Source organism: Astyanax mexicanus, chromosome 17 (assembly GCF_023375975.1).
Source record: "Astyanax mexicanus isolate ESR-SI-001 chromosome 17, AstMex3_surface, whole genome shotgun sequence".
Taxonomy (NCBI): Eukaryota; Metazoa; Chordata; class Actinopteri; order Characiformes; family Acestrorhamphidae; genus Astyanax; species Astyanax mexicanus.
This window is the reverse complement of record NC_064424.1, coordinates 4,744,153-4,888,331: the sequence shown is the minus strand read 5'-3', so window position 1 is coordinate 4,888,331 and position 144,179 is coordinate 4,744,153. Positions and strand designations below refer to the sequence as shown.

The following is a 144,179-nucleotide window of genomic DNA, read 5'->3' as shown; positions in this document are numbered from 1 at the left end:
TGTCCCCACCAGCTCTCAATTCGTTGGTTTGCTGTGCTTGTTCCTGTGATGTAGCTTGCATTACCAGCTCTGTCATCCTCATTGTTTCGCCGCAGATACATCTGGATATCCTTTATTGTCACGTTCTCTGTGCCCATATCCGCGCGTACAAGCCGCGGGCAACCTCCAAAACGCTCTATTGCCTCCACAAAAAATCCTCCAATAACTTTGGAGTTGCTGTTGGTATAGGATGCCTTCAACCAAATAATCCTTCGAGAGAATCCATCGATACATCCATTAATGCATATCCCATATGGTTTGAGTTTGTCGTATGAATCAACATGCCATATGAAATTAGGACCCTCAGAGAAATACAGTCTTCGACTAAGACGACGTCTTTGGCGAGCTTGAGAGCTTACGGGGTCGAGAAGAGCCAAAAGAATCCTCACATCTTCTTTCCTGACCCGTATGCCTCTTCTGACACACTTAGTGTACATCCACCGGTACCCATGCATTCTACCAGAACCTTGCAGTTGATCAATTATAAAATCAATGACCTCTTCTATATTGTCATACCGCCGTCGATAGAGATCACTGACCCGAAGAAACCGCTTCAGCTGCCGTTTGCTGATTGAGATGCCTTGCTGTGCAAGCGAAGATACAATGTCATCATAAGGCATATTCAAGTCAAAATAAAATCGAATAAGCGAATCTCTGTCCATTATAACAAAACAGACCACATTCAGGGGTCAGTTAGCCGTCTTGTGTGCAGGAGGAAAGCATGTCTGGAAAGTTTTTTTTTCAAAATGTGCATTCAAACCGTTTGCTCGAATTAAAATAAAACGTGAGCACGAATAGCAAATCGTTCACTCGAATTAAAATAAAACGTGAGCACGAATAGCAAAACGTGAGCACGATTTAGAGAAAACGTGAGCACGAATAGCAAATCGTGAGCACGATTTAAAGAAAACGTGAGCACGAATAGCAAAACGTGAGCACGATTTAAAGAAAACGTGAGCACGAATAGCAAAACGTGAGCACGATTTAAAGAAAACGTGAGCACGAATAGCAAATCGTGAGCACGATTTAATTATTTTTTTTATCCACGGCCCCTCCGGGGCTCCGTAAAGCTGAGCTTCAACATTAAATTTTTTTTCAGTATCAAGCAGCCCTAATTTGATGGGTCCATCCCCCCAAAACACAAGCATGTTCTCCCTCTGCCTCTGTTGAGTCCATTCACTACATTTCCCAGAGTGCCTCACAGCATGACATCACTAACACAGGTGTTTCCACTTCCCCATAATTTCCCCACAATCAGAGGCTGATTACTCACTCAGCTTCCCCTGAGTGCTGATTTGCAACACCTGTGTCTTTAACTTTGTGTGTATTTATACCTGTTCCCAACATCTGTGATTTTCTGAATTATTTAAACCTTGTTAGTTGCATATTGAGCATATTTTATTTTTTGTGAATTTTTCTCTTTGTGGCTTTGATCTTGTTTTTTTTTTGTCTTTCCAGATTCTTTTCTTTATCTTTTGTCTCTTGCATTTAATAACTGGTTTGTATAGTTTTTTTTTGCTTGTGTTTTTTATTATTTATTATTATTGATCTTTTTCTCTTAAACACTAAATGTGTGTTTCAGAGTTTTTTCGAAACTGGAGATCACACTCAGTTTGCAAATAGATTTTCATATTATTATAAGTTGATTTAACCCTTGTGTGGTTTTCATATTTTTGTTACTCGTTTACTTTGTTACTTGTATTTAATTCAGCAAAATTAAGCAATTTTACATTAAAATACTTTACACATGCTTGCTTCACCTAAATTGCAAGCAATATAAACAGCTTACATTGTTAATATTTGCCCTTTACCTTTCTTATGTTACATTTCTTTTAAAAAGTGCTACTCTTTTTTTATTCGTTTTTTAATAAAATGTAAAAGAAAATGAATTAAACTCAAGATATGAGTAGAAAATTTGTTTAGTTTCAAATTTACAAATGAAGCAATGTTTATTAGCCCTTGGCCAAACATACTGTATGTAATATAAATGTGTGTGTTGGGGGGGGGGGGGGTGTACAGTGTGTGTTTATCGAAAATGTGTTTTGATATATGTTTTTCACAAAAAATGAGCCAATGCCAATGAGTTTAAGTTAGAAAAAATATATTTTTTTTGTATCATTTGATGAAAAATGAAAACGGGTCCCACAGACCCGAACACCACACAAGGGTTAACTCAAATATTCAAGATAGTTGTGTACTGATTGGAAATATTTACTTTTGCATAAAATAGATGTAATTTATTGAAGTTCTAACTAATTGCAGGTTTACAGTGTTTTAAATGCGTCTAAATGCTGGTATTTCCCTGTATATTTGGAAGGAAGACAGAAATAATACAGAATGTGTGTGTGGCACACACTTTATCAACTTTATTATGATATCTAAGGATAATTCTGATGCTTTGTACATTTGGCTTTAGCATCAAACCGAAGCAGGTGTGTATGTGTATGTGTGTGTGTGTGTGTGTGTGTGTGTGTGTGTGTGTGTGTGTGTGAGAGAGATTTAGCATGAATGCACATTTTAGCAAAAATGTAAAAGTGAATCATAAGAGGAAGCTGAAATCAAACTTGGCAAAATGATTAATTTATGTAAAAAAATGAACAATTAAAGTTTCCTGATTAATTGATTGTGTCAGAGCATCGATACTGAAGATATTAATTGTTTAACGCTATAAAAGCTGAATGCTCTATGCTGTGTTTCTGGATGGATTGAAGGAGAGCAGAGATCTTACTTGCACTGTCAATACGCACTTTAATTCCCCATAAACTGTGAACTTTAAGAACTTTACACACTCATTCACTTTACCAGCCTTAAGCTATATACCATATACCATATTTGTGTAACGCGGGACCAGACGGGAGGCGGACGTAAAAGCGGGTAAGACAGACTTTAATGAATAATAAGTAAACAAATAAACAAAACAGGGGAATAACGAATAAATATATATACATAAACAAACAGGGAAAACTAACAAAGAGCTAAACTAAACAGATAAGTACAAAACAGGGCTAGGGATATATATACAAAGGATAAATGCGTAAATATGAACAAAACAAGTAATATAAACAAACAAGAGATATAAACAAATAATACAAACTAAACAAAGAACTAGAAACGTGGCAAAACTATAGCTAGGACGTGACGAGACAGACAACGTTGGAAGGTGCAAAGACCGACAGCAAACGTAGATTAACAGGTACTATATATACTAAACAAGAAACAATGAACACCTGGGGAGACAGGTAACGAGGGGCGGAGCTACAAATTAGACACACGTGACGGAAAATTACAGGAGAAACACAGGGGAACAGAGCGAGACCGTGACAATTTGCACCACTGTTATTAACTATTTATACTGTCATTCCATCTCAATCACCATCAATATTGCGCTATTGTCTTCCGTCTTACGTATGTTTATTGTGTCTTGTTGTATTGTACATATAGTGTCTCCCACTCTTTTATATTATATATCTATTTCTTTTTTTATTTATATTTATATATCTATTTCTCCCCCACACACAGCAAAAACAGGAGAGTTAAAATTTCAGAGTTAAACAGCTGAGAGTTGATTTTTACTGATTTTTGACAGAGTTGAATATTTCAGTGTTAATCCCACTAAACCCAATAAATACTGGACAACTCCACAGAGATTTTATTAAACTCCGCCCAGTTAAACACGTTATTTGCATAATGGGTGTGTCTCCCGGATCCAAACATACCATCAGTGTGAAATCTTGCGCACCAGGGCTCCTTCCATTGGGTATTGTGTTTATTTTGTTTAATGGTTGTTTGTCTAGCCAATATATTGTAAGCTATAAGAGCAAGTTACCATCCTTTGTACAGTAAATTTTGGTAAAGTGTTGGTAACGCACTAAGAAATACAATGGAAAATTACAAGATAACCTGTCCTGAATAATAATTAATAATAAAAAGTCATATCAATTGACTAATCTTCTTCTCATTTGTATATTTTTTAACTCTTTTCAGTGTAACAATTTAGGAGGTTAAAGAAATACAAATGTGAGTTAAAAAGGAACTCTGGTAAGGTGTTAAATGTTTAACTATTTTGAAAGTGTTGATTTAACTCCAAAGAGTGTGGATCTATATAAACCCTGAAAAAGAGTTAAAATCAACTCTGTGGGAGTTAATTTAACACTTGCCTTTTTGCTGTGCACTACTGCACCTTGTTTCTGTCTCATGTATGTCTATTTGTGTCCCTGCTCTGTATTGTACTCATAGTGTCTCCCATTCTCCTTTATTATATCTATTATCTGTACTTGCTGTAAAATTGGGAAGGAGAGTAACGTAATTTCAATTCTCTGTATGTCCTGTACATATGCAGTACTGACAATAAAAATACATGACTTGACTTGACTTGACTTGAGATCAGGGGTTTAGAGGTTTCATGACTCTGAAAGCTTTCCCTAGAGAAGCCCTTTGTCTTAGGAAACAGCTCAGCCTGTTGCAATCAAAGATACCTCAATTTTTCTCTCCGTTCAGGTCCAAATTCTGCTCACAGCATTCAGCACTAAGTTGTTTTTCATGGCTGATATAACAGCAATTAGGATTCTGTCAAATGAAAGCTGTTCCGGTCAGAGACTTCCAATATTGAAGTGACAAGTGTAATTCCTGTTCAGAGAGGAAGCGAGAATCATCTGCTTACCATCTCTAGAAATGGTGATGCATGTGCGGAATGGTGTGTGTGTGTGTGTGTGTGTGTGTGTGTGTGTGTGTGTGTGTGTGTGTGTGTGTGTGTGTGCATGGATTCCACACAGAAATACTATAACATATGTCTCTATATCAAAAGTCTCGTTTCCATAGGTATCACCTATAAGGTACTATAAGGTATTATTATGTCATACATACATATATCCTCTGGATATATGCATATGTATGTAGATATAAGTGTATAACATATATGTAATACCCATAATATAATTTGCATATGCACATACAGTATATTATAAATATACATAAATAGGATTCATATTAATATGATATGATATGTTGCATTCGTATAGTGTTTGTTAGACATATACAGCTCTGGATGAAAATAAGAGTGCACTCAAAAATGATGAGTTTCTTTGATTTTACCAAATTGAAAACCTCTGGAGTATAATCAAGAGGAAGCTGGATGATCACAAACCATCAAACCACCAAACTGAACTGCTTGAATTTTTGCACCAGGAGTAAAGCAGCATAAAGTTATCCAAAAGCAGTGTGTAAGACTGGTGGAGGAGAACATGATGCCAAGATGCATGAAAACTGTGATTAAAAACCACCAGGTTTATTCCACCAAATATGGATTTCTGAACTCTTAAAAACTTTATGGATATTAACTTGTTTTCTTTGCATTATTTGAGGTCTGAAAGCTCTGCGTCTTTTTTGTTATTTCAGCCATTTCTCATTTTCTGTAAATAAATGCTCTAAATGACAATATTTTTATTTGGAATTTGGGAGAAATGTTGTCTGTAGTTTATAGAATTAAACAACAATGTTCATTTTACTCAAACATAAACCTATAAATAACAAAATCAGAGAAACTGATTCAGAAACTGAAGTGGTCTCTTCATTTTTTTCAGAGTTGTATATAGATTTTTTTTATTTATATGATATTATATGTTGCATTCATATACTGATTGTTAAAGAAATATATTTGAATAATCTATGCAAGTATATACAATATGTAAGTTTGGACACAGCTCTTCTCATTCAATGTGTTTTTTCTTTTTCTGATTTTTAACATAGTAAATTTAATATTGAAGACAGGATTTAATATTGCTGTATAGGATAAGAGCACCTAAATTCTTTGGTTTAATTAACACTTTTAAGTTTCTACATGATTTCTTGTGTGTTCCTTCATAGTCTGCATCACTTCAGTTTCATTTACTATGTAGGACAAAAAAAATGAACAAATAAAAGCATTGAATAAGAATATGTTTCCAAACTTTAGTCTGGTACTGTATAAAGGTATGTACATATATAAACATTTTCATAAGTAATGTGTTTATAACTTCTCTCAGAGTTGATATTTATGCAGCACTGTTCTTCAATCCACTGACTGACACTTTCTTGCGCTGAGTTTTGTGCCTCTTTGCGGTTCTGGCGAGGTCTCAGTGTCAGCCAGCAGAACTCCTCTGTGCTGCAGCAGTAGGTGGGCGCCAGTCGCTTTTGTGCTGCTGTTTTATAGGAACCGTTTTTTTGAACTGTTTCTCTTTTATGGCCCAAGAACAGAGGCTGTTTAATCCTCATCTCCTACCCTGGAGATGCTTTCATATCTTCTCTGGCATAATCACAGCTAACATCAGAGTCCAGGGGAGAATAAAAGTGAATTCACATTCAAAAAAAGTGTAAAATGCGGCCAGAATGGATAAAAACGTGTATTTAAAATGTAAAAGTGTGTGGTTCATGTACTGGAGAGCAGTAATTGGGAAAAGCTGAATTATTTTATGGTAGATTTGCAGCACTTAAAGGGAATGACAACTTTTAAAGGGAACGACAACTCTTAAAGGGAATGACACTTGCCACACTGATTTATGTATAGTTTTTTCACGTTATGCCAAAAACACACCCATGATTTATTAAGAGATTTAGTACATGTCTTTTGCGTGTTTCGAGACGAGCAAACATATTTTTATCTTATCATTTTAATAGTGGACCATTTTCTCTGATTTTACTATTTATAGGTTTATGGTTTAGTAAAATGAATACTTTTGTAGTGCAAAGAAAACAAGTTAATTATGTTTTAATGTTTTAAGAGCTCAGAAATCAGAAAAAAGTATTTGGTGGATTAATCCTGTTTTTGTGCTGTTTTATATGAATCGTTTTTTTTAACTGTTTCTCTTTTATGGCCCAAGAACAGAGGCTGTTTAATCCTCATCTCCTACCCTGGAGATGCTTTCATATCTTCTCTGGCATAATCACAGCTAACATCAGAGTCCAGGGGAGAATAAAAGTGAATTCACATTCAAAAAAAGTGTAAAATGCGGCCAGAATGGATAAAAACGTGTATTTAAAATGTAAAAGTGTGTGGTTCATGTACTGGAGAGCATTGATTGGGAAAAGCTGAATTATTTTATGGTAGATTTGCAGCACTTAAAGGGAACGACAACTTTTAAAGGGAACGACAACTCTTAAAGGGAATGACACTTGCCACACTGATTAATGTATAGTTTTTTCACGTTATGCCAAAAACACACCCATGATTAATTAAGAGAATTAGCACATGGCTTTTTGCGTGTTTCGAGACGAGCAAAATGTATTTTTATCTTAGAATTTTAATAGTGGACCATTTTCCCAGATTTACTATTTATAGGTTTATGGTTTAGTAAAATGAATACTTTTGTAATGCAAAGAAAACAAGTTAATTATGTTTTAATGTTTTAAGAGTTCAGAAATCAGAAAAAGTATTTGGTGGATTAATCCTGTTTTTGTGCTGTTTTATATGAATCGTTTTTTTTTTTACTGTTTCTCTTTTATGGCCCAAGAACAGAGGCTGTTTAATCCTCATCTCCTACCCTGGAGATGCTTTCATATCTTCTCTGGCATAATCACAGCTAACATCAGAGTCCAGGGGAGAATAAAAGTGAATTCACATCTAAAAAAATAAGTAAAAAATGAAATGAAAGTGTGAAATGCAGCCAGAATGGATAAAAATGAGTATTTAAAATGTAAAAGTGTGTGGCTGTAGTAGAAAGCAGTGATTGGAAAAAGCTGAATTGTTTTGTGGTAGATTTGCTGCTCTTGCTGTGGATGTTTTTTTTGTTTTTGTGTCTCCTTTCTGCGGATTTTTTCTTTTTTTATTTGTTAATTCTATCATGTAAACATGGTGCATGTGCTGCTTTGTGAAACCAACCTTTCATCACTTTTCTTGGCAGACGCTGGCGGAGCAGGCTGGCCGTGGTCCAGCAGAACCGAGCGCTCAGTAAATCATCCGGAGCTGGATCGGGCCGGGTTGTATTCTCGCCGTAAAGCCTGATGGGAGAATGTACACTCATGAATTAGCCGGTCCAGACAGTGTGATTAGATCAGGTGCTCCCAAATCCTCGGGCACCGTGCCCGCTCCCCGAGTACACAGCTAGATCCTGACTTCTAACAGCACAATCTGGCCGCCTCAGATAATGCTGGATTTAAATGGCTGAAAATGCGTCCAAATCACAACTGACAGTTCTTCCTCCTCGACAATAGAGAAAACTAAACAGGCTCTGTCTCCTGCTGGAAGCCTGGAACTTACATTTCCATCTGAACTGTTTACCCTGTGGGGAATTTAAGACATGTGAATTCAACAGATCCAGCACAGCTTCACTGAGGACTGTTTCCTCCCAGAGCTGCATTAGAACCAGAATTGGAATTAGTGTTTAAGCAAGATCTTACTTACGAGGAATCTGTTTAGGCAAACATTTCAATGCACTAATACACTAATACAGTATTTCTATGAATTTTCTTGTAATTTATTCCAAGCATTGCAATGCTCTTTGCTATCTTACACTCCCTCATCAGTCTATTTTCATGCCTTGCGCCTGTGCATGCGCCTGCACTGTTAAAATACCATCAGAGTTTAGGAATACATCTACAATGATGGTTTGGCATGGTGGTCTGGAAGTGCGGAGGTGTGTTCATATATTGGTCTATATATTTTGGTGGTGGAAAACAAAGGGCCTCCACTGACTGATTAAAACCCTGACAACAGTCTATCATCAGAGGCCATTCCTATAGGTGCTCCCAAACGTTTAACTCAACAATAAACTGAATAAAGAAAAAAATAACATTACTGTTCCCTTAAATGAGCTGCTGATGTGTCTTCACAGTGTGAACGCGGAGGTCAGTATCTGTCTCTGCTGTGACACACAAAAGCTCTGCACTGTTAAGATATGAACGCGCCAAAGACAGTGCTCACCTTGCTTGTAAAGGGAATGACAGCTGTTCACGTTATGCCCAAAACACACCCACAAATAATTAAGAGAATTAGTACATGCTTTTGCGATCCGTTTCAAGCCGCGCAAGGCATATTTTTTTTCTTAGAAGTTTAACAGTGGATAAGTTTCTCTGATTTTACTATTTATAGGTTTATGTTTTAGTAAAATTAACAGTCTTGTTTTACTACGGATAACATTTCTTCCAAATTCAAAACACAGATATTGTCATTTAGAGCATTTATTTACAGAAAATGAGACATGGTCCAAATAAGAAAAAGATGCAGAGCTTTCAGACCTCAAATAATGCAAAGAAAACAAGTTCATATTTATAAAGTTTTAAGAGTTCAGAAATCAATATTTGGTGGAATAACCCTGACAGGGTATCATCACCATTGGTCAGTTTCACAAAAAAGAGAGGAAAATAATACAATACATCCCCATGCATTAATTATAAGTGGAAGTCACAGCTATCAGGATTAATTTGCGCTTAAAACAAAATAGTGCATTAAAGGAGAACTCCGGTGTAAAATGGATTTTTGTTGTAGTAAAACATGATAAAAAGTTCTTACCTTTGATGAATAGCACACCTCCGCTCTCCCACAGCGTTCAGAGATCCAGACATTTTAACAGTTTGTCCAAACACCCCTCAGACTGGGTGACACAAGTCATAATTTGTCCCGATAAATCGCTTTTTCCATTAAAAACCTTTGTTTACATGCTATAGCGCGAGCTTCAGCTCCGTGTGCCGGCTGCTACGCTATGCGAAGTCTATGTATATATAAATAGCGTAGCAGCCGGCACTGAAGCTAGTGTTATGGGATGTAAACAGTGCTTTTTAATAAGCTTCTTGTGCACTTTTTAAGTTATTAATGCCTCGTTATGCCCTCGTTATGTCAGGGCTCTCCGGATTCTAGCAAGGAAGTGTGGAGCTACTTTGAGCTGGATAAAGACATTTATCAGGGCAAATTATGCCCCGTATCACCCAGTCTGAAGGGTTTTTGGACAAACTGTTAAAATTTCTGGATCTCCGAACACTGTGGGAGAACGGAGGTGTGCTGTTCATCAAAGGTAAGTACTTTTTATTATGTTTCCATTTTCCATTTTATAGTTCTCCTTTAATGTTGACATCGCTATGATAGAATATGATATTGCCATATTGCCCAACTGAACGATACTCATCTACGTTTTGTTATAGAAGATGATAATGTCAGCTGTACAGACAGTGCAAATACACAGTTACATATAATAATTTAAATTTAGCAGTGCAAACTTGTAGAGATATAAACAGTGGACAGTTAATAAACTACTAGTGCAGAATAAGGTGAAACTATAAAACTATAAAAAATAATGTAATAGGGCATCTCAGAGGGTGTGTCTGTAGAAATGAGGGTATGTCCATGGAGTGACCAGAGTGAACAGAATGAAAAAACAAACAAAAAAAATGTAAAGAAATCAGGAGCAGGATCATCTACATTAAAAAAGATCAGACAAATCGAGCTCTTATTATTCTTCTGATCTGAAACACAATCAGCTGAAGACAGGCCTGATTGGAGCCGAAGGATAACGACATTCAAAGCAATGCTCAGTTTGACCACAACTCTACAGTAGTTCAGTGCCAGATAGGATATTTCAAGCCTCTTATCACCATCTCCAGGTCCTGAAGGTAATCACACGCTCCTCATTTACACCCGTCTTGACAGCTGGAGTCAACAGTGATGCGCAGGCTTTGAAAGGCAGAGTGTTAGATGACTGGGGGTAAGAGACTTCAGCTTTGCCTCTTGCTCCCCCCTATTTCTCTCTTTCTCACCCTGCAGCCCAAAACACTTGCATCAGCAGCCCCCGGCTCTGCCACCTGACGATCCTTCATCTGTTTTCTGAGTGGGCTAGAGAGGAGCATGTTGGGTAATAGGGCTGGGGCGAAGCTGGGGGACTGTCACATTGGAAAGCGTACAGCTTTTAGATCTCAGCGGTTGAAGCGCTGACATGAAGAATGACATTTAAACGTTTTCTGCCTCTTCTCCCATTTTTCAATCCACTATCAGAAATAAAGTGTTTATTGGTTTGACAAATACAAGGACAAACCTTGATTTAAAAACGGGACAAAATCCCTTCAAAAAGACTGTCCTTTTAAGACTCAATCCCATTTCACCCTTTGCCCCTACCACTTAGCTGCTACCACCTCCCTATTTGTAATTTTCCTCCTGTGTGTGCCTGCCCATCCTGTTTTTCTGGTTATCTTTACTTTACTGGAGTAAATCTATATTTTTCAGATGACTTTTTATTTCTACTTCTTACATTTTAAAAATAGCCTCTTTACTCCTATTTAATTTCAGCTCGTTTTTATTTCAGCTTCTCATTGTTTAATAAAACCCCTATCCAGATAAATCTCTCCATCCAGATAGAGTGAATCTGATTGTGATTGGATGTAGAGAAGTATAAACATACACCATTCCGACTACCTATTGGTTTATGCTCTGATCCATCCATCACACCTGCACACCCACCCCCCCACACTCCAGCAAGAACATAGCAGACTTATATTTATTGTCCCGATGGACAGTTCTGGTGGAAACAGGTTTTTTGGATACAATCCGGGTTAGCACCCGAACATCCCTTTCAGACAGTTTCCTCTTACAGCGCCCACAGTTAGTCCTGTTGGATGTGGTTCGTCCTTCTTGGTGGTATGCTGACATTACCCTGGATACTGTGGCTCTTGATGCATCACAAAGACTTGCTGTCTTGCTCACAGATGCTCCAGCAAGATGTGCACCAACAATTTGTCCTCTTTTGAACTCTGGTATGTCACCCATAATGTTGTGTGCATTGCAGTATTTAGAGCAGAACTGTGCTCTTACCCTGCTAATTGAACCTTCACACTCTGCTCTTACTGGTGCAATGTGCAATTAATGAAGATTGAACAACCTTTAACTATTTATGATGTTTATAGTTGGTTTATTTTTTTTATTTTGGTTTATGTTCATCCTTGAAGTTTTATTAGGAAATCATTGCATTATCTTATAGCAGGGCCTGTGCTCACAGCTGTTGCCAATCAGGTGCCAATCAGACCTAGGGGGTTCCAGAAACTCAGAAAACTTTTAATAGCAACTGCAAAATAAGCTCTTAGGCAATGGCAGAGAAGATTGTGTCAGTGCATGTTCCTTACAAATGTGGCTCAGGTTAAAAGGGAAATTAACAGGCTTTCCAACGGTACACTGTAAACTCATACGTTGTTTGAACTCAAATGTTTTAAGTCTGTTTTACATAAAATTGGATATTTCTAAACATTACTCAACTATTTTGAGTTAGTTGAACATTTGTGGGCACATAAACATTCAAACTGAGATCTTTGAGTTGAACCAACTTATAATAACTGAGTTTAGTCTGTTGCCATTGGCAGCTTCTTTTCCATTGGCTTCTGTCACAATCTATTTGCATACTGGGTGTGTCCAACAGTTTCTGACTAACACTCACCATCAGTGTGTAATGATTCCCCCTGGGCTACCTTACAAATAAATCAACTTCCCCTTTAGTTGTAATGAATAACTTGATGTTTTAATTTATGCTAACTCAATTTTTCATTCACCATTACTTAAAAAAAGAGCAAACTGACTGCCTAAAAATGTTAAGTAAACTCAACTTATCCGGTCTTACAGTATAACTAAAATAAAAAAAAGTAAAATCAACTTCCCCTTTAGTTGTAATAACCTGATGTTCTAAGTTATGCTAACTTAAGTTTTCATTCCCCATTACTTAACTTTTTTAAGGCAACCAGTTTCCTCAATTTGTTTAAGTAAATTTAACTTATCCGGGCTTAAAGTGTATAAGCTGTATTGCTAACAAGCAACAAAGTCACAACAAAGAAATACCAAATCTACAAAACACGAATTTCCTTTTTTTTTTTAGCTATGTTTTACATCACTATATTGAATAAATAAAATCCTATACTGTATATTGTTATATCATCATTTATCACCCTGATAAAGCTCCTGATTATCCTGTAGTGTGGGCCAGGAATTAGCTGAGAAAAGCAGCCGGAGCTCCTTCTGGAACAGTGCTTATACTGTACTCTGAGAAGGACACAGCTTTAGGTGCTTGGTCTCACCGCTGGACCTCCATGTGGTTATAAAAGCAGCTGTGGCCCTGAAGACAGCCCGGTCTGTCCAGTGGTCGGTGCACGTGGTCCCTCAGCATTGTCCCAGGCCTTTGATCAGATAATTGCACCTCAGACCTGGAGTTTTCAACCCCGGTGTCACTATGGAGACCAGGCAACCCGTGTGTTTTTCTGCTGAGTGGCTTTCAGCGGTTTCAGCTCAACTGCGTTTCTGGACGGAAGAAATATGACTTCAGAATTTTTGTAATATTTTGACTTTTCTCGTACATGCTGGCGTCAGGTGAGAGTGATAACAAGCTCCAGGTGGTGCTTTAGTGTAACACAGACAATAGCCAAATAGCGTTATTTATCTGCATACAATAAACTGTTTTAGTGGCTAAAATACACACTCCATAAAATATAAACTCTCCATGGGTCACTCTGCCATCTCAAGAACTAGGCTTGAAGACACTGCCTTTTGTGTCTGCAGCACATACTAGTGCATCTAAATGCCTAGAATAACATTGAAAAGTTACTTTATTTCAGTAATTGATGTATTATACAACAGTTAGTTCCGACGTCGATCTGATTGGTTGAGAAGTGTTCTAGCCGTGATGATATTCGTGATAACATCACGGCCTTCTCACACTAAACCTGTATCACTCCACCGATGCGTTGCCGAGTAACGGCGTATATACACAGTACAGTTTTGAATCATCGCCTCCACCGGCACCAGCAGCGTTAGCTTTTCACAGGCTAGCGCTCAGCCGCGGCACACTTGCCCGCAGCGCTGACTTGTGGAAAAAAGTGAAGGATAATCGCTCGGCTAATGCCGTCTGACCCCCAGAACGATAACTTAACCAGCCAGGCTAGGCTAAGCTAAGTTAATGCTGAGCTAAAGCAGTAACTACGCTGACTGGTAATTTCCGAAGCGCGGATAGCTTGACTCCGGTAAAAAATGGGCAGCATTCACCTGAAGACGACTCCACGGAGCAGGAGAGGAGAGTATTAGCGTTATTTCACGCTCCTAACGTTACAATCTTCGCTTATTCCCAATTTTGATATCAAGCTAACTTTCGTGGTGTTAGTCTGCCTGAACCATACATTGTTTTGTAGTTAAGTTGTGGTGGAACTACTTTTTGGCGGAAGGCACAGTCCATACGTAGGGTATCCTAAACAAAAATCTTCATAGGTTGGAGCTTTGTGGCTGACGCGTGTTACAGGATCCAACAGCAAAGATATCTTCCACCAAAGTCGTGTTTTGTATTTTTTTATTTCACAAAAAATGATAACCAAAACAAATACACATGTACCTTTGCTCTTAAGCGTCCACTAATGTAAATTATAGTCACTCCACAGCCTGACTATAGCCACGGCATTGCACGGCCAAAAAAACCTGTCAGGCTCCCCCCTTCCTTCTGCCCTGTCACTCTAACCACAACAACCCAAAATGTCTGCCCCCATCGGCACCTTGTGATTAAAGGTCAACTATGTCACTTCCTGTAATTATTCTAAATCCACATTTTAACCTTTTACGTATGTTTTTACTTAAATTATTAATATATATCAAGCATAAATTTAAATCAGTATCAAATATCTTATCAATATGACATTATAACATGAAATATAAATATCAAATACACATAATATGTGGAAAATTCTAAACTAGGCATAAAATTGGCATCTGGCGCCTACACCATATAGTCTAGATGGAAACAGGGGTCCACGAGCACATAGTGGATTTTTTTTCGCCACCTGTTTTTTCTTAATCTTTAAAGTGTCTATTTTAAGATTCTGACAGGTAACAGGATGAAATAATGTCCCATGATATTTATTTTTAACCCTTTAATGCATCTATGCTAATTCCGAACCGGAAAAAAAATATGAAGAAAATGGCATAGCTCCTTGAGTTAACAACCTATACAGACAAATGAGCACACTTTTCCATACAATTCTGGGCCAAGGAATTTAACTGAATGGTTATTTTTAAGTTTTTTACACATTTTGACTTGATTTTGGGACAAAAATATAAAAAAAATAGCAAAAAAATGTAAATTTGCCTGTATGTTTTCACATTACACTAAAATCATGTGCATTAAATAAAAACATCTTGGGGGTTTTCTTAAACGTTGAAGTGTCTACTTTAAGATTATGACAAGTAATAGGACAAAAAATGTCCTGTGGGGCTTATTTTTAACCCTTTACTTCACCTATCCCAATTTCGAACCTGAAAAAAATATTTAATTATTTGCCATAGCTCTTTAAGTTAACAGCCTATACAGACAAATGAGCACACTTTTCCATACAATTCTGGACCAAGGAATTTAACGGAATGGTTATTTTTAAGTTTTTTACACATTTTGACTTAATTCTGGGACAAAAATATCAAAAATTAGCAGAAAAATGTTAATTTGCCTGTATGTTTTCACATTATACTAAATTCCTGCACACTAAATAAAAACATCCTGAGATTTTTCTTAATCCTTGAAGTGTCTACTTTAAGATTCTGACAGGTAACAGGACAAAAAATGTCCTGTGGGGCTTATTTTTAACCCTTTACTACACCTATCCCAAATCCGAACCTAAAAAAAAAAGTAGAAATTGGCATAGCTCCTTCAGTTAAAAACCTATACAGTCAAATGAGCACACTTTCCCATACAATTCTGGGCCAATGAATTCCATAGAATGGTTATTTTGAAGTTTTTGACACACTTTGACTCAATTCTGGGACAAAAAGATAAAACAAATAGCAGAAAATGTTATGGTCGCTTGTATGTTTTTTACATTATACATTATATTCACATTATGAAAAGTCTACTTTTAGATCCTGACAGGTACTAGGATGAAAAATGTAATAAGCTGCAGAACTAATTGATGATAAAAATCCAACAATGTACTAAAATAAAGTTTTAGTATAGTGTGGTACTAATAATTTTAATCCTCATTATCACCATTGAAGAGATCATCAAAGTCTATCTTTTAAATCTCTGTCCCTTCCTCCTGATCATCTGTCCCCTCTCCAATCAATCCTGTCTCTTCTGCTCTTGCAAAAATGTCAAGAGAAAGAGCGAAGATGGGGCAAACTGACCAGACCGGCTCCAACACCCCCTCCTCCATTGTCTTCTCCCAACCTATACCCTGATCGTAAGGGTTTGGCCTTTCAGATTTTGGCTGATCTGTCCTTTTTTAGCAGGAAACCCTGTAGTTTACTCTGTCTACTTTAAAACTTGCATCCAGGGCTCTGTTAACACCCACCATCTTTTGCAGCATCTTGGTTCTCACAGCATCAATGAAGGTCAGTTGGCCAATGGACATACATAACATCATCTCCTGTTGGAGCTCATTGCTGTCCTGCCACAATGTACCAAGCTGCAGCTTCTTCAAGGGAGCTACTTCGCCTTTGCTCTTAAAAGAACACTGGTGCAGCGTAGTATCCCAGAAGCGTGCTCCAGTGTTTAGATCCCAGAGATTCAGCTAGCTCAGACACATTAACTAGCTTACTATGCAAGCCAGTTCCGTGGTCAAGAAACATGGTTGGCACTGCTGACATGGTAAAGGAGGTTCAGTAATATGTTGATGTTCGGGGTCCTCATCACACTGGACTTGTACCACCACTTTACAGCTTGGTGGAGGTACAGGACAACACAGTTGTCTGTCTCCTCCTGGTTTGACTGCAGGGCGTGGATCTCTGAACCCTTAACAAAATGTACAATTTTTAACACATAGGCTACCTGTATATTAAAGACTCTACAATTCTAGCATTCCATTCAAATGTTTTTATAGCATTGGATATGTGATGAAAGCTAATGTTAAGCACCGATAACTATGGTCTGAGCCTTTTTCAACTTACTTGGACATTTGTTGAAGTTAGGCAATTGGATCTCATATACCCATACCACTGCCCTCACTTCTCTAGCCCAGATGCTGCCTTAATGGTGGCCTTGATTGCTTAGTGCCAGAAGACTTCACAAACTTCATGAAAGTTTCCAGCATCAAGGGAGGTCAGTTGACCATGGACATAAATAATATTATCTCCTGTTGGAGCTCATTGCTGACCTGCCACTATGTAAAGCTGGCTTAAAGCCATATCCATACAGATGGTTTGCGGCATTTCTTGCCAACATTGACCTCTCCCACCTACATCAAGCTAGGGGCTATCTTTAATTCCAGGGGCTCTCTCAGTACTGGACAAGATCATGGAGGAAACTTTCATGAAGTTTTCTGAAGTATTTTGGCACTAATGTGTGCGCACAAAGCAATCAAGGCCACTGTCTCCTTCAAGATAGAGATGAGGAGGTCACCTACCCTAAGGATTACTTACTCTTCATACTAGATGTCAATGTTCTTTTACATATGATGACTAACCTTCAACCAACCTGTGGAGAGATTTGTATGGAGCTCTTAAACCATTTGATTCTCAAGCAGGACTTAATCTCCACGGATTGCTACCAGCCAGACTCTGTTAAAGCCCAGGAGAGGGTCAGATGAGGCGCCACTGAGAAAGTCATAATTGGTGGCCCATACACCCACACATCTTGTGACTTTAAATGCTTTCTTAGTAATGAGGTAAATAAGAAGCAGCTATGTGATCTGCTTCTCAAGGTCTGGGGGGAGCAATGAGGCAGCATCTGGGCTAGAGAAGTGAGGGCAGTGGTATGGGTATATGAGATCCAATTGCCTAACTTTAACAAATGTCCAAGTAAGTTGACTATATTTATCTGTGCTTAACATTAGTCATCACATATCCAATGCTATAAAAACATTTGAATGGAGCGCTAGAATTGTAGAGTCTTTAATATACAGGTATGTGTTAAAAATTGTACATTTTGTTAAGGGTTCAGGGTTCAGAGATCCACGCCCTGCAGTCAAACCAGGAGGAGACAGACACCCGTGTTGTCCTGTACCTCAACCAAGCCCGTGGTACAAGGGGTACAAGTCCAGTGTGATGAGGACCCCGAACATCAACATATTACTGAACCTCCTTTACCATGTCAGCAGTGTCAACCTTACCATGTTTCTTGACCACGGAACTGGCTTGCATAGTAAGCTAGTGAATGTGTCTGAGCTAGCTGGAGCTCCGGGATCTAAACACTGGAGCACGCTTCTGGGATACTATGCTGCACCAGTGTTCTTTTAAGAGCAAAGTAGCTCCCTTGAAGAAGCTGCAGCTTGGTACATTGTGGCAGGACAGCAATGAGCTCCAACAGGAGATGATGTTATGTATGTCCATTGGCCAACTGACCTCCATTGATGCTGTGAGAACCAAGATGCTGCAAAAGATGGTGGGTGTTAACAGAGTCCTGGATGCAAGTTTTAAAGTAGACAGAGTAAACTACAGGGTTTCCTGCTAAAAAAGGACAGATCAGCCAAAATCTGAAAGGCCAAACCCTTACGATCAGGGTATAGGTTGGGAGAAGACAATGGAAGAGGGGGTGTTGGAGCCGGTCTGGTCAGTTTGCCCCATCTTCGCTCTTTCTCTTGACATTTTTGCAAGAGCAGAAGAGACAGGATTGATTGGAGAGGGGACAGATGATCAGGAGGAAGGGACAGAGATTTAAAAGATAGACTTTGATGATCTCTTCAATGGTGATAATGAGGATTAAAATTATTAGTACCACACTATACTAAAACTTTATTTTAGTACATTGTTGGATTTTTATCATCAATTAGTTCTGCAGCTTATTACATTTTTCATCCTAGTACCTGTCAGGATCTAAAAGTAGACTTTTCATAATGTGAATATAATGTATAATGTAAAAAACATACAAGCGACCATAACATTTTCTGCTATTTGTTTTATCTTTTTGTCCCAGAATTGAGTCAAAGTGTGTCAAAAACTTCAAAATAACCATTCTATGGAATTCATTGGCCCAGAATTGTATGGGAAAGTGTGCTCATTTGACTGTATAGGTTTTTAACTGAAGGAGCTATGCCAATTTCTACTTTTTTTTTTAGGTTCGGATTTGGGATAGGTGTAGTAAAGGGTTAAAAATAAGCCCCACAGGACATTTTTTGTCCTGTTACCTGTCAGAATCTTAAAGTAGACACTTCAAGGATTAAGAAAAATCTCAGGATGTTTTTATTTAGTGTGCAGGAATTTAGTATAATGTGAAAACATACAGGCAAATTAACATTTTTCTGCTAATTTTTGATATTTTTGTCCCAGAATTAAGTCAAAATGTGTAAAAAACTTAAAAATAACCATTCCGTTAAATTCCTTGGTCCAGAATTGTATGGAAAAGTGTGCTCATTTGTCTGTATAGGCTGTTAACTTAAAGAGCTATGGCAAATAATTAAATATTTTTTTCAGGTTCGAAATTGGGATAGGTGAAGTAAAGGGTTAAAAATAAGCCCCACAGGACATTTTTTGTCCTATTACTTGTCATAATCTTAAAGTAGACACTTCAACGTTTAAGAAAACCCCCAAGATGTTTTTATTTAATGCACATGATTTTAGTGTAATGTGAAAACATACAGGCAAATTTACATTTTTTTGCTATTTTTTTTATATTTTTGTCCCAAAATCAAGTCAAAATGTGTAAAAAACTTAAAAATAACCATTCAGTTAAATTCCTTGGCCCAGAATTGTATGGAAAAGTGTGCTCATTTGTCTGTATAGGTTGTTAACTCAAGGAGCTATGCCATTTTCTTCATATTTTTTTTCCGGTTCGGAATTAGCATAGATGCATTAAAGGGTTAAAAATAAATATCATGGGACATTATTTCATCCTGTTACCTGTCAGAATCTTAAAATAGACACTTTAAAGATTAAGAAAAAACAGGTGGCGAAAAAAAATCCACTATGTGCTCGTGGACCCCTGTTTCCATCTAGACTAATATTAAAGCATATTCAAACTGAATTTCTTAAAGTTCTTTGATTTATTTTCTTTATTCATTTTGTAAAAATAAACTGTTGTATAAAAGCAATAGAACACTCGAGGTCGTGTGTTATCACGAATAACATCCCGGCTGTGAAGATCTACGGCACTCGCGTGATGTTATTCGTGATAACACACTCCCTCTCATGTTCTCTTGCTTATTTACACACAAAGTGTATCTAAAAATGTATCTATTTTAAGCGTTTATTTATTTTATTTGTGATGATTATGGTTTACAGCAAATGAAAACCTAAAAGTCGGTATCTCAGAATATTTGAATATTATTTAAGATCAGTTGCTGCTTTTGGCAGTGTGGGCAGTGTGCCAAGTCCTGCTGGAAAATGAAATCCGCATCTCCATAAAAGTTGTCAGCAGGGGGAAGCATGTTTTTAATTACAGTTTTCACGCATCTTGGCATGTTCTATTCCACTTGTCTTACACACTGCTTTTGGATAACTTTATGCCTTTACTCCTGCTGCAAAAATTCAAGCAGTTTAGCTTGGTTTGATGGCTTGTGATCATCCATCCTCCTACCAGGTTTTCAATTTGGTAAAATAAAGAAATTCATCTTTTTAAGTAGGCTATATTTTTTCTAGAGCTGTATAGTGGGTAAAACAGGTGAAATCAATATTCTGGTGATTGACTTTCTTGTGTGCAGTATTATGTGATCGTGTGAAGGAGCGATGTCAGTGTGTAGTGCATTCTGGGTATTGTAGTCCAGAGGATGGAGATTGCAAGTAGAGCTTAGTGTGGGAGAAACGGGAGCGCTTTCAATGCCAGGCGTGACACTATCAAACTTATTGTCAGGTTTGCTGCCCCCCAAGATTGAATTTTCTAACCCTGCTATAAAGGTTTTTGTCTCTGATTGTTACATTCAGTGTCTATTATTCAGTAACCACTCAAAATCAATGCATCTGATTGACTAACACTGGTTTAATAGAGCTATAGAGCAGAGGTTCACACAAACCACACACAAAAACTTAATCAACCATTTAAAATCGAAACAAATACAGCAGAACAATCAGCATAGACTATAAATCTGACTGATACGCTCGAATCGCATCAGGATTGTTTATTGTGTAAGACCCTGCCTTTAACTTTTTATCCATGAGGGATAAAACTCGTACAATATAAAAGAATTGTGTCAAATAACTAACTTGTGAATCCACCAGCTAGTCTTTTGTCAGGCTGAGACTGTAATATTCCAGATCAATCAACAAGCTTGATTTCAATACACACACCTTAAATTCAGTGCTTTTTTTGTTATTTTAAAATGTTCTGCATTTCAAGAAATTTAAGTAATTAACTCTTGATGAGCTCAGCACAGCTGTTAACTGAAAGCCTGAATTCCAGGTGACTCTACCTCATAAAGCTGACTGAGAAAATCCAGCAGAGATGTGCAAAACTGATTATCTAAACAAGAGGTAATACTTTAAAGATTCTAAAATACGAAACATAATCTGGTTTGTTTAAAACGTTTTTTGCTTACTAAATAATTCAATTTTTTTTTTTCCTCATAGTTTGGATAACTTTAGTTTTAATCTACAATGCAGAACATTTTAATAATTAAATAATAAAAAAAAACATTATTGTGTGTATCCAAACTTACTGACTGGTAGTGTACATATACAGGTGCTTATATATAAAAAAAATATATGTATATATATATAATTGAAAAGTTATTTTATTTCAGTAATTTCAGCCACAAATGTAAAACTCATATATTATATAGATGTGTAACACCAGACAGATAGGGGTGACGCTTGCCGAATAAAAGGTAAAGACTGGTTTATTTACAGAGCCGTAAACAGGATAACACAACCAGATAACAGATTGAACAGAACTCACAGTATAAACAGAAGACGTAGTACAGGAAACAGTCCAAGATCCGAAGCCAGAAAGACAATCCGATAATACAACAAATCCGATAAGGGCGAAGACAAAAGGCAAAATCCGTAATACAGGAAAAAGGGTCATAACAAAAAGGCAGTCAGAAAAGGGTTTGGAAAAACGCTCAGTACGCAACATGAGTCGACAATACCTCGCAAGGAACCAATGCTAACAGAACCCTATATATACAAAACATAGAACCGGAACAACTTAGAACACAGGTGAGTCTGAACGGGGGAGCGTGACGCGATTGGGTGAAGGTGAGCGGCTGACAGTGACGTCATCACCAGTGGGTTCATGGGAAATGGAGTTCGGGAGTGTGGAAGGAGAGACTGGAGACGTAACAGTACTCCCCCCCGAGGAGTCCGAAAGGACCGAAGGATGAGGACGACACACCGGAACCGCCCCTCTCCGACCGGAGGCTCGACGGAAGAGAGGACCTGAAGCGGGGATAGCCTGGACAGGGACCCTGGTCCTGGGACGGCCCCTGGTCCTGGAGCCACGGACAGAACTGAGAGACCGAGTAGCAGCCGACCTACAGCGCCTACCCCTTCCAGGGTCAGGAGACCTCCTCCTTGGACGACCCCTAGGGCGTGGTGCTGGGCGAGACGGGTGAGACCTGTGGAACTCTTCCACCAACAACGGGTCAAGGATGTCGGCTGCAGTAACCCAGCTTCTCTCCTCAGGTCCGTAACCTTCCCAATCCACCAGGTACTCCAGGGCACCCCCTCTCCTTCTGGAGTCTAACAGGCGCTCTACCGCGTAGACAGGTCCCCCATCCATGAGCACCGGCGGAGGAGGCAGCATCCCATGCGAAGTTTCATCCAGCGGACCAGGGATAACCGGCTTAAGAAGAGAGACATGGAACGAAGGACAGATACGGTAATTAGACGGCAGCTCAAGGCGATAAGTGACTTCATTGATGGGTTTAATAATTTTAAAAGGACCAATAAACTTAACAGAGAGTTTTTTGTTTCCCTCAGGGAGCCGGAAATCCCTGGTAGATAGCCAAACACGATCCCCAGGGGAGTATAGAGGAGCCTCACGGCGATGGCGATCAGCCTGTTGTTTATGTTGCGCTAACACAGCCTCGATACGTCTGTGAGTCTCCTCCCACACTTCCTCACTACGGCGCATCCACTGATCCACAGCAGGGATGTCAGATGGTTCAGCTGACCACGGCATGAGAGGAGGTTGATAGCCTAGGAAGCACTGGAAGGGAGTTAGTTTGGTAGAAGAACTGACCAGTGAGTTTTGTGCTAATTCTGCCCAGGGGAGATATTGAGCCCAGTCATGGATGTTATTAGAACAATAGATACGTAAGAATTTTCCTAGTTCCTGATTCATTCTTTCGCACTGACCATTACTCTGGGGGTGATAACCAGAAGTCAAACTAACCGAAATGCCCAACCTATTCATAAAAGCTGACCAAACTTGTGATATGAACTGAGGACCACGATCGGAAACTATATCTTCGGGGATACCAAAAGCTCGAAAAACATTATTAAAAAGAGTTTCTGCAGCTTCAAATGCTGTGGGTAATTTAGCAAAGGGGATGAACTTAACTCCACGTGAAAAACGATCTACAACCGTCATTATTACTGTGTTACCCAAAGATACGGGGAGATCAGTGACAAAATCGACTGCCAGATGGGACCAAGGTCGAGCTGGAACGGGTAGGGGTACTAGTTTACCTGCAGGTAGAGTACGTGGAGTTTTACTTTGTGCGCATACGGTGCATGATGAAACAAATTCATGAATATCAGCGCGCATAGTTTCCCACCAAAAACGACTCTCTAGTAATTGATGGGTGCGAGTCTCACCAGGATGCCCGGAAGTTAAAGAAGTATGGGCCCATGTTATTAATTTACCCCTGCATTGATTAGGTACATACGTCTTGTTTGGAGGACATTCAACAGGAGAGGGTGTGACTTCATTAAGCTGATTGATCTCATCTGAGATCTCCCACCTGATTGGGGCCAAGACTACCTCAGGTTTTAGAATTGTGGTGGGTTCAGAAATAATAGAATTATTCTCATCATACATGCGGGAAAGAGCGTCAGCTTTGGTGTTTCTGGAACCTGGACGGTAGGTCACAGTAAAATTGAACCGGGAGAAAAATAGGGACCACCTAGCCTGACGGGAGTTCATGCATTTCATTGACTTCAAGAATTCTAAATTTCTATGATCAGTAATAACTACAAACGGATGCAAAGCCCCCTCCAACCAATGACGCCATTCATCTAGGGCTAATTTTATGGCCAGGAGTTCACGATCACCAATTCCGTAATTTTGTTCAGCTGGAGTGAGTTTGTGCGAGTAGTAGGCTACAGGATGCATTTTACTCGGTGAGCCGAATCTTTGGGACAGAACAGCACCTACCCCAACACTAGAAGCGTCTACCTCTACCACAAAAGGTTCCTTAGGATCAGGATGTTTTAGCAGGGGAGCAGAAGTGAATTTCCCTTTAAGGGTAGCAAAAGCATCAGTTGCTTGCTCAGACCAAACCAGAGTTTTAGTTTTATGTCGTAGCAGATTGGTGAGTGGAGCTGCAACAGAACTATAATTACGAATGAAACGTCTATAAAAATTTGCGAAACCCAAAAATCTTTGTAATTCCTTCACAGACTTGGGACGTGGCCAGTCTACTACAGCCTGGACCTTGGTAGTGTCCATAGCAACCCCCTTAGAACTTATAACATATCCCAGAAAAGAGACAGTGGAGAGATGAAAAGCACATTTCTCTGCCTTGATAAAAAGCTGATTTTCGAGCAGACGGGATAGTACAGCACGTACCTGGAGAATATGTGTGGGCAAATCAGATGTGTATATGAGAATGTCATCCATAAATGCAATAACAAATTTTCCTAACATGTCACGTAAAACATCATTTATAAAAGATTGGAAGACAGAGGGGGCATTTTTAAGGCCAAACGGCATAACCAAGTACTCGTAGTGCCCCCTAGTGGTGGAAAAGGCGGTTTTCCACTCATCTCCTTCTTTGATTCTTACAAGATTATAAGCACTACGGAGATCAAGTTTGGTGAAGACAGAGGCCCCTCGTAATTGTTCTAAAGCTACGGGTACAAGAGGAAGAGGATACAGGTAGGTTTTAGTAACTGCGTTTAGCTGTCTATAGTCGATACATGGTCGGAGACCACCGTCTTTCTTTTTTACAAAAAAGAATGAAGCAGCAACAGGAGAAGTAGAGTGACGGATAAAACCCTGAGCCAGAGACTCCTGCACATACTCTTCCATGGCAAGTTCCTCAGTCTGAGTTAGAGGATAGATGTGAGATCTAGGAGGTATTTGATTATCTATGAGATCAATGGCACAGTCATAGGGGCGGTGTGGTGGAAGTTGAGTAGCCCGAAGTTTACTGAAAACTTCACGAAGATCAGAATATTCTTGAGGGATATGTGCAAGTGACTCAGGCTCAGGACTTTCTACTGTTGTAGATTGGACCTTCAATTTAGGAATAGTGATACAATTTTCATGACAATAGGGAGACCAAGACATTATTTCATTATTTAACCAGGAAATAAAAGGGTTGTGTTTTCTCAACCATGGGAGACCCAAAATAACAAAATAGTCTGTGTCTGTTAGTACAAAGAACCTGATTTCCTCAGAGTGCAGGGCACTGACGTTCATCTTGACAGGAACGGTGGTGTGGGAGATGGTCCCCTGTCCAATTGGTGTCCCATCCACCGCAGACATTTTCACAGGCTTATCCAAGGGTTCTACTGGAATCTGGAGTTGTAGAACCAGCTGCTCATTAATAAAGTTGCCCTCGGCACCGGAGTCTATTAGTGCTGGAAACACAGAAGGAGAAACTGACTGGCAGAGCAGAACAACAGAAATGAAAATAGATTTGGAAATCATGTCAGAGCAGTGACCGCTTACCCCTTTAGCGTGTGGAGAAGATTCCACACGCTTTCCCGAGTATTCAGCAGGTGGCTCGTATGGACGGTCCGGGTTGCCATGGAAACCATGGGATTGCCCACCGCGGGACAAGCCAAAAGTGTTATAGTTATTATTCAATACTCGGGGGGGCCGAATCTGACAATTACGGAGCATATGTCCAGTTCCACCACAATATAGACATAATCCAGCCTGAATGCGTCGTTGTCGTTCCTCTCTTGACAATCGAGTAGTGTCGACTTGCATGGGCTCCTCACGGGTCGATGAAGAGGCAGCTGGGCGACGTGAGGTGGAGAACCGAGGAGTAAATCCGGCAGAGCGAGGAGTATCCAGGTGAGCAGCTGTAGCAGTATTCTTATGATCTGCTGACGAATTTCGTTTAAGCTGATCCAGTCTTATAGCCAGAGAAATCAAGTCATTTAGGGGAAGACCATCATCCTTGCAGGCTAACTCAGCTAAAATGTCCGACCGTAAACCATTACGGAACATGACACGCAGAGCTGGCTCATTCCATCCGCTACCCGCCGCTAGCGTACGGAAATCCAGCGCGTAATCTGCTACAGGGCGATTTCCCTGGTGTAAACGGACCAATAACTCTCCCTGAGATTGTCCTTGATGGGGATGATCGAAAACAAGCTGAAATTCGCCCAGAAATCGTTCATAGGTGCCGCTCTCCACCATAGGCCAGATAGCAGTAGCCCAGTCCAAAGCTTTACCGGTCAAACGCGAAACAAAAAACGAAACACGAACTCTATCGGTGGTAGATGGCATGTTGGCAAAATATAACGACATTTGGAGCAAAAAACCCCTACACAGATTCGGAGAACCGTCATATTTGTCCGGTTTACTCACAGAAAAAACAGTTGCTGCCGGAGCTGGATAAGCTAAGCTAGCCGGGGCCTGGCTAGCGGGAGCTAAGCTAGCCGGGGTAGCTACACTCAGCTGGGCTAACTGAGCTGAGATACCCTGGAGGCTAGCGGTTATCTGGTCTAGCTGGGAGTGTTGCTCGGTTTGCTGGGCGGTGAGAGCGCTAACAGAGAGAGTTAGACCCTCGAACAGCTGGCTATGCTGCCCGAGCATTCTCCTCTGGTTATCAACAGCCTGCTGTAAATCCTTAAATTCGGCCATCACAGCTTTTGGCGAGGTATTATGTAACACCAGACAGATAGGGGTGACGCTTGCCGAATAAAAGGTAAAGACTGGTTTATTTACAGAGCCGTAAACAGGATAACACAACCAGATAACAGATTGAACAGAACTCACAGTATAAACAGAAGACGTAGTACAGGAAACAGTCCAAGATCCGAAGCCAGAAAGACAATCCGATAATACAACAAATCCGATAAGGGCGAAGACAAAAGGCAAAATCCGTAATACAGGAAAAAGGGTCATAACAAAAAGGCAGTCAGAAAAGGGTTTGGAAAAACGCTCAGTACGCAACATGAGTCGACAATACCTCGCAAGGAACCAATGCTAACAGAACCCTATATATACAAAACATAGAACCGGAACAACTTAGAACACAGGTGAGTCTGAACGGGGGAGCGTGACGCGATTGGGTGAAGGTGAGCGGCTGACAGTGACGTCATCACCAGTGGGTTCATGGGAAATGGAGTTCGGGAGTGTGGAAGGAGAGACTGGAGACGTAACAAGATGTATTAAACACAGAGTGATCTATTTTAAAAGTTGATTTATTTTATTGTTAATGATTATGGCTCACAGCCAATTAAAAACCCAAAAATCAGTGTCTCAGAAAATTAGAATATTATATAAGACCAATTGGTTCTTTTGGCAGTGTGGGCAGTGTGCCAAGTCCTGCTGGAAAATGAAATCTGCATCTCCATAAAAGTTGTCTGCAGAGGGAAGCATGAAGTGCTGTAAGATTTTGTGGGAAAACACTGCATTTCATTTTCCAGCAGGACTTGGCACACTGCCCACACTGCCAAAAGTACCAATTGGTTGTATGTAATATTCTAAGTTTCTCTGATACTGATTTTGTTACTGGGTTTTCATTGGTTGTAAACCATAATCATCAACAATAAAATAGATAAACACTTAGAAAAGATCACTCTGTGTGTTCAATACATCTATATAATATTTGAATTTCACATTTTGAACTGAATTACTGAAATAAATAACTTTTTAATGATAATCAGTACTTGTAATATGGTGTGCAGGGTACATGGACAACAGTGCGAACTGCAGACTGAATTCAGAGTTTATTAAGGGGTTAAACATTTCTGTGTGTTCTCAAAATATACTGTCGCCCTGCTCTGCATCCCTTGTGGCTTGGCTTTGTGCTGTGGGGGACGTCACTGGAAAACAACACTGAAATGGGGTTTCACAACCAAAAGCAATGTCAGAAAGTCTGCGTTTGTGTCATGAACTCAAATGTCCTGTGAGTAAATTGTGCTTTTATTTTCCTTTTATTATTTTTGGCCTCGGTTCCTGCGCCAGGCTTAGAAATAAAATAATCTCAGGAAGACGAGTGATGAAGATCCAGAGTTCCAATGAATCTGAGGACGCTGAATAAATAAATACAGATATGAGAATTTTGCTGTAGATTAGCTGAAATTGGATGTTTTTCCTTTATTATTGTTTAAAGAAGGTTAATTATTTATAAATATTTCAGATTCCAAATGCATTTGGCAAACAGCATTAGTTAAAGTGGCAGGCTGTAGTTTTTGTTGAGAATGTATACTTGCACCAACCTTGCTAAAAGTACTTTTAAAATGTGCATTTTGGTGCAGTTTCTTACCAAAATAAATTAATCTGGTGATTTTAGTTAGTAGTTTATTCTGCTCTATTTTACCTGGTCAGCTCTCTTCAGTTCTAATTCTGCATTTCTTTGCTTTAATGATGCATAAATGAACAGGTAAAGACTGAGTTATCTGTTCTGATATCTCTATGTATGCAGTAGCTCTTGTATCAGCATCATTAGCAGCACCGTGGTTGCTCAGGTAACCAGCCAAAGCTGTTATAGAAATAAAAATGTCCTGGGACCTACCAGTCCATCCTGTTTTTAGAATTAATATATTTGTCCACACAGGGATGGTATCACAATTACTGATTAAATACTAAGGACTGCTGCTTTAAAAATATGTAATCTAAATGAGCCTTAATATACTCCATATAGGTACGCTGAGTAGTCTGGCGGACTAAGCATTGCCACTTTAATCTGGAGATTGCTGATTGTTCGAATCCCGGTCATGCAGCTTGCCATCAGCTGCGGGAGCCCTGGGAGAGCACAATTGGCCTTGCTCTCTCTGGGTGTGTAGGTGGTGCTTTTTCCCCTCATCACTCCTAGGGTAATGTGGATCAGCACAAGGCTGCGTCTGTGAGCTGATGTATCAGAACCGAGTCGCTGCGCTTTCCTCCAAGCGTTAGCGCTTTGATGCTACTCGCCAATGCTACATCAGCAGCAGTTCAAAAAGAGGCGGAGTCTGACTTCATATGTGTCGAAGGAGGCGTGTGCTAGTCCTCACCCTCCTGGTGTTGTGGCATCACCAGTGATGAGGAATATACAGCTGAGCAGCAGCTGAATGGGGGAAAATTGGCTTAGCTAAATTGGGAGAAAATGGGAAAAATTTGAAATAAATAAGAAAATTGATATCCTCCATATAACCATCCTAAATTTTAGCCAGATATTTTTTTAACATTACATCTAAGAAATAAACCTGTGGATGCTTCATTAATTCATACACTAGAATGTATGTGCTTTATCACATTCTCTTGTAGTGCAATACGTCACGACATGGCGATGTTGTAATTAAGAAATACATGTTTTTTGTCTCAAAATTAGTCCTACCTACCTACATGATATACTTTTTTAAAATAATGAAATAAATATCTGAAGAGAAAATATAACCACTGTTCTTCAATTATTACCATAACAAATGTTGTCCATAAAAAACAGCATAATGATGTCTTGAGGCAACAATATAAAAATGCTGCTTTAGTGAGTACAGGAAAATGGAAAATATATATCTATAAATCATTTCTTTGCATAGTTAAGCACATATACATATTTTTATTGGTCAAATATTTAGTTTAAATGTTAAAACGTGTCCCATGTGACTTTTTAACTTATAAATCACTTATATTAGACAGATATTTAAAAAATAACATAAACAAATTAAGAACTGTGTAATAACCAAAAGAAATGAGCCTGAGGGCAACACCATGTGATGGAGAGTTTAGGGTATTTTTGGTAGAATTTTTTGTTTGCAGTTTATATAAATGCACAAGTGTTCTGCAGAATGATATATATATATATATATATATATATATATATATATATATATATATATATATATATATATATATATATATATATATAGCTACATTAATTTTGTCACATTATTATTATTGTTAATAACATTTTACAATACAAAAGTTTAAACAGTCAGTTTTTTACTGACTTTTTAAAAATGTTCATACGAAATTAAATGTTTTTAAAATAATTATTTTGTTGCAGTAGTAAATTAATGTTGCAGTAGTAAATTAATGTTGCAGTAGTAATTAATAAATCAATATAGAGCTGGGTGTTATGGTACAAATATTGTATCATATTTAAAAACATTTTCATGATACACAAATGTTATTAGGCTTTTTTTGCATGCAAAATTCTCAACATTTGCTATTTAAGTAATATTTTATGTACAGTGCAGTGATTTTTGTTAATTATTTGCTGCACATCATCCAGTCAAATAGCACTAATTACACTGTATGAAATGTACCATGAAATGGTATCCTTGATATGCTTAGAAAATGCAGTAAACTGTGAATACAATAAAATATTATCATATTTATCTGACTTATAAAGATGAAGATCAAAGAAGGAGCAAAGAAAGCAGATTAAAGTCTTTTTTATACAGTTTATTTAACAGCATGAACACATTCATGTGTGAAACAGACATGAGTGGCACATGTTGCTCTGTATCCTGTATCATATACACAGTATTATACACCCGTTTTTCTGAAAATAGAAATAATATAATATATTTATGTTACATAACGACCTCTTACGCAGTCGGGCCAACAGAGCTGTACTGTTTCATGCATACAGGATGGATGGTTTGTTTGTTTGTTCCCATCGTCGTCATCATTTTATCTCTTTATCTCTCTTCCTTTTCTCTTTCTATCTCTTTTTCTATCTCTTTCTATTGGCTAAGGTCTGGGAGAGAGAGATGCTCAGTCATTTATCCTCTCAGAAAAAAAGGCTGTGGTCACTGTGTTTCTGAAGAGGTTTATATAAGTTATGCTTTCTGTTTTCAGTTTCTTGAAATTAAAGGACAAATCTGTACTATATTCCCTACATATGTCTCTTTCTCTGTTTTAAAGTGTCTCAGTAGTTTGACCTGAGGAGTAACGTCATACTAGGGCTAAACAATATATCGTTTAATATCATGTCAAGAAAAAAAATTACTTATCGTCCAAAAACAGATACATACATTACCAGTCAAAAATTTAGACACAATCCCTCATTTAATGTTTTTCTTTATTTCTTTATTTAATGTATTTTTGTACACTGTATATTAATTTTAAAGCCATTTAACCCTTTCAGACCTGAATTATGTGCCAATGATGAAAACATTAATGCTGTTGTCTGTCTGCGATGCACACAAAAGAAAGACTCTTATACTATTAGAATATTTTAATATAAAATCTATATAAACATTAAATCCAATTGACTTTTTTTACATCTTTTGGATTGGATTTTTATTTTAGCTTTGATATTGACCTTTTTTGTTCACAAACCATCCCTAAACACTAAAATAAACATGATAAAAATGTGATTAAAAATCACATACAATCAGTAAAAATTAATGAACTTTTAATTTGCCTCTTTGGCTCTAGTGATGTTTTTTTTTTTTTTTTTTTTTTTACAGTGCAGTGGGCGGGGCTAAGCTACTGTTTTATTGGCTTATAAACCTTTTCATTGGCCCGTTAATAGTCTATTCTGATTAACAACAGTTAATCAGTTAGTCTTAGTTAGTGTTATTTGCAACAAAACATAAAAGAAAAATAAGAAAATACACAATGTAATGGACAAAGGGTCTGAAAGTGTGAAGGAAGAGCAGCAACTGTTGTTCAGCACCTCCAGGAACTCCTTCCTTCAAGATGCTGAGAAAACTATTCCAGAAAACACATTGAATGGGAAGAGGTGTGTCCAAACTTTTGACTAGTTCTGTATACCATTTAAATAAATGTAATTTAATTAAATATTTTAATATTATTAAAATATAAATAATAACTCTTAATATATTTTGTATATTGTGCAGCCCTATGCAATACCTTTCAGAGTTTCTGTATTTATTTTATGGTGACCAAAAATGTACCTGTACAGTACTTTCTCCTAAAAATGTAGCTATACTGCATACAGGTTTGATGGATTTGTTTGTTTTCATTATCATCAGCAGCATCATCATCATCATCATAATCATCATATTAATATATCTTTATCTCTCTATGGTTTGTTTTTATCATCATCATCATCATCAATATATATCTTTATCTCTCTGTGTCTCTTTCAATCCAGCGAGGTCATTTAAATAAATAAATAAACAAATAAATAAATAAATAAAACAAGAAATGGTACAAAACTGGAGTCCCCGTGTTCACTGCGGTCTCTGGCGGGAGGTACGTACCCTTCTTCCTTTAGTTAAAGGACATTTCTCTACTATATTCCATATTGCAGTTTCAGCTGATCCTCAGTACCTGAATGGTTGGTGACCAAAAGTGTGTACCTGTACAGTACCTGCTGTTTTTATTGGGTTTTTTTTCTTCAGTTTTTCTCTGATAGTGTAGCCCCACAAAAGCATCGCTTTCCCAACCTAAAGCTCTCTCAGCATTGGGTTCAGGGTCTGCAGAAATGGCATTTGATAATCTTCTTAAAGGCGCTCTGGAAGTCCTTGTTGAAGTAGGCGTAGATGATGGGGTTCAGGAGGGAGTTGGAGTAGCCCAGCCAGTTGATCACATCCATGAGCCACACGGGCATCTGGCACGAGGGGCAGAAAGGCATCACGAGCGCCTTGATGAAGAACGGCAGCCAGCAGAGGATGAAGGTGCCCATGATGATGCCCAGGGTCTTCACCGTCTTGCGCTCCCGAGCCAGCGCGAGCTTCCTCTTGGCCTCAGTGTTCTTCTCGTGCCTGTTCTCGAACAGGGGCACCTGCCCGGGCGCGTTGGGCAGCGGCAGGCTGCTCTTGGCGCCGCCCGGCTGCACCTCCTCCACGATCTCCAAAGACTCGCCGTCGTCGTGGCGCTTGGCCGCGCCGTTGGAGCAGTCTGCGATGGGCTTGGGCTCCACGCTGCTCCTCCAGCTCTTCAGCTCGCCGTTGGACTTCTTGAAGAGCGCGGGGGACACGGTGAGGCACTTCACCTTCTCGGACTTCCTCACCGTCTTGCGGATGCGAAAGCGCGCTGCTTTGAAGATGCGCCCGTACAGCACGAGCATGAGGATGAGCGGGATGTAGAAGGCGCAGAAGGTGGAGTAGATGGTGTACCACGGGTCGTGGCTGATCATGCACGCCTCCGGGTTGGCGATGTCCTCCGCTTTGCTCTTGGGCTGCGACTTCATGATCAGCATGGGCGGGATGGAGATGGAGAAGCCCACCAGCCAGGTGACGCCGATCAGCACCGCCGCGCGCTTGAGCGTGCGCTTCTTCATGTAGTCGATGGGGTCGGTGATGGCCCAGTACCTGTCCAGCGCTATGGCGCATAGGTGCAGGATGGAGGAGGTGCAGCACAGGATGTCCAGAGAGATGAAGATATCGCAGGTCACCTGGCCGAGCGTCCACCTGTCCAGCACCTGGTACAGGCACGCCATGGGCAGCACCAGCACCGACACCATGAGGTCCGTGACGGCAAGGGAGCCGATCAGGTAGTTGGCCACGTTCTGCAGGGACCTCTCCAGAGCGATGGCCGCCACGACGCACGAGTTCCCGAAGACGGAGCAGAGGATGAGCGCGCCGATAAGCACCGACGTGGACACCTGGTAACTCAGCGGAACCTCCGCGCGCTCCGGCGCCGTGCCGTTGGAGACGTTCTGGTAAAACAGGCCACCGGACGCGTTCTGGAAGGAGAGGGACAGGTTCTGTATCTCCTCCATCTCTGCCTGGCTCGCGCGCGGCGCCACAGTGTCACGCGAAGGCTTCTTAACCCTCGTCCCCCTTAGAGCAGCACCCCCAGCGCGGGAGCGCGCGCGCGGCGAGGCGAGAGCAGCATCATCATCATCATCACCACAGAATGAAAGGGGCTGTGGCGAAGCGCGAGCGCTTATATAGCAGCGCCTGATGACATACGTCAGTCACCTACGCAGGTGACCAGAGCTTTCACACTGGACTTCAAATACTCATTTCCACTATTTTCTACTCATTTGTACTAATAAGTAACTCGTTTTTACTAAATTCGGCTAATTTCTATTAATTAGTACTCATTTCTACTCTTTTCAACTCATTTTTACTCATTTTAACTCATTTCTACTCATCCCAACTAATTTCTACTTGGTTCTACTCGTTTCTACCAATTACAAATTGTTTCTATTCATTTCTACTCATTTCAACTAATTTCTATCAATTTATACTCACTTTTAATAATTTATGCTGACTTTTCAAATTGTTTCAAATTGTTTCTAATTTTTTAAGTTTCTACTAATTTCAACTAATTTGTACCTATTTCAACTAATTTCTACTCATTCTAATTCATGTTTACTTTTTTCTACTCGTTTCAAGTTATTTCTACTAATATCACCTAGTTTCTATTTGTTTAAGGAAACATTTATTACATTAAATGTAAAGCATTGTGTTACATCTGCAGCACTTGGTATTTTAAGAATTGAGTTGATAGTTCTATATAGAGCCATTGTCTTCTAAGAACCTTCTAAATCTGTTATTTTTTACGAGTGTGGAACATAGATTGCAGTGGGAATGTAAACTATATACTGTTTGTTTGAACCTAAATAAATTAAGTTTTATGTAACTGACTCAGTATCAGTGTGTAGTCACTCTCCTCCAACCTTCCCCCAGCCCAGTTACCATTATAGATGTAACTTGTAGTTAATGCTGTATATTATGATTGACTCCCTGTCCTCTATGTTGTAGGCTGTAAAAATAAGCATCATTTTCTGAGCTGCAGTAACTCTGTGTTGACTGTGTGCTGTTCACTCAATATCTTTCTACATGTAATTGTCTATCAGAATTTTACATCTATAATTTTGTTCGATTAAATTAAAAAGAAGACTAAATACAAATCTATTGGATTCACCTTCAACCGATTCAACCGTAAAACATTAAAACAACTGATATACAGCAACATAGACATCAATTAAATGAACTTATAATTTAGGCTTAGTGACTTACAGTTTTACTGTAGTTTCCTTAAAGAGCCACTAATCCCTTAACCATATTTATTCCATTAATAGCTGAAATGTGGTCCTTTGAAGTAATAAAACATATCCGTGCTGCTTAAAATTTGTATAAACATTTCCTAACCTTTAAAAAACAGGTTTCTGCATCTGCAGCGCCCTCTCAGGTTCACCTGTGCTATATACAGGATGATGTGTTTGTGTACTTTGGTACGCAGACACATCAAATTATGCAGATCAATCAATAAAGCAATCAATAATACAGCCCCTCTGCTGACGTCCAAACATCTGCATCTCACTGCTATCAGAGGCACACTGCTGCTGCTTCTGCAGCTCAGCCAATCAGCTCTCTCCCTCCTGCCCCACCTCTAAACCCATACATCACCCAGTGCCCCTCCCAAACCACCTCTCCCATTTTCTTTTACCTCTTTTCAAATTTGAGCTAAGGGTGCAGTCAGCTAAAATCAGCTACACTTTAATGTTGAAAAGTAAGATGAGTTGAAACAACATTGCAATATCTATGTTGATTCATCTTTCAAAATCAAAACATAATTAAACATCAATTCAACCTTTAAATGATGTTGATTCAACCGTGAAGAAAGGATGTAACGACGGGTGGAACAGGGAGAGAAAATGTTCCATTAGAAGGGAAGTTTAAAGTGTGTAGTGAGAAGTGAACAGTGGTTTATCGCTTTACGGGAGTCGGTGTTGCTTGGCGTTTGATGATGACACTGCAGAGCAATCCAGATTAAGGTATTTATTCATGTTCAGTCGCCTGAACCCGCAGCCCCTGCTCAGCGTGGGGGGATGTAAGGGTACTTCTGAGGGACCCTGCCGAGCCGAGTGTAGCTGGACTTCACAGCTCAGACTGAAAGCCTCTGATTACCATCCACAAAGGAGGCCTCCACCTAAAAAGTGTGAGAAACTTTGGTATGATCTACCACTAGTGTAGGGTAGTTTTTATCCTTTAATGATTAAAGCCATTTCACCGAATGGGTGCCATTTTGTTCCCCAGAAAATTGCATGTATAAATGTGCACACAAAATAAATGTAAAATATATTTTATTATTAAGCATAGTGTCTTTTACATTTACCTTATTGTAAAAGTAAAATATGTAATAAAAAAATATAAAAACTATTAGAAAACTTAAAAAATATAATTTGTTACCTGTTACCATCTGAAAGTCACATCTACAACAGGAAGTGACCTCAGCTGGTTCTTCTGAAGACCATGGTAAGACCTAAATTAAGTTCCCTAATTTGTTTTTATGTATATTTGATCTTGATTGTAACAATGACTGAGGAGGTCCTAGTCAATCTCAACACTCTGTCCTGTTACCTTAATTAATTTGTATTTATTATTTGTTTATTTCTTAAAATACAAATTTTGGGAAAATCAGTAGAATGTGCTCAGTGTCCTCCATTTAGCTATGTTTTATTAATGTTTAATTCTATGCTAAAAACACTACTCTTCCTGTTACTTTCATTCCTGTTACTCAAAACATTAAGAGTAACAGGAGTGAGTTCCAGTAACAGGAATGAGTGCCATTAACAGGACTGATATTTTTTGTCATAAATATGTCATATCAATTATTCGAACATGCACTCAACCATTTCTTTAAAATAAAGACTTTTTTTGAGAGAAAATCAAAGGAATTTGTGGTCTTGCTTTTTAACAATGTTTTTTTCTAACAATCTTCAGCTTAGAAACCTTGTAAAAAATAAGTAAAGCAGCCTGAGTTTGACCAGTATATGTTTTGAAAAATGTCAAATATATGTGTTATTAGATTCAGAGTTTAAAAAAAATATTTTAGAAAATATGTTTCATTTGGAAGTTACAACAAGAAAATGGCACCTATTCAATGGAATGGCCCAGTAATAGTTTGGATCATTGTGTGGATCAGGTGTATCAGTGCTGGAATGAGGAATGGGGGGTTGGGCCTAAACTCTACAGGACAGCAGATTCAGGGTGGACTCTCTCTAACCTGGACTGTGCTGCTGCTGCCACCTGCTGTACCTCCATTCACTGCCTAAAGAGGAACACGGGAATTAAAGGGTTAATCTGAGCGGTGACCAGTTCTAAAAACAGAGAAGCTTACTCAGCTATTTTAACTCCAGTCCTGGAGATCCACTGACCTCCATATAATGGCCCAGAACAGCTGATCCAGCTCATCTATCAGCACACCACCCCGTCCCATCAACATACCACCCCGTCCCATCAACATACCACTCCGTCCCATCAACATACCACTCCGTCCCGTCAACATACTACCTCGTCCCATCAACATAACACCCCGTCCCATCAACATACCACTCCGTCCCATCCCTTTCCACTAGCACACTACCCCGTTCCCATCCTTAAACCTCAATAAACTACTGTAAAGGGACAAAGAGGAGGATTATAAACTAGTTTTATATGAACTATGTAATATAAATGTAGTTATAGTTGAGTATAAGTTGAGTTCAGTACAAAACAGTTTAATTTGTCAAAAGTTTTAAATGAAAAAAGTGTTAAACAAAGCAGAATATGTTTTATATTTTAGATTCTTCAAAGTAGCTCCTCTTGCTTAGATAGAGACAGCTTTGCACGTCTTGGCTAGATTTTCTCAGTGAGCTTTATGAGGTAGAGTCACCTGGAATTTAGGCCTTCAGTTAACAGCTGTGCTGAATTTAAACACTTGAATTTCTTGACTCTTAATGTGTTTTAATGTGTTACCTATTCACAACACAAATGTACCAAGAGTGTACAATCTGTCCTCAAAGATAAATGTGCTACTTAGAAGAATCTAAAGCATATATAAAACATATTCTGCTTTGTTTAACACTTTTTGCTTACTAAACAATTCAGCATGTGTTCCTGTATAGCGTTGATGTCTTTAATATTAAATTTGCAATGTAGAAAATCATAGAAAAACAGAAAACAGAGAAGCGGTGAGAGTGGGATGCAGCCTTAATTCAGACAGCCCCGGGAAGGTTTTTTTATTTTTTTTACTTTCTGGACCTGGACTACCCACCTGTGTGTGTAAGTAACTAAAGGTTTAAATAGGATCTCCGGTGGATTTGGTGTTTTACAGAGACTCTTAAGGCTAGGTCAGTGGCTGAACCACACTTAGCAGGGCATTATTACACATGTTGTAAAGTAACATATGACATAGCAAAGACTGTAAAAAGAGTGTAAAAGAGTGTAAAAATGTCTTTTAAATGTTAAAACATTTCTAACTGCCGTTCGTCTCACTTCCTCACAGTGCTGTTAGCCAATCAGAGGTGATATGTTTGCATGCATGAATGAATATTCATGAGCAAGAGCCAAAATCCTATTGTTCCTCCACAGGATTAAAGCAGCGTTATACTGGATTACTGAAACACTTTTTTTTTTTTTTTTTTTTTTTTACAAAAAACAGCTTACATGGCATTATTTATACTAGAGACCACAACTAGACATTTTAAAATTAATTAAAAAACGTTGAAATGAGACCTTTAACTTTATACTCTTATATTTATTCAGACTTCAGCAGGAAACAATTTCATATATGGTGCTTTTTTTGGTATTTTTACGTAAAAAAAAATTACATACACTAGGACAGCAAAGTTTGCGGGTTGACAGGGTAGTTTGCACAACTTTCAGAAAAACCGGACTTCAAACTGAATTCACAATCGCTTTTTCGGCTCGGTTTTACCCAGCGCGACCACCGTACGGCAGGCTGCTAGAACTACAACAGCTTCTCTGAGCGTGTAGTTTGTTTTTAGCTCCCGTGCTAAAGCTGGTTAGCCTCCGTGCTGAAGAGCGTTTTGGGGATTTTACACCTGAACAATGGCTTCCTGCGATACGGTACTTGCTTTATTTTATTATAACAGCCTTACAGGACTGAATAAAGACCTAAAACTGTCGTTATAAACATATATACACGGTTATAAACAGCTATAACATGCGCCAGTAAATATAGTTAGTTTCTAATATCGCAAAGAAGAAGTGTGAACCCAGTATTTCATCCGGATAAACAAAGCAGCCACTGTAGAGGCTCAATAAAGGAGAGTTAAAGCTAGATAAGTAGTTATATATCTTATTTATTTAGTTATTTTACTAATATAACATTCCTGTTAACTCGTTACTGTAAACTAGACTCTGTTTCAGATATTTCAGAAATCCCCATTGACTGGATTATTAAAGAGTATCCTGTTAAAAACTTAACATATGTTAACTAAACTAAATAAAACTGTCTTAAAATAGACAGTTCAATTTATCTGCACTATTATCTCTAAACAAAGACAGCTATAAATAGATATAACAGTTATAAACAATATCAGTAAATATAGTTATCGTTAGATAGTTATTAATACTGCAAAGGAGAGGCGTGAGCCCAGTATTACATCCGGATAAAGAAAGCAGCCACTGTAAATTATCTAGTTAGTAGAGCTAAAGCTAGATATTAGTTAATTATCATATTTATTTAGTTTATTTATGTATAGTTTGACAATATAAAACTCCTGTTAACTTTTTACTATAAGCTAGATTGGTATCAAATATTCCAGAAATCCCCATTGGCTGTATTATTAAAGAGTATCCTGTTAAAAACTTAACATATGTTAACTAAAATAGGCTGTTCAATATCTCTGCAGCTATAAACAAATATAACAGCTGTAAACAGTGTCAGTAAATATACTAATCCTGCAAAGAAGAAGTGTGAACCCAATATTTCATCCGGATAAACAAAGCAGCCACTGTAGAGGCTCAATAAAGGAGAGCTAAAGCTAGATAAGTAGTTATATATCTTATTTATTTATTTATTTTACTAATATAACATTCCTGTTAAGTCGTTACTGTGAACTATACTCTGTTTCGGATATTTCAGAAATCCCCATTGACTGGATTATTAAAGAGTATCCTGTTAAAAACTTAACATATGTTAACTAAATTAACTAAAACCGTCTTAAAACAGGCTGCTTACTAGCTCTGTGCCATTATTTCTGAACAAAGAAAGCTATAAACAGTTATAAACAGGATCAGTAAATATAGATAGTTAATGTTAGTTACTAATGCTGCAAAGAAGAGGTGTGAGCTCAGTATTAACATTACACCTGGTTAAACAAAGCAGCCACTGTAGATGATCTAGGTAGTAGAGCTAAAGCTAGATAAGTAGTTAATTATCATATTTATTTAGTTTATTTATTTATAGTTTGACTATATAAAACTCCTGTTAACTTGTTACTATAAGCTAGATTGGTTTCAGATACTCCAGAAATCCCCATTGGCCGTATTATTAAATAGTATCCTGTTAAAAACTAGTTAACATACGTTAACTAAACTAACTAAAGCTGTCTTAAAATAGGCTGTTTACTATCTCTGCAGCTATAAACAGATATAAGCAGATATAACAGCTGTAAACAGTGTCAGTAAATATACTAATCCTGCAAAGAAGAAGTGTGAACCCAGTATTTCATCCGGATAAACAAAGCAGCCACTTCAGAGGCTCGATAAAGAAGAGCTAAAGCTAGATAAGTAGTTATATATCTTATTTATTTAGTTATTTTACTAATATAACATTCCTGTTAAGTCGTTACTGTAAACTAGACTCTGTTTCAGATATTCCAGAAATCCCCATTTAATTTACTGGATTATTAAAGAGTATCCTGTTAAAAACTTAACATATGTTAACTAAACTTACTAAAACTGTCTTAAAGTAGACCGTTTACTGAATCTGCACCATTATCTCTGAACAAAGAAAGCTATAAACAGATATAAACAGTATCAGTAAATATATATTAGTAGTTTTTAATGCTGCAAAGAAGAGGTGTGAGCCCAGTATTACACCTGATTAAACAAAGCAGCCACTGTAGATGATCTAGGTAGTAGAGCTAAAGCTAGATAAGTAGTTAATTATCATATTTATTTAGTTTATTTATGTATAGTTTGACTATATATAACTCCTGTTAACTTGTTTCAGATATTCCAGAAATCCCCATTGGCTATTATAAAAGAGTATCCTATTTAAAAAAAACATTTATTTCAGCAAACTTACAAACTAATTAAACAAACCTAGCTAACTAAACTATCCTAAATAAACAAAACTAGGTCACTTAAAGCTGTCTTAAACTAGGCTTTTTATCTCTGCACCATTATCTCTGAACAAAGACAGCTGTAAACAGTTACAAACAGATATAACAGATATAAACAGTGCCAGTAAATATAGTTAGTTTCTAATACTGCAAAGAAGTAAAGTAAGTCTAGTGTTTCATCCAGATAAACAAAATAGTCAATGTAGAGGATTGAGGTAGAAGAGCTAAAGCTATAAAAGCAGTTATTTGACTATATATATCCCTTCAGTTAACTCGATACTGAAAGCTAGACTTTGTTTCAGATATTGCAGAAATCTCTATTGACTGGATTATTAAAACATATCCTGTTAAAACCTTTTCTTTCAGCCAACTAACATAGTTTAACTAAAATAATTAACCTGACCAAACTAAACAACCCAAACCAACTAAACTAAACCAACCTAAAGCTGTCTTGAAAATTGCTGTTCACAATATATTATCACTTAAAATAGATATTTATTTAGGAAAGAATGTGACTTTATTAATGGGATTTAATCATTAAAAAACAAAAGCACTTGTTATAAACATTTATAAACAGTGTTCACCTAATGTTCTGTTGCTGCAAAGTAGTGTGAGCCCAACATTTTATCCAAATGAACAACACTTTAGATTGAACAAATTCAACAATTTAGAGCCTCAAATAAAGAAAGTTAAGTAGCTTGTTAACTGGTTTATTTATTGAATATAATTATATATTGCTGAACTTAAGTTGATTCAATATAACTTTTTATCACTGATCCAGCTGGGAGAAATTTAGGCATATTATATCACAATATTTAAAGATGTTTTTATGATACACAGTATTTATATTTATTTAATAAGGACTGGAATAAACTACTTCTACTAAACTCTTTTGAAATAATTAAACATTTATTATAAATGAGGGGAAAAAAAGCTTCAATAATTGTGTACACTGTATTCTTCTAAAGTTCAGAGAAAAAAAAAAATATTTTTTTTGCAATAACCTTTAATTCTAAATAAGTATTATTAAATAGTAAGTACACAGTTATTGAAGCTTTTCTGCACTTTTTAAATTAAATTTATAGTTTATTTTGATCCTTATTCCCAGAATAATACCATATCTACAATAACTATAAATTGTTAGAAGAGTAATCAAACAAAAAGAAAACAGTGACCCAAACATATATGACTCATTTTGCTCACACTTTATAACCTATATAATTTCTAGAGAGTTCATGAACTAGTAACCAAGTTGAGTTTAGACAAAACAAGCGTCAACAGCAATGTCAACAGCAGCAATCACATATTCCACATATTTTATACAGATTATACCCCAGATTTAGAAAGGTTTACCATCTTATTATTAATCAACATTCCTCAGAAACTACCAGCAAACATTTCCACTGTTTGTGACCACAAAGCCAGGCTGGCAGAATGACAATAGCAGGAAATAAACATGCAAAGCAGCAGGACTTGGCCGGTGGGTGTTATAGTACTGCTCTACTAGATTTGAATGGTTGACAAAGAGGGATTTGGGGTTAGCTGGCACATTAGGCGTCTACTCATGGATTTGGCTTAAACTTCTTTGTGAGAAACCTTAAAAGACCTAAACCGGAGAATTCTCTCTCTGTCAGTAAATACACTGGAACATTGTAAATCTGGATTATGTCCTTTGTGGGAATGCTTATGGGCAGCTCTCACGTTTTTATAAGCAGGGTACAGTAGCAGAGCCTGGAGGGTCAGCTGAAGAACCCTCAGCACTTCGATGCAGAAAATGCAGAAGACAGGTAGCAGACTCGGCATGCCTGCTTTCGGTAAGTAAATCTATTATAGATCATTGTATCTTTAGTGTTTTATTATTTTTTTTTGTTTTAGTACTGTATACTGACATGCCTGGCTGTATTATATTGGTTCAGATTATAATGTATCATTTTTTGTAAAAGAAAAATACAGTACCACCTTAAATTCAGAACACATAGACACCTAGTAACAAACGACTAAATACCATCTTGTCAACCGTGCAAAATCCCACTTACTTGCCTATAAACATATAAGACAATTTTATTATCAAGAAAAGAACATAAAGGACCTTTTTGGGAAAAAACACCAGGGAAGAGTTTTTATTACATCTTAATCTCAAACATCTAATTTAACACATATGTACTGAGTTACATTTCTCTTATCATGCTATAACCTTTGAACAACTGTACGCTATTTAGACGTACAAATGGCCAAATTTGTGCTGAAGTGGCAATAAAACCTCAACGACCAACCATAAATTCAAGTTTGTCATAATTTAGTCATCCAAACTCAAAATCAAAAAAACATATAGAATTATTCAGTAAACAAAATGGGTTAAACAAATCAGAATATGCTTTATATTTTGCATTCTTAGATCAGACAGTTTTGCACATCTCTGCTGGATTTTCTCAGTCAGCTTTATGAGGTAGAGTCACCTGGAATACAGGCTTTCAGTTAACAGCTGTGCTGAACTCATCAAGAGTTAATTACTTGAATTTCTTGTATCTTAATAAAGTGTTTGAGAGCATCAGTTAAAGTAAAGTAGTGAAGAGGTAGAGTTACAGGTATACAGTGAATTGTGAATATTTCTAATGTTCTAATCCAGATTATGCAGTCGCAAAGGACCGCCACAGGAAAGGAAGAACAAGAGTTTCCTCTGTTGCACTGGATTTGTTCATCACAGTTACCACCCTCAGAAAGCACAAGTTAACAACTCTCCAGATAAGAGCACCTAAATGCTTCTTCACAGAGTATTTTGTTTGTTTAACACTTTTAAGTTACTACATGATTCCTTATGTGATCCTTCATAGTCTGGATTACTTCACTATTCATGTGCTATGTAGGAAAAGAAAAAAAAACATAGAATGGAAGGTGTGTCCAAACTTTTGACTGGTACTCTATATGTAAAGAACATGTATTTTAGAAAAATGATTCTTTATGGAACAATATATATATATATGTTGTGAGACCCAAGGCTCCAAGGTATAGAGGTCCAGAACTGCCACAATAAAGAATAAATTAATGAATTAATAATAGCTATTAATAAAAAAAAACAAATTATGAGTATAAAAACAAATTAATAAATTAGTGTATTTATATGGGATATAAAATCCTGAAACAAATAATAAATTCAGTGTGTAAGTATATGAATAAATAAATTAAATAAAAAAATAAAAACGTTAAATTTTTGCTTTTATATATTTTTCTGCTATTGAACCATTTTGGTATTATTTATAATTTTTATTAATGCCTATATATTTTTTTACATATTTTTTGTATATATATTTTTACTTTTGTTAAATCTATCTATCCATCCATCAATCCATCCATCCATCCATCCATCCCAGCCCACATATATTCATTAGTCCATGATTTTCTTGTCTAATTGTAGCTCAGCAGCTGGTAAAATGCTTTAGGCTATATGAATTATTCAGAATTTGTACAGGATCTCTCTGAACGTATCCAGCACATCAGCTGCTACATGGATGTGTAAGTCTGGCTGGAAAAGCGATTTAGTAATGACGTACAGTAGTAAGTAGTTGATGCCGTTGCTCTGTGTTTTCTCTGCACATAAATCTGTAGTGAATGGATCTTTGTTTTCAGAAATGCTGATAAAAGGCTTTGTCTCGTCACAGGCATCAAAAGAGGTCATGGGAGCATGCAGTGTGTGGCACGTGGATGTTGATACGTTGCCAGATTGGATTTCGAGCGCTATTAATCAGGTACAGTCCGTCTGTGGTTTTTCAGAATGTAAGCTTTTAATAGTGATTCATATGCCTGAAATAGTATTTTTGTTCCTGAATGAATCAAATAACCTTCTTTTGTGTGGCTGTATGAAATCCGTTTTCATTTTTTATTTAATTTAATCACATTTTTTCATTTTTCTTTTTGCCACACTTTAGATTTGTAGTTTTTTTTTACAACTATCTTTTATTGGAGGGTAATAAATGAGGAAATTATAACCATAATCCACATGTCATACCAAACCACAGAACCTATCCACCTAGCCACTTCAGCGTCAACCTGGCTAATCTGCTGTTGTGTGTTTCATAATAAAAGTCTTCAGGCCAGCTTGTATACTTATTCTTGTATACTTATACTTATGCTTGCACACGTCAAATGTTTTACATTTTATTTTATTTGGACTTTTGTTCAAAATATATGCATTTAAATATATAAATTCTGTTCGTATTTCCATTAAATTGTTTTAAGCAAGCATTTTAAGCAAGGCTGGTGTATGTTATTATTACAGAGAAACATATTTCACATATTAATATAATTATTACAAAATATAGTCTTTGTAAAAATATAGACTTTGCAAATATAAAATATAGTAACAATATAATTAATATATATTTTTAAATGTTTTAAAGTGTAGTTACTCTTTAAGACATATTTGAGTAGCCTGTGATCATCTGAAAATAATAAAAAATAATCAAAAGACAACAGTCTGATATACTCACCTCTGAATGGCGAAGGAGCTAGCGCTGCGGTTAGCGCCTGATGCTAATGCTGCTGCACCTAGCCTTAGTGCTGGAGAAACTTCACTGAAAACTCACCCTTATAGCGCTGTACTTCAAAAAAGTGGCTTTACTGCTCCTTAATACCTGATTGGTAGAATTTATACATAATATGCACTCGAATATAAGATGCACTGACGATTTTTGGGGGAAAATTAATGGATTTTAGGTGCGCTTTATAGTCCAAAAAATACAGAAATAGGAGTTGGTATAAGCTTGTTATTAATGACAAGTCGCTTTGGATTAGAGTATCAGCTAAATGCCATAAATGTAGATGTAAAGGTGACTAAAAGCTCTTTTTTTACAGGTTCACTGGACTGTTGGGAAGCTGAACTGTCAGAACTGCGGAGCTCGGCTGGGAAGTTTTAATTTTATAAACTGTCCGAGATGTCCTTGTGGACGTGACACAGCTGTGCACCTCAGCAAAAGCCGTGTAGATCAGGCTGTTAAGCATTCTGTCCACTTCAGCAGACCAGGCAGGGCCAGGAGGCATGCAGATAAATTAAAGTGCCAGACAGGAATTCTGGGTAATCAAAAAGAGCTAGAAGAACCTGAGACAGCCAGAGACCTCGAGTCAATCCCATACCTGAACCAGGATCTACAATTAGCCACTCAGATGCTAGCTATGCAGGCCCAGATGACCAGCTTAGATGCTGAAGATGCTTTTATCTCTCCTTTCACTAGACCCTCAGATTTCTCCTACGTTTCCCCTGTAGTTCAGGAAATTCCTGAGACACATGCTCTCATAAACCCCAGCCAGGAACCTCAGAGCTTCAGGTCTGCTGAGACAGACAGTGAAGGTCCCGTAGCTCAGGAAAGGCAAATACCAGTAGAGCCATCAGTTCATCAGGAGAGCTCAGGGGATCATCGTTCTGCTCACCTCACACAGCCGGAAACACCCTCTCTGGACACGGAGGAACTGGAACCAGAAGATCTGGAGCAGGAACAGGAGGAACAGGTGCACCATAACACCTCCAGCAGTGCTCAGAAGCTGACCAAGCGAGAGAGGAATCGCTTGAAGAGCCTGAAGCGGAAGCAGAGGAAGAGGGAGCGCTGGATTCAGAATCAGGTTGAGGAGAAAGAGCTGGTAAGGCTTTAATCAAACACTTAACACTGTCAGATCACGTTTTTAAATTACTTTCACTTATTTAGTGGATATTAGTGGTAGTTTGTTGTATTGGTACAAAAGGTGAGAATCTTAAGTCAACAGGGCATCTCAGGAGGAGACAGTATTATATTCTAACAGTATTATCATGATGCATTGCAATCGATAACAATAATATCACAATACTGTGGTTCTGCGATACTTAATATATCACTAGGCAATTCTCTATGATATTTCATGCAACCTATGTTTCTGAAGAGGATAAAATACACCTAAAAATGCAAATAAAATAACAATACGTACTAGTGCATCTCAAAAAAAATTACTTTGCAAATGACTACATTATTTTATGTTATTTTTTGCGTAAAAAAAGGCATTAAGATAGATAGTTATATATATAATCAATCTTTATTTAAACTCTGAGTACATTGAGAATGGCCCTCATTAACTAGCCTAGCCAATACATAAGAAAGGAATTGTAAAATAAAATAAATAAATAAATAAATAAAAAGACCCAGCATTTTAATAAGATACCAGATATTTTAAACTAATATATAAATAAAATTTAGTAGGAATCATAAAATCAAAGATAATAAAAAAAGTAAAAAATGCAATTACAGATGAATAAATGAAAAATAAAAGAACATAAATGAGTAAAACAAATAATAAGCAAAGAAAAAATAAAACAATAAAAGAAGACAAAATAAAACTTTAAAAGGATTTTAAAAGGTTAACTAAAAATAGAATATTTAATAAAATTAACTGGATTGATTGATTTATTAAAATATATTAATCCAAATGGGATCCAAATACCAATATATAAACAGTCTTTAATTCACTAAACTAAGGTCAGTGCTCTTTACAAGGGTATTATATTATATTATCTCTACTCTATTAAATTTTCAGTATGTATATATATAAAAAAAATATATATATATATATATATATATATATATATACCCTAAAGATCTGATAATCTGAGATACAAATTTCTGACCTTCTGTATCGTCTGTGTGTATCTGCTGTGTTACAGGGAGGGAAGTGGAATCTGACGAGCAGCGATGACGAGGATAAAGATGGCTACACGTGTGCAGTGTGTCTGGATGTGTACTATAACCCCTACATGTGCCAGCCGTGCAGCCACGTGTTCTGTGAACCCTGTCTGAGAACTGTAGCCAAGAACCGGCCAAGGAACACCCCCTGCCCGCTCTGCAGAACCCTCATATCACACGTGCTCTTCCAGCAAGGTCGGTCCAGCACACTAATCTCCTAGTTTCTCCCTCTGCAGTAAACCTGTGAGCGGGATTATGTGTGAAAATACCACAAGTTCGGCTTTGTAGAAATTTATTCATTCTGTGTTGATTGCGTTTTCAGTGGTGATACACCTTCAAACATCTTTTTAGTGCTTGAATTAGACTTAATCTGTGTCTGAAAAAAGTGTATCTTTGTGATTAATCAGATAATCAGATTATCAGAGCACATACCATGAGGAAACACTGCAGATGATTGTGCACAAATGGTTATACTTATTTTTTACAGTTTTTCTGTATGTTTCCAGTAAGGCTGGATGATACGACCAGAATTTATATTACAGTATATTTACTAATTTCAAAAATACTATATAACTATAAAACGATATTGTTTTATTTGGATCCCCATAAGCAGCCATCAGATTAGCAGCTTTAACATGCTAATTATACAAGTCAAAAGTTTTAACACCCCTGAATTCAGTACTTTTCTATTATTTTTAAATGTTCTGCATTGTAAATTAACACTAAAACCATCCAAACCATGAACAGAATTGAGAACACAGCAGATGGTACACAGCAGGATTAGCCAGCAGACTTTTTCTGAGGGAGGGATCTGTACCTACTCATTGTGGCAAATCAGCAGATGAGGGAGATCTAAGCATGAACTAGCATGGACTTTGTGTTTTGCCATTTAGCACAAGCTAACACTAGGCCAACAACAGCTTATTTGCATAAAAGTGACAGAGCCCTTAAACGGCTCATTCTGAAAGGGACTAAAACTGACAAAAATAGAGCTGTAAGAGTGTTTTTGTGCAAAGAACTTTGGGAACATGTTTTGTATAGCCGATAACCAATAGACTTAATGTAACTTGTATAAAAAAAATTATAATATGTCCCCTTTAATATCTAATGAGTGTCATAACTCAAGAAATGTTTTTGTGTGTGGTTTTAGAGCTTCATCAGACCACTAGGACGTGTTTTCCAAAGGAATATCTACTAAGAAAGGAAACCTTCCAGAGTACCAACTACTCCAAATGGCCTCTGCCCAGCTGTCCAAAGCGCTTCCATATTTTCTGGGGTTTGTATCTTCAGTGTACATCCATACTTATCTGGATAGTTTCAAAACTATAGTTCAGAGTTTTTAAAAATATTGTATTACCTAAATTCAAAATTTAAACAGAGCATTTTATATTTGTAATATAAGAGTATATATATATATATATATAAATGATAATATTATATTATGCGATAAACATTAACACATTAACACACGTTTAAAACTGAAATGCGTTAATTTTTAACGCTTATTAATCTAAAAGGCTTTAAAAGTCGTGAAATTTGTGTGAAATTGACCAATAAACACTCTGGAAATCAACAAGGACACGCCCATCACATTAGAATCCCTCCCGCCTCATCTTTAGAGAAAGGTGTGGGTAAATTCACTGCCTGGCCAAAAAAATAAAAAGTCTCCACCTGGATGTAAGTAAGTAAATGATGTGGGGTTGGTTGGTTGATGCTGCAGTTGGTCTGCAGGTTTAGGTTCAGCAACAGTATGTGCTAAAAGAATTAGGTCAGCTGACTACCTGAATATACTGAATATAGACCAGGTTATTCCATCAATGGATTTTTTTTTCTTCCCTGATGAACACGGACATATTCCAAGATGAACAATATCAGGATTCATGGGGCTGGAATTGTGAAAGAGTTCAGGGTTCAGGGAGCATGAGATCATCATTTTCACACATGGATTGAGAGAGTTCACCACAGAGTCCAGAACTTAACCTCATTGAGAATCTTTGGGATGTGCTGGAGAAGACTTTGTGCAGCAGTCAGACTCTACCATCATCAATGCTGCTGCAAGATCTTGGTGAAAAAGTAATAAATTAATGCAACACTGGATTGAAAAAAATCTTGTGACGTTGTAGAAGCTTATTGAAACAATGCCACAGTGAATGTGTGCCACAAATCAAAGCTAAAGGTGTTTCAACAAAATATTTTGGGTTTTTTTGTTTTTTGACCAGGCTCCTCACTTCACTTCACTTCGTTTTTTTTTACGATCTGTGCACTTTTAAAGTTCTCAGTCCCTTATTTTTAATGTCAGGGTCCTCAGAATTCTACCAATGAAGTGTGGAGCTACTTTGAGCTTGTTAATGGTGTAAAAATAGTTATTTCTTCACATGGGTAACTCTATGCCCCTATCACTAGCACTGTAAGCCTGTTGGGAGCATCGGCTAAAAGCTCTGTATTTGGGAATGCTGGGGGTAAACAGAGGTGAGCTATTCAACAAAAAGTTGAAGTACTCGTTATCATGTTTCACTAAAACCCACGTCCATTTCACACTGGAGTTCTCCTTTAATAATTGGTTGAGAGATTAAATAATGCCTATTACTGTTAAGTCCTGTTAATTGTGACTAGGGTGTGTCATATCTTATCGTACACAATAATATTGCCAACATTTTTAAATATTTCATGATATTAAATATAACGATACTATACCCTGACATATAGTGCCGTATCACCCAACCCTAATTATCACATCAGGGTACTACTTTTTTGTTATTTTTAAGAAAGGGGAATTCACAGTTTTCCCATTTCCCATTATATATCTACTAGAGACCAGTATCATTTATTTTACTTTAATCCTGGATATATGGAGATATATGAAGTGCATTATTATTAGTATTATTACATTCTGCATCATTGACTTCTGTTACATATCTAATAAAATTCTGTGCCATATCATATCATATGCAATATATTTTTATAATTCAGTGTGTCACATCGCCAAGAGTTTTGTTATCATGAAAATACCATGAAATATTGTGATATTATTTTAAAGCCATATCGCCCGCCCCTAATTGTGACCCTTATTATGTAAAGGATATGTCCAGGTAATTTATAAGGTTGCTCTGTTGCTCTAATAATTGCATGTTGTTTCAGGGTTCCAGAGACGTGCAGCCTCTCAGTTTCCGCACCGAGCATTCAGGCTGGATGGGCTGGATCTGGGAGATATGCGGCGGGGCTGGCTGTTCGACTCCGACATTGTGATCATCTCCATCTACTCTTTTCACTGGTTGCTGGCTTTCATCATTTTCTGTGGACTGTGTTATTTCTTCCTCCTCTGATAGAAGGAGCACAAGATACAGTTCAGAAAAAAAAACTGCATTTCTGAGTTTTCCCTGTAAGTGCCCTATTTTAGCTAAAGAAATGTTCCCGTGGAACATTGTGTGTGTGTGTGTGTGAGAGTGTTTGTGTATTTTTATGTGTTTATGTAGAAATGATAATATATGGATCAGGGGCTCTAAAACTTTGTTACTCTGCAACCCTTTTTTTAGAGGTAAAAATATTCCACATGCTGCGAGCAGTACTTTCTCAATATGTGACCTCATGATGTCAAACTAACAGTAAATTGCAAATATAAAATGGTCTGCATTGTAGATTAATGCTAAAGTCATCCAAACTATGAAGAAAAACATATGAAATTATTATTTATTTTAAACCAGAATATGTTTTATGTTTTAAAGTCTTCAAAGTAGCACCTCTTGCTTAAATAGACACAGTTTTGAACATCTCTATTTTCTCAGTTTTATGAGGTAGAGTCACCTGGAATTCAGGCTTTCAGTTAACAGCTGTGCTGAACTCATCAAGAGATAATTACTTGAATTTCTTGCCTCTTAATAAAGTGTTTGAGAGCATCAGTTAAAGTAAAGTAGTGAAGAGGTAGAGTTACAGGTATACAGTGAATAACTCTATTTAAGTAATGTTCTAATACATAAAAAAAATTCCAAGAACTTTGAAAGTATCTCTAAGTGCAGTTGGAAAGACTTTAAAAATTATTATGTTAAAACTGGCTCTCATCAGGACCGCCCCAGTAAAGGAAGATCAAGAGTTTCCTCTGTTGTACAGGATAAATTTATCAGAGTTACCAGCCTCAGAAACCGCAAGTTAACAGCTTAATCCCAGATAAGAGCACTTAAATACTTTTGTTTAACACTTTTTAGTTACATGATTCCTTATGTGCTCCTTCATATTCTGGATCACTTCACTATTCATTTACAATTTGGCTTGTACTGTATATTTCACTATTGGTTTGACATGATAAGGTCACATTTTGAGAGAGTTTAATACATTTACTCATTAATTATTTTGTCTGTTTTTTTTCTACGGTCCCTAAAGTGTCACTCATTGCTATATTACAGTTATATTAAGTAAAAACTGTGGTAATTATTTGTTGATTATCACCATTTGAACTGGATTTTGATGAGATTCAAGATTTCCAGCCTCAAACACTCTCCCGACCCCCCAGGGACTATGTCAGGACCCACAGGTTAAGAACCCCTGAAGATAGCCTTTAATGGTCCTGAATAACATCTACAAATGCACAAATGTTCTTGGCAAACATCAAAAAAGCCACATCCAGATAACTGAAGGCTAAATTTAATTATGTGCTTTTATTTCAATTATCCCTTTAATTTCAGTTTTCAGTGTCAGTTTGTACATTTTTATTGTTCAAGTGGGTTTAAGAGTTTGCCTGCTGCGAGCAGTTTTCATTGTTCATTTTGCACAGTAAATGTTTTAATGAATGTCAGATTTGTGTGTGTGCTTCTGCATTTGTATGGTTGTGATTATTTTTATTCTGTTTTGAAAGCAGAGGTGCTAAAAGATGTGCAGTACAAAGTACAAAATCATCAAAAGCAAACAACTGAGAATCTTGTAGAACAGGAGACCTTTTTAGTACATCTATCAGAAAAGTAAGTTTATATGGATAGAGTTGTAGTCTTCTCCTAGAACTTTAACTTGAACTATATTCAAATTAAAGTGTCAGTCTGTATTATTTTGTTTCTAAACTGAAAGCAGAAGCATTAATGAGTGGAGAAGAATATGGATAAAATACTGTGTTTAATGGTACCAGTGTGCTGGAACCACCATCCCTGCTAAGCCTAATATATTCATTCTAAAAACTGGGGTGTCGAGTCGCTTTTTGTTTTTTCGAGTTCTTCTGGCCATGTCATGTGTCTTTACGTACTTGCGTCACGGGTACAGCTTCTAAAAGAGCATCCGGCTCAGTTTTACTGAACGCGAACAGCTGGTGGAGCAATGAAGACTTCAGAAGAGGAAACTCAGAGCTCAGTAGCTCATTCACTTATAGTAAAACCAAAGAAACGAAATTAGTGAAGTTTCTGACTGAGCACTCTCTCTGAACATAACCTGGAATTGAATTCATCCGCTCTAAAAGGAGACTGCATCACACCCGCCCAGTTTAAAATGATTCTTCAGCATGCTAGGTGCAATTACCCATTCTCACCAGAGAGGGACTTAAAATCCCCCAAATCCCAAAACTTACGGATATCAGCTTTAAGTAAAATTTTAAACCACAGAAGTCACCAATACGGATACTGTCTCCAAGATTATACACTATATTGCCAAAAGTATTCATTCACCCATCCCCCCAACTACTGAATTCAGGTGTTCTAATCTCTTCACGGTGCACAGTGGTGTCATGATAGGATGCAGCACCTGTGCAGCAACAAGTCCAGTCATGAAATTTCACTACTCACTACTAAATATTCCACAGCCAACTGTCAGTGATAGTATAACACATTGGAAGAGACTGGGAACGACAGCGACTCTGCTCTGTCAGTGTAAAAAAAAGCTGCTTGAGGTCCAGTGATGGTTTGAAGAGACATGTCATCTGCTGGGGTTGATCCACTGTATTATATCAAGTCCAAAGTTAACTCAGGACATTTTACAGGCCTTCACACTTCCCTCTGCTGAAGAGCTTTATGGAGATTCAAGAATTGAGAAGCAGATGAGCTGAAGGCCATTATCAAAGGCTTCTCTAAAATACTGACTATTGGGTTTTCATTAGCTGTAAGCCATAATCATCTACAATAAAAGACAAACAAATAAATACATGAAAGATATCAGTATGTAACGAGTTTCACCTTTTAAATTAAATTACTGAAAGTAATAAAAAATATATATATATTAAATAATTGATTGAGATGTCCATGAATGCTCAATGAAGCTGATAAGACAATGGCAATGAATGTAGACACAAGGAAATGGTCATAATATTGGGACTGGACTGTGTATATCACCCTATTCATTTTGTAGAGCATCTCTCTCGCTCTATCTCTTTTTCTCTCACATCTCCCCCCTCTCTCTCTTATTCTCCTCTGTCTCTATTATTATACTCACACACACACATTTTCCCCCTGTCTCTCTCTCCCTCTGTCACCCCTCTCTCCTTTTTCTCGCTCCTCCTTTCTCACCCATTTCTATTCTGTTTCTCCTCTCTCACTAGTCTCTCTCTCTCTCTCTACACTCTCTCATTTCTCACACACTCTCACCTCTCTCCTCTCTCTCACACACACCACATCCTCTCTCTCTCCACTTCCTCTCCCTCACCTCTTTCCACTTTTTCTCCCCCTCTCCCCACTCTGTCTAGCACTCTCTCTCTCTCACACACACACACACACTCTCACCTCTCGTGTTCTCACCTCTCTCTCCTTTTTCACTCTCTCACACACACACACTTTCCATCTCTTTTCTATCTCACCTCTCTCACTATATACAGCTCTGAAAAAAAGAATGAGAGCACTTAAAAATTATGTGTTTCTTTGATTTTACCAAATTAAAAAACCTCTGGAATATAATCAGGAGAAAGATGGATGATCACAAACCATCAAACCAAACTGAACTGCTCGAATTTTTGAACCAGGAGTAAAGGCATAAAGTTATCCAAAAGCAGTGTGTAAGACTGGTGGAGAAGGAGAACATAATGCCAAGATGCATGAAAACTGTGATTAAAAACTAGGGTTATTCCACTAAATATTGATTTCGGAACTCTTAAAACTTGCATTATTTTAGCAATTTCTCATTTTCTGTAAATGACAATATTTTTATTTGGAATTTGAGAGAAATGTTGTCTGTAGTTTTTAGAATAAAACAGCAATGGCAATTTCACTCAAACAAAGACCTATGAATAGCAAAATCAGAGAAACTGATTCAGAAAGTGATCTCTCAACCAGAGCTGTATCTCTCTTTCTCTCTCTCTTTCTTTCTCTCCCCGTGTGTGTGTGTGTGTAGCTGGTGTAGCTGCAGCCTGACGGGGCGCTCCGCGCTTCTCCTCGGCCTTCCAGCTTCAGCATCAGCAGCGCGCGGGCGGTGTTGGAGGAGGAGGAGGAGGGCGGCTGAAGGTGACTCGTCGAGCCGGAGAGGAGAGAGGGGGATGCGGACGGCTGGAGCGCGCCTGGCCCGCGCCCTCCTCATGCGCTGCTGAGACCTCGGGGCTGCTCGGGGTGGGAGACGGAGGAAAGAGAGAGAGAAAAGAGGAGAGAGGGAGGTAAAGAAAGAACGAAAGAAAGGGAGAGAAGGAGGTGGTGGAGGAGGACGCACGGAGCGCAGAGCAGCGCGTCCCTGTTTTTTCTCTGCGTCGTGTTGGGGCTCGTGCACGCGCATGCATGTGTTCTGCACCGAACGGGCGAAAGAAGCGCCCGCGCTCCGCAGGCAGCATCTTCCAGCTGGGCCGCGCCGCGCAGGAGCGCCGCGAGAGCACCGAGAGCACGCGCCGAGCCCAGCGCGCCCTGGACGACTGCAGGATGGTGGGTATAGTATAGCGCTAGAGCGCGCGCGCGCACGAGCGAGCGAGCAGGTGGCATCTTTCTGTGTTTGCCTGTGTCTTGCTTGCTGCTTGCTTACACACACACACGTGAGTATATATATATATATATATATATATATATATATATATATATATAATGGCCCTGCCAGTCTTTGTTTTTGTGCATTACGCATAACGCAGTCGAGTCGTGGATGGTGGCACTGCAGGACTCTCAGCAGAGCAAAGCCATTTATAACAGGCTGCTAGGATAGGTTAGGCTAGGCTGTGATAGGCTAGGAGGCTACACACTGTGCTGTGTGTATCTGTGTATAAGCAAGGTGGTTTTTAGGTGTATAGAGGAGAATTAGTGCAAAGCAGCCTTTAATTCACTTCACTTAGATCAGGCTTCATGCATGCAGATGACCCTGTACTAAGATGCATGGTTGGATTAATTTAATGGATTAATTTTAAATAATTTTGATGCAAACCCACATCTCTACAGCTTGACTTCATGCAGATGACCCCATATTAAGATGCATGATTGGGTAAATATTAGTGCTGCAAACTATAAAGGTTATTTTGGTAGGCGACTAATCTGTCTGAATTTTTTTTTAATTTATTGATTTGTCGGCTAGTCATCCATCTCTGCTCCTGTGGATCGGTGTTGTGCCAAATTCGGCACCCCCGCCAGGAAAAGCACCCACCCTTGGGAGCGCTCACCCACATCTTCTTGATAAAAGCGCTTTAACTTTACTTAGAAATACGATCCGAGAGGGGGTGCTTTTCCTGGCGGGGATGCTGAATTCGGCAACACTGGTTCTTGTACCTGTTTGCTTCAAAACAGTAGAAACAGTTAAATATGGGATATGGGATTTAAGTGTTTATAATCGACTTTGTCGATGGCTCTGAGCGATATGGCCCTAAAATGATATTACAATATTTCATAGTATTTTTCTGCTATATTGATATTCTTGGTGACATGGCAAAACACTGAATTTAATATATATATATATATATATATATATATATATATATATATATATATATATATATATATATATATATTGCAATATGCAAAGATGTTGTTGAAATCACTGCGTATGATATATTATGGCACACCAATAATTTTTGATGATTATGTTGAGAATCATTGCAAGGCAGCCTTTATATAGACGAAGCTTCATTTCATGCAGATTAAATTGATTGAACCGATTAATCGGTTTGTCAGCGATTGTTTTTGTCATCTCTGCTTCATGTGTCTATGGCACCCCATTAATAGCTATTTTCCATCATTGCACTGGCCTAATTTTCAAATGGTTCGCCATGTTTCCACCAACAACAGTAGGTTCCGGGATCAGGAACATTAATTTGCAGCAGGAACTGTAGAATACTAGGTTCTTCAGCAAGAACTGTGACCTCTTCTGTTCACTGCTGCTTTGCAAGAGCCTCTGGTGATGATGTATGATGTGACGTTTGATGAATTGAACTGGTTCAAAAACCAGAGTTCTTTTGGTGGAAAAGTGCTATTAGAGAGAGCCCTAAAGGTGTCATTTCCAGTAGAGTAAATGCATTGCAGAGGGATGCAGTGCTGTATAGATGCTGTATTAGGCGGTACGGCGGCCTAGTGTTAAGCACGTTCGCTTCCAAGCTGGGGGGTCTTGGGTTCAAGTCCCTATCTGGGTGAAGTTTCCATGTTCTCTCTGTGTCCATGATGGTTTCCTTGCACAGTCCAAAACATGAAGATCAGGTAAATGTGATACTCTAAATTACCTAGAAAAAATTAATACTTTAATTGTCCTGATGTGTGTGTAAGTATGTATATGTGTGCATGTGCAGCTCTAAAAAAAGAGAGAAAAGACTGGTGGAGGAGAACATGTCAAGATGGTTATTCCACCAAATATTGATTTCTATACTCTTGAAATAAATAAAAAAACTTTATTTTCTTTGAGGCTCTGCATCGTTTTTGTTATTTCAGCCATTTCTCATTTTCTGCAAATACATGCTCTAAATGACAATATTTTTATTTGGAATTTGGGAGAAATGTTGTCCGTAGTTTTAAGAATGAAACAACGATCTTCATTTTACTCAAAAATATACCTTTAAATAGGAAAATCAGAGGAACTGATTCAGAAACTGAAGTGGTCTCTCAATTTTTTCCAGAGCTGTATATATGACTGTGTGCCCAGACGTGGATTGGCACTCCAGGTGGATGGTTGTTTCCGGTTAAGAGTATGCTGTTTAAGATTGACTGCCGCTTCTCACTGGTGTGCGGTTGTGTGTGTGAGGTTGAGGGCTGAGTGTAAATGGTTGTGTATAAAACATGATTGTAAAGTGTCCTTGGGTTTCTAGGAAGGCGCTATATAAATATAAGTGAGTGTAACTTCATAGAGTTTCCCTACAGGCGAGAGAACATGATGCATGTCCTGCGATGTGACTATTGCTCTTGCGCACATCTCGATGGTGATGCTTTAACGATATATCATGCAACCTTAATGTGATATGTTGTGTCTGTCACTTTTGATGACCAATCTGAGTGTGAATTGAGGGAGTGAGCAGCTCTTAACCCTCCCCTACTGTGTTTCTGTCCCCAGCACAACAATATTGTGTTCAGTACAACACAATATAATACAGCACACCCCTGCCACACACACTCATACATGCTCACCACTAAGAGAGCATCTGTGTCTTCTTTGTTTTTTAGACAGTGCAGGAGTTCAACACTCTGGTGGCGCTGCACCGTGAGCAGGTCATCTCTATCGGGGAGATCACAGTGGACTGTCCTTCTCTGAGAACCCAGATGCACAAGACGCGCATCAAAGGCTGCGGCGTGGCTCAGACTGCCTACCAGAGCCTCACCGTCATCTCCGGGTAAGAATTCCATGTATTAAACTCTGACTGAGACTGGGTAGACTGTGTGCACTTTAATCCACCACTCCGCTAAAATCCACTTTTTCTTGTTCTTTATGAAATACAGTAGGTCTTTCTGAGTTGTTTACGATGCTGCACATGAAACTGTTTCTCAGCGTCCAATGTCTGCAGTAGCTAGTAAAAGAAAATCCTCAGAAATACGAGTTGATCAGAGAACCAGTGAGTTAAAGCCTCGCATACCTCGGCTCAGGACCACCCAAAGACAGAGCTGAAGGAGGAGCTAAGGAGGAGCTTACAGCTCTGTTTACATAGCTAGTTAGCATTAGCTATCTTGTGTCAGTAACTATAGGTTTAAATCGGATCTCCGGTTGATTCTGCGTTTTAATGAGACCCTAAATAAACGCTATGGAAGCACAGTTTGGCAAGGCAGCTCACCTTGACAGAACACCAATCAAAGCAGGCGCAGTTCACATAAAATTTTATGATATAGGGCGACTCTGGGGCTTCGATACGGTGAAACTGCCCAAGCACCGAATCACAAAGTCTGAGGTAAGAGTTTAGTAGCCTTAGTTTAAAGTTTAGCTGAAAGAAACAATGTCAACGTGGAGGATGTGGCAGGTGGAATAACTAAGGCTGTATCTGTATGGTAGGTGCCCGTTCCCCACAGGGTGGATGGATAAAAGTAGTCCATGGCTGTGTCCCTGTGTGACTTTACGCCATCTGTCAGGCTGGTGTGACCATCGCACAACGACTGCCATCCTCCGGTGTGAAAAACACACTCTCACACACACAATTGCTGATGCACTGACTATTTATGGTCTGTGTCTGTGTGTTTTTGCCCCCTCTAGGCCAGAAGATGGAGAAATCCACCCTGAAATATGCAGGCTTTTCATCCAGCTGCAGTGCTGTCTGGAGATGTACATCACCGAGATGCTGAAGTCCATGTGTTTGCTGGGTGTACTGCAGATCCACAGGAAAGGTGAGGAGCTGCACGACGCCAGAAGAGGGCAGCAGATTCTGTGTAGCTCTGTGTTCAGAGCTCAGTTCCACTCATGTTATGCAGATGGAAGTGTATTAAAAGAATGCAGTGCAAAAAGACACAGTGGTGAAAGATTTTAAATAGAGCATCAAGTGCTTATGCTGCGTTACATTTAACTCCGATGTTGCACAGCTCCGGAATAAAATGAGACCACTTTAAAATGATCAGTTTCTCTGGTTTTTAATGTTTGTAGGTTTATGCTTGAGTAAAATTAACATTGTATGTTACTCTATAAACTACTGGCAAGATTTCTTCTAAATTCTGAATAAAATATGATCATTTGGAGCATGTATTTGCAAAAAATGAGAAATTAACAAAATAATGAAAAAGATGCTGTTCTTTTAGTCCTCAAATAATGCAGAGAAAACAAATTCATATTAATTTAGAATCAGAGTTCAGAAATCAATATTTGGTGGAATAACCCTGATTTTTAATAACAGCTTTCATGCGTCTTGGATCGACCCAAAAGCTATTGGTTCCTCTGACTGAGTCTTGGTTCCTCCTAAGCTTTCTTCCTCTTAATGTAAGGGAGTTTTTCTTAGCCACTGTTTTCACCACAATTATTAGCATCTCTGTGGTGCTGCTCATAACAGATGTGGACCTGTTTTTTTCTCTATGAAGCTGCTTTGTGACAAGTTCTGTTATAAAAAGCGCTATATAAATAAGAAGTAATTAAATTGATTTGAATGCTCCCCTCCACCAGTCTTACACACTGCTTTTGAGTGACCTTATGCCATTCCTAGTGTTTGATGGTTTCATGCTTCTGACCATCCATCTCTCTCTTAATTACATTTCAGAGAATTTCAACGAGATTCAGATCTGGATCAGATTTCTCATTTTCTGCAAATAAATGCTCTATGGTTTAATACTAATGTTTAATATAGAAACTTCAGGCTTTCAGAACCAGGGTTGGGTACATCACTGTAAACCATTGAAGAGAGTGCTGTCTTTACTTCCCGCAGGAAATGAACCCTGCCCTGAACCAAATGTTGACTGTAGACTGGACGAAAGCTCGGACATCCCGATACTGGAGGACAGATCATCATCACCTGTAGACTTTCCCCAGGAGTCCTGGCTTGTGTGCACAGACATCGAGAACATAGAAAGGTATGAACAGCTTTTAAACATTACAGATCATATTCAGATCATTACTAAATAACTGACACTAGTTTCTGCATCATTCACAACAAACACACACATTACATTTAATACACTGACACGGCAACCCTGTTCACATCCCTCTGCATTTACTCTACTGGAAAGGGCACCTTTGGGTCACTGTCTACAAGGTGTGTTATATAAGGCACTTCATAATGGCACTTTTTATTACTGGAAGAGCAGAATGGCACCTATAGATGGGCACTCAATAAGAAACAACATTTTAATATGTCTTAATCTAGAGGCACATCATCACACTGTATTGCAGTAAGCGCCACCCTAGCAGGCACTTTTTCAACAATAGAAAAAGCTGCTTGAGGTCTAGTGTGAAGTTTCCACCGATCAGTGATGGTTTGTAGAGACATGTCATCTGCTGGTGTTGATCCACTGTGTTTTATTATCAAGTCTAAAGTCAGTGCAGTTTTGTTTTCCCACGGAATCTTACAGCACTTCATATCTTACAGCTTCCCTCTGCTACTGACAACTTTATGGAGATGGGGATTTCATTTTCTAGCAGGATTTGGCACACTGCCCACACTGCCAAAAGTAATGTAATATACTAATTTTCTTAGATACTGATTTTTGGGTTTTCATTGGCTGTAATCCATAATCATCAACAGTAAAATTAAAAAAACATTTAAAATATATCACTCTGTGTGTAATACATCTATATAATATATGAACTTCAGATTTTTACCTAAATTATCGAAATAAAGTAACTTTTCAATGATATTCAGTTTTTTTGAGATGCACCTGTCGATTGTATCTACAGTAGGAAGTAGGATGCATCTATATTTTAATGCATTATTAACAATTCACTATTTGGCATTAGATAAAACAAACTGTAACTTTTTCTAATTTTCTGCTTAAAATAAATGAAAAAGAAACCTGGGTTAGTCTTATACCATTAACCATAAGGTCAAAACCATTGTGTGAATTTACACCCTGTTGTTACTAAGAGTTTTTTTTTCCAGAGCTGTATGTCTAAGAACCTTTTAGATAATTAAATGTTTAAGAGTGTATCTGGCAGAAGTTAGTTTTACTTATTGTCTTCTGTTTTGCTGTGTTGTGATTTGCAGTGACATGCGAGAGATGCGAAATCTGCTAAGCAAACTCAGGGAGACCATGCCTTTGCCACTGAAGAATCAAGGTTTGTCTTTTGGCCTTAACATTAACACTACCTGCTTAATATTAAGTAGGTGTCCTTTGGGTGCTGCCACAACAAATCTGACCATTCAAAGATTTCACAAAATCTCTGACCTCTGAGATTAGCACCAGTCCTGTACGTTTTAACAGAAAACCCCCATAAAAGACCATATCAAAGTGGCTTCTTTTTCATTTTAAAAACATATAGGGCCCTATCGTGCACCCTGTGCAAAGTGCATTGCGATGCTCAAAATCTATATCACAATATATTCCTTAATTTTGGTCGATATGATATAATTTCGATGTTGATATAAATAATTTGAAGGCCTCAGAAAAACTGCTAATAATCCCTGCAATGGAAATCTGTACCTACTACACTCTAAGAAATATAAGTACAGATTTGTACTTAAAAGAATACAAAGCTTGTCGCTGGGGCTGTACCTTATATTGAGGCACAAAAAAGTACCTTTCAGTGAAAGTCCTTTTTTGTACCCATGGTTTTTGTGGCAGTAAAGATCATAAAGATTATAAACATTATCATCAACTAAATATGGCTCAAAAACTTGATGATCCAAAATTGTCTGGCTTTCAAATAAAAAATGTGCAATTTAAATATATATTGTTCATTAGTACAGTGATGCAAAATACTGAATGTACCCTTTGGCTGGTTAAATGGTACAAATTTGTACTTATTGCCGTTAGAAATAACTTTGTACTTCAGAGGGAACAAATCTGACCCCGTAAAGACCAATATTGTACCTTTGAAGGTACAATTATAAAGAGTGTACCTTCGAGTACAAAAAAGTACTCATATCGTACCTCTGTTTTTTAGAGTGTACTGTCTGAAAATTTAATTTTAAATTTAAAGTCTTTAAAGCCTCCTCTCACCAAAGACTATATAACTCTTTAAACATACAGTATTGTGCAAATGTTTTAGGCACCTGTGGGAATTTCAGTACAGAATAAGTGTCTTATCTGTGCAGTAAGTGTTTATTAGCTCAGTAAAACACATTGGTAAATTTGGTAAATCAGGTGAGCTGCTGATGGAACTGAACATAATATACACATGCTGGCTGAGGACCTCTACCCTTTGTTCTTCAGCTTAGAGGCCCACAGGATATAACATACTTAACATGCTTTTTCAGATAAAAACACTCATATTGCTGAGACAAATGGATTAGTGTAATTTGCTTTGCTGCCTAAAACTTTTGCACAGTACTGTGATGTACTGTACTTGTTTTTTATCAATAAATCTTAGAGTCATGTGATTGTTTTTTTGTAATTGTGTGCAGATGACAGCAGTCTACTGAACCTGACTCCGTATCCGCTGGTGAGGCAGAGGAAGAGACGTTTCTCTGGGCTTTGCTGCCTCGTTTCAGGCTGAAGCAGCTGCAGATCTTCGAGCTCCACTTGTCTTCTCTTTCATTCGCTGTAAATGTGGAAAGACAGTTCAGTAAATCGATCCCTGTCACCGCCATTTTTACAGACTTCATTCACCTCTAGTGATTACAAACACAACACAGCCCAAGCCATCAATCTGCAGAGCCGACGCAGAGACGGAAACCTTATCCAGAGTCTCCTGTCTCTCCTGGTCTGGCCTCTGTGGAAAATCCAACTGGGATTTATTTGATTTTATTTAATTTCGTTGATTGACTTTTGCCATTTGCCATTCGCCATCGAGTGTGGTGACCATACAGTATGATTGTATGTAGAAAAAAAGACTAAAAAAAGATATATACACAATATATCCACAATATATACAATATACATAAAAGTATACACCATGTCCTTTCCTTTCTGGATTTGGATGATGCTCTTCTGATACTTCTGATACTTCGTTCAGGGCGAGGACTGAGACGAGTTTAAAGGTCCGGTACAGTTCAGCTCAGCTCCATGACTTCTCTTTATTTCTTTATTTCACTGTGCAATGCTTATTATTTAGTCTTCCATAAAAAGTAAAGAAAGAACGTCTGGAAAACGATATTATTCATAGTGGGGCGCGAGAGTGTTCCGCACTAAAGCCATTACTTCTTCATTCCTAACATGAAGACAGTCAAAAAAATAGAGTGTAATGTAATGTACAGTGCATAATGCAGTTCTATGTAATCATAAGCTCATGTTTAGGATGATTAACGATGTCCTGTTCTCTGGGTGTTTTTGCTCATTCCTTTCACAGCTTGTGTAATATCTCTGTGTGTGTGTGTGTATGTGTGTGTCTGATTTTATTTATATTTATTCAATTAATTAATTAATTTAATTTTATTTACTTTTGAGAGTTTGCAGCATGAATGTTGCTTCTGGTGTCCAGTATCTTAGGTAAGAGTCAAAAAACTCATAATGTAAAGGCCATTTTTTAATGATAATAAACTTTTTTAAATTAGAGAGCTCACAATGTGTTTTTAATGGCACAACCAAAGTGTTGCAATAGTACATTCCAGTTGTGCCATGTGTTGACTGATATCATAATTTTAATGTTAGTCTCTTGTGTAATTTATGTTGAGATGTTTGACTTTTTTCCATGAACAAATTTCCAAGAAACCCAGAGTTCCATTTAGTTCCAAAAGGGGGGGTTCTATGGCAGTCACTCGAAAGAACCATTTGTAGCTAGTGTAGTTAGAAGATGAAGAAATATAATATTTTTTGTAGTAACTCATAAAAAGATGCAGATTTATCATCAGATGACTGGTATGGAACAGAAATTCGGTGTGCTTTCGCCCACCCCATTTTCCCCAGTCCCATTTCCACACCAGGGGATGCCAGGTATAGAACACAATAGGAGACTTGTTCCTAACAGTTCAACATATGGAGACATCATACACTGTAAACCCTAATAAGTTAGGTCTATTCAAATCAATTGAGGTAATGCGTTGCCTCAAATGAATTTTGAGTTTTAATAAGTTTTAACATTTTTAAAACATTTTTTTAGTAATTTATAATACTCCATCGAGTTGAACAAACGTTTAAGTTCAACAGACAAACCACAAGTACTTGACACACAAAATGTGGTGAACCTGAAACTTAACCTTTTAAGTTAAAGTAACTATTGCACAACTTACTTGTTAAGTTACTTACTTGTTTAAGTTTATTGCAATGATTATATTAAGTTGTTTTCACTCAACATATGCATATTGTCCTTGTTTTTATAGCCCAAATTCTAAATTAAAGGGGCATCACTGAAAAATCTAAATAAACAATGACATCAAAATGAAGTTAAATTAACATAGACTCTTAACGGGATGCAGTAGGCAAAACAAGCTTACATGACTTTTCTCAAAATCATTAATTCACATAAATTAGCTATAGTAATGGTAGAAAGTAATGGATTACATTTACTGAAGTTACTGTAATTGAGTAGATTTTATGAGTAATTTGTAATTTTTAAAGTAGTTTTTAAAATAGGTAATTTAACTTTTACTCAAGTACATTTTGACAAAAGTAATTTACTTCACTACATTGGAAAACTTCCAATTACTGAGTAAAAAATAAAATGCTTAGAAAAAAACAATTGTCTGAATAAAAAAAAAAAAAAGTGGCACGGATGTTCGCACGTGGAATAATGAGGCAATAACGTCCTCATGCAATACAAAATGTGCCCCGCCGGACAGAGCTGTCAGCTTTCAAAACTTACACATCAAACCTGTGAAAGCATGTGGTGGTAAATATTTTTATCATTAAACAATCAGCTTAAATGTTAAAAAAACATGTAAATAGCTGTTAGAACACAGCAATGGCAAGTTAAAAATAGTAATGAACTGTAAAACTATAAATTGGTCCAAATTATTATGTGGAATAATAGTCCATTAAAAACAATTGAATTTATGATTTGTTTTTACTTTTTACATCAAATAATTAAAAGTAGCTATGTAACTTTTACTCAAATTACATTTTAAATGGAGTACTTTTTACTTTTACTCGAGTAGATTTTTAGATTGGGCACACACCCAGTATGCAAACAGATTGTGACAGAAGCCAATGGAAAAGAAGCTGCCAATGGCAACAGACTAAACTCAGTTATTATAAGTTGGTTCAACTCAAAGATCTCAGTCTTAATTAATATGTGCCCACAAATGTTCAGCTCGGAATATTGGAGTACCGTATTTTTTTGCACTGTAAGGATAACCTAAAATCCTTTAATTTTACCAAAAATCGACAGTGTGCCTAGTGTTATAGTACGGTGCACCTTACGTATGAATTCTACCAGTATTATCAGCTTGTAGCCTGCTGCTAAACCTGGCTAGCACTGCTGGAACAACATTAGCATTAGCTGCTCACCACACTAGCTTTTTGGACATTCAGAGGCGAGTATATCTGACTGTAGCTTGCTGCTAACTCCGGCTAGCACTACTAGAGCAGAATTAGCATTACCCGTTAGCCGCTAGCTCTTTCATCGTTCAGAGGTGAATGTATTGGACTGTAGTCTGCGTTTTCCGTATTAAAACCAAAAGCACTTCCAAAATATCGCCCTGACTTTCCTCAGTGTAGCGCTGTCCGTTGGCATTAGTCACTAACCACTAGTAGTTAACAGCTAATGCTAATGCTAATGCTCCAGCTTTAGTGGAAATCTAGAAATCTGAGTTTACTATAAATAAACAGAAGCGCTTTACTCACCCAAATAAACAGTTTTCAGGAGAGAAATCTGTGTAGATTAACATCCAGCAATTGTTTGACTTATCTTTTTTAAGAATTACGTTTTTTTTAGCTAGTAAAAAGACCTGCTGAATTAGAAGGAAAACATGGCTGACAAGGCAACAAGTATTTTAGGTAGGTGAGTCCCTTTTACAAAACACATAAAAAAAATGTGTTTAGTGTAGCTTTTAACTTTTCTGGCTCTATTTAATATCTAACATCTTGCTCTCTTTGATTATTGGCAGGTTTTGATTATGTGACAGTTTTTTTGTACCTCAGTCTTCAATGTTTTCTGAAAAAAGGAGCTTTTTGATCCAGAACAAAGCAAGAAATCTTCTTACAGCAGTGCTGGGAGTGTTTTCAGAGGGAATGCTTTCTGTTCGTAAGGTCAGAACTTCCCCCGGTTACTCCTTTTCCAAACTGAGGTCAGATGTCAGAGATTAGCCGGAGAAGAAACATGAGGAGAAGTTCCAGCTGCTGGATTTACTGGAAGCTGTAAGACAGAGCTGATGGATGAGGGGAAGAGAGATAAGGGTGAGAGGGTTGAAAAAGACCTAATTAACTTGTGTAAAATGACACTTTGACTCTTGGCTGCTGCGTCTGGTTGTTGTTTAAGAGTATATATATATACACACAGATGCTGTTCCCATAAAACGAGTGCACGCTCCAATCACGTTCACTTCTGGATGAGGTTCTGCCTGGAGGGATGCTGGAGAAAAGACCAGAGAGTAATAATACTGGGTGTATCTAGACCTTGTATCTGGGTTTGCTGAGCTCACTGGAGGAATTGTGTTGTGATCTGCACAGATTGGTGAGTCACTGGATGTAAATCTATCACAATTTTGTGGTTAAGGTAGTTTTAGTGGCTCTGATTTTGCTATTTATAGGTTTATGTTTGAGTAAAATTAACATTTTTGGTTTATTCCATAAACTACATCCAACATTTCTCCCAAATTGCAAATAAAAATATTGTCATTTAGAGCATTTATTTGCAGAAAATGAGAAATGGCTGAAATAACGAAAAAGATTTTCATATTCAAGTTTTAAGAGTTCAGAAATAATCAATATTTGGTGGAATAACCCTGGTTTTTAATCACAGTTTTTTTATGCATCTTGGCATCATGTTCTCCTCCACCAGTCTTACACACTGCTTTTGAATAACTTTATGCTGCTTTACTCCTGGTTCAAAAATCAAGCAGTTCAGCTTGGTTTGATGGCTTGTGATCATCCATCTTCCTCTTGATTATATTCCAGAGGTTTTCAATTTGGTGAAATCAAAGAAACTCATAATTTTTTAGTGGTCTCTTATTTTTTTTCCAGAGCTGTATATACCTAACTACAGTTTGGTAGTATCCATACTTCTTTTTTGCCTATAGGATTTTTTTTCTTTATTTAGTTGAGTACTTCTTGCTTCTCATAATCTGGATTAGAACATTACTCAAATGTTCACTATTCACTGTCTACCTGTAACTCTACCTCTTCACTACTTTACTTTAACTGATGCTCTCAAACACTTTATTAAGAGACAAGAAATTCAAGTAATTAACTCTTGATGAGTTCAGCACAGCTGTTAACTGAAAGAACTGAATTCCAGGTGACTCTACCTCATAAAGCAAAATTAATCCTGTACACTTGAGAAAATCATTGGGACAGTTTCTATTTTAAAGGGAAGATTGCTAACCTGTAGTTAATGTTATACAAACTCTCACACTCTTGTCTTTCGTCTGTGTACAGCGAGTACTGCCTCTCTATGGATCACTCCAGCTTCTGTCCCATTTTGCTCTTCATCTTGGCTTTAGTCTCAGTCACTTCAGGCTGCTTTTGTGATCATTACCCATGGAGCTCATGGACTTTCTGCACCAAAACTTGTGGTCAGGGGTCCCAACAACGTTCAAGGTAATTAATTACATGCTAAATATGTGCAACAAGAGACTACCCTTCAGTTACAGGCATTGAATACTAGTGCACCTCAAAAAAGTGACTTTGGACTTAATAAAACACAGTGGATCAACACCAGCAGATGACATGTCTCTCCAAACAAACCATCACTGATCATCAGTACATTTTACATTTAATTTGTAAATTAAGGGATCAGAGTCTGGAGGAAGAGTGGAGAGACACACTGTCCAAACTGCTCGAGGTCTAGTGTGAAGTTTCCACCAATCAGTGATGGTTTGGAGAGACATGTCATCTGCTGATGTTGATCCACTGTGTTTTATTATCAAGTCTAAAGTCAGTGCAGTTTTGTTTTCCGACAAAATCTTACAGCACTTCATGTTTCACTCTGCTACTGACAACTTTTATGGAGATGTGGATTTCATTTTCCAGCAGGACTTGGCACACTGCCCACACTGCCAAAAGTACCAATTGGTCTTATATCATTTTCTACATTTCTAAAAGACTTGTGATTTTTGGGGTTTCATTGGCTGTAAGCCATAATCATCAACAATGAAAAAATAAACACTCAAAATAAATCACTCTGTGTTTATTACATCTATATAATATATAAGTTTCACATTTTGAACTGAATTACTGAAATAATGATATTTAAATTTCATATATCACTACTTCTATGTCAGAAAGCAGCTTTACAGAAATCTAATATCAAGCACTTCATGCTTCCCTCTGCTGACAACTTTTATGGAGATGCGGATTTCATTTTCCAGCAGGATTTGGCACACTGCCCACACTGCCGAAAGTAACAACTGGTCTTATATAATATTCTAATTTTCAGAGACACTGATTTTTGGGTTTTTGTTGGCTGTTGGTAGACCTTAACACTGCCTAACTCGACCCAGACCAATCAATCCAATTAATTATTAATAATAATAATAATATTATTACTGTAAGCAAATTGCTCAGATTTTATGTTTGATCCATTCCTGTGTGTATATAAAGCATTAAGAAGCTTATTATCATGTGTATCTTTCTGTCATTATTAATATATGATCGATCACCAATCAGCCACATTTTGGCTGAGGCTTGTCCAACATTTACCCTAACTTTTATTATTCTTATTTTTTAGGAATGTGCGATATGACGATCACTGGAAAAAAAATAACTGTGCGACTCTGTGTAAGACACACGAGAGCAGGATGTGCGCTGTTGAGGAATGTCCAATAAACTGCCAGCTAACGGACTTCGGGCCGTGGTCCGAGTGCTCACCGTGTGCCAAAAAAATGGTAAGTAAAAAAAACTCCTGTTTCCTCTTTATCTGTTTTATTTACAGTGATAAATCCTCAAATCTTCAGTTATTAATTTACCGTCTCTGTTAGTTCAGGGTCAGGTCAGTCCTGACGCCGGCTCAGTTCGGGGGGCAGGACTGCACCCAGTCTCTGATGGAGGACCGGCCGTGCCACCCAGCCAAGAAATGCCAGATTGAAGCAGTTAACTGCAAGGACAAGTTCACCTGTGACAACGGTACTTCTTTTATTTTTATATATATTTTTTCTTTATCTTTTTATTTTTATGCCTTTTTTGTCTTTTTTGTCTTTTTATCTTTTTATTTTTTTATATTTTTATATTTTGTTCTCTTTCTCTTTTTATCTATTTGTCTTTTTGTCTATTCATCTTTTCATATTTTTGTCTTTTTTTTCCTCCTTATCCTTTTTTATCTTTTTGTATTTTTTTATCTTTTTTTTTTTTGTCTTTTGATATTTTTATTTTTAATTTTTATTTTTTTTATTTTTTTTAGCTTTTTGTCTGTTTGTCTTTTTATCTATTTATAAAATCGATTTATCTTTTTACTTTTTTCTCCTTATCCTTTTTTGTCTTTTTATCTTTTTATTATTTTTTAAAATCTTTTTTATTGTTTTATCTTGGTGGTTGCAACAATTTCCATTTAATATCTCAAGTTTGTGCAGCATTTCAACTTTTTGACATGATTAGAAACTGGCAGATGTTTTTCTTCAAATTGTCAACTGCCTAGCAACCACTTAGCAACCACATTAGTAATGATAGCAACTGCCTAGCAACCACTTAGCAACACCTTAGCAACCACTAGGAAAACGTTAGAAACTGCCTAGCAACCACTTTAGAAATTATAGCAACTGCCTAGCAACCACTTAACAACATCTTAGCAACCACCTGGAAAATGTTAGCAACTGCCTAGCAACCACTTAGCAACCATGTGGAATATGTTAGCAACTGCCTAGCAACTGCTTAGCAACCACTTTAGAAACAATAGCAACGGCCTAGCAAACACTTAGCAACCACTTTAGAAACGATAGCAACTGCCTAGCAACCACTTAGCAACACCTTAGCAACCACCAGGAAAACCTTAGCAACTGCCTAGCAACCACTTAGCAACCATTTTAGTAATGATAGCAACTGCCTAGCAACCACTTAGCAACACCTTAGCAACCACTAGGAAAATGTTAGCAACTGCCTAGCAACCACTTTAGAAATTATAGCAACTGCCTAGCAACCACTTAACAACATCTTAGCAACCACCTGGAAAATGTTAGCAACTGCCTAGCAACCACTTAGCAACCATGTGGAATATGTTAGCAACTGCCTAGCAACTGCTTAGCAACCACTTTAGAAACAATAGCAACGGCCTAGCAAACACTTAGCAACCACTTTAGAAACGATAGCAACTGCCTAGCAACCACTTAGCAACACCTTAGCAACCACCAGGAAAACCTTAGCAACTGCCTAGCAACCACTTAGCAACCATTTTAGTAATGATAGCAACTGCCTAGCAACCACTTAGCAACACCTTAGCAACCACTAGGAAAATGTTAGCAACTGCCTAGCAACCACTTTAGAAATCATAGCAACTGCCTAGCAACCACTTAACAACATCTTAGCAACCACCTGGAAAATGTTAGCAACTGCCTAGCAACCACTTAGCAACCATGTGGAATATGTTAGCAACTGCCTAGCAACTGCTTAGCAACCACTTTAGAAACAATAGCAACGGCCTAGCAAACACTTAGCAACCACTTTAGAAACGATAGCAACTGCCTAGCAACCACTTAGCAACACCTTAGCAACCACCAGGAAAACCTTAGCAACTGCCTAGCAACCACTTAGCAACCATTTTAGTAATGATAGCAACTGCCTAGCAACCACTTAGCAACACCTTAGCAACCACTAGGAAAATGTTAGCAACTGCCTAGCAACCACTTTAGAAATTATAGCAACTGCCTAGCAACCACTTAACAACATCTTAGCAACCACCTGGAAAATGTTAGCAACTGCCTAGCAACCACTTAGCAACCATGTGGAATATGTTAGCAACTGCCTAGCAACTGCTTAGCAACCACTTTAGAAATGATAGCAACTGCCTAGCAACCAGTTAGCTACACTTTAGCCACCACTTGGAAAACGTTAGCAACTGCTTAGCAACCATGTGGAATACGTTAGCAATTGCCTAGCAACCGCTTAGCAACACCTTAGCAACCACCTGGAAAACGTTAACAACTGCCTAGCAACCGCTTAGTAACCACTTTAGAAATGATCACAACTGCCTAGCAACCGCTTAGCAACACCTTAGCAACCACCTGGAAAACGTTAGCAACTGCCTAGCAACCAGTTAGCAACACCTTAGCAACCACCAGAAAAACATTAGACACTGCCTAGCAACAGCTTAGCAACCACTTTAGAAACGACAGCAACTGCCTAGCAACCACTTAGCCACCACTTAGCAACCGCTAGGAAAACGATAGCAACGGCCTAGCAACCACTTAGCAACCACTTTAGAAACGATAGCAACTGCCTAGCAACCACTTAGCAACACCTTAGCAACCACTAGGAAAACGTTAGCAACTGCCTAGCAACCTCTTAGCAACCACTTCAGTAATGATAGCAACTGCCTAGCAACCACTTAGCAACACCTTAGCAACCACTAGGAAAATGTTAGCAACTGCCTAGCAACCACTTTAGAAATTATAGCAACTGCCTAGCAACCACTTAACAACATCTTGTCAACCACCTGGAAAATGTTAGCAACTGCCTAGCAACCATTTAGCAACCATGTGGAATATGTTAGCATCTGCCTAGCAACTGCTTAGCAACCACTTTAGAAATGATAGCAACTGCCTAGCAACCAGTTAGCTACACTTTAGCCACCACTTGGAAAACGTTAGCAACTGCTTTGCAACCACCTAGCAACCACTTAGCAACCATGTGGATTACGTTAGCAACTGCCTAGCAACTGCTTAGCAACACCTAAGCAACCACCTGGAAAACGTTAGCAACTGCCTAGTAACCACTTAGCAACCATTTTAACTTTTCAACGTTATTAGCGTACTTTTCCAAGCCAACTTAAAGTTCGTTCACGAACTTTGCCTTTTCTAGTTGTATATGTTGTTTTTGTCTGTAGGCAGGTGTATTAAAGCTGTTCTTGAGTGCAATGGTCAGAACGACTGCTTGGATAACTCTGACGAGAAGAACTGTGGTAATATTAAGCGAGTGTGTGCGACGGACAGACAGTATGCTGGACTTCCTGGAGCTGATCTGATTGGAAACGGGTAAAAATCAGTTACAAATAATCACTTTATAAAAAATCCAAAACTATTAACTAGTGCTGTCAACATGAATGCATGTGTTAATCTGAAAACTTTAATGCATTAATCTTTGAAAAATTCAGTTCAGTTCAGAAGCTATTACATTTTATTTATGCTCATATATTAGTATATGCAGAGGTGGAAAAAGTGCTGAAAAATTGTAATAAAGTAAAATTACCTTTACTTTGCTAAAATTCTACTCAAGTAAAAGTAAAAGTACCCATCTAAAAATCTACTCGAGTAAAAGTAAAAAAGTACATTTTCAAGAACAAGTGGCATAGGTTTTTTCTTTACTGTCAAAAATGTATGGTCATATAGGTGACTAAACCATATTTTTATAGTTTTACAGGTTCATTTCATTGTTATTTCTTTACCCTACCATTGCTATTCTTTAACTGCTATTTACATGTTTTTTTAATAAAAAAGGAATTATCATTAAAAAAACATGAAATCATACGGGAGTTTGATGTATGTAGCGAAGTAAATTACTTGTGTCAAAATCTACTTAAGTAAAAGTAAAATGACCTATTTTAAAAACTACTTTAAAAATGACAAATTACTCATAAAATCTACTCAATTACAGTAACGTGAATAAATGTAATTCGTTACTTTCCACCTCTGGATATATGTACACAAACACACACACAGGGCTGATTGCAGGTTTCCTATCAAAGTTTTTGAAGGTGGAATATGGAACTACAATAAGTTTGCCCTCCTCCCCAAAATACAAGGAAATACTAGCATCATTTTTTTAAATCATTATTTTAATTGTGATTACTCACAGAAATCTGTTTGGATTTATACAATATGATTATTCAATCTCTCGGAAAGGAGAGAGTACATACAGGCAATGTAAAACGCTTTGTAAGAGGATAAATCTGTCAATACTCTGTAAGGAGTAAGTGAAGTAACAGGTGAACTCAATATTCAGGTGATTGACCTTCTGGTAATTAACAAAGTGAAGTGAGTGTGTGGTGCATACTGGGTATCGTAGTCTGGAGGTGTGAGAGAAATGGGAGTAAACATGACACATTATTAACATAACATTCACACCTTGAGAAGAAGAAAAAAATGGGCAATATTTCTATTAATCTTTTTACATTACTACAATTATTTTTAGGCTATTTTTAAGCAAAATTAATATAAATATAATTGAATTTTGCCAAGCTAACACTGAATCTTTTCTTTACATTTAAATACATTTAAATAAACACTTGTCTTAAGAAAAAGAAAAAGGGGTTAATAATGACATTTAAGGGCGATTAATTGTGAAAAAATCAGTGCTGTGGAATGTGTTGCAGATTTGATGCGGCTGCAGAGCAGATGAGGGGCGCAGTTCTGGACAATTCCTTCATGGGGGACGAATGCAATCTAAACCGCAGCAAATCAAACAGGAGGATATTCTTCAGAAGACCAGCCAACATCGAGAACTATGAGATCAACGTATATTCTTATAAAATTATAAATAAGAATCTTAAATAGCTTAAATACTCTTGTGTAGCTTTAACATGGCAATACAACTGATAATAACAGCGGCAGAGTTTCTAAAGGTCTTTTAAGTGTGACTGAAAGTGACTAAAATTAATATTTGGTGTAAAATATAATATATTTTATTATAATTGTTGTGTGTCACTTTAAATAAAATGAGACTTCCCTTATGAAAGATAGTAAATAGTTCATAAACTTGTTTACTTATGTTAATATTTAAGTTGTAAATAGCTTAAAAATTAGATAGAAGTTAAAAGTCATAAATAGAGGATAACTGAAAATTAGCTAAATATTTTTTTTAACATTTATCTTACATTGTCTTTTCCATCTATCAGCATTAACATATCTGTCATATTAACATATTTATTAATCAGTTATACCAATTAATTATTAATGTTAATTATTTAATCAGTAACTATAAAGACATTTATATTATTTACCTTGAAAAAGTTTGTAGTTTTTTATATATATATATATTTATTTTTCCTACATAAGGAATCATGTAGTCTCTTAAAATTATTTAATAAACCAAAATACTCTGTGAAGAAGCATTTAGATGCTCTTATCTGGGAGCTGTTAACTTGTGGTTTCTGAGGCTGGTAACTCTGTACAACAGAGGAAACTCTTGCTCTTCCTTTCCTGGAGCAGTCCTGATGAGTGCCAGTTTTATCATCCTACCGTTTTTGATGGTGTTTTAGTGGCTGCACTTGAGAATACTTTCAAAAGTTCTTAAAATGTTTCAGATTGACTGACCTTCATTTATTAAATTGTTTTTTAATTCTTTATTTAGTTGAGTAGTTCTTGCTTCTCATAATCTGGATTAGAACATCACTCAAATGTTCGCTATTCACTGTATACCTGTAACTCTACCTCTTCACTACTTTACAACTGATGCTCTCAAACACTTTATTAAGAGACAAGAAATTCAAGTAATTAACTCTTGATGAGTTCAGCACAGCTGTTAACTGAAAGCCTGAATTCCACGTGACTCTACCTCATAGAGGGGCTACTTTGAAGAATCTTAAATACATGTTTCTTAGTAGTTTGGATGATGTTAATATTAATCTACAATGCAGAATATTTTGAAAAATTTTAACTGGTACTGTAAGTGATCAAAATTATTAACAGCTATGTTAATATGACAAGTTTAATACTGACTGACTGATATTAATAACATTAATTACATTAGTCAACACATTAGTAAGCCAATTGCAAGCCTCTCATAAGGGTAGTCTTCTTTTAAAATGGTACCTATTTATTGTGTAATTATAAGTGTGAAATGGATTTATTCATGGTGTGTTATTTGGTTCTGATCCTGCAGGTGGAGGTAATTGAGGATATTAAAGAAAACCCCCCAGTGAAAACTGAACAGATCTCTCTGGGCTCAACAAGCTCGAGTCATGGATACAACCAGCAACAAGGTTACGACGTTTCTGTGCCCATCTTTTACCGGAATTTACAGCAGTCTCACGGTTCCGGATCCTTCAGCGAACAGATCAAATCATTTCAAAAAAAGGCAAGAAACATTGTTTTTTCTTGTTATTAACTGAGTAATATCCAGATTTGTATATTTTGTCTTTGTCTATTTTGACTGTGTATATATTTTAATATAGTATCGCGTTCAATAATGTTTAGATAAAAACAAAGTGAGTTTTTTTCTGTAAACTGCAGCCAATTCAAGCTGAAAATAAAATAAATAAGTAATAATAAAATATACAAATATACAGAATACAACCACAGAATGAATCTTTCCACATGAGAATTCATTAACAAATGAGAAGCTACTCCCTGCATCAGTTAGGGTTCATGTCGCACATACAGTAATACCATATGCATATAAATCCTAAAGCTATATTTAGAATATACAGCTCTGGAAAACAAATAAGAGACCACTTCAGTATCTGATTCAGTTTATCTGATTTTGCTATTTATAGGTTTATGTTTAAGTGAGTAAAATGAACACTGTTGTTTTATTCTATAAACTACAGACAACATTTCTCCTAAATTTCTAATAAAAATATTGTCATTTAGAGCATTTATTTGCAGAAAATGAGAAATGGCTGAAATAACAAAAAAGAGCTCAAATAATGCAAAGAGAACAAGTTCATATTCATGAAATATTAAGATGTCAGAAATCAATATTTTGTGGAATAACCCTGGTGGTTTTTAATCGCAGTTTTCATGCATCTTGGCATCATGTTCTCCTCCACCAGTCTTACACACTGCTTTTGGATAACTTTATTCAAGCAGTTCAGTTTGGTGGTTTGATGGCTTGTGATCATCCATCTTCCTCTTGATTATATTCCAGAGGTTTTTAATTTGGTAAAATCAAAGAAACTCATCATTTTCTCGTATCTCTTATTTTTTCCCAGCGCTGTATGTATGTATACAAATTGTATTAAGTACATTTCATGTATATTATATTAACAGTTTGCATAAGCTATTAATATATCACTATAGGTAACATACAGTATATGGAAACACCACATTGGTAAAGAGTCAAATGTGTCATATATTGCAAATTTTTTAGTTGTTTGTTAGTTGTTTTTTCTGATATCTCTTTGCAGGATTCTCGATATTTCAGGGCACACCAGGTTATAGCCACAGCAACGTTCAGAACCAAATCCTCTGACCTGTATTTATCAGCTCCGTTCCTGGAGTTCCTCAACAGTCTTCCTCTGGAGTATAACTACCCCCTCTACAGGCAGATCTTTCAGCTGTTTGGGACGCATTATTTCGCCTCTGGGACTCTGGGAGGACAGTATGATCTGCTTTATCAGTATGACCATGAAACGCTCACCACTCAGGGTATATAAAAGATCTGCGTTATTGGAGAAACTGACCATAGTGTGGATGTTAAAACTGTTGTAAATGGCGTATCTTCAGCGCTGATTAAGAACATCTATGATTTTCAGGTGTGACAGAAGAGGAGGCCAGAAACTGCATAAAAGAAGAGTTTTCCCTCTTCGTCTTCGTTTACGCTACATCCTCAAATAGCAACAGATGTGGAACCAACAAAAAGACCACCTCATACCAGGGTGAATAAAACTTCAAATTACAATTATTATATAGTATAGGGGTGTCATGATGCACTCTGCTCACGATTCGATTCGAATTACAATTCGGTATATACAATTCTTGATTTTCTAACAATATTTTGAAAAAAAATAGCTTAGATTTCCAGATTTACACTAAGGCTGGGTGCAGCAGCATTAGCATTAGTGGCTAACCGCTAGCGTTAGCTGCAGTTAGCGCTAGTAAATGCCGCTGACAGTGCTAGACTGACAAAGCCTGAGTAATACTCACCTCTCGAAAGAGCTAGCACTTAGCCTATTTAGCAGCTAATGCTAATACTGCTCCAGCAGTGCTAGCCTGGGGTTAGCAGCAGGCTACATGCCGATAATACTCACCTCTGAACGGCAAAAGAGCATTCACGGCTAATGCTAATACTGCTGGAGAACTAAGCTGAAACTCCTGTATAACTCTGTACTTCAGCAGAGTAGCTTTACTGCTCCTTAACACCTGACTGATAATATTCATACATAATGAGCACCGGATTATAAGGTATACTGTCGATTATTTGGAAAATAAAAGGATTTTAAGTGCGTCTTATAATGCGAAAAATATAGTAATTACTTTTTTATTTACTTTTAATCAAAATTAAAAGTATAATTGTCTAAATATACTTCATTACTCTAAATAAATATGTTTTTGTGTATATTTACTGAAGTATTTACTATTTTATGGTGACTTTTTACTTAAATTCAAACATCTCACTTTTAACTTCACTACATTATTGGAAATCTTGGCTTGGATGGAGGATCTGTGTGTGATTGGCTTCAGTCAAAAATGACTGACATATCCTCCGCCCTTTGCTTACGCCCACTGGCTCTCTGCCCTGCACTAGCGGGATTGCGACCTCTGGTGTTCAAACAATGCAAATGCATAACATTTCATAAACAGAACATGGAATCATATGTTCCACAATGCCCATCATCACATTTTTCCATTGTAATACATGACGTGACAATGCTTTTTACACCCCTATTATTACATCTAATCCATCTGAATTGTCTGTAAAACTTCCTATAGGCCTGTGCTTTTGTAATGCCAAAAGTTTGCATACCTGTCTTCTCAATCAATCTATGTTTTTGAGGTAGAATATCTATTTTTAAATTAAGAGGAAAAAAGTTCATTAGAAAAACACTCATTATGTTAAATTCAGAGCGATGTGTGAGATTTCTATCTTATGTATCTGCTTCAGGATCGTTTGTGCAGACGTCTGAGAAATCTCTCTCCACTGTAAAGGGAGGAAGATCAGAATATGCTGCAGCTCTGGCCTGGGAGAAGAGTGGAGCTCCTCCAGACAGCACTGTGTACAAAGACTGGATCAAATCTACTATAGACAACCCAACTGTCATAAATTACCAGGTCAGAACTCATACTCATTCTATTCATTCTAAGTTATACTGTTTAAAAAATCTGTTAACCACTAAAAAGTGTAATTTTCCATAAAAGTTTAGTACTTTTAGATTAAAGTGTAAAAAAACTGTCAGAACGTAGTATCTCTAAATAATGAAAAAACTTGGTATCTAAAAAAAAAACTTAATATCTTAAAATCATCGTGTCAAAAAAAGCACTAAGCATCTCAAAATAACGACTTTTTATTTTAAAAAACAACTCTAAATAATGACTTAGTATCTTAACAAAATGGCTTAGTATGTCAAAAAACAACTTAGTATCCTAAAATAGCGACTTTATATGTCAAAATAACCAATTATTAATTTAAAAATAATTACTTAGAATCTCAAAATAATGAATAAGTATCTACTAAGTAACAACTTAGAATCTCAAAATAATGAATAAGTATCTACTAAGTAACAACTTAGCATCTCAAAATAATGACTTTTTATTTAAAAAAAACAACTTAATATCTCTAAATAATGACTTAGTATCTTAACAAAATGGCTTAGTATCCCAAAATAACAATTTTATGTCAAAATATCCACTTAGTGTCTCAAAATACTATGTTGTACCTCAAAATAATGACTTAGCATCTCAAAATAATGAGTTAGCATCTCCAAAAATACTATTTTTTTTAAATAACTACTTAGTATCTCAAAAAAAATGAATTAGCATCTCAAAATAATGACTTAGCATCTCAAAATAATGAGCAAGACAATGGGCTTCCATACCTTTGAAAGTGAAGAGCTGTTAAAATTCAGGTAATTTCTGTATTCCACATCACATGACACATTTAGATTTATTTTGCCATGTTTTTTTAGAGAACAGAATTACAGGACAGTAATTTTTTTACGCTAAAGCTAACTGTCTCTCTGTATCTCACAGCTGTCTCCTCTGGTGGATCTGGTGCGAGGTTTTCCCTGCGCTGTGACGAAGAGGCGGCACATGGCGAGGGCTCTGGCTGAGTATCAGGCGTCCTTCGACTCCTGTAAATGCGCCCCGTGTCCAAATAACGGCCGGCCTGTACTGTCCGGGACGGAGTGCTTGTGTCTCTGTCAGACTGGAACTTACGGGTCCAACTGTGAGAAACGAGCCAAGGACTACACCTCAGGTAGATGGATGTACTTGGTGTTTTGTGTGTATGTGTGTGTGTGTGTGTGTGTGTGTGTGTGTGTGTGTGTGTGTGTGTGGTAATGATGTAGTCCTGCTGGATCAAAGATCTTAATGTTTTTAATAGGATTGTGTATCACCGCTGACTTCCTGAATTGCTAATTGGTCCTAATTGGATGTAATTTCTGTTTCGATGTAGGGATATTTAAGTAGAGATGCATAAATACTAATACTAATATTCGGTATTTACAGTTTAAAATAGTCTAATGTGTAAATTTACTGTGTCCTCAAAATAACTTAACACATACTCATTAATGTCTAAACCACTGACAACATAAGTGACTTCATCCCTGGGGCTCTGAGTGGTTCAGTGGTCTAAAGTGCTGCCACTGTAATCGGGAGATCGCTGGTTTAAATCCCGGTCATGCAGCTTGCCATCAGCTGCCGGAGCCCTGAGAGAGCACAATTGACCTTGCTCTCTCTGAGTGTTTACAGTAGATGAAGCTCTTTCCCCTCATCACTCCTAGGGTGATATCGATCAGTACAAGGCATCTGTGAGCTGATGTATCAGAACCGGGCTGCTGCCCTTTCCTCCGAGCACACTGTAATGCTACAACACAAGGAGGGCAAAGACTAGCACATGCCTCCTCTGATACATGTGAGGTTTCGTGAAGACTCCGCCTCTTTTTAAACTGGTGCTGATGCAGCATTACTGAGTAGCATTGGAGGAAAGCGCAGCGACTCGGTTCTGATAAATCAGCTCACAGACGCAGCCTTGTGTTGTTCAACATCACCCTAGGAGTGATGAGTAGAAAGAGCGCCATCTACAGTACCCACCCTGAAAGAACAAGAATAATCATGCTCTCTCAGGACTCTGGCAGCTGATGGCAAGCTGCATGACCGGGATTCGAACCATTAATCTTTTCCGATCATAGTGGCAGAGCTTTAGACCTCTAGACCACTCAGCGATAGATGGTTCTAACCCACCCCGAGATCTCTAATGTTACATGTTGCTGATGTGTTCTATCTCTTCTTCTTCAGAGGCAGTGGATGGGCGCTGGAACTGCTGGAGCTCATGGACTGACTGTGACTCTTCTTTAAAGAGATACCGAACTCGATCCTGCAGCAACCCTGCTCCTCAGAGAGGAGGCAAATCCTGCGAGGGAGAGAACCGTCAGCAGGAGGAATGCACCATCTCTATATTCCAAGAGTGAGTCTAAACAGAAACTTATAAAACTGTTGTTTTAAAAATTATGTGATTTTAGAGCATTTATTGGTCCGGTCATTATCATACATTTACGCAACGTAAAAAGACAGTCGGTGTCCCACAAAGCAATGCAATATATAATATATAGGAATCATTAAATTAGTTTAGCTAATGTCTTAATTATAAGCACATCTTCCTTAAACGACAGTGTTGCACATCTTGTCAATCTATCAGCTTTATGAATTAGAGTCACCTGGAATTCAGGCTTTCAGTTAACAGCTGTGCTGAACTCATCAAGAGTTAATTAATTGTATTTCTTGTCTCTTAATAAAGTGTTTGAGAGCATCAGTTAAAGTAAAGTAGTGAAGAGGTAGAGTTACAGGTAGACAGTGAATAGTGAATATTTGAGTAATGTTCTAATCCAGATTATAGCAAGATATACTCAAACAAATATGACTTTAAGAAATGACAGTCAGTCAATCCAAAACATTTCAAGAACTTTTATTCACTGTAGCGGCTAAGGCTAATACTGGTCCAGTCTCGAGTCTCGGTGCTGGAGAACTAAACTGAAACTCCTGTATAATGCTTTACTGCTCCCAATACCTGACTGAAAGAATTTATACATAAAGAGCACCGGATTATAAGGCACACTGACTATTTTCTGGAAAATGAAGGGATTTTAAATGCGCCTTATAGTTCGAAAAGTACAGTAAATGTCCACCCAACAGCTGATGACTTTTTGTGTTTTTACACAGGCAGAATGTGTGCATTAACGATGATGACTTCGTAACCGAGGGCGACAGTGAGAGTGAATTGCCTCCAGGAGCGTCAGGCTGTCCCAAACCAAAGCCTCCGGCTAACAGCTACCTGAGAGTCAGTGATCTCACTCTCTCTTCTTTCTACTGGAGCAGATTTAATGCACCCGTTAAGAAGTTCTGAAAAATCACTAAAACACATAATTGTGCACTTTTCTTCATTTCTTCATTCTCTTAGTGAAAACAGTAGATTAAAGTATGCTAAGCATTATTATGCTATAGTGCACTAAAGTGTTCTTGTAGCCACATTATTATAAATCAGTATATTTGAAGAGTGCTAAAATATAACAACTCTTTTGTACTTATTATACTTTAACAATATAAAAATAGTACAAAAGTCTTACTTAAATTGTGCTAAGTGTACTTAACCGTACTATAATTAAACTATATACTTAAGTAATTAACTCAATTTAAACATTTAAACTACTTCACGTATGTAAATATGCTTACATTAAAATTATAATACATTTAATGAGTATTACAGCTGTCACTATTATACACCAGGTATATTAGGAATTGATGTTAAATATATTTACATTACAGTACAAATATATACTTCCTGTCTTTTGTAAGTAGCACACTTCTAGTATACTTCGTTGGGTATACAAATATATTTTAAGGTACTGCACTACAATTTTCAGCATGTTACACATTTACTTTACTTGACATTTGTTTAACACTGTATTCTGTCATTTACTTATATTTGTATTTTCCTAATTATAATTACAGAGCATTTACATGCATTTTACTATTATATGTGTATATATATAGTGTAATACCTAAATATATATAAAAAAGTATATACCAATGTAGTCATTTAATTTACTTTCTAAAAATGTTGCATGATACATTGTACTTTAAGTATTTAACTACTGTAACAGTTGTTTTTAACATACTTTGCTAAACATGTATGTACAAAAGTATATTTGTAAATAAGTATTTTAGAAATATATACAATTACATTAAACTAAAAGTGTACTTCATAGTTGTCTGTTTATTTAAAATACACTATATTGTACTTTTTAAAAGTATGATCAAATTTTACTTTCAAACATTTGATGAAAGCATAATATTAATGTACTTTTAATATATTTTAATTAAGTACATAAATCTGTTAGTATATTTACAGCATACTTAGACATTTCTCAAGTATAAATTTCTTTCACCAGGGTCTTTTTTCCATATTACTTTTTTGCTCAATGTTTGTTCTTAACCCTCATCCTGTGTTTTCTGTCTCTCCTGTTTAGATTAATCAGAGGCAGTATGATTATGGAGCTCATGAGGAGTTTGTGTGCTTCACTGGATTCCAGATGGAGGGCTATCAGCTCATCCGCTGTCTGCAGGGCGGCACTTGGCAGGAGCCTAAGGGACGCTGCATAAGTATGTCTATAAATATCAGATTAAGGCTAAATGTTTAGATTTATATGACATAAAAACAAAACATTTTAGTTTTAAAGTAGTTTTAGAGTTACAGTACCAGTCAACAGTTACATACATCTCCTAATTCAATGTTTCATTCAGTTTACATAGTAAATGAATAGTGAAGTGATCTATCAGACTATGAAGGAACACATAAGGAATCATGTAGTAACTTAAAAACAGTGTTAAACAAACCTATATATATATATATATATATATATATATATATATATATATATATATATATATATATATATATATATATACTCTGTAAAGAAGCATTTTATTTCTGAAGTTATCCTGCGTAACAGTGGAAAGTCTTGCTCTTCCTTTCCTGGGGCGGTCCTGATGAGAGCCAGTTCCATCATCATAATGTTTTTGATGCTCTTTGCAGTGACTGCACTTGAGAAACCTTTTAAAAGTTCTTGAATTTCTTCTTTATAAATTGACTGCCCTTCATTTGTCTTAAAATATTTTTTTCTTAACTAAGGTTAAGTAGTTCCTGCTTCTCATAATCTGGATCAGAACATTATTTAAATAGAGCTATTCACTGTATACCTGTAACTCTACCTCTTCACTACTTTACTTTAACTGATGCTCTCAAACACTTTATTAAGAGACACGAAATTCAAGTTATTAACTCTTGATGAGTTCAGCACAGCTGTTTACTGAAAGCCTGAATTTCAGTTGACTCTACCAGGAACATTTTACTGTTTTACTTGTACTGTATTTATGGCAGTTAAACAATAAAAACTAGAAAACTAGAAAATGTGATTGCATTTCAGCAGTGCTAAACTGTGCCCACAAACTTTTGGCACAATGTTGGAGTCTTAAAAACATATGGTAAAAATAGTGCAGGGCAAAAGCTTTGCATTTTTATATCTAAACAAATAATTAAAAATCAATATTGTGTTTTTTAGAATCTATATTGCAAATCTAAATATTGCGATGCATCACTAAACTGATATTCTTATTCACAGTACTCTCAAAAAGAACAAATGGTCCTGGAGTTGATATGTTAAACATAAATTACGTTCAGAGTTAACGAGACATAAAATATATGTAGTAATAATAATAATAAGAAGAAAAAGAAGGTTTAAGAAGAACAATGGTGCGATTTCCTACTGCAATTATGTACATTAAGTACATTGAGGGCAACCCTCATTTCCAATGTAGCCGAGCATTTACAGAAACAGGGATTGACATGACAGAACGTAATAGCTTAATTTAATTATTTTAAATTATCACTAAATCAAATATAAAAATATACAAACAAAAACAATACAATTAGAATAAAAAAAATGATGAAAATTAAGATCAAAAGAAAATAAGATTAATACAACAAAAATGAGTTAAAATGAGCTAAAACTAACTTTTACATAATACAATAAAAATACAAAGGTACCACTTTAAAATAAGACTACCTTTATAAAGGGTTTATAAATGGTTTACAATCAGTTTATTAATGGTTACTAATTAGGTTGTAAATGCCTTAAAATCATTAATAATCAGTTATAACACATACGTAGAAAGGGCAACAATATTATATAGATGGCTGTGGGTTCACTATTTGGCAAACAACAGGTCACTCTTGCCCTTTCTACGTATGTGTTATAACTGATTATTAATGATTTTTAAGGCATTTACAACCTAATTAGGTACCAGTAATAAACTAATTTTAAACTATTTATAAACCCTTTATAAAGGTAGTCTTATTTTAAAGTGGTACCAATACAAATTAAAAAATGAACTTAAAAAATTAAATCAATAATAAAAAAATAGTAATAATAAAAGAAAATAAAAATAAGTCAAAAAGCCTTAATACAAAACTAAAAAAGGAAATAAAAAACTAAAAGAAAAAAATACAATTAAAATTAAAAATAATAAATAAGATTGAGTAAAACAGGTACAGGCTGTCTGAAGGTGGTTAGATATTAAATGTTTAAAATGTTTTAGTGACACCAGTGAGCTTTAGTGAGTTTTAGAGTTTTCTGTAGTGAATTCCAGCTCTGGTGCTCCGTAGCTAAAAGCAGATTTTCCCATTTCACTAAAAACTTTTGGAACCTGGCAGCTGATCCAATCACTAGTGATCAGCGAGTCTGATAATTACTGTTTTTTACATTTATCAATGAAGTGATGTATTCTGGTAAATGACCGGGAGTGTCTTATAAATAAAAATCATTCAGTGTCTTTTCCTTCGTAACGTTAAAGATGGCCAGTCATCATACTGCAATAACAACTAAACAAGAGATGAAATTGTCTGGAAGGGTCTCAGTTGTTGATACCTTTGACCTGACTGGTTGTAAGAAGTCGAAACTTAGACTTGGATTTGTGGTGCGATCCTTCATTAGTTAAATGATTGATGTTTATATTTCTGTTAATGTAAACCCATCTAATTCATTCACACCTGAGATGAATGCATGAAACTCTTAATTGTAACGTCATGATACTCATTAAGGCCATACAGCCATTCATTTGAAGCCTAGAGGTGTGAATTGGTACGAAACTATCAGGGTAAACATGCTACGACATCATTGTAGGAAGTCAAAGGTAATGCTGCAGTTGGTCTGCAGGTTTAGGTTCAGCAACAGTATGTGCTGAAAGAATGAGGTCAGCTGACTACCTGAATATACTGAATATAAACCAGGTTATTCCATTAATGGATCATTTTTTTCTTCCCTGATGATACACATGGCCATATTCCAAGATGATTTCAAAATGTCACAATCCATGGGTCTGGAATTGTGAAAGAGTTCAGGGTTCAGGGAGCATGAGATCATCATTTTCACACATGGATTGAGAGAGTTCACCACAGAGTCCAGATCTTAATCTCACTGAGAATCTTTGGGATGTGCTGGATGGAGAAGAGCTGCTTTGTGCAGTGGTCAGACTCTACCATCATCAATGCTGCTGGAAGATCTTGGTGAAAAATTAATAAATGAATGCAACACTGGATTGAAATAAATCTTGTGACGTTGCGGAAGCTTATTGAAACAATGCCACAGTGAATGCATCAAGCAATCAAAGATAAAGGCGGTCAAAACAAATATTAGAGTGTGTCCTTTTTTTATTTGACACTGATCATAAAGTAACACATTATTCCAACAGTCTATTTAACCTCATTTACAACTGTGTAGAGCATAGCTTGTTAGCTTTTATCCACAACACACAAAGGTCAGAGTGATGTAGAGTTAGCATTTAGCTAACTATATAACTTTTCAGACAAGAGAAGCTGCGTCTGTGGTTGAAGGAGCTAAATTTTAGAGCATTCACATACATCCAAACATCCATACGTCCAGTTGCTTCTATTGAAAGTAAATTATGTTATGAAGCTCCAGTTAAAACTAACATGCTGGGTGGTTTTTGTTAGGCTTAAAAGCTAATCTACTGGTACAGGAGCTCAGGTGTGTGTATTGAATAAACCACACAAGTATGTGTGATGTATCAATATGACATTTAGTAGATTAAATGACCTAAATCAAGTACTAAGTTTGCAATAAGTGATTGATTCTTATAATAATAATAATACTTTATCATTTTTGCAGTATACATGATGCTTCTTATGCAGTTCCAGGATATTCAGAAAGATTTTGATGATGTTTTCCTTTTATTTCCAACCAGAAAAGACATGTTCCAGACCTACAGTTCCAGAGGATATAAACATAACCCCAGACAAAAAGGAGCACAGCGTCGGACACGATATCACGCTGAGATGCGCAGACACTCGCAAGAAGCTGCAGGGACCTCGCAACTACGTCTGCACCAGTGCACTCACCTGGGACCCACCTATCCCTCCCAACATCAACTGCAATGCTGGTACTGTTACTGTCCACGTTCCAGACTGAGACACGTTCAGAGTCACTCATTCACACAATATGGGCAGTACTTCAATTAGGGAAAATTCATGCACCCAGGTTATACTGTACCGTTAGAAATATATGTGTTTTTTTAAGTAAGGTGCTGCCACTATGATCCGAGGATCACTGGTTTGAATCCAGGATCATCAGTGGTGATTTTAGGTTATTGTGGCCCCTAGGCTTTACGTTTTGTAAGCCCCCCCCCCCTCCCAAACACTTCTACACACACGAAAAAATAAATAAATAGTAATAATGCTATTTATATTAATGACGTCAATCACTTAATCTTAATTAAAATCATGATTTATCATAATTAGATGATTTTTAAAATAGAATATTTTAAAGAGAGCTTTGTATTTAACTGAGAGCTTTAAAAGGAAAGAAATGCTTATGTTGCAGCATATTCTACCTTCAACAACCTGGAAATCAGCTGTGTGTGAGTGAGAAAGAGCGAGTAAACATCTGAGAGTCTTCAGCACAGTGATGTATGTCTATAGGTAGCTTAAACAGGCACTCGATAAACAGCGCGACAGCTGAGCCACCACTCACACACTGACACTGAAAACTCATAATTTTCATCATTAATAAGGTCTTTGACTGAAGCGTGAAGCTAGATGAGGCGTGGTAAGGCGAGGCGGGCTGGTTGGGTGAAAATTAACTAATTAAAAAAAAAAAACGGGACCAATCAGTGGGGCTCAATAAGTGCATGGACCCTAAGGCTGCAGCCTAGGGTTGCCTGTGCATCCTCCCCTGCAGAGCATCAGCAGCTGGAGTGAGAGAGAACAGAATTGAACAATACATAATCTCTCTGGGTGGGTAGGTGGTGCTCTCCCCTTATCACAGTGTGATGTTGTTCAGCACAGGTGTCTGCTAGCTGATGTATTAGAGCTGGAGATCTGGCGCTTTCCTCTGAGTGGGCTGTAATATTACCTAGTGATGTTTCATCAGCAGCAGTTCAAAAAAAAGGGTGGAATCTGACTTAATAGCTGCGGTCCAATCTGAAGGGAGCTGCCCAACTAGGCAGCATTTTCAGGCAGCATAGGCACGCTCCCGAGAAAAGGACTGTCCCATTCGGAAGGTGGCATGTGCTGCCTACCTGGGCAGCTGCCTTATTTTACCCCGATTCTGAAGGCAGCGTGAGATGTATCCTTCACGGCGAAGGCAATCCCATGATGCATTTAACCAGCTCAGAGTTCCAGCGCTCAGATTTAAAAACATGGCGGACGGAGCCGGCACTGCGAGGGAGTTTCTGTACAAATGTAAGTAATTCCCTCCTGTATTTCCACTCACCGCTGCGTGGGTTTATCAAACTAGCATATTTTAGACTGTTTTAAGTTGTTTTCCATCGTTGTTTTCGCCTGTACTTCATTTAATGTAAGACCTGACCGGCGGAAGCTACCGTTAGCTTATCGCGCTAATTTACCGGGTAAGCTAACACGCATCTAGCCGACTTACAGAGTACCAAACGCGGCTGCAGCGCTGAGGAAACCCCCGCTAGGAAACAAAGACACCCTGGCCGTCCAGTGTAAAAAGTTTTAACTGTTTTAAGTTACTGTTACGTATAACTAAGTGATTTACTGTGTAAATAGTGTAACACTGTAGAATAACCTGTAATTCAGTGATTTAATGTGTAAATAGTTTAATTGTTAGAGGGAATAACTAGAGTTACCTGTAACTGAGTGATTTATTGTGTAAATAGTGGAATTATGAGCGTGTTCTCCATAAACCGCTGTTACTAATTCAGATTTATTTTTTCCACAGGGATGAACGTGGGCCGGGGAAGGTGAACGCTGGTCAGACCGGCTGGAGGCAGCGTTAGCTCCCTTTATGAATATATATATTTTTTCTTTGAATGTAATAAAGTTTTCTCTCTTAACATTATTATTTTTGCTTGCTGTGTGTTTATTGTCACTATGCTTATTGTAGTATCACATCTCAACTAGTGGGTATGGGTAAATAAAAAAAAAATAAAGTTTATGAATCATGTGTTTTATGCAACTAAAAGATAAAGATATAATAAAAATTAGCTGACTGTGTATGAATGTACTATTGTGTGAAACGTAGCTTAGTTTGATAATTTAGCTCTGGCTCATACAAAATATTTATTATATTATGGTTTCATTACTCATGCATTTCTACAAAGCATCTAATCAAAAATAAAATAAATGCATGCATAAAACTGACCATACTCTGAGAATGAAGTGAGGAAAAGTGTATAATTAAAGTAAATCATGAATATTTAAATATCTGTAATATTTGGATGAGTAAAAGAGAAATAGCTGCCGCTGCACTGAGATTTATCCCGAGGTAAGTGATCATTAACTTTAGTTATTTATAAACAAGCTCACGGGCACAGCGCGCTAGACGTGATGACGTATGCTGACTCCAGAGCGTGTCCCGAACGCGCTGCCCTATAAGATCCCTTATGGGTGAAAATGCTGCCGAACGAGGGAGCTGCCTTTGAAGGCAATGACTACCTAGGCAGCTCCCTTCAGATTGGACCGCAGCTTATATGTATCCTAGTGTAAGAAAATGACATGTAACACCAGCCACCAGCAGAGGACCTGGAGTAGAGATCTTCTGCCCGAACCCGACCCAATGGCCGATGTGTCAACAGGACACTTAGTAGATTAAATGACTTAAAACAAGTACTAGGTTTGAAATAAGTTATTAATTCTTATAATAATACTTTAATAATCTCAATAGGAGAATTATTATATTTTAGACTGCCTTACTAGCTACTACAGGTGTGTGCAATCAGTAGCTAGTGAGCGGGAACAGAGTAGCGTCACGTGATCAGTTGTGAGTGAGAGTTCTGGTCAGAGTGCATGCTGGGAATTGGAGTCCAGAGGAAAAAGTTCATGGGACATGGCAAAAGTCATGGCACCTGACATTAGTCTTACTGTAAATCAAATTGTATTGGTAAATTGATGAGTATTGTCTATGCAAGGAATAAATCTTTTTTATATGCGTTTGAACAGATGTGCAGCTCTTTGTACAAGACAGCAGATGTGATAAAGGACAGCAGCATGATGGCTCCAAATGTGTCTGTATTCCTCGAGAGGACTGCAGGTAAGACAATTACCATGGTGTAGCTTAAAGCTTAGCTTAAATTAACATTATGACCACCTTCTTCACCTACATTCTGTACCCATTATCCATTTTCCAGCTCCACTGATCATAAAGAATCACTATGTTCCATAATACACATAGTCGCAGGTTTGAACCTCCACTCATGCAGCTTTGCCATCAAGCTGCCGGCGCTCAGAGGGAGCAAAATTGGTCCTGCTCCCTCCGGGTGGGTAGATGGCGCTCTTCCCCACATCACTCCTAGGGTGATGTCCACAGCACAGGGCGTCTGTGAGCTGATGTATCAGAACTAAGTCGCTGCGCTTTCCTCCAAGTGTGCTGTGATGCTGCTCGGCTCGAAAAGCTCGAAAAGAAGCGGTGGCTTACTTCACCTGTGTCCTAATGAGTGGGTTGGGTAATTGGCCGTGTAAATTGGGGAAAAAATGGGAACAATTTGAAATAAAATTATATATAAAAAATAAATAAATAAAATAAAATTTGAAGGTAAAAAGTGACTATGATGGAGAGTATGATTTCTGTATAGGCTGAGATCTTATAATGTGATAATATTATGAATATTATGATGAATATTAAAAAAGTTTTGGATGTTAATATGGTAGAAATCTATACAGATATCATTACATCTCCTAAAATCTTGAACATTCCTGGAATTCCTGCGGTGGTTTTCTATCCTGTTGGTTCTGAGTATTGAAGAACAGGGTAAAAGTAGGTGGTAGATATTAAATTATGCTGAGAAACAGATACATGGGTGATGGATACACAGAAAAATGGTCACAATGTTATGCTTGATCTGTGTAAAATAATGTTTGTGTGTGTGTGTGTGTGTCCTTCAGGAAATATAATGAAGATTTCTGCGTTTTCGACCCAGCAACTGGCAGCATGAGGATGATGTCCTTCTGTGCTTTTCACGCTGGGCGCTGCCATGGAGATAAGCTGTACTTCATGAACGATGGGCCGTGTGAGACGAGCGAGGCCAGACTGGACTACGCCAAGTTCAGAGCCAGCATGTCCGAAATAAGCTCAGTGCGCGTGCCCTGCGGCTCAGACACCTGTTACGAGTGGGAGGTCTGCCATCAAAGGACAGAAGGTACACCTGTTCTCATCATTAACATATACCTACCATATACCTACCATATACAGTGCCCTCCAGAAGTATTGAAACAGGGAGACCAATCCCTTTTTTCAGCTATTTGACATTAAAAGATAATTAAAATATGAAACAAAAGCTCAATATTTCAGCTTTCATTTCCAGGTATCTGGATCTGATACACAGTTCAGAGGATAGCACCTTTTGTCTCTTGTGAGCAAAAGGTGAGTATTGTAATAAATAAACATAATTATGTAAAAAATAAACAAATTAATAAGAAATAATCTTAAGTTGCAAATCCCTTGCAGTAACTGCATCACATCTGTGACCCACTAACAGTGATGAGAGTAACCGCGCTGAATAATAATATTTTTCAGTAAGGAGTAATCTAACTAATTACTCTGACTGTAACTATAACGCCGTTACCATTTCCGACACCCCGTTACTGCACATTATTTTAGCCGCATACCTGTCAAGTCTCCCGATTTGGTCCGGAAACTGCTGTATTTTACCCCTCTTTCCCGCGGCCCTCCCGTATTAGTATTTATGACCGTATTAGAGATTATTAAATCTCTTAACGCCAATCATGGTGCCAGTTCAAGGAGAAAGTCCTACCTTTGAGGAGAAACAGCCAATCAGCTTGCTGGTTTTGCGGAGCACAGAGAAGGGTCGGTGTGGGGAAACTTGACAGGTATGCAAGTAAAGTAACGCAATAGTTACTTTTACTGGTTACTAGTTACTTTTGTAGTGGAGTAACTCAGTTACTAACTCAGTTACTTTTTTGGAGAAGTAACTAGTAACTATAACTAATTACTTTTTCAAAGTAACATGCCCAACACTGCCCACTAACATTATTTACCTTCTGCATTCTTCTTCTGTGAAGCTTTTCCAGGCTGCAGTGGGTTTTGGGTCATTATTTTACTGCAGTTTGGTTTCATCTCTCTTTAAATTCACATACAGTTTTATTTACATTCTGATTTCGTTGTACATTATGTACATCATTAGTTGTCACTAACAGTTGTTTCAGGGTTTTTCTTTACAGAACTCACAATGTTTCTGCAATCAACTGCTGTTGTTTTCCTTGGTCTACCTGTTCAACATCTGTTGCTTAGTACACCAGTGACGACTTTCTTCTTCAGGTCATTTTTATAAAAAGCCATAAAAACTTGTGGGAAAACTCGTGGGATAGCAGTATGTTGTTAACTTAGGGGACAGTCTGTTACTTTGGGATCACCCATGCCTATATGTAAGTTGGGAGGTGTTATCTTGTGAGCAAAGTTAAACACTGGCCAGCATGTGATAAAACATTTATTAAAAGGTTTATTTACAGCAGGAGGCAAATTAATATATTGCACATAAAAAACGAATGCTTAAAAAACATTTTCTATGGTACAGAACTCACAATATTTCTGCAATCAACTGCTGTTGTTTTCCTTGGTCTATCTGTTCAACATCTGTTGCTTAGTACTCCAGTGACGACTTTCTTCTTCAGGCCATTTTTAAAAGGAGCCATAAAAAGGCAATTTTTTCCAAAATTGTGGACACAAGCAGGAAATAAAAAGTGAAAATAAAAAATGATAACCCTCACTCCAGTCCTATTACAGTTTACTGATATACTGATGGAAAGTGAAGTAACAGGATAAGCAGAAGCATCAGGTTATAAAATGAATCAATTACATGACCCCACACGTGGCACAGGGAGCAGATAGCTTCCAAACCTGCAGTGAATCCAACCACACCATAGTCTGTTTAAAGAGAACCCCAGACCACAGGTTTCAGGAGCACCCAGGACTGGTACTCTGGACTGATTGTTTCCAAGCTCAAAAGTAACTTTTATACTCGACCAAATGTATTTAAAAATCCCATCAAATTTCTTAACAATTTCTATGCTTCTCTTTTCCAGGTTCTTCATGTGGATGTATTACAGCCAGAGACTGCCCGATCAAAGAGAACACCTACTGTCTGAATCTTCATTTGCTGCGGCGCACGAAGAAAATGAGTTTGTGTGGTATGGGTGCTCTGAAGTGCGGCGGATTTAAGTTTGAAATTCTGAATGAAAGTGAATGTGAAAGCTCTTAATTCTGTTCATATTCTAAAATCAGAATAATCTGTTTAATCTAAAACATGTAGTACCTCCTCCAGATACTCTGTACTGTATGCATAACTCTGTATTACTATATATTGCATATATTGCATAGTTTTCAGTTTGTTTGATCTTTAAATTACCTTAAATTACATATATATGTGTGAAATGTGTTTGTGGCGTACGATTATTTGGTCTATTAAAGTATGATTTGGACAAAGTCTTAGTGACTAAAATGGTACTGATTATAGTACTGATAGTATTGTATTATTGATGTTCAGTAATGATTTAAAACAATATATATGGCATATTCCCCCAAATCGGTGCCATTTCTGTCCCCAGGAAGTTTAAATTAGTTTAAAATACATTTTATTATTAGGCATAGTTTCTCGTACATTGACCTAATTGCAAAAGTAAGATTATGTCATTTTAAAAAAAATAATAAAAACTACAAAGATTGTTACCTGTCAAAAATGAATGCCAGTAACAGGATTGAGTTCCAGTAACAGGGCTGAGTATTGTCCCCTGGTTTATTGATTCATTAACGTGAATATTAGTTCATGTAAACCACGTTTTCCAGTTCTATTTGGTTCATTATTTATACATTTGTGTATTAAATTACATGATAATAAATTTTATCAATTTCAGGTTTGGGACTTTTGTGACGTCAGTAAGTGGTGCATTCTGGGTATTGTAGTCCAGACACTGGAGATGAGCGTGGAAGAGATAGGAGTGCTTTTTGCGCCAGGCGTGACAATATGTTCATACATTTGCAATCTATATATGAAACCTATTAGAAATGGTATAATTTTAAATATCTGGCCTGTAAAAAAATATAAATGTAAGATTATCACAATAGAAATTATTTATATTAATTTGTATTTGTTTAATACGCCATCAGGCTTTGTAAAAAAATATTAAATTATGGCAGGACTTTGTGACCAAGATTGGTAAAATTAATAATATGTTTTAATAATATATAATGTTTTAAAATATAATATATCATATAATAAATATAATATAATATAATATTGAAGTAATATACTATAACAAAACACACTGGCATGCCAAAACCCGTGGGATAGCAGTATGTTGTTAACTTAGGGAACAGTCTGTTACCTTGGGATCACCCATGCCTATATGTAAGTTGTGAGGTGTTATCTTGTGAGTGAGGTTAAACACTGGTCAGCATGTGATAAAACATTTAGTAAAAGGTTTATTTACAGCAGGAGGGAAATTTTTATTTTGCACATAAAAAACAAATGCAGAAAAAAACTATTTTCTACTATATTGTAATTCCTAATGCCTTTATTTTAGCAAAAACAATAATAACAAAATAAACTACATACAATACAATTTACAACTATATGATAATATTTCTATTGATCAGCTCATGTTGGACAGTCCCCAACACTGATGATTCTGACGCTGTTCCCTGAGCACCTCCAGACCCCGGCTTCACATTCAGTCATTGGCTTTGGGGCTCCATTGTCCACAGAGACGCAGAGGTGGGCGGAGCTTTCTGAACAGTCCTGCAGTTCTTTACATTTACACTCCGAACCTGAAAACACACAGCGGCCAATATCTCAGTATCTCAGATTCATATTATAAACATACAATAAACCTGACTCTGCCACACAGCATAAAACTACAGGGGTTGGACAATGAAACTGAAACCCCTGTCATCATTTTAGTGTGGGAGGTTTCATGGCTGAATTGGAGCAGCCTGGTGGCCAATCTTCATTAATTGCACATTGCACCAGTAAGAGCAATGTAAGAGTGTGAAGGTTCAATTAGCAGGGTAAGAGCACAGTTCTGCTCTAAATACTGCAATGCACACAACATTATGGGTGACATACCAGAGTTTAAAAGAGGACAAATTGTTGGTGCACGTCTTGCTGGAGCATCTGTGACCAAGACAGCAAGTCTTTGTGATGTATCAAGAGCCACGGTATCCAGGGTAACGTCAGCATACCACCAAGAAGAACCAACCACATCCAACAGGATTAACTGTGGACGCTGTAAGAGGAAGCTGTCTGAAAGGGATGTTCGGGTGCTAACGGCATAATTCAATGGGGACCTCAACTCTCCTGTTTCCACCAGAACTGTCCGTCACCACAATCAATTATTGTGCTCTAAAACCAGGTGTTTCAGTTTCATTGTCCAACCCCTGTATATAATATAAATATGTATAATGTATATATCGTCACTGTCCAATGAATAACAAGTATCTCCAAAACAGCAACTTTACAGTAGAGAGAAAAAACCTTCTAAACTTTTAATGGAAGTCAATGTAAAAAGAGTTTATTTCAGGTCATTTTGAAGTATTTCTATTGGTTGGTTCATCAAGAAATTAAGGTAAGGGACAGTTTGTCTGTTTAAATTATGTAGAAAACTAAACAATGGAGATACTTGTTTTTCATTGGACAGCAATAATATATGTATAAATACTATAAAAATGTATATCACAATATACATTTTTTAACACTCATCATCAAAGAAACAGTCGCAAAAATTCAAGGCGGGTTTGTAAGTGTAAATGATGAGCATTGTCTTGATGGAATAGCACACCTGAGTGTGAGATCAGAAAAGGTTAAAGTATCCTACCTGTACATTTCTCCCAGAGCTTGCAGTCCTGACAGGATGTGAAGCTGATCTCTGGCCATTGACAGGTATTATCTGGGAGCAGGGTAAATGCCCGGCCCTGGCACTGCAGGGCACCAAGCTGGCACACACCTATTCTATCCACCCGGCCAGGACGCACCGAGGCACACGCCTGCAGAGACGCTCTGAAAAACAAGACCGACAGCCGGAGATTTACCTTAAGACTTTCTATTCAGTCCATTAATGATTTATATTCAATTTATATGATGATATATTTGAAGTTATCTCAACTTACCCGCATTCATATGGCATCCTGCACACACACTGCCCCTCCCCTGCTTTTTCCCACGGCTTACAGTCCAGGCTTGGTTGATTTTGGACCACTGAAACATTTAACAAACATTTGATTTTGTTAAAGTTAAACTAAATAATACATAATAATAATTAATACAGTGGGGTAAAATGTGAGCTGTTGACACAGCCATATACAGCTCTGTAAAAAATTAAGAGACCACATCTTTCTGAATCAGTTTCTCTGATTTTGCTATTTATAGGTTTATGTTTAATTAAAATTAACATTGTTGTTTTATTCTATAAACTACAGACAACATTTCTCCCAAATTACAAATAAAAATATTGTCATTTAGAGCATTTATTTACAGAAAATGTGAAATTGCTGAAATAACAAAAAAGATGCAGAGCTTTCAGACCTCAAATAACGCAAAGTTTTAATAACAGTTTTCATGCATCTTGGCATCATGTTCTCCTCCACCAGTCTTACACACTGCTTTTGGATAACGTTATGCCTTTACTCCTGTTGCAAAAATTCAAGCAGTTGAGTTTGGTTTGATGGCTTGTGATCATCCATCTTCCTCTTGATTATATTCCAGATGTTTTTAATTTGGTTCATAATTTTTAAGTGGTCTCTTTTTATCTATTTATATATACAGGGGTTGGACAATGAAACTGAAACACCTGGTTTTAGAGCACAATAATTGATTGTGGTGACGGACAGTTCTGGTGGAAACAGGAGAGTTGAGGTGCACATTGAATTCTGCGTGATTTGATCAGCCGTGGTTTTATGTTTTTTGGATACAATCCGGGTTAGCACCCGAACATCCCTTTCAGACAGCTTCCTCTTACAGCGTCCACAGTTAGTCCTGTTGGATGTGGTTGGTGGTATGCTGACATTACCCTGGATACCGTGGCTCTTGATGCATCACAAGACTTGCTGTCTTGGTCACAGGTGCGCCAGCAAGACGTGCATCAACAATTTGTCCTCTTTTGAACTCTGGTGTGTCACCCATAATGTTGTGTGCGTTGTAATATTTAGAGCAGAACTGTGCTCTTACCCTGCTAATTGAACCTTCACACTCTGCTCTTACTGGTGCAATGTGCAATTAATGAAGATTGAACACCAGGCCGCTCCAATTTAGCCATGAAACCTCCCACACTAAAATGACATGTGTTTCAGTTTCATTGTCCAACCCCTGTATATGAGATATATAACAAGATATAACTGATTACCCAATGGAAGGTAGCCCCGATGGGCAAGAATACACATTACTAATCTTTACCTGAGTTGCATTTAAAGCTGTTTGGTGCTGGAGACCAGGTGAGTCCGGCACGACAGATGATTTCTGCTTCTCCCTGTAACTGCATCCCACTGGGGCAGGACAGGAAAACACTCTCTCCAATCACATAGCTCTGCTTAGCAGGTGAAGCGATCACATGACTCAGGAGAGGCGGAGCATCACAGGAGGACCCTGATGAATAACACAATGATTACAGCTAGCCTGAGGTAGGGCTGGACAGTCATTCAAGATCAATATACACTATACTACCAAAAGTATGGCTGTTTGGATGGAGCTGCTCCATAAAGACTTACTCCTGCACTCCATCCTCCCTCTCCTCCAGTTCAGGCTCTCTGTACACTCAGCTGTAGAGTCTCCAACCAGGTAAAATCCTTCAATACAGGAGTATTCAATCCTGCTGCCAACTGCATACACATCTCTGGGATTCTGAACACACGGGAACAAGTTCAGCCAGATCATATTTATCAATAAAAAAAATCTGTTTTAAGCCGATTTTTCAGAAGAAATACCCACAAAAATGAGTCCGTTCTGCAGGGGAGGAGGAACCTTGCAGGACTTTACTGGGCTCAGAGAGGGGTCAAAGCAGTGGGGCTCCATCAACCTAAAATATCAGTGAAAAAGAGAAATGAAGCTAAAGACAAACAGATATAATAATATATATGCATACACAAAACTATCACGTCCTCGCTATATTTCCCTGTGTTTTCCCCGTTTCCTAGTGTGTTTCTCCAGTAGTTTTCCGTCACGTGTGTGTAATTTGTAGCTCCGCCCTTTCCCCAGGTGTTCATTGTTTCATGTTAGTATAAGTAGTACCTGTTAGTCTATGTTTGCGGTCGGTCTTTCTGTAACGCGAGGGAGCAGACGGGTGGCGGACGTAAAAGCAGTTAAGACCGAAGAATTTATTAATAAGCAAATAAATACATATACAAACAAACAGGGAAAGAACTAGAAAATGTATAAACATAAACAAACAGAGGAAAGCACAAAGAGTTATACTAAACAGAAAATGAATAAACAGGGCTCGGGAATATATACAAGGAAAATAAACGTAAATATAAACAAGAAATAAACAAGGGAACAAACTAGAGAAATAAACAGAGAATAACTAATAAACAAAGAACTACGTGACGTGAACTACGGGACGTGGAGATAAACTACTAGAAACGTGACAAGACAAACGACAGAGGAAGGTGCAAAGACCGACCGCAAACATAGACTAACAGGTACTATTTATACTAACATAACATGAAACAATGAACACCTGGGGAAAGGGCGGAGCTACTAGGAAACGGGGAAAACGCAGGGAAATATAGCGAGGACGTGACAAAAACGTGTTTTCTTTCTCACTGTTATTTAACCTGTCAAACCTGCAGAAACCTCCAAATTTATTTAGATTATTTAAGAAACTCTTCTTATAATCTTCTGCCTTTATTTCTAGTTTCACTAAAGAAAAGCTATTTAAGGCCCTATTTTAGTGATCTATTTTAGCACCATGATTTTAATGCATGTCAGTGTGTCTTTGCTATCATAACGATGGGAAAAGTACACCTTGCACGGCTCGAAAAGTGGAAAAGGCATGTACTAATTCTGAATGAATTCTGAATGTTTTTTGGCTGTTACGTTAAATAAATGCCATTCTGTTTAAAAGCCAGGTGAGCTCTGACTTTGGCGGACTGCTATTTTAATGGCATAGCTACAGTGCCCTCCATAATTATTGGCACCCCTGGTTAAGATGTGTTCTTTAGCTTCTCATAAATTGAGTTTTGTTCAAAATAATATAGGACCACGATGGAAAAAAAGAGTAAAATACAACCTTTAACTCAAGTGAATTTATTCAGTAGGAAAAAAATCCCACATTAAGAAATAATTATTTAACATCAAATCATGATGTTAATACTGATGTTAATACTTTGTACAACCCTCTTTTGCCAACAAAACAGCACCTAATCTTCTCCTGTAATGTTTCACAAGATGGGAGAATACAGAAAGAGGGATCTTTGACCATTCCTCTTTGCACATTCTCTCTAAATCATCCAACGACCTGGGTCCTCTCCTCTGCACTCTCCTCTTCAGCTCACCCCACAGGTTTTCAATGGGGTTGAGGTCTGGGGACTGAGATGGCCATGGGAGGAGCTTGATTCTGTGTGCGGTGAACCATTTCTGTGTAGATTTGGCCACATGTTTAGGGTCATTATCTTGCTGAAAGACCCAGTGACGACCCATCTTCAGCTTTCGGGCAGAAGCCACCAGATTTTGTTTTAAAATGTCCTGGTATTTTAGAGCATTCATGATGCCATGCACCCTAACAAGGTTCCCAGGGCCTTTAGAAGAGAAACAGGCCCACAGCATCACTGATCCCCCGCCGTATTTCACAGTGGGCATGAGGTGCTTTTCTGCATACTCAGCTCTTGTGTTACGCCAGACCCACTTAGAGCATTTGTTGCCAAAAAGCTCTATCTTTGTTTCATCTGACCAAAGCACACGGTCCCAGTTGAAGTCATAGTACCGCTTAGCAAACTCCAAACGTTTGCGTTTATGATTGTGAGTGAGAAATGGTTTCTTCCGTGCATGCCTCCCAAACAGCTTGTTGGCATGTAGATAGCGCCTGATGGTTGTTTTGGAGACTTTGTGACCCCAAGAAGCTACCATTTGTTGCAATTCTGTAACAGTGAGCTTTGGAGAACTTTTTATTTCTCTTATCATCCTCCTCACTGTGCGTGGTGGCAAAATAAACTTGCGTCCTCGTCCAGGCTTGTTTACCACTGTTCCAGTTGTTTTAAACTTCTTAATAATTCCTCTGACAGTAGATATGGACAGGTGTAGGCGAGTAGCGATTTTCTCACTTGCCATTGCCTGACTTGTGAAGGTCAACACACATCTGCCTCACTTGAATGGTATGTTCCTTTGTCTTTCCCATGTTGAAGATAAATGGCCTCTGTGTCACGTCATATTTATACCCCAGGGAAACAGGAAGTTGTGAATTACTAATTAAATGTTCCTACATACTCTGATCAACTTCGTAAACTACTGTAGAAGTGACAGAAATACTTCTATTAAATTTATTTCCTAAGAATTGTTAGGGGTGCCAATAATTGTGGAACAGGTGATTTTATGAAGAATAATTATTTCTTAGTCAGGGATTTTATTTCCCCCTTAAAATATATTATTTTGAACAAAACTCAATTTATGAGAAGCTAAAGAACACATCTTAACCAGGGGTGCCAATAATTATGGAGGGCACTGTACCTGGATGTGTCCAATCTGCTTGTTTACTGTTTTTTCTGTTTAAAGTTTTCATATCTGGCAACAGGCATGCGCTATTGGTTTTGTGCATGCAAGCTGGGGATGTGCCTGTGTTGACAATTCACTGCCAAAATAGCAATGAACATCTGACTGTTGACGTCTGTCTAGGTTGTATTCAGTTAGTGGTGCACCTGTGTTTTCTGCTGACAAGATAGCAATAATCCAGAAATCTGTCCTGAAGCGTCTCACATGCTGCACATTGATACCTGTATAAACGTCTCCTTCTTCACAAACAACAAAAAATCCTCATATTAGAGAGACGAGAGACTCGTAGCTTTATAAAGGGAAATGGATGAGTTAGCAGCTCATATGTGGAGCATCTTTTGCTGGAGTGGAGAGTAAACAGCTGCTCTGAAGTTCATGCTCGGGTCCAGGAGGTGAAAAAAGGACAGGCGGTTTGCTTTTGCTGTTTTTTTCAGCTATAGCTGCACAGCTGCACCAAGAGATGTGTTGTGGGTACGAGAGAGAAGCACTAGTAGCACTAATGCTAATGCGTAAAAATATAAAAAAAGACACATGAATTCTAATTTGACCGTTCACATTCATGTCGCATGTCAATGGATCGGATATGTATCAGATTTAGAACCACATATGAAGGTGACTCACATGTGGTTTGAAAAAATCTGATTTGGCACGTTCACACAGTCATGAAAAAATCTGATTTGAGCCACATTGAGCAAAAAATCTGATTTGAGTCACTTCAGCCTGGTAATGTGAACGTAGCCTTAATAGACGAGAATAAACACCTTCTAAACTTTCATTATGTAAAAGTTCTCCACTAGAGGCTGTTTAAAACCAGAGGAACTTTAGGAATTATGTGTGAAAAGTGCAAATATGTATAAATAGGGAAAAGTGTATATAACTGTAAAGTTAATGAAAACCTGCAAAAAAATGTTTGGTACTTGGCCTTCGGACAAACAATATATTATTATTCTTTTTATTATTATTCATGTAGGTTCAGTGTCCTCAACCTGGCAACCCGAGTGAGCTTGGCATCTGTGGAGGGGTGGGCATCTGGTGTTTGGTAATTGGACTGCTGTAGCCTTTTTATGCTCTGGCTCTCATTTCATACTGATTGCTCCTTTACATTTATAATAAATCAAATCAGTATAAACGGGAAAATGTGGGCTGTTTTAATCTTTTGACCTGTAGTTTATGATCATTTTCAGTGTCGTACCTTAAGTGTTCGAGATCGGGGTCCTCACAGGCCCTCTGCTCCCTGATTGGTCCGTTACAGTGCCTGCCTCCGTTTCTGGGTTGAGGATTGTTGCATGATCGAGTTCTCGACATCCGACCCTGAGAACACGAACCCCAGGCAGACCAGCAGCTCCAGCCCCCATCAATCACTCCTACAACAGCATCAGCATCACAGTCAGGGGGGGAAATATGTATAAATAGGGAAAAGTGTATATAACTGTATGGTACTGTATTGGTATTTGGCCTTCGGACAAACAATATATTATTATTCTTTTTATTATTATTCTATTACATATTACTTTTATTTATTTCAACATAATACGCCAGCATTATATCCGATAAATAAATAAATAAATAGACATTCCTTCTAATTGATTAAAAGGACACAACATCCATTAACTCAGCCTCCCTTCCCATCAATAAGAGTAAATGAAATGAAGAGAACAGACAGAAGCAGCAGGTGATTATGGTGATGGCGATGGTTATGGATGAGGTGTCTGGTCGTACCTGGCTGTTCTCCGAGGACGTGGCCGCTCTGACAGGCCGAGCCGCTGGTGTCGGGTCTACACACACAGGAACACACTCCATCTCTCAGCACGGGCATGCCGCTGTTCTGGCACGGCCTGCAGTGACACGGACTCTGGTCCTCTAGGAATTCCTCTAGCGCCCTCTTTAGGTGGAGCTTCTTCAGCCCAGCACAGGGCACCTCCTTCACCAGCTCGTATATCGGCCTCAACTGAAAATAGACCAATCAAACACAGCAAAAAATACTTATCAGACAAATACTAGGAATACAAGGAATGCTTATCTTCAGAGAGATGATTGTAAAAATAGTTGCACCCAGAAGGAAGTGTCAGTGTCAGTGTAGTATGAAGCATTTCTCCCATTTCTCAGTGTGTAGTCATTCCCATACAGGCTTAGCAAGGGTGATTACTCCAAAAAATCCATTGCTTTTAAAGGTGAACTCTGGTGTAAAATGGACTTTTGTTGCAGTAAAACATGATAAAAAGTAGTTATCTTTGTTGAATAGCCCACCTCTGCTTTCCCGCAGCTTTCTAAGGTCCAGTAATTTTGTGCTTTTTGCCCAGAACTCAGGGCATATTTTACCCCGATAAATCGCTTTTTACACCGTTTTCCAGACTCCAGTAACTCCACACCTCCTTGCTAGAATCCGGAGAGGCATTAATAACTTAAAAACTGCACAAGAAGCTTATTAAAAATCACTGTTTACATCCCATAGATCTTCTTTGTAGCTCCGGGCACCGCCATCACTGTACTGATAATGACAGGCATATATATATACATTGACGCCAGCTGCTACACCAGGAGGCAGGCTATGCACAGTCTATGTATATATATGTATATATGTCTATGACATTATCAGTACAAAGATTTACTTGCACTATGGGATGTAAAAGGTGGTTTTTAATAAGCTTCTTGTGTACTTTTTAAGTTATTAATGTCTCATTTTAAATGTCAGGACTCTTCAACGTCTAGCAATGAGGTGTGGAGCTACTTTAAGCCTGAATAATGGTGTAAAAAGCAATTGATCAGGGCAAAATATGCCCTGATATGGCCACTGTAAAGAGTGCTGGGCAAAAAGCACAAAATTACTGGATCTCAGAAAGCTATAGGAGAGCGAAGGTGTGCTATTCAACATGAAAAGTCAATTTTAGACTGGAGTTTTCCTTTAAACTCGTATAAAATAGAAGCCAATCAATAAGCAGTTTAGCTTCAGAAAATAAATCAATCCACCAATATTTCTCTACCTTCTGTTTGATGACTTGAGGGAAATCCTTAACTGATCCAGCCCATTTAGAGTACATGTCTTGGTTACGCTCAGGGTTGTCCAGGTCCAGACGCCCCAGGCCGGCCACATAAGCAGAATAACCCCCGACTACGTTCGTCTTCACAGGCATCGTCTGACTACTTTGTTCTGTCAAGGAACACATTAAACATAATAACATAATAAATCATATTCCAGATTTTCCATTGTACTCATTAAAAGCTGTAAAATAATAGTGAATAATCAGGAATAAACTCACGATTCGAGCTCCGAATGGACTGGATTAACGTCTCACACTTGGTCGTGGTCTTCTTTCGGAACAATCGCCTCTTTACACGAGTAATGCACTGATGGAAGTCTGTATCTTTCTGACCTACATTAGAATAAAGAAAAGCATACAATATACTGTTAGTATATACTGTATTACTATTAGGCAAATTCTGCTTTTTGGTAGTTTTTCTCTTCTTTCCCTTACTTTTCTGCCAGCCTATTTAAGTGAACAAGTCCCACTTTAAAGTAAACAAAATGGTAACTTGTTCTTATGGCCTACTACAGTGATTCTCAACTAGTTTTCATTAGATAATTAGATTCATTAGATGTAACAGAAGTGAATGATGATTAACTCAAAATATGTCCTTATATTCAGGATTGAAGTAAAAAAAAAAAAAAAAAAAAAAATATATATATATATATATATATATATATATATATATATATATATATATATATATATATATATATATATAAGGCTCTGAAAAAATAAGAGACAACTTTAGTTACTATTTATAAATATATATTTGCGTAAAATGAACATTGTTGTTTTATTCTATAAACTGCAGACAGCATTTCTCCCAAATTCCCCCCCAAAATTTTGTCATTTACAGCATTTATTTGCAGAAAATGAGAAATGACTGACATAACAAAAAAGATGCAGAGCTTTCAGACCTCAAATAATGCAAAAAAAAAAAACAAGTTCATATTCATAAAGATTTAAGAGTTCAGAAATCAATATTTGGTGGAATAACCCTGGTGGTTTTTAATCACAGTTTTTTTCATGCATCTTGGCATCATGATCTCCTCCACCAGTCTTACACACTGCTTTTGGATAACTTTATGCTGCTTTACTCCTGGTGCAAAAATTCAAGCAGTTCAGTTTGGTGGTTTGATGGTTTGTGATCATCCATCTTCCTCTTGATTATATTTAAGAGTTTTTAATTTGGTAAAACCAAAGAAACTAGTGTTAATGGTCTCTTATTTTTTTCCAGAGCTATATATCAATTACATATGATTGATAGTAGATATATACCTTTCTTAAAAACAGCAAAATAGTAGTACCCTAATGTGATAATTAGGGGTGGCTGATATTTTAGGGTATAATATCCTTCATACACCCCTAGTTTCAGAACACAGTGAAGAATCACATACTCATCTCCCGCATGAAGCTCGAGTCGAACTCCAGCAGGAGCTGGTACTGTCCTCCCAGAGATCCCTCTGCCATGTAGTGCGTGCCGTAGAGCTGCAGGAGGGAGCGGTAAGCTGCCGGGTCGTATGTGCTGGGCAGAGCCGACAGGGCCTTCCAGAACTCCTCAGACAGGGTGAGGTACTGAGGAGCGCTGTTCTGAAACTGTGATACCTCCACCTCGTTCCTAATGATCACCAGCTGGTAGGCCTGAGGAAACAATAGCAGATTTTAGCTTTGTGTTAAACAGGGCAGCATCAAAATGATCATCTCTGGTAATCTTTATGCTTTTATTTTAACTATTTGGGTCAATCTAGAATTGTAGGTACATTTTATATTGTCCACTGTTGTATACTTTTTGCTATTTGCTATTTTATTAAACCAGCTTTAAATAACAGTTTAAATACAATTTCCTTTTGTCCTTGATTTTTGGCACAATTTTCAAACAAAATATTACATAACTTCAACCCAAACATTGCTGACTGCTGATTTATATGTATTTTGTGTTAAATAAAATATTCATTTTCTGTACACTATGTAACTTTAGAAGAAAAAAAGTATCTGTAAACACCATATTCAATGATGTAACTTCCTCCGGCGGGAAATATATAAAATACAGTACCAGTCAAAAGTTTGGACACACCTTCTCATTCAGTGTTTTTATTATTTATTTAACCTAATTTTTAAACAAACCAAAATACTTATCTTGTGCACCAGAGGAAACTCTTGCTCTTCTTTTCCAAGGGTGGGCCTAATGAGAGCCAGTTTCATCATACCTTTTTCGATAGTCTTTGTGACTGCACTTGAGGATATGTATATGTATATGTATATATGTATATGCTGATATATATATAATCAAAGTCGGTATATATATAATGAACTCTGATATATATAATGAAAGCCGATATATATATAATGAAAGCGAAATATATGTATATATAATGAACTCTGATATATATATATATATAATGAAAGCGATATATATATAATGAAAGCCAATATATATATATATAATGAAAGCCGATATATTTATAATGAAAGCGATATATATATATTGAAAGCCGATATATATATAATGAAAGCCGATATATATATAATGAAAGCGATATATATATATAATGAAAGCTGATATATATATAATGAAAGCTGATTCATTATATATATATATATATATATATATATCGGCTTTTATAATATATTTCCTGTTTGGCTTGCCATACATAGTATATGTATGTATGTATGTATGTATATGTATATATATATATATATATATATATATATATATATATATATATATATATATATATATATATATATATATATATATATTAGAGAGCTTTAATTAATTAAGTAGTTGAATAATAGTAATATATGAGAGTATAGTGATATACATGTGCTTTACCTTATCCCTCTTCAGTTCACTGTGGAAGGTTCTGTGATCATGGCCTCCTCTGATTCTGTATCTCTCCTCATGATGCTGTATATAAGACCAGGAGCTGTTGTAGAAATCCTCACTGAAATCATTCTCAATACCAACCTGAACACAAACATGTACAAATCTGCTGTTACTCTGCTGAAAAATGCTCGGCAACATTTAATTATTCTTGAATAACTTGGGCTACGTTCACACAGCAGGTAAATGTGGACCAAAACTATCTAATATTTTATTGGTAAGATAAGACAAGATAATCCTTTATTAGTCAGTTCTTACTACGGCAGTTAGAAATTCACAGTATTACAGCAGCAAAGGGATACTAGCTAGGCACTTAGTACAAAACTTTGATAAAATAAACAGTACAGTATATACAGTATTAATAATAAAAAGTCAAAAACTCTTAAGATTGTATTTACAAATAATTGCACTAAAAATACATTAATTTACACTGAACAAAATTAAATTTTTTGTAAGTTTGTAGCATTTAAGTGTGTATTTATGAAGTCCGCTTATTTGTGATTTGTGGCAATGTGATTCTGTACAGATGTGGTCCGCAAGCATAAAACATCTAGCCCGTGAGGTTGTTTAACCTATAATGAACAATAATGAAAAAAATACAAATAATAAAAAGCTATTCTGAGCTTTTAGCGTTTACATTCCTCCCCTGTCTCGCTATCTGTGGCACTCGGCATGACTTTAGTTTCCACCTGTTTTCGTTTTTCCGCCCGTTCTTCGTTTTTTTCCCGGCCATGTCCCAATTTACTAGTCGGGGCAACGGTAGTGTATTGGACTGCGACCCTGACGACATGGGTTCGATCCCGCTGAGGAGCGGTGTGTGTTTATTTATTTATTTATTTTCCTTTCTTCTTGGGTTTACCTGCTTTTAATTCAACTGCTCTGCAATTGGGTTCAACAACCCTCTGGGCTGGAGAGCTAGTAGTCTGTAGCAGCACTCCATCCCATTACACTTAATTTTACAAAACAGATTTTTTTTTTGTGGCCAAGTAATGGCTTGGAAAATATCTGGCCAAACTTTAATTGCTGACCCCTGCTGTAGACTAAAGACCTGTTACAACCACTCAGTGTTCCTAATGAAATGGCGAAAACACAGCCACAGGATGAGGCTGCAGCATCAAAAAAAAAATAAAACAACTTAAAAATTAAGTTTATAGAAAGGGTTTATCTGTCTGTGACTGAAAAACATGATGTTTTAACAGGCTCAACAGCAGTCTGAACTCATTCACTGCTCCTGAGATTCTGATGAGAATGAAACCGAAACTTTACTTGAAGCGATGCTGTTTTGTGCATGTTCTTCGGTTACACAGATACTAGTAACATTAAAAAGATTGTGTAATCATTTTAAAATAAAATAAACATCAGATTGTGTGAGAAAACAGATTTAGGATACTTTTAAATGCTGTGTGAATGTATGTAGCATAATCTCATCATCTACTGTTACCCACCTGAAAGCTGTATCTGAGGATGCTCTGTGGGAGTCTGTAGTAGTCTTTGTGATCCCCACTAAATATTCTCCTGCACTGGCCTCCAAAGCTGCGTGTGTTAATAACACTAGCTTTCAGCCTGCCTGTCAGCACATCAAACCTGACAAATACAGAAAATAAACATGTTAACTCTTGTTTTCGACTTCTTTGGTTAATTTCAGGAATGGAAATAATAATTATTATAAAATATTACACTGTGAAAAAATATACATAGAATCTGCTTAATACATTTAATATAATAATATGCACTCATTTTGTTTGGGTAAAGTTCAGCCTAGTGGTAACTAAATAGTACTTAAATCGAACAGCTAAAACCCTGACTTTAATTAACATTGATTAAGTACATCTTTCTTATTGGTTCCTGGCATCATTTATTAGCATAATGTCCCCCACCCTTAACTCTCCATCAGTGTATAGTCTTGTCTTACCAATTTTCTACCAACCAAAAATTGTTAGGTGGAGGAACAGTAGAAGCCCTATCTTACACCCTGTGCAAGTTGTGTTGTGATGCTCATTGCTATCTTACACCTCGCCAAGAGTCTATTTTCACTCCTTCCACCTGCATTGTTTAAATAGCAACAGTGCTTGTGAATATATCTACACTGATGGGTGTGGTGGTCTGGAAATGAGGTGTGTTCAGGTAAATTTCTGGCATATTGCTATCTTGGCAATAGAAAACACATGTACTCCACTGACTGAATACAATCTAGACAGATGTCAGCATCTTCAGACGTTCATTGTTATCTTGGCAACACGGAGGCACCAACCCAACTTTTACGTCAACAACAAACAGAATACTAAATAGAATATCATTGCCTTTCCTGTAAATTAGCTGCTTGTGCAACTTCACAGCGTGCACAAGCAGGTCAATGTAGCTGCACTGTTAAAATAGCAATCCGCCAAAGTCAGTGCACACTTGGCCCTTAAAGGAAAATGCTGAGCAAGGGAGACCTTTTGCATGTTTAGTGAAGTGCAAGGTGTACTTTTCCCGTTGTTACGATAGCAAAGACACACTAATAGGCCCTAAATTAAGCTATATTGTGCACAGTTGACTGCTCACCTAAAGATCACTAAAACAGGACCCTAGATCTGTTTACTGTGATAATCAACAGTAAATTACAGCTGTGGGAGAAATATATTAGCTAAAACGCAGGAGTGTGTATTTACTAAGATGAGAATCTTACCCTTTTCCGGTGAGATCTGAATTGGGTGGAGTTTTCTGTGTACTGCACACGGCCATGCTGGACTGAGGACATCGCTGTTCATCTAAACCATCCTCCTCACAGTCCTGATCACCATTACACACCAGTGAAGGGCTGATACACTGACCTACACACACACACATCCATACACAAGTTATTACAGAACTATACATACAGCTCTGAACAAAAAAATAAGAGACCACTTAAAAATGATGAGTTTCTTTTTCAATTTTACCAAATTGAAAACCTCTGGAATATAATCAAGATAAAGATGGATGATCACAAGCCATCAAACCACCAAACTGAACTGCTTGAGTTTTTGCACCAGGAGTAAAGGCATAAAGTTATTCAAAAGCAGTGTGTAAGACTGGTGGAGGAGAACATGATGCCAAGATGCATGAAAACTGTGATTAAAAACCAGGGTTATTCCACCAAATATTGATTTTTGAACTCTTAATACTTATTATGAATATGAACTTGTTTTCTTTGCATTATTTGAGGTCTGAAAGCTCTGCATCTTTTTTGTTATCTCAGCCATTTCTCATTTTTTGCAAATAAATGCTCTAAAGGACAATATTATTAGTTAGAATTTGGGAGAAATGTTGTCTGTAGTTTCTAGAATAAAACACCAATTTTCATTTTATACAAACATCAGACTGTAGTTGTATATAATAACAATAAGTACCAGAAGTGCAGCGGAACCTGTCCCCACACCCTGTTTCCAGTGGGCAGCTCTTTTTGGGCGCACATGCTTGTTGTTGAAAGGCCTCCCCTGTGCAAACACTGCCCCCAAAATGAGGAAACACTTCTACTGAGCGTGTTCTGACCTAAAAACAAGCAAAAATGAGGTAATTCACACATTTGTGGGTTACTGTTTGTATTTTAAACCAATAAATTAGCTTTGTTTGTTTATTTCTACCTGTGTTTTGCTGCAGCCGTCACACTCTGACCAATCTCCATACGGCCCCCATCTACAGTTCAAAGGCTGCTGACACCTGCCAAAGAAAACATGATGTCAAGGTACATCTCAGCCCACTGTGTTATTAACCAGCATTAAATCAGTCATTTACATTAAAACAGACATCCAGAGAGAATATTAATGTAAAGCAAAGGCAAGTATATTTATTTAGCACCTTTCATACACAACAGTCATTCAAAGTGCTTTACAAATTAGAAAATACAAAAAGAAGTCAAATTAAAATGTAAAAGAAAACCAATAAAAATGGAAATAAAAATAAAATAAGAATTAAGAATGAATGATTCAAACATGATTAAAACAAAGAGCAGTCAAATTAAAAATGTAAGTTTGAATTAAAACAAGAATAAAGCATGAATAAAACGTGATTAAAAATATATATGTATATTTAAAAGAATTAAAATTAACCAAATTAATTAGAATAAAAGTGCTGTTACAGAATAAAAGTGTGCGCAGCTGCAGTGATTTAAGCTGAGCTGTACAACTCATCATTTAAAGATGACAAGATCCCACCTGTCACTCAAGTTCCGTGAGTCTACTGCATTATAATAGGGGCTCCCTGATGCTCATAAATTATATACAAATATTTAGGTAACACTTTACTTGGATGGTCCATTTGATAGCCTCTTTAATGCTCAACTGACATTTAACTAACATTCAACTACATGTCTATTAAATGCAAATGAACTAAAAGGTGAAAGTAAATGATTCTCTATTGAATATAACCCTACATTCAACTCTAATCCAAACGCTTATCTTAATATTTTAGGATTGGGTTTAGGGTTAGATTTTAAGTTTAGGTTAAGGTTAAGGTTAGGGTTAGGTGTAGGGTTAGATTTTATGGTTGATAAAGAGTTAAGGTTAGGGTTAGGTGTAGGGTTAGATTTCAGGGTTGATTAAGGGTTAAGGCTAGGGTTAGGTGTAGGGTTAGGTTCTATTTTTAATCATTTACATTTAATTTAGGGTTAAGTTAAATTTAATGGACATTCAATTCAGTGTTAGTTAAATGTCAGTTGAGCATCAACAAGGCCATAAACTGGACCATCCAAGTAAAGTGTAACCAAGATTTATTTTGCTTTTTAGATTAACAAACACATTTTAATTTCAGACAATGATAGACTGAGTAAATATTAAAATCACTGTTTGCCCCCTAAATCTAATAACTTGGTTCTGCCACCCTGGAACTGCATTCAAGCTTTGGTGATAACTGGCAACAAGTCTTTCACATCTCTGTGGAGTGATTTTTTTCCACTCCTCTTTACAGAATTGCTTAAATTCAGACACATTAGGGTTTTCAAGCATGAACCGCCTGTTGAAGATCAACCACAGCATCTCAATCAGATGTTAACTAGGCCGCTCAATTCATATCCATTCAAAGGTGGATTTTTTGGTGTGCTTTGGGTCATTGTCCTGCTGCAGAACCCAAGTACACCTGAGCTTGATGTCACAAACAGATGGACACACATTCTACTTCAGGATTGTCTGGTAAAGGGCAGAATTCATTGGTCTATGAATTATAGCAAGTTGTCCCCAGACCAATTGCAGCAAAGTAGCCCCTGACCATCACTACACCACCATAATGTCTTTTATTATGATGGTTTTTTTTTTTCCCGAAATGCTGTGTTAATTTTAAAAAATGACAAAAAATAAATCTGTAATGGTGCAATTACATTTTCACGGCACTGTATTTTTAAATTACTGCAAGAAAAACGAATGAGTTTACTCGTTCAGTAACATTGCTAACATTGATTAAACAAGCTGTCTAGGTGTTGAGGGTCTACTATTCTCTATATAATTTATAGTAGGTACAGAGCTTAATACAAATTTAAACCATAGTATTGTACTACTTTACTGTGTGTAATGTTTTATTTAATTGCTTTATTATTTCCCAATCTAATGTCCTATATTTCCTGGATCTGAATTTGGGAGGTTTGGGTGAGGTTTGGGAGTTTAGGCCTTAATGCTACCTCTATAAACTATATTTTGACAAGGTGGGATGTATGGATATGTGATATAGATGAGACAGGGAGATATTAACAGAGCTCTTACCTGACATACAGCAAACAGGTAAGCAGGGCCAACAGGCCAGACTGAACAACAGTTACTAACATCTGGAAAAAACACAGAACAGACAATATTAGTGTAACCACTGCTGTTCATTCTCTCCACATACAGCCAGTGCAGAATACAGAAGCAAAAACTGATACACTGAAAATGTAACTTAATGTGTAAAGTCAGATTAATAACAGTCTGCCAAAGTCACAGCATACCTGGCTCTTAAAGGGAATGGGAAGTGAAACGCTGATTGGTTAATTGAACATTTTACCCAAAACACACCCATGATTAAAGGGACAAAAACCTTTAAAAACCTTTCCTAACCTTTAAAAACGCATTTATAGGTTCAGCTGTGCTTCCTTACTGCTATCGGAGTCACATTGCTCCAAATCAGCTCTCCCTGCTGCCCCGCCCCTAAACCCATACATCACCCAGTGCCTCTCCCAAACTATTCCTCCCATGTTTTAGCATTTTTTAAATTTGAGTTGAGGGTGGAGTCAGCTAAAACCAGGGGGGTTAGTAACCCTCTAATTAAGAGAATTAGTACATACCTTTTTATGCTAGGTGTACTTTTCCCGTGGTTATGATAGAAAAGACACAATGACATGCCCTAAATCAAGCTGCACGGTGAGCAGTTGATGGCTCATCTATAGATATCGCTAAAGTAGGTTGCAATATCTTTAAGTATTTTTTTATTAAAATTGCATTACTTTATAAAACTGCCTGTAGCTCATGTACTGCTTCAGTGTAAGACCTCAACATTAGATGTGTAATTCCAGGCAGGAAAATAGAAAAATGTCTGTTCACAGATTAAATAGCCAATAAAATCAATAAGATTTGGTTGATTCTCTGAATCGGGTGTCTTTTAAATCCCCCAACCTCACTTAAATATTAAACATTTATAGAAACCACAGTTAAGAACGTAACATCAGTCCATTCTGAATGACTTAACACCACAACGATTGAATTATACTGGAATTATGTAAATATTGGTGGAATTTATCTTCTTATATTTAAAGAGAATCATATTTCTATTATTCTACACACATTATTTATGTTTATTAGGTCATTTAATAAATTAATTCATAAAATGTATAGACACAAGAGTAATCACACTGTATTTAGCTAAAACACTGCAAATAAACCCATTGGCAAATATAAACAAAATATATTTAAATTGAGACGTAAATGTTTAATTTAAGCATAAAAAAACATTTCTTATTTAAACAAATTCTTAAAATAAGTTATAATCACAAAGTCTTAAAATGAACAAAGTAAGACTTAAATCAAGCAAAAATCTCTTATTTTGTAACAGTATTTAACATAAACCTACCTTTAAAATTCATATGTATAAAATTCTGTTTTTTTTCCCTCTTTTTTCCTGTTAATTCCTTTAGTACTTTTACCGATATTCTTATTGTATGTATTGTTTATTGTACCTTCTTGCAGAGTGTAATGTTTGTTAATAGTGTAACTTGACTGGTGATTTTTTTGTGCTTATTTTGAGTCAAATTACTGAATAAGATGATTATTCCTAAAATAAGTAAAATAATTTTACACTTACACAATGCTTAGTAAGATAAAAAAAATCTTATTAGAGAAAAAAATATATATTTAATGTCTTAAAATCAGATAATCTCACTTTTTAAGATTTTTTTTTTTTCAGTGCACCTCTAGAACCTGTCTGTCTGATCTTACCTGCATCCTGTGTGGCTGAGGGTCTCTCTGCTCTCTGGCTTAAGCAGAAAGAGGCTTAACTCTTATAGCTCAGGCTGGGATTACTCAACGCCGTGATTTCCCGCACTCTGAACCCCCACGTGACCTAATGCGTCTCTCTGTGTGTCGGTGAGGGACAGGTGCTGTCCTCTTCTTCTGTTTGTGTGACTTTTCTCCTGTTTTTATTCTCAGGCCTCCTCACAGACGCTGTGTCACTTCCAGTAAGCTCCTCCAGTACTCCAGTAATCTGCTTTTTCACTGTTTTTTCTGTTTATCAGAGTAAAAAGTGATGAAATAATGTTCTGTCCTGAAATCATGGGAACACCCGGCCCTCCTGCTGAGGGGAGGAGTTGTGAAATCATTGAGGTTTAAGGAGCAAATCCAAAATTCTGGAAGTGTCAGCAGTCTCCAGTAAATCCAGTTAGATAAATAGTATAACGTTCAAAAATGTTTTAAATACAAATTATTACACAATACTAATACCACTTAATGCTATAAAAAATACTCATGTAGACAAAAAAACTCCTATCTCCCAAATACAGTTGCTGTTTTAACTGTATTAATTTTCAGTCAAAAAAGAAATATTTTACAGGTAATATTTGTCCAAAAATAAAAAAACAACTGCCAGATTCATTATGTCAAATATTGTATGAAATTATGAGAACAAAACTAGAAAATAGTAACATTTAACTTACACAGTACCTACAACAGTAATAAACATTGTTAAATTATAAATTGTTAAAAATAAATCTATTGGCAAAAAATAGACAAAATATGTGTAACTTCAGATGTAAATGTTTATGCTTAAAATAATCTGCCAACGGAATAAGCTATTTTTTCTTAGTAAGATTTCTTTAAAAAATCTCAAAATGTAAAAAAGAGAAAGGTCTTAAAAGGACTTAAATCGAGCAAATATCACTGAATTTTTGGCATAAATGTGGCCACAGGCCGGTGAATTTTTGTGCATATTTTGAGTTAAATTGAACTAAAATAAGGAGAAAGTTCTAAGTAAGAATAATTAAGACCATAATTCATAAAATTAACAATAATCTATTTTAATTGATGAGATTTATTCATTTATTTATTTATTTTGCAGTGTGTATGTTTCAATCTATATCTTGTCATTTTGGACTTTGGATCCACTGGTTAAAAAAATCTTGACAAACTATTAAGAACCAGCACATTTCCAATGTATAAATTATAAATAATTTATTATTTTATTTGAAATTTTCTTTGGAAATCAAGAGTCTGGATGTGTGAATATATTCCTCTAGCCATCTTTTGGCACTGGACATATTGACCATAGGCTATCATGAATGTTTTTTTTGTATGTAAATTGTGTAAATTGTATGTAAATTTTAAACTGTGTATACAAATTTATTATTATTATTTATTATTAAATTGTATGTAAATTTTAAAGTGTGTATACAAATTTATTATTATTATTTATTATTAAATTGTATGTAAATTTTAAACTGTGTATACAAATTTATTATGATACCAATAAACGCACAATAATTTCATGAATTTAGACAATACACTATACCACTTCAAGAGTATTGGAACAGTGAGGGGAATCCCTTTATTTCTGCTGTAGAGTGAAAACATGTGGATTTGATATTAAAAGATAATAATAGAATGACAATGAGACAAAAGATCAAAATATCAGATTTTATTGTATTTATGTCTGGATCTGAAATTTTTAAACATCTATATTGGTCCATTTGTCCAAATATAAAAAAACAACAACTGCCAGATTCATTATGTCAAATATTGTATGATATTATGAGAACAAAACCAAATATAGTAACACACAGCACTTACAACAGTAACAAACATTGTTAAATGTTTAAGTAAAAATAAATCTAATGGCCAAAAATAGACAAAATATGTGTTAATTTAAGACGTAAATGCTTATATTAAGCAATATATGAATTTGACATTAAATTTGACATTAAAAGATAATAATAGAATGACAATGAGACAAAAGATCAACATTTCAGATTTTATTCTATTTATGTCTGGATCTGAAACACAGTTCAGAAGCACTTTTTTTCTTAACCTATTTTTTTCTGTGAGCAAAAGTTTATTTTTTTAATGTTTTCTTGCACAGAACACTAATTAGACACTAAAGAGACCTGTTGTCCATCAGAAAAGATCATAAACCAGCCAATGAAACAGAAGCTTAGCCCCGCCCACTGCACTGAAAAAAAAATCATGTGATGTACTAGTATAAAGTAAGTTCCTAAATATAAATTCTGAAAGATAATATAGATTTTTCTTCACTGATATTTTTTATATTTAAAATAAAGATATACTTTCCATCTGAGTTATTATTTAAATAACTAGTTAATAATTTAATAAAAAAATATATATTAATTAATAAAATCAATCAATTTTTTCAAGTTTTTCACTGAGATCATCACAAATGAGGGCTTATAAATCCATGCAGTAGTTTTTCATTTTTAAAAACACCATCTTCACACTAGTGTCCTCAGATCTGTAAACATGAAAGAAAACTGCAGCTGCTTTAACTTCTGAGTTGTGCATCATATTTGCTGCATGGGCTTCAAGGCTGGGGAAACCTGAAAATGATTCATAAAGACAGATATCAGCTTTCTGAAGTAAAAAAATCATAATTAAACCACAGTTAGATCCAACTCTGCAATGTGATTGGCTGAGAGGCGTTATGTGAGTGCCATTATCAGCCGGTAATGCACTGTAATCAAAGCTCTCCATGTATTACTCCGCCACATACAGGTAACCTAGCAACGATGCAGCGCTTACAAACCAAACAGCACAGCTACAAACAGAGCAGCAATGGAACTATTTTAACTGGCGGAGTTTTTGATAACCAAACAGATTGTATCTATCAATAAACAGTGATACAGAACTGTATAATTGCAATAATATACTCGTGCTATAGGTTCATGCTATAACATGTAATATTGGCTTTGTGTATACAACCGCAGCACAGCAGTGCCAATATTACACATTATAGCACAAACCTTAAGTGTTTTATTGTTTAGTTAAACAAAAAAAGTAAAGGAAAAATTCCACATTTTTATGTTTTCCACCTGTATCATTTAAATAGCAATAGTGCTTCTAAATATATCTACACTGATGGGCGTGGCAGTCTGAAAATTAGATTCAGGTGTTGAGGTAAATTTCTGCCGTATTGCTATCTTAAAAAATTCCGAAAACGCAGGTGCGCCACTGACTAAATACAACCTAGGCAGACGTCAAATGTCAGACGTTCATTGCTATCTTGGCAGTGAATTGAGCGTGCAACATGTGTACACTCTAGTTAGACTTACCTTAAAATCTGTGCCAGTACAAGCCCTGATATCCTCTGGAGTTAAACCCTCACAAACCTCGATGAGCGTGAGCCCTCTGGTCTTGTCTACATCAAAAACAGCCTGTTCCAAAAAATGAATTAAGAAAAAGCTTTGTTTAGTTAGATATTATCAAAATTCATATAAAAAATACATTATACACAGCCAAAAATAATAATTACCAAGTGAAATCCTGTTGAATGTAGTCTACATATGTAATATTTCTTAATTTATTATAAATTATAAAAGTATTATTATAGGAATTAATAACTTATTCCAGTCTTTCTTGTACTTGTTTCAGGTTATTTTTATTATCTACTACAAGTGTCTTATTGTATTGACAGATAATTTAGATTAATTTAGGAAATAACTGATAATTTAGTTGTTGTTTTTTTGTCAAGAAATAATGCTTATAATAATTGAATAAGACACTTTTATTAGATTAAATTATTTAAAACTAAGAAATATACATTTTTATATGTAAAATATGTAAAAACAAAAAAATGTATACTTAATTGAACTTAAAACATATTGAGAAATGTCTAAGTATGCTGTAACAGATTTATGTACTTACTCAAAATATATTAAAAGTATGTTAATATTATGCTTTCATCAAATGTTTGAAAGTAAAATTTGATCATACTTTTTAAAAAGTGCAATATAGTGTATTAAAAAATAGAAAAAATAGACTACTATGAAGTACACTTTTAGTTTAATGCAATTCAATAAACTTTTAAAATACGTCTTTACATTAATATAACACTTAAAATGTATTTCAATGCTCTGTAATTATAATTAGAAAAATATAAATATAAGTAAATTATAGGATATAGTGTTAATTAACATTTAAATGTCAAATAAAAAATATAAAATACATTTGTAACACGGTAAAAATTGTATTATAAATTAAATGTATATTAAATATATTTTATATATAATATAAAAACTTGCAAAAGACAGGAACAAGAAGCATGTATATTTGTACTGTAATGTAAATAGATCACATATATTTAACATCAGTTCTTAGTACATTTCTAATATACTTGTTGTATAATAGTGATACAGTTGTAATACTCATTAAATGTATCATTATTTTACTGTAAGCATATTTAAAAAAATATATTTACATACATGAAGAAGTATGTTTAAATGTTACTTAAGTATATTTAAAATAGTTCCATTTTAGTACAGTTAAGCTCACTTAGCACAATTTAAGTATAATAAGTAAAATATATGTATAAAATTATATATAAAGTATAATAAGTACAAAAAAGAAGTTTCCATTTTATCACTCTTTAAATATACTGATTAATAATAATGTGGCTACGAGAACACTTTAGTGCACTATAGCATAATGATGCTTAGTATACTGCTCAGTACAGATATTTAAACTAGATTTAGGAGGATTTATCTTGCTAAAACTAAATTTGCTGTAGTGTATAAAAGGTTTCTGCACAACCTTTTCAGTGATGATTCGATCAACACACTGCTTTCCTGTGAGGGGCAGCGTGCACTTCTCCAGGATTTTGTGTTTCCCACCCTGCAGGTTTACACATTGGATTAAAAGGTGTCACATAATGAAGTACAAATACTTTGTTACCTCACTTAAGTAGAAATGTTGGTTATCTATACTTTACTCAAGTAATTATTTATTTTTCAGACAACTTTTACTTCTAATTCTTATATTTTCACACAATTATCTGAACTTTCTACTCCTTACATTTTAAAAAATTAACCAATTTTACATTAAAATGCTTTACACATGCTTGCTTCACCTAAACTGCAAGCAATATAAACAGCTTACATGGTTAATATTTACCCTTTACCTTTCTTATGTTACATTTCTTTCAAAAAGTGCTACTCTTTTTTTATTAGTTTTTTAATAAAATGTAAAAGAAAATGAATTAAACTCAAGATATGAGCAGAAAATTTGTTTAGTTTCAAATTTACAAATGAAGCAATGTTTATTAGCCCTTGGCCAAACATACTGTATGTAATATGAATGTGTGTGTGTGTGTGGGGGGGGGGGGGGGGGGGGTGTACGGTGTGTGTTTATCGAAAATGTGTTTTGATATATGTTTTTCACAAAAATTGAGCCAATGCCAATGAGTTTGAGTTAGAAAAAATATTTCTTTGTATCATTTGATGAAAAATGAAAACGGGTCCCACAGACCCGAACACCACACAAGGGTTATCGTTCAATAAAACCCCTATCCAGATAAATCTCTCCATCCAGATAGAGTGAATCTGATTGTGATTGGACGTAGAGACGAATAAACATATACCATTCCGACTCCCTATTGGTTTATACTGGGATCCATCACACCTCCACACTCCAGCAAGAACATAGCAGACGTATGTAGTCTAGTATGTAGATGATCCGTGCAGAGACTCAAGAGAACTCCAGACAAACTCCAGTCCAACTAAACTCTTTTAATATATTTACATTCTACTAAAATACATTCATTTACAATCAGCATATATGCAGCTGAAACACTAGAGAACAGCCTCGTGCAAAATCCCAAATTATATTATCAACATTAACATTTTAATATTTTAACATTATAGTCATTATAGCTTTTAGAAAAATGTGTTTTGGGGAGGGGGTAGTGCACTATAGGACTAAGCTTTTGTTCTTAATGGCTTTATTTTCCCCTTATATTACTTTTACTTTTATACTTTAAGTAGTTTTAAAACCAGTACTTTTTTAAAGCACTTTTACTTAAAGAGTAAAAAGCTTGAGTTGATACTTCAACTCAGTATTTTATTAAACACTTGTATCTATACTTCTACCATCAGAGTAATGAATGGAGATACTTTGGACAACTTTGTTTGTCTGTACCTTGGCTGAGTGCTCCATGGTAACCACTACTTTGGTGCCAGCGCTGGAGACCAGGTCCATAGCCCCACCCATTCCCTTCACCATCTTACCCTGCAGGACAGAATGAAATCCACACAAAACAATCAACAATCTCTTGTTAGACACAAATCCCAGCTTATACAGTGGTTGGATAATGAAACTGAAACACCTGGTTTTAGAGCACAATAATTGATTGTGGTGACGGACAGTTCTGGTGGAAACAGGAGAGTTGAGGTGCACATTGAATTCTGCGTGATTTGATCAGCTGTGGTTTTATGTTTTTTTGATACAATCCGGGTTAGGACCCGAACATCCCTTTCAGACAGCTTCCTCTTACAGCATCCACAGTTAATCCTGTTGGATGTGGTTGGTTCTTCTTGGTGGTATGCTGACATTACCCTGGATACTGTGGCTCTTGATGCATCACAAAGTCTTGCTGTCTTGGTCACAGATGCTCCAGCAAGACGTGCACCAACAATTTGTCCTCTTTTGAACTCTGGTATGTCACACATGATGTTGTGTGCATTGCAATATTTAGAGCAGAACTGTGCTCTTACCCTGCTAATTGAACCTTCACACTCTGCTCTTACTGGTGCAATGTGCAATTAATGAAGATTGACCACCAGGCTGCTCCAATTTAGCCATGAAACCTCCCACACTAAAATGATGACAGGTGTTTCAGTTTCATTGTCCAACCCCTGTACATATTATATATAACCATAGAGGAAATAGAAACTCATACTGGAATCATCCAATTGGCCAAGTCTCCATATTTAGAAACCTGCATGGCTCCAAGCATGGTGAGATCCACGTGACCACTAGAGGACGACAGGGGAAAAAAATCCTTTATAAAGATGTTAATGACCCTATTTTAACAAAATATAGCTTGATTTAGGGCGTGTCTGTGTGTTTTTGGTATCATAAAGCCGCAAAAATACGTCTTGTGTGGCTCAAAAAATGCAAAGGGAATGTACAAATTCTCTTAATTAATCATGAGTGTGGTTAATTTTGGGCGTAAAGTGAAATAAATGCTGCGCTTTTGTGCATCTCAGCAGAGACAGATACTGACCTGCACATTCACACTGTAAAGATACACCAGCAGCTCATTTAAGGGAACAGCAATGTTATTTTATTATTTATTCTGTTTATTGTTGCGTTACATACGCTGGGAGCACCTATAGGAATGGACTCTGATGATTGACTGTTGTCAGGGTTTTAATCAGTCAGTGGAGCTCCAGTGTTTTCCACCGCCAAAAATATATAGAAACATGCCAGAAATGTACCTGAACACACCTCACTTCTAGATCACCACCCCAAACCATCAGTGTAAATTTAATCCTAAACTCCTACGCTTGTTTAATGGTGCGGGTGAATGAAGGCATGAAAATAGACTGTTGACGGCGTGTAAGATAGCAATGAGCATTGCAACATGCCTTGCCTTAAACGATAGGGCCAATTAAGTATCTCCAGGTATTAATTTCACACTTTCTTGACTACATGACAAAGATATCATGTAGTCAAGTACAATATATTCAATATAGACTCTTAGAATATAAGCAGAAAAACACAAGCTCACAACTCACCCCCTGATCATAGCGAAGGATTCATCACTGGAGAAATACGCAGCTCCTGGAAGAACAGTGACCGTCTCCTTACCTAAGAGAAATATACAGGGATTAGACAAAATAATGGAAACACCTAAATTCCACAAAGCTACACAGGTGATCCATATTAAATACTAATAACCACCAGAGTCTTTGCTATAAAACCTTTGTAAATGTGTTCAAAAACAATATCAGGCAACCAAAAATTTCTATTTAGATTCCCAGTAGAAATGAGAAGTGAGAATATTATTATTATAATTAATTGTAATAAGAAGCTTCACTCTGTACCTGCATTGATGAGCTCAGGGTCCACCTCACTTTCTGTAGGATAAGGACCCTGGAAATTCACACAAGCAAAATGCTTTAAGTAAAATAGTTAAAGTAAACTTTCCTGTTAATGTAGTAAAATAAAAGTGATCTGATATTTTAACAAACATTTATAAAGTAAATTATCCTGTCTATTTAACTATTACTGAACTGAATGTGTGATAATACATTAACAGTATGGTATAGAACATATGTTCTGTTCATGTACTGAGACACGGAGAGTCCTATTTTAGTGATCTACAGAAGAGCTGTCAATCGCACACTGTGCAGCTTGAGTTATTGTGTCTGTGCTATCGTAACGATGGGAAAAGTACATCTTTCGTTGCTCAAACCCTGCAAAAGGCATGTACTAATTCTCTTAATTGATCATGGGTGTGTTTTAGGTGTAACGTGAAATAAACCAATCAAGCGTGTCACTTGCCGTTCCCTTTAAGAACCAGGTGCGCTCTGACTTTGGCGGATTGCTATTTTAACAGTGCAGCATTTCTGCCCTTCTTAGCAGAGGAAACTAACCTGCTTATTTATGCTGTAACGGTGCAAAAGCAGGTCTTTTAGAGGAAAAGCAATGTTACTTTATTTTATATTATTCTGTTTTTTGTTGTAGTTGGGTTTGTGCACTGCTGTGTGTCCATATATATATATATATATATATATATATATATATATATATATATATATATATTAGCGGGGTTTAACTTAGCAACCAGCATTGCAGTGCGCCTTGCACAGGATGTAAGATAGAGCCCTGAGTGTGTTCATAGAGACACACAGTGTGGTACTGTGGTATATAGACAGGAATAGCGTGGTAATGTAGCTCACCAGTCCCAAAATGCCGTTTTCACTCTGTAGATGGACGGTAATCTCAGGATTTATGTAATTGCTGGCCAACATGGGAATCCCAATACCGAGGTTAGCTTGGAAAAAGGCAGTCAAGGCATTTGGAAAGACAATATACAATAAATTAAAACTGATTAAACTAGAGCTGGGCGATATGGCACCCTACTAAAAATCCGATTTTCGATTTAAATCGATTTTTGTCCCCTACTAAAAGCTCCTAAAAGTCGCTTGAAGTCGCTAAATGACGTCATCGCCTAATTTTCATAATACATGTTTTTGAAGCTGTAAAGGATTAACATTGCGAGAGAGAAAAAAGTGAGTAAAAAACACTCTAAATATGTTAGAAATGATACAAATAGGGAGGGAGGGGCGGGGCTGCGCGCGGGAGAGAGGGGCGGGGCTAAGCTCAGGGGTGCGTCGGTGGTGAAAATTAAAACTCGATTTTCATAAAAACACATTGACCTTAACTGTAAATTCGAATTAATCAATAAAATCGATTAATCGCCCAGCTCTAGATTAAACAAATACTGAATAAAACACTGACTTTCCAAGAGAATGAATAAAAGAAAACACAAGAATAAGATCAGGAGTTACTGAAGGATACCATACATCCCATCCTCAAATTCCAGTGCTGCTCGTCGGATGATTCTCTCTCGAGTTTTATCTGAATCCTTGGCTTTTGGCTTCTCTTTCTGTGAAGACCGAACTATCCTTTTCTGATCAGAAAAACACACACACATACAGTATTAGTCAAAAATGTAGGCATGCATATAAATTGATTAGTTTTTCATTATTTTAAAATGCTTTGCATTGTAGATTAATAATAAAGTCATCCACACTATGAACAAAAAGCATGGATTTGCACATCTTGGCTGGATTTTCTCAGTCAGCTTTATGAGGTAGAGTCACCTGGAATTCAGGCGTTCAGTTAACAGCTGTGCTGAACTCATCAAGAGTTAATTACTTGAATTTCTTGCCTCTTAAAAATGATGAGTTTCTTTGTTTTAAACACCTCTGGAATAGAATCAAAGGGAGGTTGGATGATCACAAGCCATCAAACCAAACTGAACTGCTTGAAGTTTTGCACCAGGAGTAAAGCAGCATAAAGTTATCCAAAAGCAGTGTGTAAGACTGGTGGAGGAGAACATGATGCCAAGATGCATGATGAAAGCAAGGATTAAAAACCAGGGTTATTCCACCAAATATTGATTATTTCTGAACTCTTAAAACTTTATGAATATGAACTTGTTTTATTTGCATTATTTGAGGTCTGAAAGCTCTGCATCTTTTTTATGTTTTACTATGTTATTTCAGAAATTTTTCATTTTCTGCAAATAAATGCTTTAAATGAGAATATTTTTATTTGAAATTTGGGAGAAATGTTGTCTGTAGTTTATAGAATAAAACAACTCAAACATATACCTATAATATATATTTTCAGAGCTGTATATATTAGTTCTTACCTCTATTCTCTTCTCATAGCTGGTGCCTTTTACTACCCGGTCGATATAGATACCTGGAACATGAATGTCTTCAGCAGGAAAGCTTCCAACATCTACTATCTCCTCCACCTGTGGACCACAGGAACTCACCTGAGCACATCTTACTAAACCAGATACTCAGTATCAGTATAGAGACCCAACAGAAGCTCCTACTGACCTCCACTATCGTTACTTTAGCTGCTTTACACATGGGCTGGTTGAAGTTCCGTGTTGTTTTCCTGCAATTGGGACAAAACTGTAAATGAGGGAACAAATCTGAAGACTGTGGAGCCCCTAAGGTGACATCATGTAAAAAAATAAAAAATATGTGTGCCCACGAGTTATGTGAAAACGAGATCCTAAGCATTGGAATGAGATAATTAAGGCGTGGGAATGAGATGCTAAGGTGTGGGAACGAGATAATTAATGTGTGGGAACAAGATCATAAATGTGTGGCCACGACTTATGAAGGCATGGGAACCAGTTCAATCGTAGCCATTAAGGCATGGCCAAAAGGTCCTTTTTATGGAGCCCCTAAGGTGACATCATGTAAAAAAATATATAATAATGTGTGGCCAGGCTTTATTAAGGCGTGAAAACAAGATCCTAAGCATGGGAACGAGATAATTAAGGCGTGGTCACGACTTATTATGGTGTGGGAATCAGTTAATTAAATCGTAGCCATTAAGGTGTGACCACAAGGTCCTTTTGTTTCACAGTTAACAAATCGAGCAGCTGATTGGCTCAGGGGTTGTGTTCAATATGACTGTCTGAGGAAGATAAACGGGTCTGCATACTGTCTGCATCTGAGCCAATCAGCTTTTAGTATGCGAATTAATACTAACGTCTTAATGATCTCCTTCCCAGCTGTTAGTATCTCGTTCCCACGCCTTAATAAGGCATGGCCATGCATAATATTTTTTTAACATGATGTCACTTTAGGGGCTCCATAGGAAGGCAGTGAAAAAGACATGAATTAATTTCTCAAAAGCAACTTAGTTTTAGGATGATTCTACAGGTAGTGAGAGTGTTTAGTGTAATTTGTCCTGTCACAATATTTATGTTAACAAGTTATAGTACAATAATTATGGCAATTACCTCAGTAATATTTCCTTTAAGTCTTTTAATGCTCAGATTATTTTATGAAAATTTGGCCCAACTTCAATTTAAACATGGATATACTGACCTCTTGTGGAGAAAGTGGAAACAGAGCATTTAAATGTTTTATTTTTCTTAATAAAGTGATACTGATTAGTGATAATTAAAGAGGTACAGGTCAGTTTGATGTTTATCAGCTCAATTATCTAACTGTTTGAGGCCAGAAGAGAAAAAAAAGAAAAAGAAAAAAAGAAAAGTGTGTAAAACTTTATCATTTTATCTTTTTTCCATTTTAAGAATAAAGAAGAAATTGGTTTTCATCTGTTTTTATTTTTTACCTTCATTTTCATTTGTGCCCCTCACAATTTCACAGTTTCAGGAAAAATAAATATATGAATTCTACTCAGTTTACTCAGTTTTCATCTCATAATAAAAGTTGGTTAGATTATACCATCAGTTCGTTGCTACAAAAGTCAGTTTTTTTATTATTATTCCTTAAATTTAAATGGTTAGAAATGAAAAATGTAAAAAAAATCGTCTTTACTATACGAAATGGAAAAAATTAACAATTCAAATATATCGTTTTTACACCCACTATTCTATTTTATTTTAATTTAATTTAACACAATATTACACTGACCTGTACGATTAGTTATAGATTTTTTTATTTTTATTTTTTACCTAAAAACCAGATTCCCGGCTTTGTCGCATTTCCAGGCCTTTATAAGTGCAAAGTCTCCTGTAATGGCTTTTTCCATGACATAGTGCCGTCCACTGAACTCACGAACCTGCAGCCAAAAACAACATGGATTAGCAACATCAAATAAACTGAATAAAAAAAATCTGTAGCTCTGATTCATCTCTCCACTGGTCTTGAATGTCCTGCTGCAGTTATAAATCAGAATAAGAAAACACTACTTTATCCAGTGCACTGGAGCAGAGCTGCCCCAATTATTTTCAAAGGGGGAAATTAGACCATCTCAAAATACCTAAAGCCAGCCTCCCTTTCTAATAATATTATTTATAAATTACAGATATGTTTCCATTAAAAATATGAAAAAAAAAATAATACTTATTATTAAACAATACATTTAAAATCTTATAGCAATAGCTATAACAGGATATCAAAAGAATAAAAAAAATCTAACTAATGACTCTTTATTTTATATACTGTCAGTCAAACATTTGGACACACCTTAAATTCAGTGTTTTTTAATTCTTTTTTTAAATGTTCTGCATTGTAGATTTAATACATCCAAACTATGTATAAAACATATGGAATTATTTAGTAAAACAAAACAGAATTTGTTTTTTTATTTCATATTCTTTAAAATAGCACCTCTTGTTTAGATTATCAGTTTTGCGCATCTTGGCTGGTTTTTCTCAGTCAGCTTTGAGAATTCAGGCTTTTAGTTAACAGCTGTGCTGAACTCATCAAGAGTTAATTACTTGAATTTCTTGTCTCTAAATGTTAGTTTAAAAGCATCAGTTAAAGTAAAGTAGTGAAGAGGTAGAGTTACAGGTATACAGTGAATAGTGAATATTTGAGTAATGTTCTAATACAGATTATGAGGAGCAAGAACTACTCAACTAAGTAAAGAAAAATTGAACATTGAAAAAAAACTTCAAACGTTATGATGATGAAACTGGCACTCATCAGGACCGCCCCAGGAAAGCAAAGAGCAAGAGTTCTCACTGTTGCACAAGATAAGTTAATCAGAGTTACCAGCCTCAGAAACTGAAACATATGTGTTGCTTCGTAGTCTGGATGACTTTAATAATATAGAAAAATATAAATAAAATAATAAAAACACTGAAATGAGAAGGTGTGTGCAAACTTGTTAATTAAAAGTAAAAGCTGAAACCTGCTTGTGGGCCAACTAAAAGTGATGCTGAGGGCCAATTAATGTCTGCCCAGGGGCCACATTTGGCCCCGTGCACTAGGATCTACCTCTCTCTTTTCACTGGCGATCGCTACGCTGCCGTCTGTGTTGTATTTGATGGGTGATCCGCCCTCCTCGATCAGTGTACCATATCCTGTAGCGGTAAAGAAAGCTGGTATACCTGCACCACCAGCACGTATCCTCTCCGCCAGAGTGCCCTGTGAGACACGAGAAACATATTACATATTCATACTGCATGTCTGCATATTACATACTCATACTGCATATAACATATCCATACTGTATATTACATATTCATACTGCATATCTGCATATTACATACTCATACTGCATGTTACATACTCATACTGCATGTTACATACTCATACTGCATGTTACATATTCATACTGTATATTACATATTCATACTGCATGTTACATATTCATGCTGCATATTACATATTCATAATGCATGTTACAGATTCAGTATATTCATAATAATCTCTTTCTTAACACTTTCATACCTGAATTATGTTCCAGTGAAAAAATATAAGAATGCATTTTTTCCATGTGATAGACACAAAACAGGACTGTAATATTTTAATCCAAAATCTATATAAAAATTAAGTAGCTAAGTCCAAGTAACTAAAAAATTTGTATTGCTTTTAAATGTTCATTGCGTTGTTTAGCATTTTTAATACTGAACTTTTATTTCACAAATCATCCCTAAGCATTAAAATAAATATTATAAAAAGTGTCCTAAATCAAATAAAATTAGTAAAAATTAGCTTTTACTTTGCCTTTGTCGGCTCTTATGCTGACATGCCCTAATGTCTGAGTTGCTGTGTTTTTTGGGGTTTTTTTTTCGTGCAGTGGGCAGGGCTAAGCTACTGTTTCATTTGTTGGAACACTTTTTCATTGGGGGATTAATGGTTTATTCTGAAAGACAACAGGTCTTAATAACTGTTATGTGCAACAAACATTAAAAAAAAAGAAAATACATTATGTCCATTGTAATGAACGCAGGGTCTGAAAGGGTTAAATTTCTTTAACATTTTGAATGAAAAAAGTTTGTCGTGATGATTCATGATGTGTTTATAAAGCCCTATTGGTGACATCCTACATAAGTAAAAATAAGTTGTGGCTAAAAAGGTAGTAAGATGTGGGAACAAGATAATGTACTTAAGTCTTGAACATGTCTTAATGATGTAGAAACAAACAATCTTGTCCCTACATCTTGCCAGGTCACGGCCATGATGCAGCATTTCTTTCTCACATCTTACTGAGTTAGTAAGTGGCCACAACTTATTTTTATTTATGTGGTATGTCACCAGCTGGGATTGTGTAAACGAGATGGAAAAGTTGTGGCCCCAACATAGTATGACATGAGAATGAGATAATGAAATTGTATCCACAAAGAAGTAACATATTGAAACAATGATTTGTGGCTAAAACTTCGCACTGTTTAGAAGTTAGAGCTTGATTCCATGTTTCAGCAATTTGTGCCCACAACTTAAATATCTTTTTTCTCATGCCTTACTAAGTTGTGGCCATAACTTATTTTCATTTGTTGGGCTTATTTTAATTTATGTGGGATATCACCAACAGGGTTTAATCATTGTGCAAAAAAGATGATTAAGTTGTGGCCACAACATATTAAGACATGGGAATTAGATCATTTAGTTATGGCTACAACTTTGATTTTCATAAGTTGGTCACAACATATTTTAATTTATGTGGGATGTTACTAATAGGGCTTGTGAAAACAAGAAGATTAAGTTATGGCCACAACATAGTAAGAGTTGAGTCTACAACTTTGTAACATGTTTAATTTTGCCTGTTTGCAATTTATCATAGCTACACCTTATATTATACCCTAAAATTCTGAATTAAACATTAATTTCCTCAGAAATAATCTGAAATAATGAGTAAGCAGGTGTCCCAATACTTTTGTCCATATAGTGTATGTTTGCACTTCTGGTTAGACATTAACTGCATTTAATTGGCTAACAGAATTGAAACTTTATTGAGTTTATTTAAACTAATCTAAACTAATCTGATCTGATCTAATCTCATTAAGAGATTAAGATTAAAAGGCTCATTAACTGTTCATTAGCCCTGAGCGCAATACTGCGAGTGCATTCATGCTCCAAATTCTTAGAAATGTCAGTCATTCAAAAGCATGCAGTAATTTAATTAGAATATTTTCTCCAAGTTCCAAGAAGATGTTTCACTGGAATTTAATTTGCTTAAAAAGTATATAAACTGTAATTATGCTTTAAAAAATGAAAAAAAAAAAAACATCCTTGGTGGAAAAAAGCTGTAGTATTTAAAAAAAATACAGTATGAGCATAAAAGGGGCTAGATGGAGAAGCAGAAAAACATGTGTCCACTTTTCAAGAGTCCATTGACGCATTGCATTGTGCTTGCAAATATAAGGATAAGATGCACATTATATAGGCACATTAACTTACCTCAACATTCCTTTTGCAATCATTTTGTTTATTTCCAAACTGTACAGCGGGCAAGGATTTCATTATTTTTTACTTTTACCAAACATGGATATACTTTAGAGTAGTTAGAGGTGAAGTGAGTTTTGATGGGAGCCATGATGCTCCTGAACGCATCCCATCCAGAAGGGGGAAAGACACACTGCCCACCTACACTAAAAACTGATAGGCTGACTCACAAAATCTTTGCTGAGAACAGGCCAATCAGAACCCTCTCTGTTTTGCATGCGCTTCATGAATATGCACAAGATGGTAGCAGCTTTCTCTCCCACCCGATCTCTTTCACAAACGCGATTAGGTAAAAAAAAGGCTGTGATTCCAGGAGATTTTATCTGACTTGCGGCCATCAGGGAGCTGTTATTGATATGCGGTAGACATCCGCAAGTTCTTGGAGACCTGGGCATCTGGTGTTATAATATCACTGACAGTTGGCTGTGGAATATTTAATAGTGAGTAGTGAAATTTCACGACTGTACTTGTTGTTGCACAAATGCTGCATCCTATCACACGGTACCACAGTGCTGGAGTTCACTGAGCTCCTGAGAGCCTATTCTTTCACTAATGTTTGTAGAAGCAGTCCCAGCATGCAGAATTGATTCAGGAACACCTAAATTCAGTGATTTGGATGAGAGAGTGAATATACAAAAGCAATAGAACAGGAGAGGGAGTGTCTTATCGTGGATAACATCATGATTTGGTCGTAGGCACGAGCAGAAGGTGAGTGCAGTGGATCATCACAGCCATGATGTTATTCACAATAATGGACGACCTTGAATGTTCTATTGCTTTTTTACAACATTTTTTTTTCTTTACAAAATGAAAACTTTGGCCTTTTTACCATTTTATCCAACATATAGCCTTAGCTCACCATCATATTGTTTTTTCTTTACCTTCCATCAGTGTGGCTCAATTTTAAACTGATTTAACCACGTCACACCACTCGTTGTCTTATTCCGCTCCTGCATTTATCATCCCGCATTCTTTTCATGCTTTCGTTCATGTTTTTGGTTTATAAAATGTAAGTCATGAACTTTGTATTGCAATATTATTATATTATAAAACAATTTTTTGAAGGTTGTTTGATGGTCAAAAAAGTTGATAATGAAAACGCTTTAACACGGACTGTACCTTCCACCAAAAAGCAGTTCCACAGCAAGTGAACTGTAACAGAACTGTAACTACAAAACAGTGAATAGTTTAGCTTGAAATCAGAATTGTGGGTAAGAGGGTTACTAAACTTTAGAAGCACGAAATATTGCTGAAACTCTCCTCCCTTGCTCTGTGATGTCGTCTTCATGTGAAAGCTGTGCGTTTGTGAGCATTTTTTGCCTGTTTTGCTGGGTGGTGTTTGTTAGCTAGCCAACTTTAGCTTAGCATTAGCATTAGCATTAGCATTGGCTGGTTACCGTTCCGGCTATCGGGCCGCGGCCAAGTAATTGTAGATTGATTGATTTTCTTTCTCTTTTTTCCACAAAAGACGAGCCAGCACAGCGGGCTGCGGGCGAGCGTGCCTTGGCTGGGTGCTAGCCTGTGCTAAGCTAATGCTGCTGCTGCTGCTGCTGCTGGTGGAGGTGATGATACAAAAAGGTCTTTTGTGTATAAATATGCCGTTACTCTGCAACGCTTCCATGGAGTGATACAGATTTAGTGTGAAAAGGCTGTGCTCTTATCACAAATATCATCATGAACCAATCAGATTGTGAGTTCGGACCTAACTGTTGTATAATATACTATAGTGAATAAGTGAATACTAAACTATTGTAATTTTAAATCTGCATTAATGGTTTTACCTCACCCTTTACCCCTTACCTCCTATCTGGCCTACCTAACAGGCAATCTCCTACCTGAGGGGTAAGCTCCACCTCCAGCTCTCCAGCCAGATACTGCCTCTCGAACTCCATGTTCTCTCCGACATACGATGAGATCATGCGCTTGATCTGTTTGGTTTTCAGGAGCAGCCCCAGGCCAAAATTATCCACCCTGTTAGCAGATGTCAATAAAGAGAGGATTACAAAACCGTATTACACCCTATTGTTCTGCAGAACCTGTGCAGGTTTACATATCAGCCTCTAATCCGCTCTGCTAACCCTCACTTTCCTGTGTTTAAACCGGACAAAGCTATTTCCCTTTCAATATTGTCTAACATGCATAGACAGGAACCCACTGTAGATAGCTCAGCGCAGTCCTGAAATGTTATGAGAACACAGAGTTCCTCCATTAAGATGATAGAAAGAGCGTAATAGAGAGAGATTAAGAGAGCACTTCAGTTTCTGAATCAGTTTCTCTGATTTTGCTATTTATAGGTAAATGTTTGAGTAAAAGGATTTTTTTTCTTTTATTTGAATAATGCAAAGAATATAATCAAGAGGAAGATGGATGATCACAAGCCATCAAACCAAACTGAACTGCTCAAATTTTTGCACCAGGAGTAAAGCAGCATAAAGTTATCCAAAAGCAGTGTGTAAGACTGGTGGAGGAGAACATGATGCCAAGATGCATCAAAACTGTGATTAAAAACCAGGGTTATTCCACCAAATACTGATTTCTGAACTCTTAAGACTTTATGAATATGAACTTGTTTTCTCTGCATTATTTGAGGTCTGAAAGCTCTGCATCTTTTATATTATTTCAGCCATTTCTCATTTTCTGTAAATAAATGCTCTAAATGACCATATTTTTTTGGAATTTGGGAGAAATGTTGTCTGTATTTTATAGTTTAAAACAACAATGTTACTTTTACTCAAACATAAACCTAGAAACAGCAAAATCAGAGAAACTGATTCAGAAACTGAAGTGCTCTCTTCATTTTACATTACATTACTGTTTTTTTTATTACATTTAAATTTTTTATACATTATATTTTTTATTATATTTATATTTGTATAATATACTGGGTAAGGGGAGAGATGATGTGCTTTTACCCTGCATTGTTGCTGACAGCTGTAATCTGTTTGACTCCTGTTTTCAGTAAACCGCTGATGAGGTTCTCTGGTATCCCACACAAACCAAAGCCTGAAATAGAAAAGTAAAAAAGGAAACACTCTGTAAACAATGTTCATGTGTTACACAATGGAGCACCAATACAGGAAACAGCACTTAGGAGAAGGAAATACCTTATCAGCTATTATTTTACCATTCTTTTCTAAAAATAACCACACAAAACTACAGTTAAAGGGAAAGGTGACCTGTTCATTATGTGTATTGTTATGATAATATTATTAATACACATACAGTCACTTTGGATATTAGTATTAGTATTGGTGTTGGGGTATAGTTACCCCGCATCCCTGGTGTATGCAGTCAATTTAGAAAGTTTGATATGGAGAAAATATCTAAAAGAGCATATATGACATTTTGTAGTTGTATAATAATTACAGACTGTAGTTCTGTATCTGTTTTTTTGGATTCTTTATTATTATTATAATTGTTTTTCACCCTATTTTTCAATACTCAGAACCCCACAGGATAGAAAACCGCCACAGAGATACAGCTATTATTATTAATTGGGCGGTGGGTGGTCGTTCTCAGCACTGCAGTGAAATCTTATTTTACAAATTATTTGTTTTTTTAAACCCATTCCATAAGGCTGCTTTGATGATTTTTTCCTAAATGTCTTTCTTTGGAATAATGCTGTTTTTACATTTAGTTTTCTGCACATGGTGCACAACAGGTTAGGAACATTTTAATCATCCCACCATTATTTACTCCAATAAAAAAAATAATGTTTCCCCATTTAGCTATATTAAACAAATTAATGGAAGTTTGTGGTAAATGTTTCAACTCACACTTAAATGCAATATATTAAACATACATTATGTCCTTATATGAAGTTGAGTTTCCATATTTACCTACTGTATATGGTGATATGTTAATAACTTCTCTAGATATATGCATAGTGCATAACATTTCGCTGCTGTTCATTGAAAAATTAATTTGTAGATTTTTAGCAAACTCTCCTTTACACTGTCAATTTCTTGATGAACAATAGAAATTATTTTTACACTGACTTCCATTAAAAGTTGAGAATGTTTTACTCTCTTATGTAAAGTTGCTGTTTTGGAGATATGTTTTTCATTGGGCAGCGACGATGTATAAAATACCCATAATAACATTTTACATATATTATAAATATAAACAAGACTCATATATAAATACATGTTATACATATATGTTAAATTAGTATATGCAATATTTTTTTATGAATTTCACATCCATAAACATACATTTTTTTTTTTGCCAGACATATGTGTGACATATATTTTAAAAAGTGTATTCAAATAGGCTTCATATCGTCGCTGTCCAATGAAAAACAAGTATCTCCAGTTTTGTTGAATTTTAGTTTAGTACATAATTTGAACAGACATACTAGTTTTTCATTGGACAGAGATGATATATAGTTTGCATATATTTGTACATATATGTTTTTACTTTATATAGTCATATATTTAGTTAGTGCACACCTCCGACCAGCAGAGTGGAGCCGTCTGGAATATCTCTCACTGCTTCTGTTGGGCTTCCATAAAAACATGCGCTTCTGCAGTGGGAGGTGTAAACCCAGCAGCTGCTGCATTCCTGAGGAGAGAACAGCACACACACACACACACACACACACACATACACACACACACACACACACACTTAAATGTCACGTGATAACTGACACAGTCAAAGATGTCAGTGTTTCTGGTTTACTGTGTTAAACATGGATACTAAATTGAATTAGGTTAAACTTGTTTAACTCTTTACACTCCCACTAACTTTATATTCAGACATAAAAACAACCACAAACTGCTGAACAAAGTTATTCTACTATTTATGATGGAATAAAGGAGAAACTGGGGAAGTTAATCCAGGTTAATCCAGTTTTCTTTATTTACCCATTTTATTTTTGCCACAAAAAGCAGTTTATTTGATATTTGATGTATAAATAGACAGTTTGTGACTCTTTTGAAGAAGCTGAAAAATCCACTTTTTGTGCATTACTTGCATCAAACTCTACAAATTGTAAAAGGGGATGATGGCAGTCTGATCTTCCTGCATTATTCGACTTTGAAAAAGTATATATATATTTATCATATATATGTGACCCTATTTTTCAGTCAGCTGATCTAACAAAGTCTAACAGTAATAAACATAATGTGCCTTACTGCCAAAAAAAAAAAATCAGGAGATCAGAAAATGTTGCTTGTTCTTACAGCCTACAACACAGACACCAGGCAGTTAATTATAATACAGCTCTGGAAAAAAATGAGAGACTACTTCAGTTACGGAATCAGTTTCTCTGATTTTGCTATTTATAGGTTTATGTTTGAGTAAAATGAACATTGTTGTTTTATTCTATAAACTACAGACAACATTTCTCCCAAATTCCAAATAAATAAGAAATGAGAAATGGCTGAAATAACCAAAAAATATGCAGAGATTTCAGACCTCAAATAATGCAAAGAAAACAAGTTCATATATTTTTAAAGTTTTCAGAAATCAATATTTGGTGGAATAACTCTGGTGGTTTTTAATCACAGTTCTCATGCATCTTGGCATCATGTTCTCCTCCACCAGTCTTACACACTGCTTTTGGATAACTTTATGCTGCTTTACTCCTGGTGTAAAAATTCAAGCAGTTCAGTTTGGTGGTTTGATGCTTGTGATCATCCATCTTCCTCTTGATTATATTCCAGAGGTTTTTAATTTGGTTAAATCCAAGAAACTCATCATTTTTAAGTGTTCTCTTATTTTTTCCAGAGCTTTTTATGATCAAGAAGTTTACCTAAGGTAGGCCCTTCAAGCCAGAACAAGCTGTTTCCATTATATTGGTCTCTTCCTATTTAAACAGATCTGCCTTATTTTACTTTGAAAAGATAAATACAGATTGCCATTCTAGAAACCTGACTACACTGTAAGCCCGGATAAGTTGAATTTATTATAAGAATTTGAGGAAACTGGTTGCCTTAAAAAAGTTAAGTAATGTGTAATAAAAACTTAAGTTAGCATAACTTAGAACATCAAGTTTTTACAACTAAAGGGGAAGTTGATTTAACATTTTTTTTTTTTTTGTAATACTGTGAGACCGGATAAGTTGAGTTTGCTTAACTTTTTAAGGCAGCCGGTTTGCTCAATTTTTTTAATAATGGGGAATGAAAACTTGATTTAGCATAAATTAAAACATCAAGTTATTACAACTAAAGGGGAAGTTGATTTATTTGTAAGGTAGCCCAGGGGGAATCACTACACACTGATGGTGAGTGTTAGTCAGAAACTGTTGGACACGCCCAGCATGCAAATAGATTGTGACAGAAGCCAATGGAAAAGAAGCTGTTAATGGCAACAGACTAAACTCAACTCAAAGATCTCAGTTTGAATAGTACAATATATGTGGCCACAAATGTTTAACTAACTCAAAATAGTTGAGTATTGTTTAGAAAGCTCCAATTTTATGTAAAACAGACTTCATAAAAATCAGTATATGGGTTTACAGTGTACCTGACTGGCCTCAATGTTCCAAAGTCAACACTGTACAATTGGACAATATTTCAGTCAGCTGCCCTAACAAAATCTCATTGTAATAATCATAATGCGCTTCTTTTTAAGGACTTCATAAAAAGCACATGCGTGTGCACACAGATTACGAACATCCTGACTCTGTTATGAAATAAAGGGATACAGTCGTCAGGTTAAGCAGAAGTCTAAAGAGCTGATGTGGCAATATGGACTTGATGTTCGTCCCAGCAAACAGAGACACTGTTTAAACAGGAAATCAATACAGTGACATTAGTTCAGCATGAACCACAGAGCATAAAAGACACTTCAAATACAAACTAGTACTTATGACTATGACTCTACTACTATTACTTATCTCATGACTCGTGAATACAAGGTGTCCCAATGTCCCAATGCAATACAAGACATTTAATTGACCATTTAATCCTTTTATTAAAAAATGCTACTAATTCTATTGTATGATAAAGTGAGTACATTCTGCACATCAAACCGTGTTAAATGCTGATATCACTCAATCAGAAATGCATTGACTACAAATTATGCAGATGATCTTTTTAGTGAACGTCTCTCCACACTGAAACAAGAACCTCGTGCATCAAAAATTCAAAGCCAGAAGACACAGCTTACCTTGTTGTACTTAGAAGAGGTAATTCCATGAGCTCTAAAAGCTGGAGATATGCTTCTGAGAAATGCGGCTGACCTGAACGAGGCTCTTTGAAAGGTCATAACTAGAACACCCCAAGCTGATAATTACAGATTAAGAGACTCACTTTTTAACAAAAAGACCAGGATTGATTCTTTTTGCTCTGAAAATCAAGAGGTGGGCAGCTTTTGTAGGGCGTCCGGGACAGGACAGCGTGGACAAGCACACATCTCCTTTGACCTCTGCATACACACAGGCTGACTAATTCACTAATTATGTCTAAAACAGGGTTTTTTAACACATGGAAAAGTGGTAATTTTCCAGTAAGTGTATAGCCTAATCTAATTCTTCTATTTTTTCAGATTTTATTTCTCATTTTTTTACCTATTTTATCCAAAATTTACATGGCCAATTACCCAACACTCTCAATAGGATTCCCCCTATCACTAGTGATGCCCCAACACACCAGGAGGGTGAAGATTAGCACATGCCTCCTCCGATACATGTGAAGTCAGACTCCGCCTCTTTTTTTTGAGCTGCTGCTGATGCAGCATTGCAGAGTAGCATCACAGTGCTAATATTAGGAGGAAAGCGCAGCGACTCTGTTTTGATACTGCTCGAATTGACATCACCCTTCGGAGTGATGTGGGGAAAGAGCGCTATCTACCCGCCCCTCTCAGGGCTCTGGCAGCTGATGGCAAGCTATATAAACAGGATTCGAACCGGTGATCTCCTGAACATAGTGGCAGCACTGTACACCGCTGTACCACTCTGAGCCCAGTCTAATCTAATTCTAATCTAATTCTAATGTACTCTAAGTGCATAAAATTAATGTGCACACAGTTAATGTTGGCATCAATCATCACACTGTAAGCCTGGATAATTTGAGGTATTTATTTTATAGTAATGTTTACTGAAAATGTAAAGAGTTGATTAAGTTGTCTGAATAGTAGGTGAATTTCATTGATGCTTTTTATTTTATCAAATGCATTAAACAATAATTCTACACTAAATTATATTGTCAAGGGAATAAAATAGATTTGTATTCAGCCTTCTGATTAAGTAAAGTATATATTTAAAAAACTCCATAGAGTAAAAAGTTTAGAGCACACAGCCAAGTCAGCAGCTTAGAAAATGATAAATGATGCTGGCTCTTGATGCCTACAACATAGGGGCCAGGCAGTTACTCATAATAGACAGCTCTGGAAAAAAAATAAGGGACAACTTCAGTTTCTGAATCGGTTTCTCAGATTTTTACTATTTATAGGTATATGTTTAAGATAAAAAAAAAAATAGTCTTTTAGAGCATTTATTTACAGAAAATGAGAAACGGCTGAAATAACAAAAAGATGCAGAGCTTTCAGACCTCAAATAATCCAAAGAAAACAAGTTCATATTCATAAAGTTTTAAGAGTTCAGAAATTAATATTTGGTGGAATAACACTGGTTTTTAAACACATTTTCATGCATCTTGGCATGTTCTCCTCCACCAGTCTTACACACTGCTTTTGGATAACTTTATGCTGCTTTGCTCCTGGTGCAAAAATTCCAGCAGTTCAGCTTGGTGGTTTGATGGCTTGTGATCATCCATCTTCCTCTTGATTATATTCCAGAGGTTTTCAATTTGGTAAAATCAAAGAAACTCATTTTTAAGTGGTCTCTTATTTTCCCAAAACCATCAGAACAAATGAGAAAACATTACTTTACTGTACCCAAGAGGAATAAGTACAAAACAAGGGATGTTGCATTTTTGATGTGTGTGTGTGAGAGTGGGTGGATGTGGTCAACATGTAAATTAGAGGAGTATTTGAACTTTTCCCCACTTTAAGCCCTGATCTGACCTGATGATCCTTATTTTCGCTACAGCACACAGTTTTTCAGGGTCAGAGTTTGGTGCAAACAGCATGAATCCATGGGCCAGAAGACATGGGGCCCTATTTTAGAGATCTTAAGGCAGCTTGATGTAGGGTGTGTCAGTGTGTCAGTCATCAGCAAAACGAGCAAAAGGCATGAACTAATTAATTAATCAATTAAAATGTGTGTGTTTGAGAGAGCGAGAAAGAGAGAGAGAGAACTGTCTATCAATAAATAAATCAAGTACCCTTCATTTAAACTCAGAATAGACTGGGAGTGGCCCTCCTTTACAATGTATATACATAAGATATAAAATAAAATATAAAATAAATAAGATACAAAAAAAGTTTTAAGAGTAGGAAATCATAAGTAAGAAATTCAAAAGGTAATAAAATAATAAATCAAAAGGCATCAAAAGTTCATCAAAACAGCCGAACGCACAAGAGAACTCCGAATCCCAGAATTCTATGAGGTGATCAGTGCAAACCAGGAACACCTGTTAGCACTGGTATATTTTTTCAACTCTATGGGATGCAATTCCAGCCACTGTATGTCCACTGACAAGGTTGTTGGTTCCAGAGTGATGAAGCATCAGGGTAAGAAGAGAGGTGGCTGAGTAAAGTGATGCTCCCATCATGCCTAGTGTCTACAGTAGAAGCCTGTGGGGGCAGAGCTATGATCTGGGGTTGATGCTGCAGTTGGTCAGGTCTAGGTTCTGCAATGTTATGAGCCCAAAAAAATTGACTATCTGAATATACTGAATATAGCCCAGGTTATTCCATCAATGGATCATTTTTTTCTCCCTGATGAACACGGCCATATTGCAAAGATGGCAATGTCAGGATTAATGGGGCTGGAATTGGGAAAGAGTTCAGGGTTCAGGGAGCATGAGATCATCATTTTCACACATGGATTGAGAGAGAGTTCACCACAGAGTCCAGATTTTAACCTCATTGAAAATCTTTGGAATGTGCTGGAGAAGACTTTGCGTAGTGCCACCAGCTGATCGCCGACGTGTTGCAGACGCTTGGCAAATATTCAACATGTTTAATATCTGACTCAGTCGGCGACTAGGAGTCAGGAGCAGCGGCTGCCTACAGCCAATTGGTTTACAGAAAGAGAGAACCACGGGTCCAAAACACATCTCCTGCTTTACCAGAGCCGTTTATGGAGAGTCTGACCACTTTCTGTTCCCCCTGCTGTCTCAGTAAATAACTGTTAAACTCTAGAGGGAGTCAGCGAGTGAGTCCTCTATGAATAGGGTGAATGGAGCTAAAGGCTAAAAGGCTATGCTTATGACTGGAGTTCAAAACGATAAAAAATTTAGTATAGTTCTGTGTTGAGGACATAAGTACACATTTCAGTATAAAACTGATTAGACATTTATAAACTCTGATTTTGTTTAGTTGCTTAATATGAACTCATTTATTTTGGACTCACTATAAGTGCGTATTCTCCTCTATAGAGATTCTCTGGCATGGCATCGCTAGTGCTCGTGTGTTTAGTTCAGGTGTGTTCTTGTGATGAAACGTGCTTCTGGAGAGCTGTGAGGTGAGTCTGCGATTTCCCACAACGAGAAATAATGTAATTTGTGACCCTGTGTCGCCAGTCAGTCGTGTAGTGTGAAAGTCTTAACAACTGAAGGACTCGTGATTAAAGTGCAACCAGTGAGCAGATGCAGATCCTGTTTTCAAAACTGATAAAATATCAGAAAAGTATAAAGATACAGCAGAACTGCTTTAAAAATCGTATTTTTGTATTTTTTCCTACATAGTAAATGAATAGTGAAGTAATCCAGACTATAAAGGAACACATATGGAATCATGTAGTAATTTAAGAGTAAACTTATATGGGGTTAAGATGTTAACTTGCGGTTTCTCAGGCTGGTAACCCTGATGAATGTATCCTGTTCTGTCCTGGAGTGGTCCTGATAAGAGCCAGTTTCATCATTCATAACATTTTTGATGGTCTTTGCGACTGCAAGGATGTAATTTTGATGATTTGTGGCATTTTATGGTCTCTGATAGCTTTAAAATACTGTATTATTCATACTATATGGTGGAATAATAATCCTTTTATTTTCTTAAAAATCGACAGTGCACCTTATAATCCAGTGGGACTTATGTATGAATTCGAGATTGTGCTTAATGGTGTTGTAGAAATGAAAATGAAAGGTGGGCTACCCCCACCTCTCGTCCGGGGTACAACTCCCCTGCGTGTTCGTTTGATAGAGAGAGTCAGACAGGTGGAGTGAAGTTGAAAGCAAACCAAGTATTTATTACAAAGTACTGAATATTCAGGAGAACCAACACATGAAAGACCGTCTAACAGCCGTCCCAGCATAAGTTCTGACCCCCCTCTGATCTGACTCCATGTTTTATACCCCAAATGACGTGAAGCCTGTTGATGAGGCGTTGCTAAAATCATCTCATGTTAGCATGCGTAATTTCACGTGTTAGTACTCAAGTTTCACGTGTCTGACCGGACCACTAGTGTTTGGCCTTGACTGTGTTCTTCCAGAATGAAACATCGTGGCACTATCTGTGTGTGTGCGTCACCCCCCTCTTTGAAGCCGCTGCAGGTTCCCCCACACACAGAAGACCGCTTTGATCTAAAAGCCTTTTCTGTAGCAATTTAGCCCCGTACCGAGCGTACCAGAGCGTACCAGCCGCTGATTGATGGCCATTAATTAGGGTCATGCAGTGAACGAAATGCATAAGTCTCACACTAGTTCTCATATGTTATATGTTAATGTGTTAGTGGCGCGTGGTTAGTCCGCCATATAATAAATCCTATGTGTTAGTAAATGTATCATGTGGGTTAATTTGTCATATAATAGAGTCTGTGTTAGTCACATGCCTGATCAAACAATGTTTTAAAGAATATACTGTGATTATTGGTTAATCTTTTATATAAATGCGTGTAAAATACACTGTGAGTAATAAAGATGATCAAATACAATGTGAGTATTGGTTATGCATATTGAATACAAGGTTTCACACAATGATTATGTCATTATAGATACTAAGATAAGTAATCATAACTGAAAGATATTTGTCAATAAACCCAACGTATAATAAACAGTTACTCCTCAATGGCCTCAAACCAATTTTATGTGGTGAACAGCACAATGACTGACTACTCCAAGTCTTGTAGTGTGAATCTAGCATAATATAAGTGCTAATCTATTAGTAATTGAACTAAAGCAAGTGTGTGTCAGCTCTAGGATCAGCCATGGCCCTAAACACAGTCAGGTGCAGAACGTACCGTTCTATACAGACTAATTATACCTGCTGAGTGGCATTGCTCAGCTCAGCACAGTGAGTCACGTGTTCACTGTGAGCTGCACATGCCGAGGGTTAAAGATCGCCTCGTCTGGGAGGTACGACAGCTGTACAGCACTCTCCCCTGAGCCATATAGCTTCTGTTTGGGGAACGGTTAAGTCTATACTGGCACTGGATGCCAGCTCACTGGGGCAAATGAGGAATCTACCGTTACATTTTTAAGATTAGGGGAGGCAAAAACACAAGCCTGATGATTTTCCTCTTTATGTTTCCCTTCTTATTGAATGTTTTATTATTTTTCTACATAGTAAATGAATAGTGAAGTTATCCAGACTATGAAGGAACACATAGGGAATCATGTAGGAGCTTAAAAAAGTGTTAAATAAACTAAAATACTCTGAAGCATTTAGGTGCTCTTATCTGTGTTTTCTGAGGCTGGTAACTCTGATGAACTTATCCTGTACAACAGAGGGAACACTTGCTCTTCCTTTCCTGGGGCGATTCTGATGAGTGCCAGTTCCATCATAAAGTTTTTTTATGGTCTTTGCAGTGACTGCACTTGAGGATACTTTCAAATTTCTTTACATGTTTTGACCAGTTATACCAACTCTACCAATTAACAATCTAACAATTATGTTATATACAGTTCCGGAAAAAATATAGAAAAAAGAGACCACTTCAGCTTCTGAATCAGTGTCTCTGATTTTGCCATATGTTAGAGCTTTTAGACCTCAAATAATGCCACACAGAGAGACAGCAAAGCCCATTGTGCTCTCTCAGGGCTCTGGCAGCTCATTAATTATTGATTTATTATATATCAATGTTGTATCAACCTAAAATAAAACCAATATTTCAGTGCATTAGAGATTAGAAAAAATGAATGTTGATTCAACACACTTTTGTGTTATCTGAGTTATCTTCCACTACCTCTATTATTGTAATATTATTAATACTCTGTCTGTCTGCAGTTCGCACGTGCTCCGGGGGCGTCACGTGTACCAGCAGCTCTGCTATTCAGAGGAGCTGGAAGGAGTGGGAGAGGGGAGAGGGCACTGGGAACAGGGAACTGGGGGACAGGGTATGCAGTGCATCCCAAACAGGCCTGGACAATCAGCTCTTTGTTGCCAATTTAAATTTTGTCTCTAAATAAAAGGAAATGAAAGGAAAGTTTAGCTGAGTTTATCTTTGCTTTGCATGTTTGAGGACACAGTAAATGCTTAAATATTTGCTATAGCTTTCAGAAGTGGCATACAATTATCCAAAAGCAGTGTGAAAGGTTGGTGGTGGAGAACAGGTCAAGATGCATGGTTGTATCTGTGATTAAAAAACCTTATTTGGAGTTTTCTTAAAAACTCTTAAAACTTTTGGATATGAACTTGTGTTTTTTTTTTTTTTGCATTATTTGAGGATTTGAGGTATGAAAGCTCTGCATCTTTTTTTGTAGTTTTTTTCAGGCATTTCTCTTCTCTTTTCTTTTCTGTTCATAAATGCTCTAAAAGACAATTTTTTTAT

At 36.8% G+C, this 144,179-nt stretch overlaps 7 protein-coding genes and 1 long non-coding RNA gene across 11 annotated transcripts in view; 4 read left to right on the top strand and 4 right to left on the bottom strand.

The window, feature by feature from the left end:
* LOC125782461 (uncharacterized) overlaps positions 1-811 on the bottom strand; it is a 10,684-nt gene extending 9,873 nt beyond the window's left edge. The window contains exon 1 of the mRNA XM_049466598.1: positions 1-811. This exon is cut by the window's left edge and continues 124 nt beyond it. Coding sequence (XP_049322555.1) covers positions 1-701 — 701 coding nt within the window. The 5' untranslated portion in view covers positions 702-811.
* A 29,837-nt stretch (positions 812-30,648) lies between these two features.
* On the bottom strand, positions 30,649-34,185 carry htr1ab (5-hydroxytryptamine (serotonin) receptor 1A b). The gene has a single exon (XM_007256730.4). The coding sequence runs from the start codon at positions 33,841-33,843 to the stop codon at positions 32,590-32,592; it is 1,254 nt and encodes a 417-aa protein (XP_007256792.3). The 5' UTR covers positions 33,844-34,185; the 3' UTR covers positions 30,649-32,589.
* A 4,628-nt stretch (positions 34,186-38,813) lies between these two features.
* On the top strand, positions 38,814-52,635 carry rnf180b (ring finger protein 180b). 3 transcript variants are annotated; one of them, XM_022675936.2, is made up of 7 exons: positions 38,814-38,926; positions 42,867-42,965; positions 44,808-44,894; positions 46,000-46,779; positions 47,831-48,044; positions 49,000-49,125; positions 50,988-52,635. In XM_022675936.2, the coding sequence occupies exons 1-7, from the start codon at positions 38,909-38,911 to the stop codon at positions 51,170-51,172; spliced, it is 1,509 nt and encodes a 502-aa protein (XP_022531657.2). In that variant the 5' UTR covers positions 38,814-38,908; the 3' UTR covers positions 51,173-52,635. The 3 variants fall into 3 exon arrangements, with proteins under 3 accessions (XP_022531657.2, XP_022531656.2, XP_022531655.2); XM_022675935.2 differs by having other exon boundaries at positions 38,820-38,926; positions 42,864-42,965; XM_022675934.2 differs by having other exon boundaries at positions 38,832-38,926; positions 42,846-42,965.
* Positions 52,636-55,020: 2,385 nt separating this feature from the next.
* On the top strand, positions 55,021-63,657 carry rgs7bpb (regulator of G protein signaling 7 binding protein b). 2 transcript variants are annotated; one of them, XM_049466383.1, is made up of 6 exons: positions 55,021-55,654; positions 58,355-58,521; positions 59,370-59,500; positions 60,523-60,667; positions 61,183-61,264; positions 61,798-61,868. In XM_049466383.1, the coding sequence occupies exons 1-6, from the start codon at positions 55,514-55,516 to the stop codon at positions 61,798-61,800; spliced, it is 669 nt and encodes a 222-aa protein (XP_049322340.1). In that variant the 5' UTR covers positions 55,021-55,513; the 3' UTR covers positions 61,801-61,868. The 2 variants fall into 2 exon arrangements, with proteins under 2 accessions (XP_049322340.1, XP_007256793.1); XM_007256731.4 differs by lacking the exon at positions 61,183-61,264 and adding an exon at positions 63,157-63,657 and having other exon boundaries at positions 55,026-55,654.
* Positions 63,658-66,943: 3,286 nt separating this feature from the next.
* c6 (complement component 6) lies at positions 66,944-94,269 on the top strand. The gene is made up of 19 exons (XM_022675933.2): positions 66,944-67,024; positions 67,128-67,301; positions 68,225-68,386; positions 69,516-69,672; positions 69,766-69,910; positions 72,819-72,966; positions 74,304-74,445; positions 75,812-76,006; positions 77,058-77,298; positions 77,406-77,528; positions 78,755-78,921; positions 79,840-80,065; positions 81,106-81,274; positions 82,027-82,144; positions 83,334-83,466; positions 87,127-87,321; positions 90,344-90,434; positions 91,286-91,539; positions 93,443-94,269. The coding sequence occupies exons 3-19, from the start codon at positions 68,241-68,243 to the stop codon at positions 93,616-93,618; spliced, it is 2,826 nt and encodes a 941-aa protein (XP_022531654.2). The 5' UTR covers positions 66,944-67,024; positions 67,128-67,301; positions 68,225-68,240; the 3' UTR covers positions 93,619-94,269.
* Positions 88,343-89,243, top strand: LOC125782419 (uncharacterized). The gene is made up of 2 exons (XR_007425091.1): positions 88,343-88,621; positions 89,124-89,243. It is a non-coding gene; the product is annotated as an uncharacterized LOC125782419 (long non-coding RNA).
* Positions 94,270-94,912: 643 nt separating the features above from the next.
* Positions 94,913-114,533, bottom strand: c7b (complement component 7b). The gene is made up of 18 exons (XM_022675932.2): positions 114,435-114,533; positions 112,731-112,792; positions 110,625-110,700; positions 110,391-110,532; positions 109,688-109,832; positions 108,465-108,603; positions 106,969-107,103; positions 105,533-105,776; positions 104,367-104,480; positions 104,091-104,257; positions 102,829-103,057; positions 102,302-102,473; positions 98,335-98,422; positions 98,115-98,247; positions 97,804-97,992; positions 96,522-96,609; positions 96,230-96,411; positions 94,913-95,183 (listed from the first exon to the last, which is right to left on the bottom strand). The coding sequence occupies exons 1-18, from the start codon at positions 114,438-114,440 to the stop codon at positions 95,014-95,016; spliced, it is 2,481 nt and encodes an 826-aa protein (XP_022531653.2). The 5' UTR covers positions 114,441-114,533; the 3' UTR covers positions 94,913-95,013.
* A 1,910-nt stretch (positions 114,534-116,443) lies between these two features.
* LOC103028178 (succinyl-CoA:3-ketoacid coenzyme A transferase 1, mitochondrial) lies at positions 116,444-137,729 on the bottom strand. Its single transcript, XM_022675931.2, has 17 exons — positions 137,513-137,729; positions 134,848-134,959; positions 133,309-133,399; positions 132,232-132,367; positions 127,946-128,095; positions 126,676-126,782; positions 125,075-125,135; positions 124,879-124,986; positions 124,020-124,131; positions 123,398-123,492; positions 122,540-122,588; positions 122,231-122,303; positions 121,390-121,465; positions 120,630-120,719; positions 119,247-119,327; positions 117,770-117,871; positions 116,444-117,037 (listed from the first exon to the last, which is right to left on the bottom strand). The coding sequence occupies exons 1-17, from the start codon at positions 137,609-137,611 to the stop codon at positions 117,002-117,004; spliced, it is 1,578 nt and encodes a 525-aa protein (XP_022531652.1). The 5' UTR covers positions 137,612-137,729; the 3' UTR covers positions 116,444-117,001.
* Between the last annotated feature and the right edge of the window lie 6,450 nt (positions 137,730-144,179).

Bases quoted from the DNA above. Each gene is read 5' to 3' on its own strand.
- c7b (XM_022675932.2), bottom strand. The intron at 109,833-110,390 runs GTACTTATTGTT...GTGTGTGTGTAG, and splicing joins CAGGTTCCGCTGCACTTCTG to GTCAGTGTATCAGCCCTTCA. The intron at 102,474-102,828 runs GTACGACCAGAC...ATGCTGTTGTAG, and splicing joins CGTCCTCGGAGAACAGCCAG to GAGTGATTGATGGGGGCTGG.
- rnf180b (XM_022675934.2), top strand. The intron at 48,045-48,999 runs GTCGGTCCAGCA...GTGTGGTTTTAG, and splicing joins ACACGTGCTCTTCCAGCAAG to AGCTTCATCAGACCACTAGG. The intron at 49,126-50,987 runs GTTTGTATCTTC...ATGTTGTTTCAG, and splicing joins GCGCTTCCATATTTTCTGGG to GGTTCCAGAGACGTGCAGCC.
- c6 (XM_022675933.2), top strand. From the start codon at position 68,241: ATGGATCACTCCAGCTTCTGTCCCATTTTGCTCTTCATCTTGGCTTTA. The intron at 68,387-69,515 runs GTAATTAATTAC...CTTATTTTTTAG, and splicing joins GGGTCCCAACAACGTTCAAG to GAATGTGCGATATGACGATC. The intron at 91,540-93,442 runs GTACACCTGTTC...TCTCTTTTCCAG, and splicing joins CTGCCATCAAAGGACAGAAG to GTTCTTCATGTGGATGTATT.
- htr1ab (XM_007256730.4), bottom strand. From the start codon at position 33,843: ATGGAGGAGATACAGAACCTGTCCCTCTCCTTCCAGAACGCGTCCGGT.
- rgs7bpb (XM_007256731.4), top strand. From the start codon at position 55,514: ATGTGTTCTGCACCGAACGGGCGAAAGAAGCGCCCGCGCTCCGCAGGC. The intron at 55,655-58,354 runs GTGGGTATAGTA...TTTGTTTTTTAG, and splicing joins CCCTGGACGACTGCAGGATG to ACAGTGCAGGAGTTCAACAC. The intron at 60,668-61,797 runs GTATGAACAGCT...TGTGATTTGCAG, and splicing joins GACATCGAGAACATAGAAAG to TGACATGCGAGAGATGCGAA.
- LOC103028178 (XM_022675931.2), bottom strand. From the start codon at position 137,611: ATGACCTTTCAAAGAGCCTCGTTCAGGTCAGCCGCATTTCTCAGAAGC. The intron at 132,368-133,308 runs GTAAAAGCACAT...ATCTGCTAACAG, and splicing joins GCTGTCAGCAACAATGCAGG to GGTGGATAATTTTGGCCTGG. The intron at 124,987-125,074 runs GTCAGTAGGAGC...TGTGGTCCACAG, and splicing joins CTAAAGTAACGATAGTGGAG to GTGGAGGAGATAGTAGATGT.